The sequence below is a fragment of the Jaculus jaculus genome, chromosome 6 (assembly GCF_020740685.1).
Source record: "Jaculus jaculus isolate mJacJac1 chromosome 6, mJacJac1.mat.Y.cur, whole genome shotgun sequence".
NCBI classification, from domain to species: Eukaryota; Metazoa; Chordata; class Mammalia; order Rodentia; family Dipodidae; genus Jaculus; species Jaculus jaculus.
Genome location: NC_059107.1, coordinates 156,001,698 through 156,143,287, shown reverse-complemented (window position 1 = coordinate 156,143,287; position 141,590 = coordinate 156,001,698). Strand labels below are relative to the sequence as shown.

The 141,590-nt window shown below is 47.0% G+C and overlaps 4 protein-coding genes and 1 long non-coding RNA gene across 7 annotated transcripts in view; 3 read left to right on the top strand and 2 right to left on the bottom strand.

The window, feature by feature from the left end:
- Dmc1 (DNA meiotic recombinase 1) overlaps positions 1–40,216 on the top strand; it is a 49,621-nt gene extending 9,405 nt beyond the window's left edge. The window contains exons 5-14 of the mRNA XM_045153377.1: positions 3,162–3,244; positions 7,884–7,936; positions 9,783–9,824; positions 11,036–11,108; positions 16,516–16,607; positions 17,072–17,145; positions 17,270–17,384; positions 18,036–18,096; positions 38,273–38,389; positions 40,147–40,216. Of these exons, the coding sequence (XP_045009312.1) occupies positions 3,162–3,244; positions 7,884–7,936; positions 9,783–9,824; positions 11,036–11,108; positions 16,516–16,607; positions 17,072–17,145; positions 17,270–17,384; positions 18,036–18,096; positions 38,273–38,389; positions 40,147–40,216 (780 nt within the window). The remainder of the gene's footprint in view (positions 1–3,161; positions 3,245–7,883; positions 7,937–9,782; positions 9,825–11,035; positions 11,109–16,515; positions 16,608–17,071; positions 17,146–17,269; positions 17,385–18,035; positions 18,097–38,272; positions 38,390–40,146) is intronic.
- Positions 40,217–63,053: 22,837 nt separating this feature from the next.
- Ddx17 (DEAD-box helicase 17) lies at positions 63,054–86,313 on the top strand. 2 transcript variants are annotated; one of them, XM_004650312.2, is made up of 13 exons: positions 63,054–63,360; positions 68,529–68,679; positions 70,234–70,333; positions 71,145–71,278; positions 71,502–71,567; positions 74,517–74,658; positions 74,941–75,101; positions 75,192–75,364; positions 76,796–76,906; positions 76,985–77,046; positions 77,797–77,856; positions 81,822–82,058; positions 83,456–86,313. In XM_004650312.2, exons 1-13 carry the CDS (start codon positions 63,311–63,313, stop codon positions 83,959–83,961), a joined length of 1,953 nt encoding a protein of 650 aa, XP_004650369.1. In that variant the 5' UTR covers positions 63,054–63,310; the 3' UTR covers positions 83,962–86,313. The 2 variants fall into 2 exon arrangements, with proteins under 2 accessions (XP_004650369.1, XP_004650368.1); XM_004650311.2 differs by having other exon boundaries at positions 81,822–82,064.
- Positions 86,307–99,150, bottom strand: Kdelr3 (KDEL endoplasmic reticulum protein retention receptor 3). The gene is made up of 5 exons (XM_045152519.1): positions 98,999–99,150; positions 93,529–93,629; positions 88,725–88,883; positions 87,855–88,107; positions 86,307–86,964 (listed from the first exon to the last, which is right to left on the bottom strand). The coding sequence occupies exons 1-5, from the start codon at positions 99,087–99,089 to the stop codon at positions 86,924–86,926; spliced, it is 645 nt and encodes a 214-aa protein (XP_045008454.1). The 5' UTR covers positions 99,090–99,150; the 3' UTR covers positions 86,307–86,923.
- A 7,287-nt stretch (positions 99,151–106,437) lies between these two features.
- Kcnj4 (potassium inwardly rectifying channel subfamily J member 4) lies at positions 106,438–135,808 on the top strand. 2 transcript variants are annotated; one of them, XM_045152862.1, is made up of 2 exons: positions 106,438–106,970; positions 134,129–135,808. In XM_045152862.1, the coding sequence occupies exon 2, from the start codon at positions 134,169–134,171 to the stop codon at positions 135,501–135,503; it is 1,335 nt and encodes a 444-aa protein (XP_045008797.1). In that variant the 5' UTR covers positions 106,438–106,970; positions 134,129–134,168; the 3' UTR covers positions 135,504–135,808. The 2 variants fall into 2 exon arrangements, with proteins under 2 accessions (XP_045008797.1, XP_004650367.1); XM_004650310.3 differs by lacking the exon at positions 106,438–106,970 and adding an exon at positions 113,088–113,215.
- On the bottom strand, positions 129,546–139,851 carry LOC123461607. Its single transcript, XR_006637740.1, has 3 exons — positions 139,731–139,851; positions 138,700–138,886; positions 129,546–130,338 (listed from the first exon to the last, which is right to left on the bottom strand). It is a non-coding gene; the product is annotated as an uncharacterized LOC123461607 (long non-coding RNA).
- Between the last annotated feature and the right edge of the window lie 1,739 nt (positions 139,852–141,590).

Genomic DNA, 141,590 nt, shown 5'->3' with positions numbered 1-141,590 from the left:
ATGTTCTGTACATATCTGTACATTAGGTCCATTTGTTCTATGACCTCATTTAATCCAGATGTTCTCTGTTTATTTTTTGTTGGGATGACCTGTCAAATGATGAGAGTGGGCTGTTGAAGTCACTCACTACAACTGTATTTGGTGTTACCTGTGACCTTATTTCTAATAGCGTTTGATGAAATTAGGAGCCCCCATGTTAGGTGCATATATGTTTAGGATTGTAATGTCCTCCGGTTGGAGTGTTTCTTTAATCAATATAAAGTGACCTTCTTTATCTTTCCTAAAGTTGGTTTGAAGTCTACCCTGTCAGATACTAGGATAGTGACACCTGCTTGTTTTCTAGGTCCACTCTCTTGAAACACTATTTTCTAGCCTTTCACCCTAAGGAGTGTCCATCTTTTAAGGAAAGGTGGGTTCCTTGGAGGCAACAAAGAGAAGGATCTTGCTTTTTAACCCAGTCAACAAACCTGTGTCTTTTGGTTGGGGCTTTGAGGCCATTGATATTAAGAGTTATTATTGAATGGTGTGTATTTATTCTTGACATTCTTCTTGTTTTATAGTTCTTCTGTTTTTTTTCTTTACTCTCTTGTATTAACTATTATTTCAGTATGGTTTATTTTTTCCTGTTCCTTATGTGTATGCTTTTCTTTCTCTTTCACAGGGAGGATCTTTTGAAGTATTTTCTGTAGAGGTGGTTTAGAGTTCATATATTTCTTTAGCATGTTTTTGTTATGGAATGTCTTTATTTCTCTGTCTATTTGAATGGATAGCTGTGCAGGATAATCTTGGTTGACAGTTGTTATCTTTCAGAACTTGGAATTCATCATTCCAAGCACTTCTGGACTTTTTTTTTTTTTTTTTTTTTTTTTTTTGAGGTAGGGTGTCACTTTAGCTTTGGCTGACCTGGAATTCACTATGTAGTTTCAGGGTGGCCTTGAATTCACGGTGATCCTCCAAAGTGCTGGGATTAAAGGCATGCACGACCATGCTCAGCCACTTCTGGCTTTTAAAGTTTGTGTTGAGTAATCCGCTGTCATCCTGATGGGCTTGCCTTTGTACATGATTTGATTTTTCTGTCTAACTGCTTTCAATATATTTTCTTTGGTTTATATATTTTGTAGTTTAATTGTAATATGATGATGAGAGGTTCTTTCCTGATTTTGTCTGTTTGGTGTTCTAAAGGCTTCCTGTATCTACATTGGCATCTCTTTCCCTATTTGGAGGAAGTTTTCTTCTATGATTTTGTTGAAAATACTTGCTGTGACTTTAGAATGAAATTCTTCTCCTTCTATTATGCCCTGAATTCTTATGTTTAATCTCTTCAGAGTGTCCTCAATGTCTTGAAATTCCCATTCATTCCTTGTTATTAGTTTGTCTTTTTATTTGTTGGACTGTGTTAGATCTGCCACCTGGTCTTCTAGTTTAGATATTCTGCCCTCTCCTTCATCCATTCTACTGGTGAGACTTTCTACAGAGTTTTCCATTTGACTTACTCTGTTTTTCATTTCTTATATTACTAACTGGTATTTTTTCAGTATTTCTATTTCCTTATTTCATTGTTTGTTTCCTATGTTCTCTTTCAGGAGTTTGTTTTCTTCTTTGATTCCTTTGATTTCTTTGAGTATAGATATAATCATTTTTTTTAAATCATTATTAGGCATTTCATCTAAAACATTCTCACTGAGGGTCATTTCTGATGGGTTTATAGTTTTTGGTGGGATTGTATTGGCTTAATTTTTATTTTTCTTGTATTATAATGTAGAGATATTTTGCATCTTGAGTTAATTTGATGCTTGTCTTCTCTGATTATCTGTGTTCTTAGCCATGTGAATCCACCTTTATATACCTTCATGGTAGGAGTTTAAGGTACCAAGTATAGCTCTTATACTCCAAGAAGACAGCAGAAATGGCCCTACATGTTGAGTCTGCCTGCTATTCGAGTATTCTAGTAAACCTGATGAAGCAATTTACTGGAAAATTCTAAAATTCAACTGAGCATTCAATCCAAACCAGAACAAAGTATTTATATAGGGTATTAAAACAAACAGATAATCTAATAAAGCCAAAGTCCCTAAGCATGTGTGTTGCCCCACATCTTTAATCTTGTCAACTGGGAGATTGAGATTTCTGGTCTGAAATGGGTTTCAGGTCAGTCTGGGGCCAAGTCAGACTCTGCCCCCAATAATGACAGAAGAAAAAGACAAAGGCCCTATGAATCAGGGAGCAACAAAGGTAATAATAGTCAACACTAAAATACAGCATATTTGAGAATGGTAAAGCCAACTAAGAATATGTAACACATAACCTGCCCTGATGTGGAAAGAGAGATTAGCACTTACAGGGAAGGTCTATGTACCTGTCTTTGTGTAAGTAGGCCCTGTTACCTTTTGGGATGGCTTCCAATCTCGCCAATGCTGAGTACCCACCTCGATCCCTCTCTGTTGTGCTGTGGATCTAGGGTTCTGATTGGCTGTGCTGGATGCTGTGGGTCTGGGGGTGAGTGAGCACTGATTGTTGGAAGATGGGAGGCTGTGCATGATGCCTGGAGTTGTACCAGAGCAGCTCAGGTGGACCCATTTGTATTATTTTTCAGCAGCTGCTCAGCTGGCCCCTGCTGTCTTCTCCTTCAGGTTTCTTGACTTCATGAGGAAGCTGATATGAATGGAAAATCCCTCCACCTGGTTTCTGCTTCTGCAGCTCTCCACTGGCCGGGCAGTCAGGTGTGGACCATGGCCACTGGTGCCTTGGCAGGATTCTGGCCATTTTCCTCCTTTCTGGAAGATCTTGTCTCTCCTGCTTCTCTGCTGTGGTTAATAATAACTTACACACCTTCACTTTTCAGTAAAAAAGTATATTTTGCTGTTTTTCTCCTTATTTCCCTTGCTTTTTTTAAAATCAAGATCTCTAGTGTAGGCAGATCTGGAACTCACTCTGTATCCCTGGCTTGAACTCATGGTGATCTTTCTACTTCAACTTCCTAAGTGCTGAAATGGAAGGTGTGAGGCACCACACCTGGTTTGAAACCTACATTTTTATCCTGACCTTCAAAGACAAAACATGTGCAAATGATGACCTTGATCACTTAGCCCAGTGTTTGGCAGCATTTTAATTTCTAATCATCATCTTATACCATGTTGAACCTGTCCTTTCTCTTTCTATAGGAACCAGGATTCCTGACTGCATTTGAATATAGTGAAAAGAGGAAGATGGTTTTCCATATTACCACTGGGAGCCAAGAATTTGAGTGTGTATCTCACATTATTTTATAACCATTAAGCACACTCTTTGGAATACTGTTTCTTTTCCTCTGTCTCATTGTTATTTCTACTACAATTGATAGAAATAGCTTCTTCTTTTGAAGTGGCTTATTCAGTGTTTTCCCAAAGTGCAAACAGAAGCAGATTCCAGACTGCTTAAATGAACATGACTTCTTTTCTTCCAAGAAGTGCAGACTCATGAGTAGTTTCTGAATCAGCCCATAGTAATCTACAACCACAAAACAATTATTTTACTTTTCATTCCTTTCTTTCTCCATTTTTTTTTTTTTTTGTTTTGTTTTTTCGAGATAAGGTCTCACTCTAGCTCAGGCTGACCTGGAATTCACTGTGTAGTCTCAAGGTGGCCTTGAACTCTTGGCGATCCTCCTACCTCTGTCTCCCAAGTGTTGGGGTTAAAGGTGTGTTCCACCACATCCATTTCTTTTTTTTCTTTTTTTCTTTTTTTTTTTTTTGCCTTTTTCTTTTTTCCAAGGCAGGGTCTCACTCTAGCTCAGGATGACCTGGAATTCACTATGTAGTCTCAGGGTGGCCTTGAACTCATGGTGATCCTCCTACCTCACCCTCCCAAGTGCTGGGATTAAATGCATGCACCAGCACACCTGGCTCCATTTTACCTTTTATGTTTTCTTAAAAATCAGTTGTTAGGGGGCTGGAGATATGGCTTAGTGATTAAGCACTTGCCTGTGAAGCCTAAGGACCCTGGTTCCAGGCTTGATTCCCCAGGACCCATGTAAGACAGATGCACAAGGTAGTGCATGCATCTAGAGTTCATTTGCAGTGGCTGGAGGCCTTGGTGTGCTCATTCTTTTCCTCCCTCCCTCCCTCTCTCTCCCTCAAATAAATAAATAAAATAAAAATATCTGTAAGAATTAAAAAGAATAGGGCTGGAGGGATGGCTTAGCCTTTGAGACGCTTGCCTGCAAAGCCAAAGGACCCAGGTTTGATTCTCCAGGACCCACATTAGCCAGATGCACAAGGGGGCACATGTGTCTGGTGTTTGTTTGCAGTGGCTGGAGGCCCTGGTGCACCTATTCTCTCTCTCTCTGTCTTGATCTCCCTCTTTGTCAAATAAATAAAAATTAAAATTAAAAAGAATAAAAATTGCAGATCTATGCTGGGCCTAGTGGTGCATACCTTTAATCCCAGCACTCGGGAGGCAGAGGTAGGAGGATTTCTGTGAGTTCGAAGCCAGCCTAAAACTACATAGTGAATTCCAGGTCATCTTGGGCTGGTATGAGACCCTACCTCAAAAAATTTAAAAAAAAAAAAAAAAAAAAAAGGGCTGTAGAGATGGCTTAATAGTTAAGGCACTTGCCTGCAAAGCCTAAGGACCCATGTTTGATTTCTCTCCAGATCTCACACAAGCCACATGTATAAAGGTCACGCAAGCACAAGGGTGCACACGCATACTAGATGGCACAAGTGACTGGAGTTCGATTGCAATGGCTGAGGCACTGGTGTACCAATTCTCTCTCTCTCTCTTGCTCTCACTATCTCTAAAAAAATCAAACAAAAAAAGAAAGAAAGAGAGAGAGAACAATTACAGATCTAGGGCTAGAGAAATGGTGCAGTGGTTAAGTGCACTTCTTGTGCAAGCACTCCGAACTGTGGAGGCCTGAGATCCCACATAATCAGGTGGGCATAGCCGTGTGTGCTGTAACCTCATCTCAGAGGAGTAGAGACCTGAGAATCATTAGAGTCCCATAAGCTCCAGAATCAGTAAAGAGATTCCAGTTCAAAACAAGACCTGGCAGAAGAGCAACGGAGCAGTACTCAACTCACTTATGAGCATATGGGGCTCCACACTATGTACACACACACACAACTTACCAATATCTTTCATTTAATCATCCAGAAACTGTTGTTTTTAAGTAAACACTAAATTCTCTTACACTTTGAAAGCTCTCAAATACCACATATGCACTGAATACTGCCAAATTTACTATGAAAATAGTAATCAGAGCCAACCATGGTGGCTCATGTCTGTAATCCAGGCACTCAGGAGGCTGAGGTAGGAGGCTAGCCATGAATTCAAGCTAGTCTGGGCTACATAGTAAGTTCTAGGATAGCCTGAGCTGTAGTGAGACTCTACCTCAAAAAAAGAAAGGAAGGAAGGAAAAAAGAAAGAGAAAATAGCAAACCATGGTTTTGACTTATATTTTTTGTTGTTGTTGTTTGTTTGCTTTTGGTTTTTCAAGGTAGGGTCTCACTCTGGCTCAGGCTAACCTGGAATTCACTATGTAGTCTCAGGTGGCCTTGAACTCACAGCAATCCTCCTACCTCTGCCTCCTGAGTGCTGGGATTAAAGGCGTGCGCCACCACACCCAGCTTGTTTGTTTTTTTGAGGTAGGGTCTCACTGTTGTCCAGGCTGACCTGGAATTCACCATGTAGTCTCAGGGTGGCCTCAAACTCACAGAAATCCTCCTGCCTCTGCCTCTTGAGTGCTGGGATTAAAGGCATATGACACCATGCCTGGCTTGATTTCTATTTCTATTTAATTTCCCCATATCTTGTTATAGTTTTTTTTGTTTTTGTTTTTGTTTTTGTTGTTTTTTTTTTTTTTTTTTTTTCGAGGTAGTGTCTCACTCTAGCTCAGGCTGACCTGGAATTCACTATGGAGTCTCAGGGTGGCCTCGAACTCATGGTGATCCTCCTACCTCTGCCCTCCGAGTGCGGGATGGATTAAAGGCGTGCGCCACCACGCCCGGCTTGTTTTTTATACCTAATTAAAAATGTCCCTGAGTTTTATAAAGGAAATGTTTATATAATTTCCCAAAATTTGGCTATCTGCATAGTTAGTTTTTTTTCAGGGTAGGATCTTGCTTTAGCTCCGGCTGACATGGAATTCACTACATAGTCTCAGGCTAGCCTCAAACTCACAGTGATCCTCCTACCTCCACCTCCCAGTTGAGATTAGAAACCACGAAGTTGGACATGGTGACACATGCCTTTAATCCCAGCACTCAGGAGGCAGAGGTAGGATAATCACTGTGAGTTTGAGGCCACCCTGAGACTACATAGTGAATTTCAGGTCAGCCTGGGCTAGAGCAAGAACCTACCTTGAAAAATCAAGACAAAAAAAAAAAAGCAAAACACCCCCCCCAAAGAAAAAAAAAAAAACATGCTGGAGAGATGGCTTAGCAGTTAAGGCGCTTGCCTGAAAAGCCAAAAGATCTCGGTTTGATTCCCCAGGACCCATGTAAGCCAGATGCACAAGATGGCACATGCATCTGGAGTTGGTTTGCAGTGGTTTGCAGTGGTTAAAAGCCCCGACACACCCTTTCTCTCTCTCTGTGTCTCTCACTCTTGCTTTGCCTCTTTCCCTCTCTCAAATAGATAATTTTTTGTTTTGTTTTGTTTTCTGTGGTAGGGTCTCACACTAGCTCAGGCTGACCTGGAATTCACTATGTAGTGTCAGGGTGGCCTCGAACTCTTGGCAATTCTACTACCTCTGTCTCCTAAGTGCTGGGATTAAAGGCATGTGCAGCCGGGCCTCAAAAAAACAAAAAATAAAATAAAATAAAATAAATAAAGGCATGCGCTACCACACCCTTTGAAAATTAAATACTAAAAAAAAACACACCTGGGCTGGAGAGATGGCTTAGCGGTTAAGTGCTTGCCTGTGAAGCCTAAGGATCCTGGTTCAAGGCTCGATTCCCCAGGACCCACTTAGCCAGATGCACAAAGGGGCGCACGCATATGGAGTTTGTTTGCAGTGGCTGGAAGCCCTGGTGCGCCCATTCATTCTCTCTCTCTATCTGCCTCTTTCTCTATGTCGCTCTCAAATAAATAAAAAAAAATAAACAAAAAATTAAAAAAAAAAAATTTAAAAATTAAAAAAAAAAAAAACCAAAGCCACTGGGCAAAGGATGTTGTTCAGTGATCCTGGCTTCTTAGCATGTACAAGCCCTGATTCAATCCCCAGTACCACAAAATAAAACAATCTAAACCCACATATTCTAATTCCAATTTAATTAAAAATAATAGTGAGGAGCTGGAGAGATGGCTTAGTGGTTAAGCACCTACCTGTGAAGCCTAAGGACCCCTGTTTGAGGCTCAGTTCCCCAGGACCCACGTTAGCCAGATGCACAAGGGGGCCCATGTGTCTGGAGTTCATTTGCAGTGGCTGGTGGTTCTCTATCTGCTTCTTTCTCTCTCTGTCTGCCACTTTCAAACAAATAAATAAAAATTAAAAAAAAAAAATAACAGTGAGCCAGGCGTGGTGGCACATGCCTTTAATCCCATAGCACTTGGGAGGCAGAGGTAGTAAGATCGCCATGAGTTTAAGGCCACTCTGAGACTATATAGTTAATTCCAGGTCAGTCTGAGCCAGAGTGAGACCCTACCCTGAAAAACAAAAAAATTTTAATGTATTTGAGAGAGAAAGTGAACAGATGCACCAGGGCCTCTTGGCACTGTAAATAAGCTCCAGGTACATGTACCACTTTGTGTGTCTGGCTTTCTGTGGGTACTTGGGAATTGAACCCCGGTCAGCAGGCTTTGCAAACAAGCACCTTTAACCACTGAGCAATCTCCCAAGCCCCCTGTCTCCTGTCTTGATATCTCTATTTCTCTCTGTTATTAATACTCATGTCTATTTCCAGCAAGTTGCTAGGAGGTGGCATTGAAAGCATGGCAATCACAGAAGCTTTTGGAGGTGGGTAGATCCTTAATAGTTTTATATTAAATTTTATATATCTGTACATCTATATGCATAAAGCATATAATTAAATAACAACTGATATACAAATTCCTATTCTGGAACTTATGATGAACTCGAAATTATAACAAAGGATCATTTTGAACTGCAATTAAAATATATACTAACGTGGGCTGGAGAGATGGCTTAGCGGTTAAGCGCTTGCCTGTGAAGCCTAAGGACCCCGGTTCAAGGCTCGGTTCCCCAGGTCCCACGTTAGCCAGATGCACAAGGGGGCGCACGCATCTGGAGTTCATTTGCAGAGGCTGGAAGCCCTGGCGCGCCCATTCTCTCTCTCTCCCTCTATCTGTCTTTCTGTGTCTGTCGCTCTCAAATAAATAAATAAATAAATAATTTAAAAAAACATATATATATATACTAACGTTAACATATTTCTTATTGATATTTTTCTTCCCCTTACCTCTGATTACTATAGCAGGAAATTGAAATTTTTCTCTTATTCCTTCAAAAGTTAATTTAGTAATGAGGTTGGTCTTTTGTTTTGGCAATGTACAGTCCATGAACATAGGATTAGAGTCCTTCTTTCCCAATTATATCCACTATATTTTTAAAAACATGGCCTGGGAAGATTGCTCAGTGGTTAAAGGTGCTTGTGTGGAAAGCCTCCTAGCCCAGGTTCAATCCCCCAGCACCCACGTACAGCCAGATGCAAAAAAAAAAAAAAAGGCCAAGCATCTGGCGTTCATTTGCAGCAGCAAAAGACCTTGGCACATCCATGCATCACCACACCCAGCTCAAGGAAAGCTTTTAGTTTTGATAAATTAGGATATGTTACCAATTTGAAGTTCTTCCTGTGATCATTTCAGCTGAGTGGGGAGCCTCCGGATGTGCTACTTCTGGTCAAGATCCTAAACTTTCATTTATGTGAATATACTTGCAGAAAATGTGCTTTATCAAAACAATAGTTTTGTGAAAATGAAATCCTGGCATTTTTTCACTATTGGTGTTCATACATGAAGAATCCATTTATGATGAGGTTCCTTAAGAGTGAGACTTGGGCTGGAGAGATGGCTTAGTAGTTAAGCGCTTGCCTGTGAAGCCTAAGGACCACAGTTCGAGGCTTGACTCCCCAGGACCCATGTTAGCCAAATGCACAAGGGATCGCACACATCTGGAGTTCACAGTTTTTTTTGGGGGGTCGTTGGGGGGGTCAACTATATAGTCTCAGAGTGGCCTTAAACTCATGGCGATCTTACTACCTCTGCCTCCCAAGTGCTATGGGATTAAAGGCATGTGCCACCATGCCTGGCTCACTGTTATTTTTTTTTTAATTTTTATTTATTTGTTTGAAAGTGGCCCTGGCATGCCCATTCTCTTCTCTGCCTCTTTCCCTCTCTGTCTGCCACTCTCAAATAACTAAATAAATAAAAATTTTTTTTAAAAAAAGAATGAGACTTGAAGCCGGGCACGGTGGCACATGCCTTTAATCCCAGTACTCAGGAGGTAGAGGTAGGAGGATCCCATGAGTTCAAGGCCACTCTGAGAGTACGTAGTGAAGTCCAGGTCAGCCTGGGCTAGAGTGAGACCCTACCTCAAAAAAACAAAACAAACAAACAAACAAAAGAAACAAACAAATCAGAGTGAGACTTGACAAATGCAGAAGATAATATAGTAAAGATTTTAGGGGGAGAGGTGGTACTGAGGATTGAACTCAGGGCCTTGTGCATGTTAGGCAGGTAACATCCCAACCCTATGTGATATTTTTATTTGCTTGTTTTTTTTTAAATGAAAATATCAAAATGCTAACGGTAGGTTTGTTTTTTTTTTCCCCTAAATTTGACAGAATTTCGTACTGGAAAAACTCAGCTCTCTCATACCCTGTGTGGTAAGGACACATGTATTACAGCAGCAACATAACAGTAATAATCATAGCTTTCACTTACATCAACTGTGTGTCTGGTACTTCACATAATATTATGTAATCTGAATAAACTGTCAAGGAAAATATTGCTTAGAGAGGTTAAGTAAACTGCCCATGGCTGCTGGTTTTTGAATATGTGATGTATGTACACTGTTCTGTATATGAATAACTGTAAACACCTCTGAATAGAAGAAGTACAAAAGGTAAGTTGGTTGTTTGTGAGAGAGGCATCTAATATCTCAGATTTTCCCAATCTATACTTTTATAATTTTTTCAAGAATGCCATAAAGTCTGTTGAGACCTAGACTCCTTTAGTTTCTGTGGAATAAGGTTGACCCCCAAAAAACTTAAAAATAAATTTGACTATGGGCTGGAGAAATGTCTCAGCAGTTAATACGGTTTGCCTTCAAAGCTGAATTACCATGGTTCTATTACCCAGGACCCATGTAAAGCCAGATGCACAGGGTGGTGCATGCTTCTGGAGTTTATTTTCAGTGGCTGGAGGCCCTTACATGCCCACTCTTTTTGTCTCTATCTTTCAGCTTCCAAATAAGTAAAAATATTTTAAAAAATAAAATTGTCTAATAGCTGGGGAAATGGCTCAATGGATAATGTAAAAGCTGAATGCTGGGCAGGACTCAGGTTTGATTCCCCAGGACCCATGTAAGCCAGATGTACAAGGTGTCACATGTGTCTGGACTTCATTTGTACTGGTTGGAGGTCCTAGCATGCCCATTTTCTTTCTCTCTTTGTTTCTGTCTCTCTCTCTCTCTTTCTGCCTCTTTCTCTCTCAAATAAATAAATATTATATTTTTTTAAAAAGTAACACTTCATGTTAAGTACTATAAGGAAAAAGTAAGTGCATTTTAAAAACTGACCTCATGTTGTGATTGCTATGAAAATAAAAGTAGTAATAATTAAATTCTAATCAACTTATTTGAGAAAACTTTGATATATATCTTTAATTATGAGAGATATTAAAATCCTTTGTTGAATTACTATGGTCCTTGAAGAACATTTATATTTTACTCTTGACTAATGAGATGAAAGTATAGCAATACTGTTTTGAAACAAGTATCATTGTTCTTAAATGTAACCAGCATATTTAATGTTTATGTACATATTAATACAAAGTTTATTCATTCCTTTAATATTGTTTTTCAATTGTTCCCTAGTGACAGCTCAACTTCCAGGAGCAGGTGGCTACTCAGGAGGAAAGATTATCTTCATTGACACAGAAAATACCTTGTAACCTTTTTATTTAAAATAATTTCTAACCCAGTGTGGTATAATACTACTACAAAAGAGTGCATATCATTCCAAAGAATGAGAGAAACCAAAGGAATACAATACTGGTCAATATCTCATATTACTTTTTAAGTTTTAATTGGGTTTGATATAAAAATGACCCCCGAAGGGCTGGAGAGATGGCTTAGCGATTAAATGCTTGCCTGTGAAGCCTAAGGACCCCGATTCAAGGCTCGGTTCCTCAGATCCCACGTTAGCCAGATGCACAAGGGGGCACACACGTCTGGAGTTCGTTTGCAGTGGCTGGAAGTCCTAGCACACCCATTCTCTCTCTCTCCCTCTATCTGTCTTTCTCTCTGTGTCTGTCACTCTCAAATAAATAATGAACAAAAAAAAATTTTTTAATGACCCCCCAAAAAAACATGAGAAAGAGTTGCATCTTTTTTTTTTTTAAATCACTACTTCTTCAAAGATTTTGCCTATATAACTTGAGAGTTACTAACTTACTCAAACTCATGTCCTCAAATAATGGGGAAGACATGAAAAACACAGATGTGCAGAGGTAAAGGCACCACTATTTGGGTCACCGAGAGAATTGCAGTTTAATGGAACTGAAAGGGTTCCGGAATGCAGAGCTAGAAAGGTGATTTGGGTATGGAACATGAAGGGCTTTGAAACCAAATAGTGAATGTCAATTAGATGCTTTTACAAAAATCCAGGCAAGTAATTAGAACTTGAACTGGGTTTGAAGCAGTGGACATAAAAAGGAAAGAAAATATCAGGGAGGAAAGCTGCCAAGACTTAATTATTATTTGTAGACAAAGGGAAGAGGTGTTTGTGAAAGCACTCTTAGGGATTTTGTCTAGTCGCTGGGAGCTTGATGGTGCTAAGGATGGAAATGAGAAGATCATGTTTCATTTCAGTGTGTGGAATGTGAGGTACAGGAGGATGTGCAGGTGACAGCTGCAAGTATTGGAGTAGAGACAAAGACATGGATGAATTAACCAAAGGGAAAAAAAACTTACAAGAGGATAGAGAGGAAAACTGACAACCTACCTGTGTGTAGGTTCTATATTTGGGAAAAGGACCAAAATGAGGAACCTACAGAAACAGAGAACATGGAAGTCTGGTTGTGGGAGAAGAAAAACATTGTCAGGAATGGTTTACAGAGAGAACCTTTGAAGGTGGAGAACAAGTAAGATCACTGAGATTGGAAGTTAAGAATTCCAGGGAACATTTGAAGTAGAGTCTGAAGTGAGGATGTTTTGTTTAAGTAACCAGTAAAGGAGTGAGGTGATTGTCCAGAAGTACTGTCATTCAAGCCAGTTTCAAAGTCAAGGGACATTCTTTTTAGTAATAGGGAAGACCTGCACACATGTAACAGCCCAGCCTGCTTCCCAGGCTCATTTCTCTCTTGTCAGCACTAGAAGTAGAGATGATTATGTCCTAGTCTGGTCCAATTGCCTCTAAACCTGCTCTATTAAAAATTTGATGCCGGTAGTGGTTGTGGCGGCGGGATTCAGGAGTCCCCCATAAACACAGGTGTTCTGAATGCTAGGTTCCCAGCTGATGGAGATTTGGGAATTAATGTCTCTTGGAGGGAGTGTATTGTTGTGGGTGGGCTTATGGGTGTTAAAGCCAGTGTCCCCTTGCCAGTGTTTGGCACACTCTCCTGTTGCTATGGTCCACCTTGTGTTGGCTAGGGGCTGATGTCCACCCTCTGCTCATGCCATTGTTTTCCCCTGCCATCATGGAGCTTCCCCTCCAGCCTGTAAGCCCAAATAAACCTCTTTTTCCCAGGGGGAAAAAAAAATTATGCTGGACGTGGTGGCACACGCCTTTAATCCCAGCACTCAGGAGGCAGAGGTAGGAGGATTGCTATGATTTCATGGCAACCCTGAGACTCCATAGTGAATTCCAGGTCAGCCTGTACTGGAGGGAGACCCTACCTCAAAAAAAAAAAAGAAAAAAGAAAGCAAAGTAATCAAGACAGTAAACACACTGAGAACTGGTATGTCTGAAGATGCCTTTATTTTGTCCTTGCTTTTGATTGTCAGTTTGACTGATTAAAGAGAAATATGCAGGCTCTTTCTATCCTATGGGGTATTTGCTCTCTCTATCCTCATATTATGGTCTTCCTAACTCATATAAATCATTTAGTCTCTCATACCAAGACCTACTTTAAATTTTGTTTGTTTGTTTGGTTTTTTGTTTTTTCGAGGTAGGGTCTCACTCTGGCTCAGGCTGACCTGGAATTCACTATGTAGTCTCAGGGTGGTCTCGAACTCTCGGAGATCCTCCTACCTCTGCCTCCCGAGTGCTGGGATTTAAAAAATATTTTATTCATCTATTTTAGAGAGAGAAAGAGACAAATAGAATGTACACACAAGGGTCTCTGGCCACTGCAAACAAATTCCAGACACTTATGCCACCTTGTACATCTGGCTTACATGGGTACTGGGGAATTGAACATGGGTTCTTAGGATTCACAGGCAAACACTTTTACTGCTAAGCCATCTCTCCAGCCCAAGCCCTACTTTTTAAAATTTTCTGAAATTACTCAATTTAGAAAACCTACTCCTTCTTGACCTACTATAAAATTTATTTTCTAAAATGCTCATGTAGGGCTGGAGAGATGGCTTGATGGTTAAGGTGCTTGCCCGAAAAGCCTAAGGACCCAGGTTCCATTCCCCAGAACCCACATAAGCCAGATGCACAAAGTGACGCATGTGTGTGGAGCTCATTTACAGTGGCTAGAGGCCCTGTTGCACCCATTCTCTTTCTATATTATATCTGCCTATTTCTCCCTCTCTCTCTCAAATAAATAAAATATTAAATAAAATAAAATGCTCATGTAGAAAAATAACCAAGGTACTGTTTGAAGAACACTAGGAAATACTGGGCATGAGTAGATTATGAAGAAGTCTTCCAGCTTGGGGAAGGAGGGTAAAATGTTGTTTAGAGGCATAGCAAGAATGGGTCACAAATTCAGTTGGTTTCAGAAATAGTTCATTAAGGATGATCCAGAGAAAGAAATCTTCTGGCAGACAAGTAGTCACTGACTGGGCAGTTCAGCTTTTATCAAGTCAGAAATTGAGGAGTGGTTAGCAGCTAACTCATAGACAGGAGGGGTTGGGGAGAAGGATCCTATAGATCTTTAAGAGTTTCTCACACAATGCTGGGCATGGTGGCACACACCTTTAATCCCAGCACTCGGGAGGCAGAGGTAGGAGGATCGCCATGAGTTCGAGGCCACCCTGAGAATACAGAGTGAATTCCAGGTCGGCCTGAGCTAGAGTGAAACCCTACTTCGAAAAACCAACCAACCAAACAAACAAACAAAAAAAAAGAGTTTCTCACACATATACTGCTGTCTTTTGGTATCTTTCTTCTTATATGTATTTTTTCTTTTTTTTTCTAGGTAGGGTCTTACTTTTGCCCAGGCTGACCTGGCACTCATGCTATAGTCCCAGGTTGGCCTTGAACTCACAGCAGTCCTCCTACCTCTGCCTCTTGCGTGCAGGAATTAAAAGCATGTACCACTGTGCCCAGCTATATGTTTACATTTTGCCTTCTCATTTGCATTTTAAATTTTCCTAGAGCCTATAGTCTTACAACTCCCTATATTCTCCACAGTATTTTGCATTGATACTTTATTAAGCTGGGAATCAGCTCCATATGGTAATCAGTTAGTAAATATATACAGATTGTTTTGAATTTCCCTTCAGTATAAGCCTAACTTTTGCACCCCTGTTTACATGGTATTATAAAAACTGACATGAAAGGCACTTTCATTGCCTCTTGCTTGGGGACATTAACCCAACAGTGGGGTGGGTGGGGTGCTATAAATTAGCCCTTGCTTTACTGTAACTTATACTTAATGTTCTATTAAACAGTGCTAACAAAAGTGAAGTGAGACCACAGACACACATTTTTAGTTTGTCTCATTTTACTTCAGACATATTGTTAGGATATCAAAGACCTAAGAATAACATGTTTATTACTCCTCTGTAGTTGGCAGATCTTGGTGATTGTTAGCATCTTCCAGAGCAGGTACTGATTGGCCACCCTGTGAACACTTAACTTCAGAAAGCTACAATTTTAGCCAGGCATGGTGGCACACACCTTTAATCCTAGCACTCAGGAGGCTGAGATAGGAGAATCCCTGTGAGTTCAAGGCCACTCTGAGACTACATAGTGAATTCCAGGACAGCATGGGCTAGAGTGAAACCCTACCTTGAAAGACCAAAAGAAAAAGCTACAACTTTAGAACTTTTACAAGGTGGATTTTAAATATAAAAGCCCGCCCCCCCCCCCCCCGCAAATCCTGGTTTGATCATTCCCTTACAAACCCTTGGGTTTTTTTTAAAATTTTTTGTTCATTTTTCATTTATTTATTTGAGTGACAGAGAGAGAAAGAAAGAGACAGAGAGAGAGGGAGATTGAGAATGGACACGCCAGGGCTTTCCAGCCACTGCAAAAAAACTCCAGATGAGTGCGCTCCCTTGTGCATCTGGCTAACGTGGGTCCTGGGGAATCAGTCTCAAACCGGGGTCCTTAGGCTTCACAGGCAAGCGCTTAACCACTAAGCCATCTCTCCAGACCCCTTGGGACTTTTTGACCCTTCATGTAGTCAAATGTATCCTTGGTTTGCTACATGTGACTAGTGGTGTTTTCTTGTTTGTTTGTTTAAACTTTTATTGACAACTTCCATAATTATAGACAATAAACCATGATAATTCCCTCCCCTTGGTTCTGTTTTTCATGGTAGAGTCTGACTTAGAATTCACTATGTAGTTTCAGACTGGCCTTGAACTCACAGCCATTCTCCTACCTTGGCCTCCATAGTGCTGGGACTAAAACTTGTGCCACCACACTCAGCAAAACCTGTCATTTTGAACAGATGAAGAATATGAAGAGTCACTTCATTTTGAAGTGACTGGAATTATCACTCAGTGAGTGATATTACTGTTCTATTTTTATAGATGTGAGAACAAAGGAGACTCATAAGCCTTAGTTTCTAGTTTTTCTATTTTAATCATTTTGCTGCATATTCCCAACTCATTTGCCTGAGTTCTTTGTCAGTGTCCTCACTTGTAAAATAAGGCTGTCACAACTAGCTTGCAAGCTCATTTTAGAGGTTTGATGACCTAATATTTCAATTAATTTCAGTTTCACCATTTCTATAACCATTACCATTACCATCTTCTGAGGCGATTTGAAGCACTTGTGGAAAATACAGTCTGGTAGTCTTTTAGGTGATGACTAGCATCTTCCCAGCTACCTTCCCAGACACACTGCTCTGCCTCTTAGCTACTTTACTTGCTTAAAGTCTTATATTTTGTAGTTTTTATCTAAACTTCTTCTGGAATTGAATTATTGGATCCTTAATCTTGGCCCACTGCAGCCGTCCAGACCGCCTTCGGGACATTGCTGACCGCTTCAATGTTGACCATGATGCAGTACTGGACAATGTACTTTATGCACGTGCATATACTAGTAAGAGCCCGTGCAGTGGGGTGTCTGGGTGATTGTAAGGTGGGCAGCACTGGTTTACCACTTAGGTGATAGAACATTTTAAACCTTTGCCCTTGTTCTATTTAATTTTTCTGCAAATAAGTCTACAAATTGTAGCCTCTATTAAGTCCTTAGGTATTTAAAAGTCCTATAAATATGTTTTTGTTGCCTTTGAAATGCAGAATGACATTTTTATTTTACCCTGTGGTGTTGGGGATTAAACACAGGGCTTCACACAGTCCAGACATATGGCATGCCACTGAATTTATTCCTCCAGCCCCTAGAAAAGCATTGTTTTGGAATAGGTACCATATGCCACATACACTGAGGCAGAATAACAATCCCACCTAGTAAGGTCATAAATAATCAAGAGAAACCAAAGACATAGGTGTTCTTAGCCTCTGCTTCCAGCTGGAATAGCATTTTCTCCCTGCATTTCCCACCAGGCGAACATCAGATGGAGCTACTTGATTATGTAGCAGCAAAGTTCCATGAAGAAGCTGGCATTTTCAAGCTACTGGTACAGCTCTTAAACAGTGCTATTTACAGAGCTACTTAGCATTTTTGTCCTGTTGATTCTATTTAAATAGATATCTTCCTTCTATGTTCAAGAGCATTTTTGGTTTTACATTATTCCCGTGCAGATCATTGATTCAATTATGGCACTTTTTCGAGTGGATTTCAGTGGTCGTGGGGAATTGGCAGAACGGCAGCAAAAATTGGCCCAGATGTTGTCACGTCTCCAAAAAATCTCTGAAGGTAGATCTCTAAAACAGATGACATTATCAGGATCAGCATCTGTGATAATCATTTGCTAATCATATTAATCATTTGTGTTTTGCAGAGAAGCTCAAAATAGTGTCAGTATTTTAGAAAAACAAAGTTACTTTTATAGGAATACAACTTTTAGAAATATTTTATTACCTATTAGGGTGAGAGGCAGAGAGAATGGGTTCCCAGGCCCTCTAGCCACTGCCAATGAATTCCAGATACATATGCCACTTGTACATCTGGCTTTATGTGGGTACTGGGGAATTAAACCAGCATCCTTAAGCTTTGCAGGCAAGTGCCTTAACTACCAACCCACAATATTGATTCTGGCTGGGCATGGTGGCACACACTTTTAATCCCAGCACTCAGGAAGCAGAGGTAGGAGGATCATTGTGAGTTCACTACCTTGAGACTACATAGTGAATCCCAGGTCAGTCTAGGCTACAGCAAGACCTTACCTCAAAAAACCAAAATTTATATTTATTGATTCTGATGTAAATTATAAAGAATTTTTAATCTTTAATTTCTGTTATCAATGGAAAATAAGATTACTTATAAATAACTCATAGTATTCCTAAATCTAAATAATGGACTTTTATTGCCCTTCTCTTAGTTTCTTAATTTTATTTCTTGATATAGAATACAATGTTGCTGTTTTTGTGACCAATCAAATGACTGCTGATCCAGGAGCAACTATGACGTAAGTCCCAGGATTCTGTTACTATCAAAAGGGTTGGAATAGCTGGGCATGGTGGCACAACACCTTTAATCCTAGCACTCAGGAGGCAGAGGTTGGAGGGTTGCCATGAGTTTGAGGCCACCCTGAGACTACGGAGTGAATTCCAAGTCAGCCTGGGCTGGAGTGAGACCCTACATCCAAAAAACAAAACAGAAAAAGAAAATGGGCTGGAGAGATGTCTCAGTGGTTAAGGCACTTTCCTGCAAAGTCCTGGAGTTCATTTGCAGAAGCTGGATACCCTGGCATGCCCATTCTCTCTGTCTCTTCTCTCTCTCTCTCTCTCTCTCTGCTTGAAAGTAAATAAAATATTTAAATTCTTTTAAATTAATTTATTTGCAAGCAGAGAGAGACAAAAGACAGAGTGAGAGAAAGAATAAATATAAATAGGCATACCAGGGCCTCTACCCACTGTAAATGAACTCCAGATGCATGTTCCATTTTGTGCATCTGGCTATACATGGGTACTGGAGAATCAAGCCCGGGTCATTAGGCTTTGCAGGCAAGTGCCTAAACCACTGTGCCATCTCTCCATCCCCTAAATAAAAATATTAAACAAAGCAAAAACAAAGAAAACTGCAATGACTGTCTTAGAAAGATGGCAAGGAAGCCAGGCATGGTGGCGCATGCCTTTAATCCCAGCATTTGGAAGGCAGAGGTAGGAGGATCACCATGAGTGAGTTCGAGGCCACCCTGAGATTACATAGTGAATTTCAGGTCAGCCTGGAGTAGAGTGAGACCCTACCTTGAAACCCCCCCACAAAAAAAAAAAAGAAAAAAAGGGAAAGAAAGAAAGAAAGGAAAAGATAGATAGCAAGGAACGGAAAGGCAAAGAAAACTGAACTAGGATGGTAAAGGCAGAAAATTCAAATGAAGATGTTACCATCATCCAAAAGATTTGACTGAATAACATTCAAAATAGCTCTGAGTTCATGATAATAATTTTCAAGGGCTGGAGGGATGGCTCAACAGTTAAGGTGTTTGCCTGCAAAGCCAAAGTACCCAGGTTCCCCAGGACCCACATTAGCCAGATGCACAAGGGGGCACACACGTCTGGAGTTTGTTTGCAGTGTCTGGAGGCCCTGATGCACCCATTCTCTTTCTCTTCCTCTTTCTCTGTCAAATAAATAAATAAATAAAAATAGAATATTAAAAAATAATTTTCAGGGCTGGAGAGATGGCTTGGCGGTTAAGCGCTTGCCTATGAAGCCTAAGGACCCCGGTTCGAGGCTTGGTTGCCCAGGTCCCACGTTAGCCAGATGCACAAGGGGGCGCACATGTCTGGAGTTCGTTTGCAGAGGCTGGAAGCCCTGGTGCACCCATTCTCTCTCTCTCCCTCTATCTGTCTTTCTCTCTGTGTCTGTCGCTCTCAAATAAATAAATAATTAAATAATAATAATAATTTTCAAAAGCTTTTAATGCTTTGAGTGTATGATATGAGTGTGCCTGCCACAGAGTGTTTGTCCTCTCCTTCGACTTTGCTTGAGACAGGGTCTCCCTTGTTTTTTGTTTGTTTTTTTTGCTGCTTCATGTGTGCCAGTCTAGCTGGCCTATGAGCTTCTAGATTCTCCTGGCTCTGTCTCCTATTGCTAAAGGCATGTTGGGATCAAAGATCCAAGCACCACTTTGTGTTCAGCTTTACATGGGTGCTGGGTAATTGAGCTTGGGCCAACAGGCTTACAAGCAAGTGTCTTTAACCACTGAGCCACCTCTTGAGCCCCAACACTAACTTAAAAATATTATTTATTTATTTTTAGAGAGAGGAGGGAGAGAGACAGAATGGACATGCTGAAGCCTCCTGCTGCTGCAAACAAATGAACTCCAGACTCATGCACCACTTTGGCTTTACATGGTAGTGGAGAATTGAAGCCAGCCTGTTAGGCTTTGGAAGCAAATGCCTTTAGTCATTGAGCCATTTATTTCTCCAGCCCTAAACTTTTTACTTGGAACATTTTTAAATATTTTATTTATTTATTTGAGAGGCAGATAAAGAAAGAGAGAGAATGGGCTCACCAGGGCCTCTAGCCTCTGCAAACAAACTCCAGACACATGCATCACCTTGTGCAACTGGATTACATGGGTACTGGGGAATTGAACATGGGTCCTTGGGCTTTTTTGGCAAGCACATTAACTGCTAACCCATCTCTCTAGTCCTTTCTGAAAAATTTTTTAACCATAGGAAAGTTGCAAGATTAGCACAATGAATGCACATGATGTCATTTCCTAGAGCGTTTTTTTTTCTCTCATATGTGTACATGTAGGTTGGTGTGCATATCTATAAAATCTCTTTCATTTCAACCATTCACATGCTCATATATTTAACTATAATGCATGCATATATAATATAATATATAATATAATGCACATGCATATGTTATTGGTTTGTGTGAACCATTTGAGATGTGTGTTTTTGTTTTGTTTTGTTTTTCTGAGGTAGTGTCTCACCCTAGTCCAGGTTAGCACAGAACAGTACTGCCACATCTTTTGCAGTTCCATACAGCTATCATTTGAATACCTTTTATGAGTATTTTCAACTTTACTATAAGAGATTTCAACATGAAAACTATTAACAACACAAATGGTTATAAGCAAGTTAAAAAGATTTGAGGGGAGCTGGAGAGACGGCTTAGTGGTTAAGGCATTTGCCTGCATAGCCAAAAGACTCAGGTTTGATTCCCCAGGACACACATAAGCCAGATGCACAAGGTGGTGCATGCATCTGGAGTTCATTTGCAGTGGCTGGAGGCCCTGGTGCACCCATTCTCTCTCTGTCTCCCTCTTTCACCCTCTCTTTGTCTCTCTCTTTCTCAAATAAATAAATAAAAATAAAAAGACTTAAGGGGAGGCTGGAGGGATGGCTTAGCAGTTAAGCGCTTGCCTGTGAGGCCTAAGGACCCCGGTTCGAGGCTCGATTCCCCAGTACACACGTTAGCCAGGTGCACAAGGGGGCGCACACATCTGGAGTTTGTTTGCAGTGGCTGGAAGCTCTGGAGTGCCAATTCTCTCTCTGTCTGCCACTTTCTCTCTCTGTCTGTCTGTTGCTCTCAAATAAATAAATAAAAATAAAAATAAATTTTTAAGAAAGGCTTAGGGGAATGAAGTATAGTTTAGTGGTAGAGTGTATGCTTAGCTGGTGGAAGGTCCTAGGCTCATTCAATCCCTGGCACACAAAAAAAAGGTTAAGAGGAAAAAAAATTAGCCATCCATAATTTCAAATATTTATTGAAAATCTAATAGCTAAGATTCTGAGAATTGACTAGAAAATAAAAGAGAGATAAACACCCTGTTTCCGTTAAAAAGAACAACAAATGATATCCATTTAACCGTTTAACTTAACATTTTTAAGTGTTAGTATGTCACACATCATTTGAAGTTCTTGAGTGCTTAGAGCAATCTTTTCTCTATGGTTCTCTGTGAAGTGTCTTCATATACAGGACATGAAGTACTTCACAAAGAGAATAATTTTAAACCGAAGAGAGATGGAAGATTTTTAAGGCTTGCTTTAAAAAGGGAAAATGACTCATTGGCTCAGAGGGAGGAAGTGGGTTGCATTCAATAAAACAGTACAAGTTTAAAGAGCAATGTTCTTTCTTCAGGTGTGGGGAGGGAACATTGAAGAGGCCAGAACTGTCACTCTAGAGTTACAAGGCCAAAAAAAAAAAAAAAAAAACAAAGAAAGAAAAATCAGTGGAAATAAGTCAAATAGGGATTCTTTTTCTTGTATTTGTAAAAAGTTTTGAGAAGAGTAAAACCATTTTGAACTTACTCCTACAATACAACGAAAGGAGGATTCGAACAGTGACAGAAAGGAAATAATTGAAGAGGGAGTGAGAATGGGAGGAGACTGGTGATGAGTACAGCTAAGGGAGAGCCAGCCAAGGTAACAAAAGCTGGTATTTTTGCTGGCAAAGTCTGCTGCGAAACATCTCCTCCACCTAGCCAAGCTGCAAGGAAACAAGACTCACTATAATTAGTATGTTCTCAAGTATATTAAATTATAACAGTACAGATTAAATATATGTCTTCATGTAAAGCACAAAAATTACCACATCTAAATGAAAAAAAAGGACAGTTTTAAAAAGGATTTTAAATGCTATAAGAAACCCTCCCATAAAGAAAATATCTTTGTTTCTTAGTGTTGAGAAACTCCAAGCTGCAGCTTGCCTGGGGCCTGTCAGAGAAATATCACTATAATTGGTATGAGTCCCCAAGTACACTGACAATAATTGAGGCTTATATCCCATGCATTATACTTGATGGCACATTGTATTAAAAAGGAACAAAATTACAGAGGCAAGGAACTGCCGTATGATACAGCAGAGCAGCGGCTCCCAGATGAGCCTGCAGACTCAGATCTTTCACTGGAACAATCCAGTTCGTGGGTCCTAGAGATAACAAAGCAAAGGATGGCCCTGGGAAGCGCCCCACCAGGGCAAGTAGTGCCATGAGCACAGAGTAAGACCACGTGTGGTACTGCCACCTACTTCCATTGTATGCTTTTAAAAAATATTTTACTATTTATTTATTTGAGAGAGGGAGGGATGGATGGATGGATGGATGGATGGTGTGCCAGGACCTCTAGCCACTGTAAACTAACTCTTGATGCATGTGCCACCTTGTGCATATGGCTTATGTGGGTACTGGGGAATTGAACCTGGGTCCTTTGGCTTTATAGGCATCTTAACTGCTAAGCCATCTCTCTAGCTCCATTGTATACTTTTCCCTAAAACAAAGTCATCTCAGAATTTGTAGTCTTAGAAATGTACAATTTATTTTCTATGGGTGTCACCTGCTGATTTAATATCTTTAGCACAAATGAGGAGGTTACATGTTTAGAGAAAATACAGGGTCACTAGCATTTAGACTATTTGAGCCTCACTCCCAGCCCCAGAAAATTAATAGAACTCATATTTACTGGTCATTTACCACATACCAGGTACTTTCATGTATCATCTTATATAATTCTCATGTGACCCTGATGAAACTCAGCCTATTCTGCTTTCTATGAAGCCAATCTCAATTATGTGGTTGCGTCTCTTCCCACCCCACAAAACAAGAATTCTAACTTCAAAACATTGAAAAAATGTAGACTTTTGTGCATATTTTGGGAGCAGACAGAAGGGAAGTGTTATTTAACAAAACTTCTGAAACATACTCTTTTTAAAAACCATCTCTTCCCTTGCCCAAAATTTCTTCTATTTTGACAGCACTCTTCTCCCCACATTCTCTCAGTCTCAAGCCTCCTCCTCATTCTACTTCATTCAGTCTTTTTTTCCTTATTGGACCCCTTCTTAAAAATCCGATCTGTAAGCTTGCCCCTTATAAGTTAAAAGCACTAGGAGGAGGCTGGAGGGATGGCTTAGCAGTTAAGGCATTCACCTGCAAAGCCAAAGGACCCAGGTTCAATTCCCCAGGACTCACATTAGCCAGATGCACAAGGGATCGCAAGCATCTGGAGTTCATTTGCAGTGGCTGGAGGCCCTGGCATGCCCATTCTCTCTCTCTCTCCTTCTTTCTCTGTCAAGTAAATAAATAAAAATAAAATATTTTTTTTAAAGCACCAGGAGCCGGGTGTGGTGGCACACAACTTCAATCCCAGTACTCAGGAGGCTGAGGTAGGAAGATTGCTGTGAGTTTGAGGCCAGCCTGGGCTAATGTGAGTCCCTGTTTCAAAGAAATAAAAATAAAAACAGCAAACAGTACTAGGAGTGCTCATTGCCACTCAAGCTTGCTTGTGTCCCTCAGTCCACACTCTGACAAGAACCTGAGGTAGTATTATAAGTATTCCCAATGTATAAAAGTGGAATGGAGGCTCAGAGTATTAGCTTGTACAATCACACAACTAAAAAATAGGGAAGCCATGGTTTGAATTGATAGATCTTTGTCTTCAAAACTGATGCTCCAGGCTGGGGAGATGACTTAGCTGTTAAAGGTGCTTGATTGTAAAGCCTGCAGCCTGGGTTTGAATCCCCAATACCCACATAAAGCCAGATTCACAAAGTAGCACATTTAAAAAAATATTTTTATTTATTTATTTGACAGCAGAGAGAGAATAAGATAGAGATAAATGGGCATGCTAGGGCCTTTGGCCACTGCAAATGAATTTTAGACACTTGTGCTACACCTGGGTAATGGGGAATCAAAACTAGGTTGGCAGACTTTGCAAGCAAGAGCCTTTAACTGCTGAGCCATCTCTCTAGCCCCTAAATATTTTTTTTTAAGTTGATGCTTCTTGAGTGGTAGAGGGCTTGCCTAGCATACATAAGGCCCTGGGTTCAACCCACAGCACCGCCCACTCACTGTGCTATCCTCCTAGCTCATTCCATTCTGTGTCATAACTATTCTTCATTTTAAAAATAAAATATTTATTTGAGAGAGAGAGAATGGGCACGCCAGGGCCTTCAGCCACTGTAAACGAACTCCAAACACATGCACCACCTTGTGTAACTGGCTTATATGGATCCTGGGAAATCAAACCTGGCTTCACAGGCAAGCACCTTAACTTCTAAGCCATCTCTCCAGCTTTACATGGATTCTGGGGAATCAAATCCAGGCTAACAGGTGCCTGTAACCAGTGAGCAACCTCCCCAGCCCTCATAAATATTCTTCATGACCTCAGCATCCTAATTTGAAGTCAAAAGGCCAGACTGTTCTGGGCTATACCTTCAGTGATAAGCTGTATCCTTTCAATCAGAGTGGGAGAAATTAATAATCTCTCTTAGTCCCTCCTTATTCCTAAAATCCACCCCCAGTACGCCCCAGTCTCCCAAGAAAAGAAGGAAAGGAGAGAAGGAAATGTAAAAGAAGAGAAAATAAGAGAATAGGCTATAGGAGGGATGTGGGTGGCTTTCTAATGCTGTGTTAAATTGGTCAGAAATAGAAGTAAATTAAGGGCCTCTAGAAGAATGTGTAGTGCGATTACACCTTCTTGTACATCACCTCGACTTCAAGTGCTAGGATAGTCAAGAAGCTCAACAACACTGGAAGAAAAAGTTCTTGGTCAACATTTCATTGAAAGATGACTGTTTAAGCTGGGCTTGGTGGTACATGACTTTAATACCAGCACTGTCACAACTACCCAACATAATCAACCTAGAAAAGGTATATTTTGATGCAGCTTTAAAAATAGTTTTATTTATTTGCAAGAGAGAGACAAAGAAAGCAGGGGCAAGTCAGGGCCTCCTGCCACTGCAAACAAACTCCAGACATATGTACCACTTTGTGCATCTGGCTTTACGTGGGTACTGGGAAATTGAGCCCGGGACATCAAGCTTTATATACAAACACCTTTAACCACTCAGCCATCTCTCCAGCCCTGATGCACAGTTTCAGAGATTCTAGTTTATGATCAGAGAGATGCATTGCTTTTAGGCCTCTAGTGGGGATGACAATTAGCAATGTTAGAGAATGTGTGGCAGAACAAATGAAAGCTGTCCTCGGGCCTGGGAGACGAGTAAAAAGGGGCCAGAGTCCCACAATCCCTTTCAAGAGCATACCTATAATTTCCTAGAATCCTACCAATCAAATTAGGTGTGTCTAATCTGCAACCCACAGGCTACCTGCATCCCAAATGGCTACAAATGCGCCCAACACATTTGGTTGGTGACATGAGGTTTCAATGTCAAAAGATTAGACACTCCTGTCTTACAGGTTTCACAGTCTCACCACACTGGGGACCAAGCATTTAACATATGATTCCTAGGGGATATTTAAGATCCATACTATAGCAGTAGGGAATAGAAAAAAGGAAGTTGGTTTGAGAGTTTGGGCTAGTGGTTTGAGCATCTGCCTAACAGTCATGGTGGCTACTGGTTGGATCTCCTCAAAATAAAAAGAGGAAGTAGTTAGCCAGACATGGTGGGGAGCAGGAGGAGACTTGAGGAGAAATGTTAGAACATTAAAAAGTGCACTAGAGGGGCTTTACCCCTTCTTCCCTTCTCATGGACAGGAGCTCTCATAATCTTTCCTTGTCTTCAGCCAATAAACTCTCTCTCAAAAAAAAAAAAAAAAAGTGTATTAGAGAAGCATAAACCACTGTTGCTGGTTCACATTTCATGGCCAGTTGAGAATATCATCAGGACCTCAAGAAGCCCTTCTGAACCCTCTAAAGAACACAGAATTCCTGTAAGAATTTGAAGAACTGATCACAGGTAGAGTGACCTGGAGAGTTCAGTCACTCCATTACAGAGTGCCATAGAGCCAGGCATGGTTGTGCACACCTTTAAGCTGGAGAAATGGCTTAGCGGTTAAGCGCTTGCTTGTGGAGCCTAAGGACCCCAGTTTGAGGCTCAATTTCCCAGGACCCACGTTAGCCAGATGCACAAGGGGGCGCATGTGTCTGGAGTTTGTTTGCAGTGGCTGGAGGCCCTGGTGTGCCCATTCTCTATCTCTCTATATCTGCCTCTTTCTCTCTCTGTCAGCTGCTCTCAAATAAATAAAAATAAACTTTTTTTTTTTTAAATCCTGACAACCCAGGTTCAATTCCCCAGTAACCACATAGAGCCACATGCACAAAGTGGTGCATTCATCTGGAGTTTGTTCGCAGTGGTTGGAGGCCTTTGAGTGCCTATTCTCTCTCTCCCTCTCTCTCTCTCAATCTGCTTGAAAATAAATGTTTTTTGTTTGTTTTGTTTTTTTTTTTTTTGAGATAGGGTTTCATTCTAACCCAGAATGATCTGGAATTCACTCTGTAGTCTCAAGGTAGCCTTGAACTCACAGCGATCCTCCTACCTCTGTCTCCCAAGTGCTAGGATTAAAGACGTGCACCACTGCACCTGGCAAATAGAATATTTTGTAAAAAGAATGTCGGCCAGAGAGATGGCTTGGTGGTTAAGGTGCTTGCCTGCAAAGCCTAAGGACCCATGTTTGACTCTCCAGATCCCACATAATTCAGCTGCACAAAGGTGAGACAAAGGGGCTAGAGAGATGGCTTAGCAGTTAAGGTGTTTGCCTGCAAAGCCAAAGGACCTTGGTTTGATTCCCCCAGACCCATGTAAGCCAGATGCACAAGGGGGTGCATGTGTCTGGAGTTCGTTTGCAGTGGCTGGAGGCCCTGCTGCACCCATTCTCTCTGTCCCTCTCTCTGCCTTTTCTCTCTCTCTCTCTCTCTCTCTCTCTCTCAAATAAATAAAAATAAAGTATTTTTTTTAAAAAAGGTGAGGCAAGCACAAGGTTGCACATGTCCACTAGGTAGTACAAGCATCTGGAGTTTGATTGCAGTGGCTTAGGCCCTGACACACCAATTCGCTCTCTCTCTCTCTCTTGCTCTCTCTAAAATAAAAATAACTAAAAATGGTGTCATAGAGCTGGAAAGATGGCTTAACATGTAAGGCAGTAAGGTGTTTGCCTGCAAAGCCTAAGGACCCAGGTTGGATTCCCCATTAGCAAAGTAAGCTAGATGCACGTGGTGGCTCATGCATTTGGAGTTCATTTGCAGGGATTAAAGGCCCTGATTCACCCATTCTCTCTCTCTCCCCACTCTCTCTTACGCTGTTCATCTCTCTCTGCCTCTTTCCCTCTTTCTTTCTCTCTCTCAAATAAATAAAAATAAAAACTAAAAAAAATTAAGAAAAAAAGAGTGTCATATTGACAACTCACCACTTTCACCGGCTTCTCCAGCTGAGATCGCTTCTTTGCCTGCCTTCGTCCTGACACAGCAGTCAGCCCCTGGCTTCTCGTAGTCATCCTCAGCTGCCGGGCTGCTGCCGGCTTTCTTCAGCATTTGACTTAAAACCTTCCTTGTTCCTGTGTTTGATCTGCTGAATGTCAACCAGTCACATACAATTTCTAACAGGCATTTTCTGATTCTAACCTCTGAACCATTTAACCAAGCAGCAGTTTTATCAGTAGACCTCTGTGCCAGAGCTTCTTACCCACCAACCTATGATCTACATTAAATCTTATGCCAGTGGTTATCCTCACTGTGCCAAGCTTCAAGTTTAGAGTAACTGGAATCCTGGAAATGTTCATGGAGCAAGCACAGTTGGAATTGTGTGCCCCAGAGCTAGAGCCATTGTGCTAGGTCATGTTTTCTAGATCGCTATATCCTGTCAAACAGTACTCTTCACTGGTGATTTCTAAACCTGTGTTCCACTGTACCAACTGAGATTACCATGTTAAGTTTAGTCTGTGTTCTATTAATGTGGTATGTTATTAGTTAAGTCCGGCCTCCCTTGCATTCTAGGATAAGTCCTTCAAAGTCACAGCACATACCCATTCTCCTTTCACTATGCTGCTGCATTCAATTTGCTAATATTTTGTTGAGGACATTTGTGATTAGGCCTTTTGTTGTTGTTTTTAAGGATTTGCCTTAGATTTATTAGACTTATTTTTACTTTTACTTCTTGTTATGTGAGTGGAAGTCCTTTCATGACTCTGTCTCTCAAGGTGAGTGTATAAAGTATTTGTAGGGACTGGAGAGATGGCTTAGCAGTTAAGTGCTTGCCTGAGAAGCCTAAGAACCCTGGTTTGAGGCTCGATTCCCCAGGACCCACGTTAGCCAGATGCACAAGGGGGCGCACGCATCTGGAGTTCGTTTGCCGTGGCTGGAGGCTCTGGCGTGCCCATTCTCTGTCTCTATCTGCTTCTTTTTCTCTGTGTCTGTTGCTGTCAAATAAATAAAAATAAACCAAAAAAAAAAAAGTATTTGTAGGACTAGAGAGATAGCTTAGTGGTTAAGACACTTGCCTGGGGCTGGAGAGATGGCTTAGCGGTTAAGCGCTTGCCTATGAAGCCTAAGGACCCCGGTTCGAGGCTCAGTTCCCCAGGTCCCACGTTAGCCAGATGCACAAGGGGTCGCACGCGTCTGGAGTTCGTTTGCAGAGGCTGGAAGCCCTGGCGCGCCCATTCTCTCTCTCCCTCTGTCTTTCTCTCTGTGTCTGTCGCTCTCAAATAAATAAATTTTAATAAATAAATAAATAAATAAAAAGACACTTGCCTGCAAAGCATAAGGACCCAGGTTCAATTCCCTAATACCCACATGAACCAGATGCAGTAGTGAATGACTCTGGAGTTTGTTTTCAGTGGCTGGAGGCCCTGGCATGCCCATTCTCTCTCTCTCTCTCATAGAAAAATACTTTTATTTATTTGCAAGCAGAGAGAGATAGAGAAAAGAGAGAAAGAGAGAGAGGGAGGGAGAGAGAGAGAATGGGCCTGCCAGGGCCTTAGCCACTGCAAAAGAACTCTACACAAACGCACCACTTTATGTGCATGTGTCACCTTTTGCATCTGGCTTACATGGGTTCTGGGGAGTCAAACCTGGGTCCTTAGACTTCACAGGCAAGCACTTTAACTGCTAAGCCATCTCTCCAGCCCAAAAGTGTTTTTTTTGTTGTTGTTTTGTTTGTTTTTTCCCCAAAGTAGGGTCTCACTCTAGCCCAGGCTGACCTGGAATTCACTATGTAGTCTTAGGGTGGCCTCGAACTCATGGTGCTTCTCCTACCTTTGCCTCCCCAAAAGTATTTTTTCAAGTATTTGTAACTTCTCAGTTATCATGATACCATTTTTGAATCCTCATGACCAGATATTGTAAGAGCTTTTCCTTGAAATACCCATTTTTTAGAGGATTAACCTTGGACAGCAGAAATGAGTATATTTCCAAGACGGTTCTCATTGCAGATTCCTAACTAGTACAGCAGTGGAAGGTTCCGTCATACAGTTAGTGAACAAGACACACGTTCTCTGAGCTAGAGGTGTAGCTTGCCAGTAAAGCATTTACCTTGCATGTGAGGCCCTTCATTCTATCCCTAACACCAGAGAGGAGAGGTTTTTAATCTGCTTTTAATTTCAAGCCATGAAAGAGAAAAGTTGGGCCATTTATTTTGAGGTAGGGTTTTCCTATGTAGGCTAGGCTGGCCTTGAACTTGTATCATCCTATCTCAGTCTCTTACCTGCTAAGATTATAGGCATGTGTGCCACAACGTCCAGCTTGGATAATTCTTTTTTTTTTCTTTTTTCGAAGTAGAGTTTCCCTCTAGCTCAGGCTGACCTGGGATTCACTATGTAGTCTCAGGGTGGCCTTCAAACTCATGGCAATCCTCCTACCTTTGCCTTCTGAGTGCTAGGATTAAAGGCATGCACCACCACGCCCGGCTTGCATAATGTTTTTTTTTTTTTTTTTTTTTTTTTTTTTTTTTTTTATGAGAGAGGGACAATTGGCATGCTAGGGTCTCTAGCCACTGCAGCCAGACTCCAGACTCATGTGCCACCTTGTGTGCATATGTGACCATGTGCACATGCATCACCTTGTGCGTCTGGCTTATATGAGTTCTACAAAGTCGAACTTGGGTCCTTAAGCTTCACAGGCAAGTGCCTTAACCTTTTAGCCATCTCTTCAGCCCCTGGATGATCTTATTCATTAAAACAGAACAGTACCTGGCACATAATAGGCCATTAACCATTATTTCTCTTTTTCTAAAACTATTTATTTAAGACAAGAAGGGGGGCAGAGAAAGAGAGAGAAATTGGGCATGCCAGGGCTGCCTAGCCACTGCAAACGAACTCCAGATGCATGTGCCACCTTGTGCATCTGGCTTTATGTGGGTACTAGGAAATTGAACCTGGGTCCTTTGTCTTTTCTGGCAAGTTCTGTAACCACTAAGACATCTCTTCAGCCCTAACCATTATTTGTGATAAAGGAATCAACAAATAAGTGAATGAGTGAATCCAGTATTTGTATTTTGTAAAAAGGTTTTTTTGGCCGGGCGTGGTGGCGCACGCCTTTAATCCCAGCACTGGGGAGGCAGAGGTAGGAGGATTGCCATGAGTTCAAGGCCACCCTGAGATGACAGAGTTAATTCCAGGTCAGCCTGGACCAGAGTGAGACCCTACCTCAAAAAACTAAAAAAAAAAAAAAAAAAAAAAAAGGTTTTTTTTTTTTCTTTTTTCGGTTATTCGAGGTAGGGTCTCACTGTAGCCCAGGCTGACCTGGAATTCACTATGTAGTATCAGGGTGGCCTTGAACTCACAGCCATCCTCCTACCTCTGCCTCCTGAGTACGGGGATTAAAGGCATACGTCACCACGCCCGGCTTGTAAAAAGTATTTTTAAACATGTTATTGATAACTTTCATGTATACAGACAATGTACCATGATCATAATCCCCTGCCACTACCTCCCTTTTTCCCTCCCAAATCCCCCCTCCACTGAGTTCCTTCTTTCCAACTAGTCTCATTTCCATTTTGATGTCATCATTTTTTTCCCGCCTATTACACAGTCTTGTGTTTTGCAGTCAGGTTCACATTGCTGGTAGAAATTACTGAACCAACAGCAGCTTGTGCGAAAAAGAGGTTTATTTTGGCTTATAGGCTCGAGGGGGAAGGTCCACAATGGCAGGGGAAAACGATGGCATGAGCAGAGGGTGGACATCACCCCCTGGCCCACATAAAGTGGACAATAGGAACAGGAGAATGTGCCAAACACTGGCAAGGGGAAACTGGCTATAACACCAATAAGCCTGCTCCCAACAATATACTCCCTCCTGGAGGTGTTAATTCCCAAATCTTCATCAGCTGGGAACCTAGCATTCAGAACACCTAAGTTTATGGGGGACACCTGAGTCAAACCACCACATGTAGGTAGTATCAGCCACTGTGAGGTTATGAATATCTGGGCCACTTTGTGTCTGGAAGACAGCATTGTAAGCACCCTCCCCTTCTTTTCGTTCTCACATTCTCTTCTGCAATGGTCCCTGAGCCTTGAAGGGTGTGAAAGAAATGTTTCATTTAGTGCTAAACACCACTGTCACTTCTCAGCAACTGTGGTGAGTTTTTACTCACCCATGATAGTGATTACTGCCATTTGAAAAGAGGAGCTAACCAAAAGTGAAAATAGCATTATTATATGGACATAAATGTAAGTATTTAGAATATTTAGAGGGTAGTTTGGTAGTTTGGTGGACATAATGTATCCATCTAACCAAACAACAATAGCAGTCCCATCCGCCTCAGGGCTTAAGACCTCTCCAGCCATAGGCTTTGGATTAGATTTAAAAATAATTTCTTGAGGCTAGAGAGATAGCTTAGCAGTTAAGGTGTTTGCTTACAAAACCAAAGAATCCTGGTTCGATTCTCCTGGACTCATGTAAGCCAGATGCATGGGGGGGGGGGCATGTGCCTGGAGTTTGTTTGCAGTGGTTAGAGGCCCTGGTGTGCCCATTCTCTCTCTCTTTCTCTCTCTCTCTCTCTCTCTCTCTACCTATCCCTCTATCTCTCTGCCTCTGTCTCTTCTCAAATAAATTAATTAAATAAAAAATAAAAATAATTTCTTGGAGCTGGGTGTGGTGGTGCACACCTTTAATCCTAGCACTCAGGAGGAAGAAGTAGGAGGATCACCTTGAGTTCAAGGCTACCCTGAGACTACCTAGTAATTCCAGGTCAGCCTGAGCTAGAGTGAAGCTCTACCTCAAAAAAAAACCAATAAGGCCGGGTGTGCTATGCACGCCTTTAATCCCAGCACTGGGGAGGCAGAGGTAAGAGGATTGCCCTGAGTTCAAGGCCACCATAAGAGTACAGAGTGAATTCCAGGTCAGCCTGGGCTAGACTGAGACCTTGCCTCAAAAAACAAAACAAAACAAAATAAAATAATAATAATAATAATCATTTCTTGGGCTTGAGAGATGGCTCAGCAGTTAAGGTGCTTTTGCTTGCAATGCCTGACAGCCTGGGTTTAATTCCTCAATACCCACGTAAAATCAAATGCACAAAGTGGCACATGCAACTGGAGTTTGCGGTGGCTGGAGGTGTACCCATTCCCTCTTTCTGTCTCTCTTCCTCTCTCTCTGTCTTTCTCTGTGTGTTTGCAAATAAATAAATATTTTTAAAAATAATAATTTGTTAAGACAGGGCATGGTGGCACATGCCCTTAATCCCAGCACTTGGGAGGCAGAGATAGGAGGATTGCTGTGAGTTCAAGGCCACCCTGAGACTACTACATAGTGAACTCCAGGTTAGCCTGGGGTAGAGTGAGACCCTACCTAGAAAAACAAATAACAAAAAAAGACAGGTATTAATGGTACATGCCTTTAATCCCAGCACTCAGGAGGCAGAGGTAGAAGGATCATCATGAGTTCCAGACCAGACTGGGACTACAGACTGAGTTCCAAATCAGCATAGGCTAATTTCAAGACTACTTCAAAAAAATCAAAAATGAAAATAATAGTAATGGGCTGGGATGGCTTAGTGGTTAAGGCGCTTGCCTGCAAAGCCAAAGGACCCAGGTTGGATTCCTCAGGACCCCCATTAGCCATATGCACAAGGTGGTGCACGCATCTGGAGTTTGTTTGCAGTGGCTGGAGACCCTGGTGCACCCATTCTCTCTCTCCCCCCACTGAGAAGGCTAGTCTGACTGGCCACTGAGCTCCAGGGATCCACCTGCCTCTGCCTTTCCAGCATTGGGATTATGAAGGCATACCACTGTGTCCCACATTTAAATGGGCACTAGGGAATCAATCTCTGGTCCTTATGCTTACATGGCAAGCACTTTATCACTGAGCTATCTCCCCAGGTCCTAATAAATGTTTTATGTCTTATTTGTGCTTTTTTAACTTGTTTTTTTTCTTCTTTCTTCCTTCCTTTTTACAAATTAATTTTTTTTTTTTTTTGGTTTTTCGAGGTAGGGTCTCACTCTGGTCCAGGCTGACCTGGAATTAACTCTGTCATCTCAGGGTGGCCTTAAACTCATGGCAATCCTCCTACCTCTGCCTCCCGAGTGCTGGGATTAAAGGCGTGCGCCACCATGCCCGGCATAAATTAATTTTTAATGTTAGAAATTAAGCCCAGAGCCACATGCATTCTAGGCAAGAGCTCTAACACTGAACTATATCTTCAGACCTCAATAATAATTTCTTTTTATTTTAAGGGTACATTTTATTTATTTATTTATTTTTCTTTTCACAATTTTTATTAACATTTTCCATGATTATAAAAAATATCCCATGGTAATATAATAATTTCTTGAAAAAAATAAAAGGTCAGGGCTAGGGAGATGGCCCAGTGGTTAAAGACACTTAGCACTTGCTTGCAAAACTTGCCAGCCCAAGTTTGATTCTACAGTACCCACATAAAGCCAGATGCACAAAGTAGTACATGCATCTGGAATTCATTTGCAATGGCAGGATGCCCTATCACATCTATTCATTCTCTCTGTTTCTCTCCCCATTGTCTCTCATTGCAAATAAATTATGTAAAAAAGGGTTTTGTTTGTTTTTTTGAGAGGCAGGGTCTTGCTGTAGCCCAGGCTGACCTGGAATTTACTATGGCAATCCTCCTACCCCTGCCACCCGAATGCTGGGATTAAAGGTGTGTTCCACCACACCCAGCTAATAAATAATTTTTCAAATTTTTATTTATTCATTCACTTATTAGGGAGAGAGAGAGAATGGACATGCCAGGGACACTAGTCATTGCAAATGAACTCCAGATGCATTTGCCACCATGTGCATCTGGCTTACATGGGTACTGGAGAACTGCCGAGTCCTTAGGCTTCACTGGCAAGTGCCTTAATCTCTAAACCATCTCTCTATCCGTAAATAATTTTTTTTTCTTTTGGTTTTTCAAGGTAGGGTTTTACTCTAGCCCAAACTGACCTGGAATTCACTATGTAGTCTCAGGGTGGCCTTGAACTCGTGGTGATTCTTCTACCTCTGTCTCCCAAGTGCTGGGATTAAAGGTGTGTGCCACCATGCCCGGTCTAAATTAAATTTTTTTTAAAGTCAGACAATGCACAGAGCTGTGCATGTCTGTGGAGTTTGTTTGCAGTGGCAAGAAGCCCTGGCACGCCTATCTTCTCGCTGTCTTTTAAACACAAATAAATAAAAATGAATTTTAACAGTTTTTTAAGGGCTGGAGAGATGGTTTAGCATTTAAGGTGCTTGCCTCTGAAGCCTAAAGATGCAGATGCTTGCGCCACCTAGTGGGAATGTGAGACCTTGCACTTGACTCACTTTTGTGTGTCTGGTTTACATGGGATCTGGAGAATCAAAAAACATGGGTCCTTAGGCTTCATAGTCAAGTGCCCTACCCACTAAATCATCTCTCCAGAGCTGTTTGTCTGTTGTTTTGTTTGTTTGTTTTGAGGTGGGGTCTAATTCTAGCTCAGGCTGACCTGGAGTTCATTATGTAGTCTCAAGATAGCCTCAAACTCACAGTGATCTTCCTAACTCTTCCTCCTGTGTGCAGGGATTAAAGGCATATGCCACCATACCCGGCCACTCCTCAGTTTCTGAACAAGCTTCTGCTTGTTTTAGAATACCCACTCCTCCATCCCTTGCCATCCACACAAAAAAGTTGCCTTTTTAAATTTTAATTTATTTTTTAAAATTTACTTATTTGAGAGTGACAGAGAGAGAAAGAGGCAGATAGAGAGAGAGAGAGAGAAAGGGCATGCCAGAGCCTCCAGCCACTGCACACAAACTCCAGACATGTGCTTCCCTTGTGCATCTGGCTAATGTGGGTCCTGGGGAATCGAGCCTTGAACTGGGTTCCTTAGGCTTCACAGGCAAGCACTTAACTGCTAAGCCATCTCTCTAGCCGCAATTTATTATTTTTGTATTTCCATAATTGTAGACAATATCCCATGGTAATTCCCTCCCCCCACTTTCCCCTTTGAAACTCCACTCTCCCTCATATTCCCTCCCCCTCAATCAGTTTCTCTTTTATTTTGATGTCATGATCTTTTTCTCCTATTATGATGGTCCTGTGTAGGTAGTGTCAGGCATTGTGAGGTCATGGATATCCAGGCCATTTTGTGTCTGGAGGAGCACTTTGTAAGGAGTCCTACCCTTCCTTTGGATCTTACATGCTTTCCACCACCTCTTCCGCAGTGGACCCTGAGTCTTGGAAAATGTTATAGAGATATTTCAGTGCTGAGTACTCCTCTATCACTTCTTAGCACCATGGTGCCTTCTGAGTCATCCCAACGTCACTACCATCAGAAAAGAGAAGCTTCTTTATAGAGTTTTTTATTTGACTGACTCTGTTTTTCATTGCTGGTAATTCTGACTGGTTTTTCTTTATTATTTCTATTTCCTTATTCATGTCTTATATTGACTTCCTTATTTCATTAAATTGGTTTCCTGTGTCTTCGTTGATTCCTTTGATTTCCTCTTTGATTTCTTTGAACATATTTATGGTCATTCTTGTGAAATCATTCTCAGGCATTTCCTCTAAATCAGTCTCACTGGAGGTCATTTCTGATGAATTAATACTTTTTGGTGGATATATATGGTCTTGATTTTTTGTGTTTCTTGTATTATAATGTAGAGATTTTTGCATCTTGGATTAATTTAATTCTTTAATTTAATTAATTTAATTTCTAATTATCTGCAGTATTATTAGATGTATTAATCAATCTGATGTTATATATCTTCAGGGTAGGAGCTTAAGGTGCTAGGTGTGGCTCTTAAGACTCTCAGAGTAACCATAAAAGTGACCCTAGGGGCTGGAGAGATGACTTAGTGGTTAAGGCACTTGCCTGTGAAGCCTAAGGACTCAGGTTTGATTCCCCAGGACACAAGTTGGCACATGCGTCTGGAGTTTGTGTGCCGTGGCTAGAGGCCCTGATGTTCCCATTCTCTCTCTCTCTCTCTCTCTCTCTCTCTCTCTCTCTCTCTCTTTCTCTCTCTCTCTTTCTATCTCACTCTCCCTCGAATAAAAACAGTGATCCTAGGTGTTGGGTTTGCTTGCTATGAGAGTATTCAAGTAGGCTGGATGGAATAAAATATAGGAAAATTCTAAAATTTAACTAAACAATATACACATTCAATGAAAAACAGCACAAAGTATTTATGTAAGAGTAGGTATTATGACAAACAGATCCTCTAACAAAGTTACAGTCCCTAAGGATGTATGTTGCCCCATACCCTTAACCCTGTCAACTGGGAGGCTGGGAGTTCTGGTCTGTAAAGGGTTCCAAGGTCAGCTTGTGACCGAGTGAGACCCTTCTCCAATGAATGACAGAAGAGGAGACAAAGGCACTATAGATCAGGAAGCAACAAATGACAAGTTAAAAATAGCTTAGTGAAGAATGGCAAATCTGACCATCCATCAGATTTAACATATAATTTACCCTGACCTAGAAGGTGCAATTAGCACTTCAGATACACACCTATATATCAGGCTTATTTGGTGGGTAATGACTTGGTGTAATCCCAGTTACCTTTTGGGATGGCTTTAGTCTCAATCATGCTGTGCATCCACAGCACTCGGGAGGCAGAGGTAGGAGGATCACCATGAGTTCAAGGCCACCCTGAAACTCCATAGTGAATTCCAGCCTGGACTAGAGTGAAACCCTACCTCAAAAAACCAAACAAAAAAAGAACATATTTTGCCGTTTTTGTTTGGGCTTTTTCTCCCCTAGTCTGCTTTGGCATTGTTCCTACACTGTCCCTCTATGCTGCACTGTGGGCTCAGGTAGGCTCTCTGGGTGGGTAGGCTGGTCTGCTTGCCTGTGTTGGGTGCTATGTCAGTTTGTTCCCTTCCCCAGGTCTGTGGTGCTTGCTGGCTTGAACTGGTGGGTGGGGGGAGCTGTCAATGGTGGGTGAAGTTCTCCTACTGGTCCTCGCAATCCTCTTCCTCACAAACTGCTCCGCTGGTCCCTGCTGTGCTCCCTTCACATTTCTTGAGTTTGTGAGCCGGCCAGTGCGAGTGGAGAATCCCCTCACCTGGCTTTTCCTGTGGCTCAGGCTGTGGCCACATGGGCCTGGTGCCACCACTGCTGGAGCTGCTTCTCCCTGCTCCTGTGTCTCTAGATGCTCTGGATCTCTCCTACTTCTCTGCTGTAGTTGATAATTTCTTACACACCTTCACTTTTTACTAGAAGAGTATATTTTTCCAGGTGTGGTGGCGCACACCTTTAATCGCAGCACTCGGGAGGCAGAGGTCGGAGTATCACCATGAGTTCGAGGCCACCCTGAGACTCCATAGTGAATTCCAGCCTGGACTAGAGTGAAACCCTACCTCAAAAAACCAAACAAAAAAACATATTTTGCCATTTTTGTTTTGGGCTTTTTCTCCCCTAGTCTGCTTTGGCATTGTTCCTACACTGTCATTTTGACCGGAAGTCAAAAGTTGCTTTTTTAATTGCAAATATTGGTATATACATACCATCCACATCATGAAACCTCAAAAATATTTTATTGGTTCAGTTTCCAGGCAGACCCCAAAAAACCCATTGGAGGACACATCCTGGCTCATGCTTCCACAACAAGAATAAGCTTGCGGAAAGGGAGAGGAGAACTGAGAATTGCCAAGATTTATGACAGGTAAATATTTTTTTATTCTCCATTAGATTCTTGTGCACATGGTTTGAAATAGAAATGTTGCTGCTGGGATGCTGTAATTATTCCACTGGCAGATACTCCATGTTTGAATTTCCTTCTCAAAAATCCCATAACTGGTTAGGAAGTCTCCACTATGTGCTAGGATTCTTTTGCCACATTTACTGGTACCTGACCTCTCAAAGCATATCCTGAAGTCAGATAATGAACTCATACTAATTTGAATTAAAAGGTGTTAGGTGCTGGGGTAGTACAGAGTAAGAGAATATGTTATTTTTTTGCCAGATTAACACCATTTGCTATTTAGGTGGCAGTTTAGAAATCACTTTCTCAAGCCAAGTGTGGTGGTTCAGACCTGAAAATCATAGCACTTGAAGGCTGAGGTAAGAGGATTGCCATGAGTTTGAGTCCAGCATGGGCTACATAGTAAATACTAGGCCAGCTGAGGGTGAGGCTCTTTTTTAAAACAAAACTGACCTTTTTTTTGTGAGGGAGGGGCTTGGGGGGAAGAACAAATCAGTAATAGAGTGTTTGCCTAGCTTGTGCAAGACCCTAGATTCTATCCTCAGCACTGCAAAAAGTAGTTAAGTTTCATTCTGTCAGGGACCTCTGCCTAACCCTTTTAGTCCTTATTTAGTTGAGAGAGAAGAGGTAGACAGAGAGAGAGAGTATGGGTGTGCCAGGGCCTCTTGCCACTGCAAACAAACTCCAGATGCATGCGCCACTTTGTGCATCTGGCTTTCCATGGGTACTGGGGAATTGAATGCAGGCCCTCAGGCTTTATAAGCAAGCACCTTTGACCACTGAGCCATCTCCCCAGGTCCCTATATTCCTTTTTTTTAAAAAAATTTTTTTTATTTATTTTATTTGAGAGCAAGAGACACAGAGAGAAAGACAGATAGAGGGAGAGAGAGAGAATGGGCGCACCAGGGCCTCCAGCCTCTGCAAACGAACTCCAGACGCATGCGCCCCCTTGTGCATCTGGCTAACGTGGGACCTGGGGAACCGAACCTTGAACCAGGGTTCTTAGGCTTCACAGGCAAGCGCTTAACCGCTAAGCCATCTCTCCAGCCCCCTATATTCCTTTTTTTTTTAATTTTTATTAACATTTTCCATGATTATAAAATATATCCCATGGTAATTCCCTCCCTCCCCACCCCCATATATTCCTTTTTATATAAATGATTTTATTTACTTGTAAGGAGAGAGTGAGTATGGGCACACTATGTCTTCTTGCCACTGCAAAAGAACTCCAGATGCATGTGCATCTGGCTTTATGTGGCTATTGGAGAATTGAACCCAAATCATCAGGCTTTGCAAGCAAATACCTTTAACTGCTGAGCCATCTCTCCAGCCGTCATTTCGAAGTCTTGTATAGCTTTCCAGTATGTTAGTCTAGCCTGTAGGAAGTTTTACACCTCTAAGGAATTGAGTAAGCCACATAGGGTCTGATACACAGGCCTAAAACTATTCTGAAAGAACTCCCAGTTTTCCTTTTGTCTATTTTCAAGTTTGGGGGTAATTTTTCTTGACATTCAAAACCTTATATATAGAAGTTGCTAAACAAATGTTTGCGAGGGCTGAGAATACTGGTAGGTAAATTCTGTAGTCCGTATTTAGCTGTACCAATGCGGGGATGTCTCTGGAGACTCAGACTGATGGAGCATGATGCCTGTGACATGCGCGTAGTATTTATAGAAACAGAGCTTTTTATAAACTTCTGTTCCCTTGTATTCTGCTAGCCCAGAGATGCCTGAAAATGAAGCCACCTTCGCAATAACTGCTGGAGGAATTGGGGATGCCAAGGAGTAGGTGGGATTGATGCAGATTGCTTCTCGGTGCTTATTAGGAGCTGAAGAAATGGAAACACAGTCTTGAATTTCACATCTTGAAATAAGAGGACTTTTTTCACATGTTATTAAAATAAAGCCAGCAAAAGATATTTAAATCTTATATTTATCTTAAAGTCCGTGATATATATACATTGAATGTTGAATCAGAAACATACCATACCTATTCCTGAATTATCTCATATATAAATATACCTGTCAGGTATTTAGGGAAGGGGTGCCTGATTTCTTCACTTCTGCTTTTCAAAAGTGAGTCACTAGGCACAGGTGCCCAGAAATGCCCTGATCTCCTACACACTTCTCTAGCACTTTTCTGGGGCACAATGCCACTGACCTACAGCAGGATGCTGTTGTCCAAGAGAGGAATGCTTGAAAGACAAATATTCATAGGACTCCAGAGAGCTTTTTTTTTAATTCACACTGGCAAATTGCATATTATGTACCTTTATAGCAATAGAGAAGAAACATTAAGTCAATTTTTGAATTATTTAAGACTTTGTGACAAGTTGAAATTAGTTTTTGTCTTTTTAAATATTTTGTTTAGTTATTTACTTACTTACTTATTTGGAAGAGAGAGGGAAAGAGGCAAATAGAGAATGGGCATGCTAGGGTCTCTAGCCACTGCAAAGGAACTCCAGATGCATGCACTGCCTTGTGCATCTGGCTCACATGGGTACTGGGGAATCAAACCTTGATCCTTAGGCTTCGCAGGCAAGCACCGTCTTTTCAGCCCAAAATTATGTTTTAAAAAATGTATTCTGGGGCTGGAGAAATGACTTAGCAGTTAAGTGCTTGCCTGTGAAGCCTAAGGACCCAGGTTTGAGGCTCAATTCCCCAGGACCCACATTAGCCATATGCACAAGGGGGTGCACATGTCTGGAATTCATTTGCAGTGGCTGGAGGCCCTGGCGTGCCCATTCTCTCTCTCTCTCTGCTTTTCTCTCTGTGTCTTTCGCTCTCAAATAAATGAACAAAAAAAAATTTTTTTAATGTATTCTGAAGCCAGGTGTGGTAGCACATGCCTTTATCCCAGCACTTGAGAGGCAGAGGTAGGAGGATCGCCATGAGTTCAAGGCCACTCTGAGACTACATAGTGAATTCCAAGTCAACCTGGGCTAGACTGAGAACCTACCTCAAAAACCCAAAAACTGTTCATGTGTGCGTGTGTGTGTGTGTATTCTGGGCTGGAGAGGTGGCTTAGTGGTTAAGGTGCTTGCCTGCAAAGCCAAAGGACCTAGGTTTGATTCCCCAAGACTCATATAAGGCAAATGCACAAGGTGGCGCATGCATCTGGAGTTCCTGTGTAGCAGTTGAAGGCCCTGTCATGCCCTTTCTCTCTCAAAAAAGTAAAAATAAAAAAATTTTTTTTTAAATTTTCATTTATTTATTTGAGAGCGACAGACACAGAGAGAAAGACAGATAGAGGGAGAGAGAGAGAATGGGCGCGCCAGGGCTTCCAGCCTCTGCAAACGAACTCCAGACACGTGCGCCCCCTTGTGCATCTGGCTAACGTGGGACCTGGGGAACCGAGCCTCGAACCGGGGTCCTTAGGCTTCACAGGCAAGCGCTTAACCGCTAAGCCATCTCTCCAGCCCAAAATAAAATATTTTTTAAAATGTATTCTGGCACTTGGACATGGTGATGTGTGCACATTTATAATCTCATCATTGGGAAGCTAAGGCCGGAGGATGAGTTCAAATCCAGCTTTGGCTATATAATGAGTTTTAGGCTACATGAGACTGTCTCAAAAGAAGTAAGGAAGAGAGGGAGAGAGGGGAAAGAAGAAAATATTTTATGTTTTGAGTAGAAAATACCAAAGTTTTAAGATATTAAAGTTAATTTAAATGTAAAATCTCTGAATGGAGCCTTCATAGAATTTGTTTTTTTTTGTTTGTTTGTTTTTTGTTTTTCGAGGTAGGGTCTCACTCTGGCTCAGGCTGACCTGGAATTCACTATGTAGTCTCAGGGTGGCCTTGAACTCATGGCGATCCTCCTACCTCTGCCTCCCTAGTGCTGGGATTAAAGGCGTGCGCCACCACGCCCGGCTTCCTCATAGAATTTGTAAAAGGATCTTGGTTTTTTGTGTGTGTATTTGTTAAAAATCAAATCTAGGCTGGGGAAATGGTTTAGCGATTAAATCATTTGCCTGTGAAGCCTAAGGACACCGGTTCGATACCCCAAGACCCACGGAAGCCAGATGCACAAGGAGGCACGTGTCTGGAGTTCGTTTACAGTGGCTGGAGGCCCTGGCATGCCCATTCCCTCCCTCTGTCTCTCTCTCTCTCTCTCTCTCTCTTCCTCTGTCTCTCTCTCTCTTTCAAATAAATCAATCAAATCTAATCTAATCTTACACTGGTTTGACAGTGGTCAGTTACCCATGCCCACAGTTCCAGTGTGTCTGTTCACTCACCTTCCTTTCCTTATCCCTACCCATCCCTACTTGGCTACTGTTTTAAAAAGTTTGCCCTTCCCCAAATTTGGATTTTTATTATGAATCTAAAGTTCTTTCATTTTTTTTCTTTTTGGTTTTTTGAGATATGGTCTTGCTCTAGCCCAGGCTGACCTAGAATTCACTGTGTAGTCTCAGGGTGGCCTTGAACTCACAGTGATCCTCCTACCTCAGCCTCCTAAGTGCTGGGATTAAAGACATGCCCAGCCTAGCTCTTTCCATTTTATACTGATTAAATCAGTCCTGTAGTATCTGATTAACCAAAATAAATAAATCTAGTTTTCAAAACATATTGCAGTATTTAAAAATTAAAATACAATGACAATTGTTAGAGATGTTTTATGTTGCACTAATTAATATGCAAATTCAAGGATTAAAGCATCGCTTTCTATAAGAGCTATCTGATTACCCAGTAAGTAATTTGTTCACTATCAAATGCTACATGCTAAAGAATAAACAAAGAAGGAAGGTAAAAAAAGAAAGAAGGCAAGTCTGAAATCAGAAAGCAGGGCTGGGGCAATGGCTCAAGGGTTAAAGGCACTTGTTTACAAAGCCTGCTGCTAGTCAATCACATAAAGCCGGACAAGCATTCAACTGCTTTGGCAAAAAGACCCTGGAGCACCCATACACATACACACATACACACACACACACGTGCAAGTTACTTAATTTTAAAACTTTCTGTAGGACTGGCGGGATGGCCTAATGGTTAAGGTGCTTGCCTACAAAGCCAAAGGACCCATGTTTGATTCCTCAGGACCCCACATAAGCCAGATGCACAAGGTGGTGCATACTCCTGGAGTTTGTTTGCAATGGCTGAAGGCCCTGGCATGCCTATTCTCTCTCTACATGTCTCTCTCTCTCTCTCTCAAATAACCAAAATAAATAAAATAAGGCGGGCTTGGTGGCACATGCCTTTCATCCCAGCACTTGGGAGGCAGAGGTAGGAGGAGCACTATGAGTTCGAGGCCTCCCTGAGAATACAGAGTGAATCCTGTGCTAGAGTGAGACCCTACCTCGAAAACCAAATAAATAAATAAAAATTAATTTAAAAAAAGAAAAAACTTTATACACATTATGATAATTTGACATGTTTAAAAATTGAGGCTAGCCAAATCTTAGCTATAGTAAAGAGCCCTGCTGCGCATGCCTTTGATGTGCAAACTAACCATTGTACAAACACCCCACTACCCTTCCCTCCATCTCCGAAGACTGCTCTGCTCCTCTGCTTTCAGCATTCCAGGGCCTGGTGCCAGGCAACGAAGCCCAACCCTCTAATGTAGAGTCTAGAAGTTTTCTAGCTGCCCAGTCCTACACTGGTTACATTGTCCAGCCCTGCCTGTCTTTTCCTCAGAAACCCCGATAAAGGCCATAGCCCACACTCTCCCCTCATTCTAGTCTTCTGCCTCCTCACCACCCTGGTGTCCCCTGTGACCTGCCTGGTGATAGATTAAAAGGGAGGAGAGTAGGCTGGTGTGAAGAGAGGCTCAAAGTGTCTTTTTTAGAAGTAAAGCTTTATTAGGAGAGTTGTGGCACCGTACCATAGGCAGCATGGTGGAGTCCAAAGACAGAGCAGGGCAGGTTCTGGAAATCTGCAGGACACAGGGATCTTCTTGCTTTTATTTCTGAGGGGTGGGGCAAAGTTTCAAGTCATGTGACTCAGCCTAAGTGCTAGGAGCCACAGAGGCACGAGAGAGTGGGAGATGAAAAAGAAGGCTCTGGTCCCTCGGGTCTCTGAGGAGGAGAGGATGTCTTGTTCCTACTCAGGGCAGGAGTGGAGGTTGGGAGAGAGGCAAGAGGCACATAGATAAGAGTGAAGTTATGGGCTGGAGAGATGGCTTAGCAGTTAAGCGCTTGCCTGTGAAGCCTAAGGACCCTGGTTCGAGGCTCGGTTCCCCAGGTCCCACGTTAGCCAGATGCACAAGGGGGCGCACGCGTCTGGAGTTCGTTTGCAGTGGCTGGAAGCCCTGGCGCGCCCATTCTCTCTCTCCCCCTCTATCTGTCTTTCTCTCTTGTCTGTCGCTCTCAAATAAATAAATAAAATAAAATAAACAAAAAAAAAAGAGTGAAGTTATAATTCAAGGTTGCCTCAGCTTGGGCAGCAGGACTTCTTAAAGTGTCCACATCTGTGTTCTTTATTTTTATTTTTATTTTTATTTATTTTTTTCTCAATTTTTATTAACATTTTCCATGACTATAAAAAATATCCCATGGTAATACCCTCCCCCCCCCACTTTCCCCTTTGAAATTCCATTCTCCATCATATCCCCTCCCCATCTCAATCAGTCTCTTTTTTATTTTGATGTCATGATCTTTTCCTTCTCTTATGATGGTCTTGTGTAGGTAGTGTCAGGCACTATGAAGTCATGGATATCCAGGCCATTTTATGTCTGGAGGGAGCACGTTGTAAGGAGTCCTACCCTTCCTTTGGCTCTTACATTCTTTCTGGCACCTCTTCCACAACAAACCCTGAGCCTTGGAAGGTGTGATTGAGATGCTACTCAGTACTCCAGTCACTTCTTTCCAGCACTATGATACCTTCTGAGTCATCCCAAGGTCACTGCCATCTGAAAAAAGAAGATTCTCTACCCAAATTGAGAGTAGCATTAATATAAGGGTATGAATATTAAGAGAAGTGTTTACTGGGTAGTTTGATAAGCATAGTATATACATTTTTCCAGACATCAGCAGATGTTACACCCCTAGGGCTCATGACTACCCCTGTTTTAAGTTTTCAGTATGAGGGATGTGTTCCCCCCCACATCTGTGTTCTAACACGTGGCATAGGGTGACATCCTGCCCAGGATGTGTAAGTACAATGAACTCTCTTCCACAGCCTTTGTTGTTTTGTCCTGTGATCACTCCTTCCTGGCCACCCTGTATGTGCAGTCTGAATAGTCTTAACCACTCCTGATAAGCACTGAGTACCTAGCTGGACATGGCAGCTTTCGCCTTTAATCCCAGCACTTGGTGGGGGGGGGGGAGGTAGGAGGATCTCTGTGTTTGTGTTTGTGTTTGAAGCCAGCCTGGAATTGAGTTTCAGGTTAGCCAGGGTTATAGTGAGATCCTGCCTCGGAAAAAAAAAAAAAGTGCCAGGGAGATTTCTCAGTGGTTAAAGGTGATTGCTTACAAAACCTGTTGGGACAGGTTTGATTTCCCAGTACCCACATAAAGCTGAATGCACAAAGTGGTACATGTGTCTGAAGTTTGCAGCAGCAGAGGCCCTGGAATGCCCGTATTCTGGTCTCCCTCTCTTTCTCACATGCATGTGCGCTCTCACTCTGTTGCTCTCTCTCAAATAAATAAAATTAAAAATACAACTGTGGGGGCTGGGGGGATGGCTTAGCAGTTAAGGGATTTGCCTGCAAAACCAAAGGACCTGGGTTCAATTTCCCAGGACCCATGTTAGCCAGATGCACAAGGGGGCACACATGTCTGGAGTTCATTTGCAGTGGCTGGAGGCCCTGATGTGCCGATTCTCTCTTTCTCTCTCTTTCTATCTCTCTCTCTTTCCCCCTCCCTCTTTCTCTGTCAAAGAAATAAATAAATAAAAAGAATCCATAAAAATACAACCGAGGAGCTGGGGAGATGGCTTAGTGGTTAAGATGGTTGCCTACCGAGCCAAATGACCCAGGTTTGATTCCCCAGGATCCACATAAGCCAGATGCATAAGGTGGTGCGTGCATCTGGGGTTTGTTTGCAGTGGCTGAAGACCCTGGTACACCCATACTCTCTTTATATATCTGCCTTTCTCTCTCTCTCTCAAATAAGTGCATAAAATAAAGTAAAAAGGATTTTAAAAAAAATACAACTGAGGTCAGATGTGGTGGCACATGCCTTTAGTCCCAGCACTCTGGGGGCAGGGGGAGGGTGACAGAGGTAGGAGTTCAAGGCCACCCTGACCCTACAGAGTGAAATCCAGTGAATTGGCTACTATATGGGGACAGTGTGTCTGAGAACAGGGTGGCCTGGAAAGAGCAGAGCAGACGAGGCAGAACAAGAAGATCTGGGCTCCACGGGCAGCTGAAGTCAGCTTTTCCTTTGGTTCTTCGGTGTCTTGAGCCAATGGCTTCCTTGTGAATATGTTAGTCTGTGTTTTGGGTGCTTGCAGTTGGGAGCACAGATAAGTTCCCCCATACCCTTTAGACTAGAGGCAAGCCCTCTTCCTCCACTCAAAAGACGGAATACTGGAAAGTCCAGATGTGTTGGCCACAGGTGACAAGTGAACCCTAGCCTAGAAAATCGGAGTGCACCTGTTGCTAGGCCAGACACCCACAGTATGTAGTATTCTCCCAATGTTGGCCCTGAACTTCAGCTTTTGTTTACATTCACCCAAGCGGGACACATGACAGACAAGTCACATACTGAAGCCAGCCCTTCACCTAGAAGTACAGACCTTCATGTTGAGACCTGGTTTCCACTGCTGCTGCTTACCCCTAATAAATTCACTTACTTAGAGACTCAGTGTAAACTAAAATTGCTTTCTGATTTTCAAACTTAGTGGTTTATTTCTTCCCCAAATAAGGGCTCCAGAATCTTAAGCCCTTGTCCAGTCCAGTACTTTCCTAGGGCACCTTGTACCAGGCATTCTAGATGCTAAGTTGTATTTTTAACTTTTTTATATTTATTCACGACAGGGAGAAACAGACGGAGACAAAGAATGGGCACACCAGGGCCTTCAGCCATTACAAACGAACTCCGTATGTATGCACCATCTTGTGCATCTGCCTTTACGTGAGGAAATTGAACCTGCTCCTTTGGCTTTGCAGACAAGTGCCTTAACCACTAAGCCATCTCTCTGGGACCCCGTCCTGCTTTTCTTTTGGTTTTTTGAGGTAGAGTCTCCCTCTAGGCTTCTCTCCCACCAAGTAAAATACCTACTAAAAGGGCAGGAAGATGGCTCAGGGGTTAAAGGCTCTTGATTGCATAGTCTGCCAGCCTGGGTTTAATTTCCTAGCACCCTCATAAAGCCAGATGCAGAAAGTGGCACATATGTCTGGCATTTGGCACATGTTTGTAGCAGCAAGAGACCTTGGAATGACCACATACACACAGAGGCACACACATATACAATTAAATAAATAATAAAAAATTAAAAGAATACCTGGCAAAGAAAGTATGCCTTTTCCTCCCAGATTTGTTCTGCAGAAATAAATGAAGATCCCTATGTGAGAACAGACAGAAGCTACCATCGACTCAGAGCTCACCCATGACCACCACTTGCTTTTAGTAGACTTGAAGGCAGGAAGAGGAGTGTGAACCCTGTAGTGTAAAAAGGAATGGCTTCAGGCATGCTGTGATTGGAGGGTGAGCAGCACAAAGCAGCTGGAGACAGGGCACTAGGTAGAGTAACACTGACGTGAGGGTTAGTTGCCGTGATTCAGTTGAGATGACAATGGGTCAAGCTGGAGGTATAGTTTACTGAAGCACCTGCCTAGCATGATCAGGACCCTTTATAGGCACCCCAGCACTGAAAAATAGAAAAAAAGCAGGGTGTTCCCATGAAATAGACACTTGAAGACAATACTTTAGAATTGGTGTGAGAGCCAGGCAAGGTTGTGCATGCCTTCAATCCCAGCACTCAGAAGCTAAGGTAGAAGGACCACTGTGATGTCAAAGCCAGCCTCGGACTACAAAGTGAGTTTCAGGTCAGCGTGGGCTACAGTGAGACCCTACCTTGAAAAATAAAAAGCAAAAAAGAAAAAAGAGAATTAGTGTGAGAAGAGGAGGTGTGGAGAGTATTATGATAATAGGAATGGGGGGAACGTGTGTGAGTTTGCTTAGGCTGCCCTGACACAGTACTGCAAGTGGGCTGGGGCGTAGCTCAGTTGAAGAGTACCTGCCTAGCACATGTAAGACCCCAGGCTTCATCCCCAACACTGCAAAAGAGAAAAATAAGACAAAACAGAAACTGAAGTGCCATATATTGGGGAGAGGATTGTCAAGCAATAAAACTTATTATCTCACAGCTATGGAAGCTGAAAGTCCAAGATCATGGTTGACTCCTTCTGAAGGCTGTGAGAAGAAATGGGCTCTGTAGTAGTTTGATTCAGGTGTCCCCCATAAACTTAGGTGTTCTGAATGCTAGGTTCCCAGCTGATGGAAATTTGGGAATTAATGCCTCCTGGAGGGAGTGTATTGTTGGGAGCCGGCTTATGGGTATTAAAGCCAGTTTCCCCTTGCCAATGTTTGGCATACCCTCCTGTTGCTGTGTTCCACCTTACATTGGCCAGGGGGTGATGTCCACCCTCTGCTCATGCCATTGTTTTCCCCTGCCATTGTGGAGCCTCCCCTAGAGCCTATAAGCCAAATAAACCTCTTTTTCCCAGAAGCTGCTCTTGGTTGGGTGATTTCTACCAGCAATGTGAACTTGACTGCAACAGGCTCCATGCCTTTCCTGTAGCTTCTAGTGGTTACCTTGTGTGGTGGTTTGATTCGGGTGTGCCCCATAAACTTAGGTGTTCTGGATGCCAGGTTCCCCAGCTGATGGTAATTGGAAATTAAAGCCTCCTTGAGGCAGTGTATTGTTGGGGGTGGGCTTATGGGTGTTATAGCCAGTTTCCCCATGTCAGTGTTTGGCACACTCTCCTGTTGCTATGATCCACCTTATGTTGGCCAGAGGGTGATGTCTACCCTCTGCTCGTGCCATCATTTTCTCTACCATCGTGGAGCTTTCCCCTCAAGCCTGTAAGCCAAAAATAAATGTCTTTTTCCCACAAGCTGCTCTTGGTTGGGTGATTTCTACCTGACTGCAACAGTAAAGTGGTACCAGCAGTGGGGTTGCTGCTAGACACCTGACTGTGTGGCTTTGGCCTTTTGGAGCTGATTTTCTTTTTTCTTTTTCTTTCTTTTTTTTTTTTTGTGGTTTTTCGAGGTAGGGTCTCACTCTGGTCCAGGCTGACCTGGAATTAACTCTGTCATCTCAGGGTGGCCTTGAACTCATGGCAATCCTCCTACCTCTGCCTTCCAAGTGCTGGGATTAAAGGCATGCGCCACCACGCCCGGCTGGAGCTGATTTTCAAGAAGAATGTGGAAGGATTTGAAGCCTTGGCCTAAGAGATGCCTTGCAGTGCTGTAAGTACAGCTTGATGGACTATTCTTGTCAGAGTTGAAAGACCTGGAAACAGTAAGAACTATGGACTGTGAGGTTTGGCTTATAAGAGTGAGAAAGTGCTTTGCTTGGACTGGGCTGGAAGCAGTTTGTGTATAAGAAGCTTGCTGTTATGCCCATGTCCTGAGAAGTTGTGCAAGGTTGCATTGTGTAGAAATGGAATGGTGTGAGCAGAGGGATATGTCACAGAAAAAAATGAAATCTTTGGGCCTAAACTGCTGCCCATTCACCTGCAAATTGTTTGACTATATTACCACCTTTGAGACTGGGCTAGCTGATCTGCACTGGGACAACAGGAAGAATGTTGACTCCTTTGAAGGGGCCTGCGAGTTCAAGGAATGTCCTGTTCTTCAAAGTCTGCTTTATTACCCCCCTCCAGATTAACAAATTGGCACCCTACCTGGTATTATCAAGTATAAGAAATGCAGGAAAGATCTGGGCATTGTGGCGCACATCTTTAATCCCAGCACTCGGGAGGCAGGGGTAGGAGGATCACTGTGAGTTTGAGGCCACCCTGAGACTACATAGTAAATTCCAGGTCGGCCTGGACTAGAGTAAAATGCTACCTCAAAATTAAAAAGAAAAAAAAGAAAAAAATAAAGCAAAAAGAAAGAAATGCAGGAAAGAGAGGGTCATTGAGTTTGCAATGCAGTTCTGTGTTTTGGAAATGGCCATGGGCAGTGTGAAGCAGGTTTGCTGGATGCCTGCAAGGAGACCCCATGGGGTCATGAGGATGAACCATGGGTTGCAGTGGAGACCCAGTGGAGATGCTGGGACCACAAGATGGCTGACAAGAAGAGCTGCCAGCCCCAGATGAAGTTTTCCAGGATTGTGAGTAGCCTAGCTGGAGGGGCAGAATTGGAATTCCAGAGATTTGTCATTGGCTAGAATTGTTGGACTTGGAGCTACAGAGTTTGGTGTTTGCCCTGTTTTAATCATATATTGCTTGAGTATTTCTTTGCTATGCTCAGTATCATCTTTTGCAGTGTGAATGTTTATTCTGTGCCTGTGATGGTTTGATTCAGGTGTCCCCCATAAACTTAGGTGTTCTGGATGCTAGGTTCCCCAGCTGATTGGCAATTAGAAATTAAAGCCTCCTGGAGGCAGTGTATTGTTAGGGGTGGGCTTATGAGTGTTATAGCCAGTTTCCCCTTGCCAGTGTTTGGCACACTCTCCTGTTCCTATTGTCCACCTTATGCTGGCCAGGGTGTGATGTCCACCCTCTGCTCATGCCATCATTTTCCCTGCCCTCATGGAGCTTCCCTGTCAAGCCTGTAAGCCAAAATAAGCCTCTTCCCCCCGCCCCCAAACTGCTCTTGGTTGGGTGACTTCTGCTAGCAACGTGAACCTGACTGCAGCACTTTGTGACCGGTGTGTTCCTTGGTGTACAGAGGTCACCTTCACCTCTGCCTTCGTTTGCACACACTGCTTTCCCTGTGTGTATGTCCTTGTGTCCAAATCTTCCATCTGTTCTATTTGGGGCCCACTCTTTCCCAATATAATCTCATCTTAACAAATTACATCTGAGGTGATCTTATTTTCAAATGACATGAATTTTGCTAAAAAATAAAATTAACCCAACACAGTAAGAATCAGGGTCAAACACAGGGTTACACAAGACACTCTGAACTCCACACTGGCAGAAAACAGGTATGGTGATGCATGCCTTAGCCTGTGTATGCCAGAGAGTGAGGCAGGAGGATGGGGAACACAAGGCTAGCCTGGGTTGAACCATAGCAAGATTGTCAGAAAAAAAAAATGGAAATGAAGATCTGGAAGAAATACGGTTTCCTTATTCAGAAAATAAAGAGGTCAAAATAGGTTCTGTCAGCCACACTTTTCTGATATACATGACTTTTTTTTCTTTTATTGAAGTGCTTGTCTCTTTCTGCCCACTGAAATTGTTTTAATTTTTTGTTTGTTTGTTTGTTGGTTTTGTGAGGTAGGGTCTCACCCTAGCCCAGGCTGACCTGAAATTCATTATGTAGTCTCAGGCTGGCCTCAAACTCACAGTGATCTTCCTACCTCAGCCTCCTGAGTGCAGGGATTAAAGGCATGTACCACCACACCCTGCTTGAGTTTGTTTTAATCGTTATTTATTTATTTGAGAAACAGTGAGAATGGGCACAGCAGGGCTTTTAGCCACTGCAAATGAACTCCAAATGCATGTACCACCGTGTACATCTGGCTTACATAGGTACGGGGGAATTGAACCTGGGTCCTTAGGCTTTGCAGACAGGTGCCTTAACAGCTAAGCCATCTCTCCATTTTTTCACACATGCTAGACAAGTGCTCTATTACTAAGGTATACCCAGCATTCAATAATTTCTTGAAGAGCAAAGAAAAGACTTCGGAATATAGCTCAAGGGTCAGATGCTTGCTTAGCATGTGTGAGACCCCATATTCAATCCCCAATACTGCAAAACACACACACACACACACACACACACACACACACACGCATGTACACACGTGCAAGAGAGAGAAAATAAAAATATATGAGGGCTGGGGAGATGTTTCTACAGTTAACAGCACTTGCTTGAAAACCTTGCTAGCCCAGTTCAAGTGCCCAGCACCAATATAAAGCCTAACACAATGTGCAATATGCATCTGTGATCCCAGTGACGAGAGGTGGAGCCAAGAGAACCCAAGCTGGTGGGCCAGCTAGGCTGGTGATTCTTTGCATCAGCCCATCCGTTCATTTGAAGCAGGAAGAGACCCTGCCTGGAAGAAGGTGGAGCGCAGACAGCCCGAAGTTGTCTTCTGATCTTCACACATGCACCATGCATGTGCACGTGTGCGCACACACAATTTAAAATTACAAAATAAAGCTGGGTGTAATGGTGCATACACCTTCAATACCAGCACTTGGGAGGCTGAGAGGTAGGAGCATCACTGTGAATTTGAGGCCAGCCTGAAACTAATTCCAGGTCAGCCTAGGATAGAGCAAGACCCTATCTCAAAAAAAAAAAAAAAAAAGTTACAAAGTAAGAAAATATAAAAGATATAGAAGAGAACTTGGACCAAGCACCCCAATGCTGTCTCTCAAACAAATAAATAAAATGTTTTTTTGTTTGTTTTTTTTTAAGCCGGGCATGGTAATCCCAGTACTCAGGAGGCAGAGGTAGGAAGATCGCTATGAGTTCGAGGCCACCCTGAGACTATATAGTGAGTTCCTGGTCAGCCTGGGCTAGAGTGAGACCCTACCTCGATAAACAAACAAACAAACAAAAAACTGTAACCCCAGTGCTATGTGGGGCTAAGCCAGGAACAGGAAGATCACTGGGGCTCCCTGGTCAGCCAGTCTAACAACAAAGGCAACAAACCAGTGAGCTTCAGGTTCAGTGAGGGAAATAAATAAGGCAGAAGAGAAAGGACAGCCAGCATATTCCTCGGCCTCCACAAGTGTGGTTATGGGGCATGCACATTTGCACATGTGTGCATACAACGCACACACATACACAAAATGAGGAAGTATGCCATTGTGTAAGAAATCCTAAGTTGACCAGTTTCCAAGGGCCCATGTCCTTCTACTTCCTCCTGCTCACTCTGTGGCTTTCAATTTCCACAATCTCCGCTCATGGTCACAAGAAACAACAGCATAAGGAGAAAGACGAGGGAGGTAGAATGAAAGAAGCTGCCTAGACAGCTGCGTGAGCCACTGAGTGGGCTGGGGGTCGGCGTTGTCTCCCATTTGTCTGAGGTCTTGTCAGGCGTGGTTGAAAGGGTGGGACCTCTCTCCACATTGAACCCCATGCAGTCTAGTCCAGGCCAAGCACCCTTACTTGTCTCCCATTGGTTCAAGAGATGATGTGGGTGAGACTGCACAAGGGCAACAGTTTATAATAGGGTCAGAGGCATGAAACTCAAATTAAAAGTTAAATATATAGCCAGGCGTGGTGGCGCACACCTTTAATCCCAGCACTGGGGAGGCAGAGGTAGGAGAATTGCTGTGAGTTCGAGGCCAGCCTGAAACTACATGGTGAATTCCAGGTCAGCCTGGACCAGAGTATATATAAATAGCAATATCAGACTTAATGAGCCAAATAATTTTTTTTGTTTGTTTGTTTTGTTTTTTCAAGGTAGGGTCTCACTGTAGGCCAGGCAGAACTGGAATTCACTATTCAGTCTAGGGTGGCCTTGAACTAAAGGACGATCCTCCTACCTCTGCCTCCTAAGAGCTGGGATTAAAGGCCACACCTGGCTCAAATAACATTTTTGAGACAATGCAATTCTGAAGGCAGGCATAGGGAGAGGCGGTCAACCTGGACAGGTTATGTGGATTCTCACCAACAGGCTTCAGATTATGGTGAGTATCTCATGCCTCAGGAAGTCAAGTGCTTCAGTACTAATCAATTTGTAGGTATGCCTCAGCTCAGACAAGCTGGATACCAGAGCACTAGGGAGATATAGCTCAGATGATAAAGTGCTTGCCTTGCAGGCATGGAGACCTGAGTTCAATCACCAGAAGCCACATAAAATTATGCTGAGCATGGGCTGGAGAGATGGCTTAGTGGTTAAGGTGCTTGCCTGCAAAGCCAAAGGACCCAGGTTCAATTCCTTAGGTCCAATGGGAAAGTGTGGGGGTGGGGAGGGAGGGAATTACCATGGGATATATTTTATAATCATGGAAAATGTTAATAAAAATTTAAAAAAAAACAAAAAAACAAAACAACAACAACAACAACAAAAAATTCCTCAGGTCCCACGTAAGCCAGATGCATGATGGCATATCCATCTGGAGTTCATCTGCAGTGGCTAGAGGCCCTGGCATGCCCATTCTCTCTCTCTCTCTCTCTCTCTCTCTCTCTCATTTTCTAATAAATAAATAAATAAATAAATCAGAAAAAATTCAAATGACCCCAACCACCCCGTAAGCACCCCCTAGCCTGTAAGGGAAGTTGCTTCTGACCTGCCTCATCAGAGCTCTTCTCAGGCTTTCCGAAACAAAGCCTGTCTCAGCTGTTGAGCCCCCTTGACAGCCTTCTCTCTCCTTTCATTTCTTGCTTTTTCTAACAGAGGAGTCTTCGTATACTAGGATCCCTGTGACTTAGAAGTCTGCTAGCCTATTATAACAATTGTTTCCTGTCACCAAGAGTTTATTTATTTATTTATTTTTGTCTCATTCTAATTAAAAAGGTCCATTTGTTGAGGCAAAGGTCAGGGCGGATGGATCATTCTGCGCACTTCAAAGAGCAAATGCCAAGTACCCATGAGGGTGAGGTTTGTCCCACCTTGTTAATTGCAGTCTCCTTCTGCTTTAAACTGTAGTAACACTTTCTGTCTCTAGGTGTGAGTCATGCTGTTCTTTTAATTCGCCCCAGGAGCTGACTGAACTGTGTAGTTAGAGCCTCTTCCTCCTCAGCATGGTTACATGGTGTGCGTTGAGGGGAGGACCTTCACTGCTGCTGGCTTATCTAGAATGAGAACAGAAAAAATAGTTTCCAGGGGGAAGTAAGTGATTAAGACCTCTCAATGGAAAAGCACAGAAGATCTGGAGGAAAGAAGTGAGGCTCCAGTCAATCTTTCATTCCTATTTTTATTTTATTTTTTCTTTTTCATTTTGGTTTTTTGAGGTAGGGTCTCCCTGTAGCCCAGGATGACCTGGAATTCACTATGTAGCCTCAGACTGGCCTTGAACTCACAGCAATCCTCCTACCTCTGACTCCCAAGTGCTGGAATTAAAGGCATGCACCACCATACCCAGCTAATATTGACATTTTTATTTTAGTATTTTATTTATTTGAGAGAGAGAGAAAAGAAAAAAAACAGGCAGAGAGAGAGAACGGGTGCTCCAGGGCCTCTAGCCACTGCAAAAGAACTCCAGACGCATGTGCTACCTGTGCATCTGGCTTATGTGGGCCCTAGGGAATTGAACCTGGTTCCTTTAGCTTTGCAGGCAAATGCCTTAATGCTAAGCCATCTCTCCAGCCTGACATTTTTATTTATTTATTTATTTGAGAGACAGAAAGAGAGGCAGAGAAGGAATGGGCACACCAGGGCCTTCAACCATTGCAAATGAACTTCAGATGCATGCACCACCTTGTGCATCTGGCTTACATGGGTACTGGGGAATTGAACCTGAGTCCTTAGGTTTCACAATCAAGTGCCTTAACCACGAAGCCATCTCTCCAGCCCCCTACATTTTTATTTATTTATTTGAGGGAGAAAAAGAAACAAAGAGAGAGAGAGAGAGAGAGGGAGGCAGATAAAGAATGGGTCCACCAGGACCTCCAGCCACTGCAAATGAAGTCCAAACACATGTGGCACCTTGTGCATCTGTCTTATATGGGCCCTGGGGAATCAAACCAGGGTCCTTTGGCTTTGTGGCAAGTGCTTTAACTGCTAGGCCATTTCTTCAGCCCAATGTTGAAATTTTTAAAGGATACAGTTATGCAACTGAGGAGCTGGGTTAGCAGTTAAAGATGCTTAATCTGTGCTGTACGGCAAAATTTCTCCACATTGAAAGCAGTAAACTATTGCCAGCTTTTATCCAAAAAAAAAAAAAAAAAAAAGCATCTGGGGACTGAAGAGTTGGGTCATTGGTTAAGGAGCTTGCCTGTGAAGCCTAAGGGCCCAGGTTCAGTTCACCAGTACTCAGGTAAAGCCAGATACACAAAGTGGCACATAAATCTGGAGTTTGTTTGTAGCAGCTAGAAGGCCTGATGTGCTCTCTTTTCCTCCCTCACTCCTTGGAAATAAATAAACATTAAAAACAAAATATAGCCAGGCGTGGTGGCGTACACCTTTAATCCCAGCACTTGGGAAGCAGAGGTAGGAGGATCGCCATGAGTTTGAGGCCATCCTGAGACTACAGAGTGATTTCCAGGCCAGCCTGAGCTAGAGTGAGACCCAACCTCAAAAAAGAAAAAAAAAAAATCACAAGAGGTGTGAGGACTGTCATCAGACCCCCCAACCTGAAATTTCGGGGACCCCCTGTGCCAGCTGTATGCAATGATGCATGCATGAGGTCTCGTGGCCTCAGAGAGATCTAGAGTATACACAGGGTAAAACATTGAGGGATAATGAGCTCCACTGAAGCAGCTGCTTTTGGGGCCCCCAAGCTCTGTAAGTAAGCCATCACCCTGTGGCTCAGGGAGGGAGGAGCACCTGAGGATTAATCTTGACACAGGGAGCCCCACCAAAGTGGCTGCTTTGGGGGCTCCATGTTCTTGTAAATAACTCCTCTCTATGCTCTGTAGGGAATCCCAATAAATGCTTTGGTTTACCAAACCAGTACTGTAATTGTACTTTGGTCTTCCATCTGAGCCCTATCTGAGATGAAGGTGTGTGTTTTTTGTGACACGCTGCAAGCCTGCTGACCCAAGTTGAACTCTCCAGTATCCACATAAAGACAGATACAAAAGTGATGCATACATCTGCAATCCCAATATAACTATGACATGAGAGGTGGAGCCAGGCGAGTCCAGAAGCTGGTGGGCCAGCTAGACTGAACTGTCTAATGGCAAAACAAGGGAGATCTTGCGTCTCAAAAGGAAGCTGGGCATGGTGGCACATGCCTTTAATCCCAGCACTCAGGAGGCTGAAGTAGGAGAATTGCTGAGTTCCAGGCCGACAAGGGCTACAGAGTGAGTTCCAGGTCTAGAGTGAGCCCCTTCTTGACAATACAAAACAAAACCAACCAACCAACCAAGAGTGGAGAGAACTGACGTAGTGAGGTTGTCTCTAACCTTCCTGTACACCTGGACACCTCTAACACCTGGACCACAGCATGACACACAAAAGACAGTCATATCATCCTTTTAATTACAGCTCAGTCAATGAATTCACAGCAGCCTGGTATGTTCCATCATCCTTCAAAAATACATGAATAAGGGCTGGAGAGATGGCTTAGCGATTAAGGTGTTTGCTGTAGAGCCAAAGGATCCTGGTTCAACTCTCCAGGTCCCACATAAGCCAGATGCACAAGGGGGCGCATGCATCTGGAGTTCATTTGCAGTGACTAGAGGCCCTGGCACGCCCATTCTCTTCCTCTCCCTCTCTCTCTCTCTCAAATAAATAAATAATAAACTATAAAAATACATGAATAAACTCTTCCTTAAGAGCTGAAAATTTGGGGTTGGGAAGATGGCTCAGCAGTTAAAGGCCCTTGCGTGCAAACCTGCCAGTCTGGGTTAGTTCCCAAACCACCCAAATAAGCTGGATGTAAAAAAGTGGAGCAAACATCTGGTGTTCATCTGCAGCAGCAAGAGACCCTATCTAATTCATACCACCACCACCCCCCCCACACATGCATGTAAATAAGTAAATAAATAAATAAGAGTTGGATATTTGGGCTGAAGAGATGACTCAATAGTTAAGTGTGTTTCCTGCCCAACGATAAAGGTCTGAGGAGTCCTGAGACTGCTTGAGTTCAAATCCCCAAATCCACTAAAGAGCTGAGTATTGAATTACATTTTTTTTTTTTTTTTTGGTTTTGTTTTTTGAGGTAGGGTCTCACTCTAGTCCAGGCTGACCTGGAATTCACTATGTAGTCTCAGGGTGGCCTCGAACTCATGGTGATCCTCCTTCCTCTGCCCCCCAAGTGCTAGGATTAAAGGCATGTGCCACCATACCCAGCAAGTTACTATTATAATTATTATTAGAGAGCAGTTAAACAGTTAAAGGCACTTGCTTGTAAAGCCTGCAGGCCCAGGTTTGATTTCCCAGTACCCATATAAAGCCAAATGCACAAAGTAGCCCATGCATCTGGAGTTTGTTTGCAGCAGCTGGAGACTCCAGTGCTTTCTCTCTCTTGCTCTCTCTGCTTGCAAATAAATAAATATATTAAATAGGGCTGGAGAGATGGCTTAGTAGTTAAGGCACTTGCTTGCAAAGCCAAAGGACTCAGGTTCAATTCCCCAGGTCTCACATAAGCCAGATGCACAAGGTGGCACATGTGTCTGGAGTTTGTTTGCAGTGACTGCAGGCCCTGGAGTGCCCATTCTCTCTCTCTCTCAAATAAATATATAAAATAAAACAGTAAGGCCGGGCGTGGTGGCACACACATTTAATCCCAGCACTTGGGAGGCAGAGGTAGGAGGATTGCCATGAGTTTGTGGCCACCGTGAGATTGCATAGTGAATTCCAGGTCAGCCTGGGCTAGAGTGAGACCCTACCTCAAAAAACCAATAAATAAATAAATAAAATAAAATAAAGTAAAACAGTAAAGCAACAACAACAACAAAAACATCTAATTATGAGAACACAGTTGTATTTCTGTTGAAATTATGCTAATAACAGGAGACTAAGAAACACTAGATCCCAAGTCCATAGAAGATTACCTTTGGTAGCCAGGAGTGGTGGCTCATGTTTATAATTCCAGCATTTGGGAGGTAGAGGCAGAAAGATCAGAAGTTCAAGTCTATCCTAAGATAAGATACACACTGAATTCAAGCCTCATCTGGACTACAAAAGAATGTCTCAAAAAAAAAAAAAAAGAACAAGAAAACTAAAGAATATTATCATTGAGCTATTTTTTCCTCCCATTTTTATAGCTGTAAGTGCTGAAGAATGTTGATGAAATAATTTAGTAGGTGGAAATTAGGATATAGTTCAGTGGTACGACAATAAGCCGAGTATGGTGGCGCACGCCTTTAATCCCAGCACTGGGGAGGCAGAGGTAGGAGGATCGCTATGAGTTCAAGGCCACCCTGAGACTACATAGAGAATTCCAGGTAAGCCTGGGTCAGAATGAGACCCTACCTCAAAAAAGAAAAAAACAAAAAATAAAATAATGACAATAATTTAGTAGATGGTATTACAGTTTTGTTATAGCAATGGCCTTCAATTCTCTATCTTCTAAGTTATGTGTCCAAAATCTAGGAATCTACTTTTTGCTGCATTTATCTACTGAAACTACACATGGATTTCCTTCTGTTGAGAACAGGTAACTGGATTTTGGGAGTGTGTGCTGTTCTGGGATTGAAACCTAGGGCCTGTGCATGCTTGGCAAGTGCTCTACTACCAAGCTAATTTTTTAAATATATTTTTTATTGACAACTTCCATAATTGTAAACAATATCCCATGACAAGTCTCTCCCTCCTTCCACTTTCCCCTTTGCAACTCCACTCTCCATCATATTCTCTCCCCCTCTCAATCAGTCTCTCTTTTATTTTGATATCATGATCTTTTCTTCCTATTATGATGGTATTGTGTAGGTAGCGTCAGGCACCGTGAGGTCATGGATATCAAGGCCATTTTGTGTCTGGAGGAGCACGTTGTAAGGAGTCCTGCCCTTCCTTTGGCTCCTACATTCTTTCTGCCACCTCTTCTGCAATGGACCCTGAGCCATGGAAGATGTGATAGAGATATTGCAGTGCTGAGTATTCCTCTATCACTTCTTAGCACCATGGTGCCTTCTGAGTCATCCCAAGGTCACTGCCATCTGAAAAGAGAAGCTTTCTAACCAAAAGTGAGAGTAGCATTAATGTATGGGTATGAACATTAAGAGAAGTGCTTATTGGGCAGTTTGATGAGCATAGTATATACTTTTAGCCAGACAGCAGCAGATGTTATACTCCTAGGGCTCATTTCTACCCCTGTTGTAAGTTTTCAGTATCAGGGATATATTCTAATCAAATTAGAGGGCAGTTGGTTTTCCCCATAACTGACGTGCCACTATTGCATCCGTTGGCTCACTTGGCCTGGTTGGCCAAATATAAGGCTTGCAGCGTCCACTGTTGGATATCTTCACTGGTGATTTCTCTCTTTCTTCCATTGAACTTCATGCAGCATGGCTTTTTCCAGCTTTCTGTCAGCTGGTCTACATGGAGGTTTTCAATACTGAACTAATTTTTATTTTCACTTGTGTGTGTGTATGTATGTGTGAGTGTGCAGGACCTCTTGCCAGTACAAATGAACACCAGATGCTTGCACTTTCTGCATCGGGCTTATGTAGGTGGCTTGGTAACTGAACCTCAGGCTGGTGGCTTTGCAGGTAAGTGCCTTTAACTGTTGAACCATCTTTCCAGCCTCTAAACATAAATTTTTAAGCATAGAGGCTAAGGGAAAGAAAACTGCTTAGAAAGAAATGCACACTCTAGAGTATGGACTTGGGTTTCTCTGAGAGTCGTAGTTGTCTTAGCAGTAGCCACATATACCATGTTGGTGGCTCTCAAGTTATATCTCAAAGGGTTACTAAGAAACCTTTTCTCTCTCTCAATCTTTTTTTTTTTTTTTTGGAGGTATAGTTTTGCTCTAGCCCAGGCTGACCAGGAATTTACTATATAGTCTCAGAGTGGTCTCCAACTCATGGTGATCAACCTACCTCTGCCTTTTGAGTGCTGGAATTAACGGTGTATGCCACCACGCCCGACTTTTATATCTCTCTCTCTCTCTCTTTTTGATTTTTTTTAAGGTAGGGACTCACTCGGGCCCAGGCTGACCTGGAATTCACTATGTAGTCTTAGGATGGCCTCGAACTCACAGCAATCCTCCTACTTTTTTCTCTTTTTAACGTGAGATTATAGAGTAATTCCACAGGTGCATTGAGATGGAATTATCATCTGATAACGTTTCAAAGGAAGGATGAACTTCAGCAGTCAAAGGTGCTTGCTTGCAAAGTATCTTGATCCCCAGCATCCAAAACAAGTCAGATGCACAAAGTGCATGTGGAGTTCATTTACAGTGGTAGGAGGACCTGGTGTTCCCATTCTTGTTCTCTTTCTCTCATTCAAAAAAAAAAAAAAATTTTTTTTTTCCTCACAGGAGTCACGAGTTTTAGAAGGGGTTTAGAACATGTCCTTTACCATAAAGGGTGCTTCTAACGAGATTCTTAGAAATTATAGTTTTACAGGTGGGAAAAGAGAAGGACCTTAAACAATGTTAACTGTGCTTTTAAAAAAAATTATCTGGGGTTGGAGAAATGGCTTAGCGGTTAAAGTGCTTGCCTGCAAAGCCAAAGGACCTCGATTTGATTCCCCAGGACCCACGTAAGCCAGATGCACAAGGTGGCGCACACATCGGAGCGGACACTGCATTCCAGGGGACAGCAGGGCTGTGGGACCTAAGCACCCGCTTGTGTTCCGGGCGGCACACAGAAATCAATTTAAGATTCTCTCATTATCCTTTTTCTAACTGGCTGCCTGATTATCTAACAGGTCCCCTCTCGTGCCTATGGCCCAAGGGACAGGGAACTCCTTTCCTTGCGTCATGTCTCCGGTACGCGAGGAAAGAGGCCCAGGCGCGGTGTAGAGGGCCTCGCCCACCAAGTCTTGGTAACGCACAGACGAGCGGGGTGATTGGAGGGGCAAAGAGGAGCTGGCAGAGCTGGAAGTCAGCGCAGCCTCGCCTGGGTTCGACTTCACCCCGGCTGTGCGTGCAGATCTGGGTGTGCATGCAGATCGGGGCTGTGCGTGCAGATCGAGGCTGTACGTGCAGATCGGGGCTGTGCTTGCTACCGGGTGAGCACGGAGCTCAGAACGTGCACCTCGGGGTGGGCCGAGGACAAGCGGACGGGGCTGGTGAGCCCAGCCGGGGCGTCGTGGCCTGGGCAGCTCCCTAAAGAAAGGCGCCCGGCACAGCCACCATCATGGCGGCCGCGGGGCGCGAAGGCACACACAGGAAATGGCGCCGGGGCGTGTGGCCAGGCTGGGTGTCCGCGGGGCGGCGGCGAGGCTTACAAAAGGCTGTGAAGGCCATCCGGGCTTCTGGCCCTCGTAGACCCCGAGACGTGACGACGGCCAACATGGAGGACGGTTATTGTCTGGCCAAAGCAACTCGCTGAAACTAGCCCCAAAGTTCCGTCTCGCGGCTGGAATCCCGCAAACAAGCCCTCTATTCTCTAAACAGAATGCGCTACGTACGCCGCGCACCCTCGTCCACCGCGCGCCCGGCTGCCGACGCTAAGAACGTTACGTCGCCGCCGAGGCGCGTCCCTCGCCCCACCCCCACCCCACGTTCCAGTCGAGGTGGCGCGAGAACGCTACGCCCGCTCCGTACTTTGTTGTTTTGTTGTTTTTTTTCCTCCTGCCGACCTCAAAAGGAACCCATCTCCGTAGTCGACGTAAAACGCTTCCCAGAATGGCCCCAGCGCCCCCCCGTCCCCATCCCCGCGCGTGCGCGCGCGGAGCCCTCGGGCTATTCCCAGACGCTGTTCACGTAGCGTCTCCGTCGTACGTAGCGTTAAGTTTGGAGCAGGCTCGGCGGCGGCCGCCATTTTGTGCAGTCGCTGGCAAGGCGAGGAGGACGCCTGAGCCGCGGCGCTGCGGGCTTTGAGCGCGCTCGAACCTAGCCCTCCCCCGCGGTGCTTAGATTATACATATATTTTTTTATCCCCCCGATTCTCTGTGTTTTGCTCCCGTCTCCGACGAGAGAGGCGGCGACGGTGGCGTCTGCGACGGGAGACAGCGCGTCGGAGCGAGAAAGCGCCGCGCCTGCCGCCGCCCCAACAGCGGAGGCGCCGCCGCCATCGGTCATCAGCAGACCGGAGCCGCAGGCCCTCCCGAGTCCGGCCATCCGTGCGCCGCTCCCAGATCTTTATCCGTTTGGGACCATGCGCGGAGGCGGCTTTGGGGACCGGGACCGGGACCGGGACCGTGGAGGGTAAGGGGGAGGGGAAGGTGCGGAGCGGCGGGGGGCTGGGCGACGCCGGGCGGGGCGCGGGAGTTAATCTCGCCGACCGCCGTCGTGGCGCCGCGGGCCTCGCCCGGAACCCGCAGGCCTGCTCTGTGAGGCCCAGTGATCCGATCCCTGCGGGCCGCCGGTGGGCCGTGGACACACCGACCTCTTGCCTCTTGTCCGCTTTAAGAAAGGCCTCGCGCTGCTTTTCCTTGACGCCGCGTTCGAGCCATCACAGATAAGGTCTAAAGACCACTGCTGATTTTTTTTTAAAGCAGTTTTTAATCCTCCGTCACCCTAGGGGTGTGACGCTTTCTAAACGATCGAGGTTAGGAAAAGGGTAGGGAGGTGGAAGTTGTAATTTTATTTTTCCTACTCCAGTTGTGCTGCAGCGTTCAGTAACGGGCCCAGGCTAGGAAGTTTCGGATGTGGTCAGGCTGACATCACTGTTGAAAGTTAGTGGAGGACTAGGCCTGAAGGCGTCCCTCCCCCCCCATAGTGAGTTTCTAATCTTTTGAAGTAGGCTAAGCCGCTGTTGCTTATGAGATACATTTCACTTGGGCGTGGTAGAACATGCCTTTAATCTCAGCACTTGGGAGGCGGAGGGTAGTGGCAACGCTGAGTTCGAGGCCAGCCTTTGACTACATAGTGAATTCCAGGTCAGCCTGGGCTAGAGCAAGACCCTACCTCAAAAAATCATTAAAAAAAAGAGTAAGGCTGGTCGTGGTGGCGCACGCCTTTAATCCCAGCACTCGGGGGGCAGAGGTAAGACAATCGTCATGAGTTCGAGGCCACCCTGAGACTACATAATGAATTCTAGGTCAGCCTGGACTAGAGTACTCTACCTTGAAAATTAAAAAAAAAAAAAAAACTAATAAAAAGAGATTCATTTTGTTTGTGTTACTACTTTTAGTAATGAAAGGGTTATTTCTAGGTAAAGAGCAGCAGTGATGCCACTTGTGACCTTGGGAAGGAGTCCTTTGGCTTTACTTATTTTATTTATTTTTATTTTTCGAGATAGGGTCTTGTTGTAGCCCAGACTGACTTGGAATTCACTATGTAGTCTCAAGGTGGCCTCAAACTCATGGCGATCCTCCTACCTCTGCCTCTCGAGTGCTGGGATTAAAGGTGTGCGCCACTAAGCCCAGGGTATCCTTTGACTTTTGAAGCCTATTTCTTTATCGGGAGAAGAGTAAAGCCATTACTCTGCTGTGTTCTCGGGGATTAAGACATACTGTTGTAGACTGAGCATGGTTGTGCATTTCTGTAATCCCGTAATTGATAAGGTAGAGGCGGGAGGAGGAAGGCTAGTCTTGGGGACACCCGAAATAAGTGTGTGTGTGTCCCAGTGTTCTTAATGATATGCTGTCCAAACTAAAATACACATGTCATAAGCGCTTCAGTTATCACTTAAAACTTACAAAACAAGAATTCATAAAATTTTATTTGCACGTGTCACGAGTATGTGGATGGGTGTGCACCAGGGCTTCCTGCTGATGTGAACGAACACCAGATACTTGAGCTACTTTGAGGCCAAGAGAAATCCTTGAGCATGTGTCCCAGAATCAATATACCAAAAGTGTTTCTGCCAAAATTTTTACTGGATAACAAGTGATAAGCAATTTAGATGTCTGGAAGAAAGCAGCCAGCAAAACAAAAACTCAAATCTTGTATGGCTGGCAAACATGTGAGTGTGTTAGTTTTTAAGTCAAAGCCAGCTATGCTGTACACTTGGAAGTCCAGACTAAGTGATCCTCCTGCCTCAACCTCCTAATTGTGGGATTATAGGTGTTTGTTACCCACCTCTCACACCCGGGGAAAAGGTTTTTAAGGAAAATGTCTTTTTAAAAACGTTTTTAATTTTTATTTTATTATTCATTTGCGAGCATAGAGACAACAGAGTGGGTGTGCCAAGGCTTCTAGCCACTGCAAATGAACTCCAGATGCATGTGCCCCCTTGTGCATTTGGTTATGTGGGTACTGGGAATTGAGCCTGGGTCCTTTGGCTTTGCAGGCAGGTGCTTTAACACTAGACAGTCTCTCCAGTATCTAAAATTTAAAAAAATATTTATGTGAGAGTGAGAGAGAAAGAGGATGGGCATGTCAGGGTCTCCAGCCACCGCAAACGAACTCTAGATACATGTGCCCTTTGTGCATCTGGCTTACATATGTCCTGGGGAATCGAACTGTGGTCCTTTAGTTTTGCAGGCAAATGCCTTAACCGTTAAGCCATCTCTCCAGCCCTTTCAAAAAAATTATTTGAAAGTGACAGAGAAAGAGGCAATAGAATGGTCACATCAGGGTCTCCAGCCACTGCAAATGAACTCCAGGTGCATGCGCCACCTTGTGCATCTGGCTCATGTGGGTCCTTGGGAATTGAGCCTTGAATGTTTTTAGGCTTCACAGGCAAGCTAAGTCATCTTTTCAGCCCCCCTTTCTTTTCTTTTTTTGAGGTACACACTAGCCCAGGCTGACCTAGAATTCACTATGTAGTCTCACTCAGTGTGGCCGTGAACTCATGGCAATCCACCTATCTCTGCCTCCCAAATGCTGGGATTAAAGGCTTGCGCTACCATGTACAACTCCGCTTTTTTGGAGGTATGGTCTCTGTAGTCTCAGGCCGGCCTTGAACTCAACAGCAACCATCCTAACTCCGCCTCCCAAGTGCTGGGATTATAGGCATGTGCCACCACACCAGGCTCCCTCTTATTTTTAGTTACTGTTTTAACTGTATTTAACAGCACAGTTGAATTACTTTTAAAAGGGAATGAGTGAGGACTAGCAGGAAGTAGGCTATGTCTGTAGTGGTTGTCATGGACATGCTGACAAACCGCTAGCATGGGAAGAGGCTGGGGCAGGAAGGCACCATGAATTGGAGGCTATGCTGCTGAAGATAGTGAGATCCTATCTGATGAAAACAAGCTCTATAATTGTTTTCACTTATTTGCAAGCTGAGAGAGAGGAGACAGACAGAGAATGGGCACGCCAGGGCCTGTAGTCACTGCAAATGAGCTCCAGATGCATGTCCCCCCTTGTGCATCTGGCTTATGTGGGTCCTGGGGAGTCGAACCAGGGCCCTTTGTCTTCTCAGGGAAATGTCTTAATCGTTAAATCATCTCTCCAGCCCACGGTCTATAATTTTAAAAGGCTGTCTTGAATTTTGAAATGAGCATTAATTGCACCAGGCCCCAGTGCACACCCACACACATACTCACCACTCCGTGTGCAAATAGAATTTTCAACCCTTCCTCGAAACTCAGCATTGTAAATAGGGAATGTAACATTTTAAGAATGCTGTATTTCAGATATCTCTAGAATAATTTGTCTTGAATAAATAGCCAGGGCAGTAGGGAAAAAGGAAAAAATGATCAATTTAGAATGAGCCTCAGAAGAAATCTTAGTTTTAGAATCTTCTATTTTTTCCTAAGTCATTGCTTTAAAGTTCAGGCAGCATTGGACTACAGCAAAAGCAGTGGAAGTAATGCATAGATACTAAGTTGCTTATATTTGAATTAAGATAATCTCTAAAAATTAGGGTTTAGTCATTTTTATTTCCATGTTTGCAAGACAGATAAGACCCACTTTATGTTTCTTGAAGACTAGCTTATGTATAATTAATTGTGTTAATTGCTATGTTCATAATGGACAAGAGTGACCAACCCAAATAGCTTTTGATGGTGTGTTACTGAGCTGGACGCCTGATGGCATGATATTGGTGCTACATTCTATTCCTGGTTTCTTCATTTCTTTTAGTGGTGGAAGGTTGATCTGGGTTTTTTAACTTTAAACCAAAAGATTCTAACTGTTGGAGGTTAAGAAGTTGAAATGTTTCAAAGTAGCTACTCTGAAATTTATACAGGATGATGATGTGAGGGTGGGAAAAGCAAATCAGATTCGGTGCAGTTTCACAAGTCAGAAGGTATAGGATGAAGAAAACCCTAACTTACCAGAGCTAGGCCATATTTGTTATCAAAGACGTTTACAAACAAGAATGTGAAGCTGTTCGTGGTAGCACATCCCATTAGCCCAGCACTTAGGGGGCACATGTAGATGGAGCTCATTAGTTCAAGGGCAGCCTGGGCTGGAGCAAGGCTATTAAAACAAAAAAATGATTTTAAATTTGTTGAATTTGAGGTGTTTTTTTTTTTTTTTTTTTTTTTTTTGAGAGAGAGAGAGAGAGAGACTGAGACATAGTGATACAGAGGGAGACAGAATTGGTGTACCAGGGCCTTCATCATTGCAGTCGGGCTACACAGGCAAGCACCTGAGCTGCTAAGACATCTCTCTGGCCCCATCTTTATTTATTTTTTGTAAGAGAGAAGAGTGTTATGGGTGCCTCAGGGCCTTGTGCCACTGTTGGAAATGAACTCTAGACACATGCACCACTTCATGCGCGTGGCTTGCAGGCACTGGGGTATTGAACCTGGGCTGACAGAATTTGCAAGCAAGAGCCTTTAACCACAGGCTATCTTCCCAGACTTTGTTTTTGTTTTGAGACTGGGATTTCGTGTAGCCTAGGCTAGCCTCACACTCACTATGTAGCTGAGGTGTCCTTGAGCTCATGATTGTGTTGCCTCTATCTCAAGTTAGTACTGTTTGCCTGGGAAAGAAGTGGAGATTAAAGTTCTTTCATTAGTATAAACTAAAAGTGGTTACTAACTTAGCAGCCTCTTTTAAAATAATATTTTAATTGACTTATTTGTAAGAGTGAGAGACAGAGAGAATGGGCATGCCAGGTCCTTTAGCCACTGCAAACAAACTCCAGACACAGTCTGTGTATCTGGCTTTATGTGGGTGCAAGGGAATTGAACCTGGGTTCTTAGGCTTTGCAGGCAAGTGCCTTAACCGTTAAGCCATCTCCCCAGGCCCCACTCCCCACCCCAGCAGCCTCTTAATACATCCCAGTAGTTTGCCTTTGCATATTAACAGATGTGCTTAGCTGCGTACGTAGGGAAGGGATCTAAGAAGCTGTTCCAAGTTTGGGGAGTTGCATGAAATGTAATATTTTTTTTGAACACAATCTTGCCATTAAAGTTGAAACTAGTACAAAATGGTCTTCTCAGAGTATCCCAAGAATGCCGTCATTTGACATGCTTTGATAATACAAAGTGTATTGTCATAAAAATACTAATTAGAATCTTTGGTATTTGTAGGTTTGGAGCAAGAGGCAGTGGTGGCCTTCCTCCAAAGAAGTTTGGTAATCCTGGGGAGCGCTTACGTAAGAAGAAGTGGGATTTGAGTGAGCTCCCCAAGTTTGAGAAGAATTTTTATGTGGAACATCCAGAAGTGGCAAGGCTGACTCCTGTAAGTTTGTGTGATTGACTTTTTTTTTTAATACACATAAGTGAAGCAAGAGTTTGCTTTTGTTTTGTGTTTGGCTTTCACCTGTTTGTCCTACATGATTGTAACTATATGAAGTCAGTTCTTCCCATCTGTCAGCTGGGGGGGTGTGCATATGCACATATGCAGGTGCATGCCCTGGGGAGTCCAGAGGAAAACGTCAGGGGCCCCTTCTCTAGTGCTGATCATCTCAGCACATCCTTGAGATGATGGGGTCTCCCAACCAGGAACTCTTGTCTTCAGTCTGCAAGATGCAACAATTCTTAGGTTACTGTCTCTTTTACCCCACTGGGGTCACATGCCCAACTTTCTTATTTTAATGTGGGTTCTGGGGAGTTGAATTCAGGGATCTTAGGTCTTCCCAGGCCCTCAATGCTTAAGTTGTAAGTGATCTTAACCACTGAATCATTGCCCCAACCCCAGACTAGCTTATTGAAGTTTTTTTAGCTTTATTAAGTAAGACTTTTAATTTTAAGAAAATAATTTATTTATTTGAGAGAGAAGAAAGAAGGAAGCAAGCAGAGAGAGCGAGAGAGAATGGGTGCACCAGGGCCTCTAGCCCTGCAAACAAACTCCACATACTTGCCCCACCTAGTGCATCTGTTTTACATGGGTCCTGGGAAATAGAACCTGGATCCTTTGGCTTTGCAGGCAAGTGCCTTAACTGCTAAACCATTTCTCTAGCCTTTAATTTAATTTAATTATTTGGAGGAAAGGGAGAGAGAGTGTGTGAATGGGCATTCCAGAACCTTTAGTCACTGCAAATGAACTCCAGACATACACACCAGAGTGTACATCTGGCTTACGTGGGTACTGGGTAATCAAACCTGGGTCCATTTATTTATTTATTTATTTATTTTAGAAAGAGGATTGGCAAGCCAGAGCCTCAGCCACTGCAGTCGAACTCCATATGCTTGCGCCATCTATTGGACATTTGTGACCTTCTGCTTGCCTCACCTTTGTGCATATATGGCTTACTGAGATCTGGAGAGTCAAACATGGTTCCTTAGGCTTTGCATGCAAGCATCTTTAACTGCTTAGCCATCTCTCCAGCCCCAAGTAAAATGTTTTGGTTTTTCGAGGTAGTAGCTTAGGTTGACTACATAGTCTCAGGGTGGCCTTGAACTTACAGCAGTCCTCCTACCTCTGCCTCCCAGGGTGCTTGGGATTAAAGGCATGCATCACCATGCCCAGCTGAAGCATGAAGTCTTGAATATTTATAGCTTTGGAGCCGTGCAGAGGTAGGAGTATCGCTATGAATTCCAGGTCAGCCTGAGCTAGAATGAGACCCTACCTCAAAAAACAACAACAAAAATAGCTTGGGGCTGGAAGGATGGATTAGCAGTTAAGGTGCTTTCCAGCAGAACCAAAGGAGCCAGATGTACAAGGTAGTGCATGCATCTGGTGTTCATTTATAATGGCTAGAGGCCCTGTTGCACCCATTCTCTCCACCCCCCATAAAATAAAAAGAAAAACTTTGAACATGTCTTTATCCTCCCCCCCCCCCCCCCCCGGTAGTATGAGGTGGATGAGCTGCGTCGAAAGAAAGAGATTACCGTGAGAGGGGGAGATGTTTGTCCCAAACCTGTCTTCGCTTTCCACCATGCTAACTTCCCACGTAAGTGTTCTTTAATACATAATTGATAGGCTCAAGATTTTCTGGGTGGGGGGACATTTCATAAAGATAGTAACTGCTGCTCAGGGCTACTGGTCCATAGTGTGTTGCATAAATTTTTGCTTTGTTTTTTAGTGTTGAAACTCTTCATTTTAAACTGACGTATTTTTTTTTTCCAGGCTTGGTGATACATGCCTTTTGTTATTATTATTTTATATATTTGTTAGAAGGATAGAGAGAGAATGGGTTCACCAGGACCTCTAGCCCCTGCAAAAGAACTCCAGATCCATGTGCCACTGTGTGCATTTGGCTTACGTGGGACCTGGAGAATTTAACCTGAGTCCTCAGGGTTCACAGTCAAGCACTAAGCCATTTCTCCAGCCCAAAACTGAAGTATTTTTTTTTTTTTTTCGTCATCTTCACCAGGGTGTTACCTTGGTCTTAAGAAATAACATCAAATTGCTTTCTAGCATGGATTTGGGAGCAGTATCATATGCTTGTGTTGTTAGATACCTTACAATAGTGATTTTCAAAGGTACTAATGAGGTAGCCAGAGATTTAAAAATACCTTCTTTTAAGTTGGTCATGGCGGTGCATTCCTTTAATCCCAGCACTTGGGAAGCAGAGGTAGATGAATTGCAATGAGTTTGAGGCCAGCCTGAGACTACACAGGTCAGGTGGACTAATGCGAGACCCTACCTCAAAAAACAACAAAAAACCTTCTTTTCATTAGGCTAGTGGTTTTAAAGACCTTCCATTTGTGTCCTTAGTTTTATTTAAAAGCAATATTTTTCTTTTGTTTGTTCTCGTCCAGAATATGTAATGGATGTATTGATGGATCAACACTTCACAGAACCAACTCCAATTCAGTGCCAGGGATTTCCGTTGGCTCTTAGTGGTCGGGATATGGTGGGCATTGCTCAGACTGGCTCTGGGAAGACATTGGCGGTAGGTACCAGATCATGATAACTGGCTTTGCTAGTTGTCATGTTCAGTTCTTAAACACAAAATGCAAATTATGTGTGATATTTTAGCTATCAACACATTGCATGAGTGTAGAAGTGTTATTTTTTCCTTTCTTATTAAGACACTAATTAGTGATTTAGCTTTGAACTGTTTGAGACAGTAACTTGATTTTGGTATAATGCTGTTCATTCTTACTGTCTTCTAGTATCTGCTGCCTGCCATTGTTCATATTAACCACCAGCCATACTTGGAAAGGGGAGATGGCCCAATTGTAAGTGTTTCAGTTTGCAAAATGTAAAAACAATTAGTTGCGGGGGTGGGAAAATGGCTCAGTGGGAAAAGTGTCCTTGCTTGCAGACATTAAGTATAATTAAATGATTATTGAGTTTTAAGCATTGAGCTTTATTCACTTTACCTGGTTTCTTTCCTTCCTTCCTTTCTTTTTGAGGTAGGGTCTTGCTCAACCCAGGCTGGCCTTGAGTGCCTGTGATCCTCCTGCATCTGCCTCCCGAGTGCTGGAATTAAGGTGTGCACCACCATGCTAGCCCCTGATTTACTTTTTATCCCACTTTCCATATCTGGAAGTGTTACTATCTTCAATTTAGGATTAAATGACTTGCCCAAGATCACGCAACAACAAAATAGCTGAATGTGAATTTAAGCCATTTTTTTCCTCTTTGTTTTGTGTTGCTGGGAATTCAACCCAGGCCCTTGCACATGGTAGACAAGCATTCTACCACTGAGCTATCTTCCCTACCTACTTTCTTAATCCCTTTGCTGTAAATTCAAGTGCATAGCGCAGTTAGTGTGAAGTGAGATCCTGTGGTCCTTAAAATTAGGTTGGTGATAAGTATTCTTGGTGGTTATTTTGTTTATAGAGAAGCAAAACTGACCAGATCATTTCTATTTAGTTAATGCTGCTTCCTATAGAATTGAAGTACTTTTAGTCTTTTAAAAAATGTTTGTGGGCTGGAGAGATGGCTTAGCGCTTAAGCGCTTGCCTGTGAAGCCTAAGGACCCTGGTTCAAGGCTTGGTTCCCCAGGTCCCACGTTAGCCAGATGCACAAGGGGGCGAACGTGTCTGGAGTTCATTTGCAGAGGCTGGAAGCCCTGGCGCGCCCATTCTCTCTCCCTCTGTCTTTCTCTCTGTGTCTATTGCTCTCAAAAAAAAAAATTAAAAAAATGTTTTTGTTTATTTTTATTTATTTGACAGCAATAGAGAGAAAGAGACAGATAGAGAATGGGTGCATCAGGGCCTCCAGCCACTGCACACAAACTCCAGGTGCTCCCCCTTGTGCATCTGGCTAACGTGGGTCCTGGGGAATTGAGCCTGCAACCAGGGTCCTTAGACTTCACAGGCAAGCGCTTAACTGCTAAGCCATCTCTCCGGCCCACGTTTAGTCTTTTAAAACACTTCTTGGGAGTAGTGCTGAAGTTTGAACCCAGGGTCCCATGCATTGTAGGCAAGTTTTCTGCCTTTGAGCCATATCCCAAGCCTCTTTGTAGTTCTGGGCTGTCCCTGAATTTGTGATCCTTCTGCATCTGCCTCCTGAAGAGCTGGGAGTAGGGGCTTGTGCTACCAGGTCTAGTGTATCATGTGTAGCTTATGCTTCAAAATAAAAAAGATAATGTTTTCTTTTGATTTGTGTGATAGACAATGTCTTCTTTATGGGCAGCAGAGTTAATTAACCATTATTGGTTATTGGCTGATATGTAATGAATTAGTACATAGCAAGGATCTATTTATAACAATGTGTATAACATCTGTTTCAGAGGGCTGATAGAGCCCGTTGTAGTGGTGCATGCTTTTAATGCCAGCATGAGTTTTCAATTCTACCATTTGTTTATTTTTGTGTTTATATTTGGTTAGTTGGCGTTCAGATTTTTAATAATATTTTACTTTTATTTATTTGAGAGAGAGGGAGAAAGATACAGAAATAGGCAAGTAGAGAGAGAATGGGCACACCAGGCCACTGCAAACGAACTGCATATGTGTGTGCCCCCTTGTACATCTGGCTTATGTGGATCCTGGGGAATTGAACCTGGGTCCTTTGGCTTTGCAGGCAAATGCCTTAAACCTCTATTTCTTTCTTTCTTTTTCTTTTTTTTTGGTGTGTGGGGGTTCCAGGTAGGTCCTCACTCTAGCTCAGGTTGACCTGGAATGCACTATGTAGTCTCAGGATGGCCTTGAACTCATGATGATCCTCCTACCTCTGCCTCCCGAGTGCTGGGATTAAAGGCGTGTGTGCGCCACCACGCTTCTGTTTTTCAGTTTTGTTTGAGGTAGGGTCTTATGTATCCAAGGTTGGCCTAGGCTATCCAGGCTGGCTTTGAACCTCCTGTTCGCCCTGCCTCAGTCTCCTAAGTGCTGGGGTTACAAGCATGTCCCATCACACCTAAACTCATCTGAATTTCTTGGTAATATTTAATAGTTTTGTTGTAGAAATATTTTAAAGCCACTTGTTCATTTTGTGAGTTGTGTAATTGAAAGTAGGCATTGCAGGGGGTTAGAGAGATGGCCTAGCACTTAAGATGCTTGCCTAAGGATTCAGGTTCTATTCCCCAGAACTCATGTAAGCCAGATGCACTTGGTGGCGCATGCATCTGGAGTTCATTTGCAGTGGCTAGAGGCCTTGGTGTGCCCTTTCTCTCTCTCTCTCAATCAATTATTCAATAAATGAATAAAGTAGGCAGTTGGGTGTGGTGGCACACATCTTTAGTTGCAGCACTGGGGAAGGAGAGGGAGGAGAAGGATTGCTGTGAGCTCAGGGCCAGTCTGGGACTACAGAGTGAGTGCCAGGTCAGCCTAGGCTAGAGTGAGATCTTACCTGGGACAGAGTGGAGGGAAGTAAGCAATACAATTTGCAACTTATCCTAAGTGGTTAGATTATGCTGCAAGAAAGCCGGGCGTGGTGGCACACACCTTTAATCCCAGTACTTGGGAGGCAGAGGTAGGAGGATCACTGTGAGTTTGAGACCACCCTGAGACTACATCATGAATTCCAGGTCAGCCCAAGCTGCAATGAAACCCTTCCTTGAAAAACCATAAAACAAAACTATCTGCAAGAAATCACAGTGCATCAAATAAATCAGTTGCCCTTCCTTTAAAGTATTACATTGGACAATAATGAAAGAATTAAACTGCCTTGTTCTTAGTAGAGTTCTTTTTGTTTGTTTGAACTTAGGGTCTGTTTCTCAGGTGGTTGTTTTCATGTTTCAGTGTCTGGTGCTGGCTCCCACCCGAGAGCTTGCTCAGCAGGTTCAGCAGGTAGCTGATGACTATGGCAAATGTTCTAGATTGAAGAGTACATGCATCTATGGAGGTGCTCCTAAAGGCCCTCAGATTCGAGACTTGGAAAGAGGTAAGAATAATTAGCTTAGCTTTACCTATTTCTATGAATAAAATTGAACAAAATAGTTGGTTTTTATGAGAAATTCTTGAACATAGTTCATGGCTAGGTATGTCAGGAATTTGATGTCAGTATGTCCAGCTCTCCTTTCAGTGCGTTTTTGAAGCGCCCGCGGCGCAGCACACAAAGCAGCCACAGAGCGCAGCGCCAGAGCCAACATTTGTAGCATGCGGGGTTCAGATAGTGCCTAAGAAATGATTCTCTGTGAGCTGCAGCTTCCTTTTTGCCTTGCAGGTGTTGAGATTTGCATAGCTACTCCTGGGCGCCTGATAGATTTCCTGGAGTCGGGAAAGACAAACCTTCGCCGATGTACTTACCTTGTACTGGATGAGGCTGACAGGATGCTTGATATGGGCTTTGAGCCCCAGATTCGTAAAATTGTTGACCAGATCAGGGTGTGTAAAACTGATGTTTCATAGTCTTTATACAACCCTTGGTGCCATGTAGTTCCTTAGTCAAAAGCCAAATCTTCCCTTTTTTGCTAGCCTGATCGTCAGACGCTGATGTGGAGTGCAACCTGGCCAAAGGAAGTAAGACAGCTTGCGGAGGATTTCCTTCGGGACTACACCCAGATCAATGTGGGCAACCTGGAGCTGAGTGCCAACCACAACATCCTTCAGATTGTGGACGTCTGCATGGAAAGTGAAAAAGATCACAAGTATGAAGGCGGTTCATACCATTTTGATTTATTGGGGGGGAACAGATAGAGAATGGGTATACATGTGCCCCTATGTGCATCTGGCTTACATGGGTGCTGGGAAATTAAACCTGGATCCTTAGAGTTCTCAGACAAGCACCTTAACTGCTAAATCATCTCTCCAGCTCCATTTTGTGTTATTAAAAATAATTTGTTTGCAAGCAGAGAATGGGCACACTAGGGCCTCTAGTCACTGCAAATGAACTCCAGACAAATGCACTTCTTGGTGCATCTGGCTTATGTGTGGTCAGTACTGGGGAATTGAACCTGGATCTTTTAGGCTTTGCAGGTAAGTGCCTTTATTACCTAGCCATCTAGTCCCCCCCCCCAATATTTGTGTGTCTGGCTAATGCTGATAAGTATGTTTTGTTTTACTCTCTTTGGAGACATGGTCTCACTAGATACTCCACAACTTTATGTATCATTTACAGGAGCATTATAGTTCGAACAAGTCATACTGGGACTGGGGAGATAGCGTAAAGGTGTTTATGTGGAAAGCCTGTAGTGGCCCAGGTTTGATTCCTCTGTACCCATGTAGAACCAGATGCAGAAAGTGGTGCCTGTGTCTGGAGTTGATTTGCGATGGCGGGAGGCCCTGGCATGTCCAATTTCTCTTTGTCTCTTTCTGCTTTAAAAAATAAAACAGTGATACTGATTTCTAGAATTCAAGTCCTGGGTATTTGTTACCAATTATATTAGTTTTAGTCAGATTTAGGATTTACTAACTTCCTCCATTATGTCATATGGGAAATGGAGAGAATACCATTTATAAATTTGTTATGAGGATAGTGTGAATTGGTGTTCTTATTTTTATTTATTTATTCTTTTGGCTTTTCAAGGTAGGGTCTAGCTTAGGCTGTCCTGGAATTCACTATGTAGTCTTAGGGTGGCCTCAAGCTCTGTTCAGTATTCCTACCTGTGCCTCCTGAGTGCTGAGATTAAAAGGGGTACACCACCACACCCATCTGGTTTTCTTATTTTCAAAGCAGAGTCTCACTCAACCCCAGGCTGACCTTGAATTCACATTGATCCTCCTACCTTTGCCTCTTGAGTGCTGGGATTAAAGTCGTGCACCACTAAACCTGGTGACTGTTCCTTACAAACAGAGCAGTACCTGACTTGATGCTCTGTTTCTGCTTATTAGCTTTTTTTTTTTGTTTTCGAGGTAGGGTCTCAACGTTTATTAACTTTTTTAAGGTAATGTAAAAAGAAAGTACTATGGATTGGGCATGCTGGGTGGGATAGGGTCACGCTCTAGTCTAGGCTCACAGAAGTCCTTCTGCCTCTTCTCCCAAGTACTGGGTTACTGGGTTTACAGGTCTGTACCATTGCAACAGTTGTCTATATGAGACCTTTTCTGTGTGGTGACTACATTGTTGGTCTTGTTTTCAGGTTGATCCAACTGATGGAGGAAATCATGGCTGAAAAGGAAAATAAGACAATAATATTTGTAGAGACAAAGAGACGCTGTGATGACCTTACTCGAAGGATGCGCAGAGATGGGTAAGTACAGCACCTAGATAGTTACGTTGTTATACTTGTGGTAATTTTGTAAAGATTTCTAATTCAGTTTTCTTATAGTTGGCCAGCTATGTGTATTCATGGAGACAAGAGTCAGCCAGAAAGAGATTGGGTACTTAATGGTAAGTATAAAATGAAGCTTGTTTTTCTGTTTGTATGTTTTTAGTGTTTCAAGGTAGGGTCTTGCTCTGTCTAGCCCAGGGTGGCCTCAGTTTATCTCAAGTTGACCTCAAACTCACGGTGATCCTCCTACGTCAGTCTCTTCCCCCATGCTGGGATTGAAGCTATGTGCCACCATGTCCAGCCTGTTTTGTGTGTTTAATGCACAGGATCTTACTAGCCCAGGCTGTACTAGAACTCAGCCTCCCAAGTGTTGAGATTAAAGGTATGAACCACCATGCCTTTCTAAAAGTATTTTCAGTGTGTCCCCCTGCTCCACATAATCTATATTGAATCCGATAGTAAGTCTTTTCAGCTTTGTAGACTTAAGTAGTAAATGGGTAGTCTGTACAGGAGTGGCTGGCTGAGTTAAGTTCTTTTGACTTTTTTTCTTCCAGTTTTAAACTTATCCCTTGGGAAAAGTTACTAAAATGTTAAAATCATAGTTGAATCATTCTAGTGTATTTCCTTTCTGTTTTCTCTTTCATAACTGCTAATCAGTGAAATCAAACAAGCTATATTTAGGAAAAGAGGCATATTTCTTGAGGTGGAGGTTAGTGATTTGTCTCTGATCATAGCATGTCATTGAAGTGTTACTTATCTGGGCTAGAGCAAGACCCTACCTGAAAAATCAATAAAGAAAGAAAATGTTGCTTGTCCTCGGTGTGTAACTTGGTTTTTATGATACTCCTCTTTTTTTTTTTTCCCTTTAGAGTTCCGATCTGGAAAGGCTCCAATCCTCATTGCCACAGATGTAGCCTCCCGTGGGCTAGGTTTGTATAGATAGGTATCTCTGTCAGTGGTTTGTGTGTCTTTCGGTTTAAAACAATTTTTTTTTTCTTTTGCCATTTCAAATCTAGAGTTGTATGTATATGAGTTTAGTAGAAAGTGTAAGTGTGACCCTCCCCACAGTTTGTTTTTAATCTTGATAATTTTTGTAAGCTTATTATTATTATTTTACTTTTGGCTTTTGGTTTTTCCCTTTTATTTTCAACGTCTCTTCCTGCTCCTGACAAACAGGCTTTGGTCTGCAGCAAGGCCTAGGCATGACTATTCAGTTAGAGGGAGAGGAGACATTCAGTTGAACAACTTCTTCCTGGTTTTGCTATTTTCTGGCAAATAGAGGGAGCCTGGTTGAATCTGGCTGTCAAAAGCTAGTTTTTTCAGTTAGTCTTTTTCCTATAGCAGTTTTATCATAGATAATACATGGAGTACATGAGACCCAATTCCATGAACATGTGTCTAAGTCTATAAAAGTCCTTTAACTTTACAAAGAAAATGGAAGGGCAGTTATCCCTCCTCACCCACACATCCTACCATACATGTCTGTTACCAGTTTGAGAGCTTAATCTGAAGGTGTTTTTCTGGAGTTCTCAACCTATTATAATTTAAGATATAGATAGATAGACATGCACACTATGGTATGTTGGATCATCTTGCTGAACTAAACAGATCTGTGTTAAAACTCATATTTAAAAAGATTATTTCAGCTGGGCATGGTGGCACATGTGTATAATCCCAGCACTTGTGAGGCTAAGCCAGAAGGGTTATGTGTTTGAGGCCAGCCTGGGTTATATATAGCAAGTTGTCTCCAGTTTGTGACAGGTGTTTGATTTCTTGCCCAATTAAGATGAGAAGTACCATAATTCCCCTATATAATCTTTAACATGAAGACACAAGTATCCAAACTGGATTACAACAGAGTTGGAGCCTTTTTATCCATTGGACTTAACTCCTTTAGAGGTGGTGACCTGCAGCCATGACGGAAAGCTCTCTCTTCCCTCTGAAGTCATGTCTTGGTCTGTGCCGTTAGAACTTGGGCCTGTTGGGAGAGGAGGTGGAGGCCTGAAAGCAGTTTACATAAAAGCTTTCAGTGATGGTGGTTTTTAAACAGGCTTGCTATGTGCTGGTAGCTTCTTTGTGCATCTTGCCTAGACAATTAAAAATATTTGCTCCATGTCCCCCTGTATTTTAAACCAAATCAATTGGCTACCATTAGAATAACTTAGACTCTTCATCCCACCCCCTCTCATCCAAGTGAGGGGAGAGGGAAGGTACCTGAGTCTGTTTCTTGTTACTTAACATCAGTGCTTGTTTTGGGCCCCTTTGTTTGCTGCCTTGTAAAAATCAAAAGGAGGGAGAAAACCCACCAAAATGGCAGAATTCTGACCAAGGTCCTACAAGATCCTGGAAAGTGAAGGCTTCTACCTCATAGACAGGGGTGCAATTTACAGCTGAGTCACCAGGCTTTTTTTCCTTCCTGTCGAGTGATGGTCTCTTAAATGTTCCCTTCAGGTAAGTTCTTTGAATCCCCATAGTTTTTATAAGTCATCTTCAGGAAACCACTATTATTCCCTTTCCACTGAGATAATTTTTTTTTATTTTGCCTTTTTTTTTTGTTCTGTTTAAACTACACAGTGTTGATCTAAAAATAATTGAATTGATTTTGTTTTGTTTTTTAACAGAAGCTTTGGTATCAGCTGCAGATCACTCAGTACATGGCTGAGGCACATCTACATTGGCCCGAAGCCGCTCTAGATGAGCCTGTTGGCTAATCTTAAAACCTCCCATTAGTGTTATAGGGCTTTCCAGAATCTCATCCAGGCAGCTGGCCAAAATATTAACTATTCAGTTTCTTACCCTGCTACAGCATCTTCTATAAAGACAGCAAGATAATATTGTGGCAGTGCACAAATTCCTTCAGGGCAGACTTGACTGGAGAAAACCAAGTTCTGCACTTGCTGTCAGTGCCCTCGCCAGCTGTGTGCACGTACAGGACCTTTGTAGTGTGAAGAACTTGCACCTTATCCGCTCCCTATTGCACCCCTTCAAAAATACTCCCCAAGTATTAGCGTCTGAACTGTTGGCTGCTAGGACACACATTGTGTGCGCCTAGTACCGTATTTCAGTACTACTGTGCCCAGTACAGTATTCATTATTACTGTCTTCCATGGTCACCCTCAGTGGGAGTGACCAAGGAGCATTATCCAAGCTCTGAAGATGTGGTCATGGAGTATAGCCCCTTCCCCACCAATCTTCCATCTCTCCTTACCCTGTAATGTTTTTTCTATGTGGCATCAACATCCTGTGCCGGAGACTCACGCTGCCCCCTGTGCTAAGTGCCTTCTCGTCTTTCTGGTGTGATTCAGGACTTTAGGGTCAGTAAAGACCGAGGAGCCTTTATTGTAATAAGAAACAGACAGTGCCCCTTCTTCACAAGCCCTTTAACAGCTGAATTTTTTTTTTTTTTAAATCATCTTCCCTTTTCCCCCTGAAATTCAGTCTGGGCAATAGATGCAGTATGACCCTTTGGATGTAACTTACATTTTTTTATTAATTATTTTTTTCTACAATCACCCCAATTATCCTTGGGGGAGGCGTTGGAGGACCTGAAATTTTTACCCGAACCCAGGTTCTCCGGCGCTTGGCAACCAAATGGGGCTACAGAGAAGCATCTAAGCCAGTTCACAGAGCGAGCGTGTGTGGGGACTTCTCACTGCCACGGACCCTTGATGCATGCTCCCCGCGCTCCAGTGGTCCCGTGTCAGAAGGCGGAGTTTTCGAAAGGAGGCCGCCAAAAATAAAAGGCAAAGAGACGGGATCGGCTGCAGCGGTTTCCCAAAGGAGGAGGGAGTGTGCATCGGTCTGGTAACAAACAGAGAATGTTTTTTAACTATTTATATCACAAAAATCTGTGTTTTATCTAGGATATTTTCTGAATATTCTTTGTAAAATGCAGATTTTTTTCCACAAAAATTAGGAATCTGTTATTAAATTTGTTTGTTTAAGTAGGTTAAAAAAAAAAAACTACATTTAGCTGAAAGCATTACACTAACATTTACATACTTTAAGAATTAGGAGGTTACCCAGCCCAATTCCCAACAGTAGGCAGAATATCAAATGTATCTCAAGGTTTCATGGTTTTTCCCATGTTCTTTGGCTACTTAATTTCCCAGGTCATGTAGACAATCTGATCATTGAAGCAAGTACTAAGCTTTGGAATAACCTTGAGTTGAGAAAAAATAGTAACTTCATTTGAGAGAAGCTGGGCTTGGTAGTATAGTGAAATTTTAGTGTAATGTGTTCTTGTGGTAATTGAGAGGGGAAGGATAATCTGGGTGTTCAAAGAAAAATAGGTTTGTTCTTCGGTTTTGCTCAGGTTTTTGTTTTTGATTTGTTTTTAATATAACAAAAAAAGAATTAACCTAATATTTGAAGTTTTCATGAAAATGTAGCAGTAAAGTAGATGAAGCTCCTTTTTTCATTTTGCTCTGTGACTGGTGTAAAGGTAAGTTTGTTGTGCTGTTGGTAGATTTTGCCAGGCTTCTCCCAACAGAGTAGAAGTGATTCGGCCCTGCAGTCTAATGGTCATTACTGCTTGCTTCTGCATTCCTTCCTTGAAAGGGATGGTACTGAAGTCTGGAGACCAATCTTGGTACAGCTCCTGTCAGTCTATTGTCACAGAAGAGGCAGGAGTCAGGATGTTTGGATGGGATTTCTGTAGGATTTGATAGTAAATAAAGATACAGGGTCCCATGCATGTCCTGAGAATCACTAATCCTCTTTTACTCTGTTGGGATGAGTCTTGTTTTGTTCCTGCTCAGTGTGGTTACTAACTTCATCTTCTTTCCTCTTGCTGTCATCTGCACTCGTGCTTCCCACCTGTTGTTGGCATGTCCTTTACCTTCTCTTTCTCTGCCACATCAACCTACACGTTGAATCATCGTTGACTTTGAAGATGTGGAAGACGTCAAGTTTGTGATCAACTATGACTATCCAAACAGCTCAGAGGATTATGTGCACCGTATTGGTCGAACAGCCCGGAGCACCAACAAGGGCACTGCGTATACCTTCTTCACTCCTGGGAACCTAAAACAGGCCAGAGAGCTGATCAAAGTGCTAGAAGAGGCAAACCAGGCCATCAATCCAAAGTTGATGCAGCTGGTGGACCACAGGGGCGGCGGCGGCGGCGGGGGTAAGGGTAAGTCCTGGAATTTCCAGGTACTACCAAGGTGTCTTCTTGTGCTCCTTGTGCCTTATTTCTGGTGAAGGCTCTAAACATGTTGCTTAGTGACAGGAAAACGGGTTTTCATAACCTTTTAAAAATTATATTTTTATTTATTTATTTTTTCTCAAATGGGCTTCCACTTCAAGCCAACTCTAGACACATGTACCACTTGTGCATCTGACTTAATGGGTTCTGGGGAGGTAACCCCACTCTGGCAGGCTTTGCAGACAAGCACCTTTAACTGTGCCTCCTCCCCAGCCCTGTAACCTGTAAGTCAGGAAGCTGGTTTTGTTATTATGTTACTGTTGTGGCCCAGAATTTCTGTGAATTGTGAGGTATGTGCTACATATTTGAAATTAAATTAGCTGAGTCTGGTAGCACTCACTTGTAATCCTAGTACCTAGAACTTCCTCCTGGACTACATAGCCAGGTCTGGCCTTGGAGTTTTGTTTGTTTGCTTGTTTTTATTTATTTTTTATTTTCACGATTTTTATTAACATTTTCCATAATTATACAAAATATCCCATAGTAATACCTGCCCCCCCCTGCACTTTCCCCTTTGAAATTCCATTCTTCATCATATTACCTCCCCATCTCAATCATTGTGCTTAAATATATACAATACCAACCTATTAAGTACCCTCCTCCCTTCCTTTCTCTTCTCTTACTTACTTACTGGCCTCTGCTACGGAGTATTTTCCTTCTCACGCAGAATTGTTTTTATTTTTGAAGTAAGAAAGGTCTCATTCCTGCAGGTTGGCCAGTGCTAGGACTAAAGGTCTGCATCACCATGCCCTGCTTTTCAGATCTTTTAAAAACTTTTATAATTTTTGTTTGTTTCTTACTTGAGAGAGAGAATGAGTGCAGCAGTCTCCAGCCACTGCAAATGAACGACAGGTGCATGCGCCCCCTTGTGCATCTGGCTTAATTTGGGTCCTGGGGAATCGAGCCTCGAACCAGGGTCCTTAGGCTTCACAGGCAAGAGCTTAACTACTAAGCCATCTCTCCAGCCCAACAGGACATTTTATGCCCAGTCCAAAAAAATTTTGTTTTTTCATGGTGGGGTTTTACTCTAGCTTAGGCTGACCTGGAATTCACTATATAATCTCATGGTTGATTTGAATTCATAGTGATCCTCTGCCTCCTGGGTGCTTGGTATTAAAGGCGTGACTTCAATTTTTTTAAACGTATTTGAGACAAGAGGGTGAGTATGGGAGTGCCAGGGCCTCCTGTCATTACAAACTAACTCCAGTGCCTTTTAACAGCTGAACCATCTCTCCAGCCCCTCATTCAATTTTTCTTACCTTGAGTTGTGTTTAGATCATATAGTTAGTATTAATAGATATTTTGTATCCTCCCACCAGGAGGTCGTTCTCGATACCGGACTACTTCTTCAGCCAACAATCCCAATCTGATGTATCAGGATGAGTGTGATCGGAGGCTTCGAGGTGTCAAGGATGGTGGCCGGAGAGACTCCGCAAGCTATCGGGATCGTACTGAAACCGATAGAGCCAGTTATGCTAATGGCAGTGGCTATGGAAGTCCAAATTCTGCCTTCGGAGCACAAGCGGGCCAATATACCTATGGTCAAGGCACCTATGGGGCAGCTGCTTATGGCACTAGTGGCTACACAGCCCAGGAGTATGCTGCTGGCACCTACGGAGCTAGTAGCACCGCCTCCACCGGGAGGAGCTCACAGAGCTCCAGCCAGCAGTTTAGTGGTATAGGCAGGTCTGCGCAGCAGCCACAGCCACTGATGTCACAGCAGTTTGCGCAGCCTCCAGGAGCTACCAATATGATAGGTTACATGGGGCAAACTGCCTACCAATACCCTCCTCCTCCCCCTCCCCCTCCCCCTTCACGTAAATGAAACCACTTGGTGGATGTGACTTTTGCACAGACTAATTACATCTAAAGAAGCACTGTCTGTCCTTTTTTCTTCTTCCCCTTTTCCTTTTTTTTTTCTCCCAACCATTGTGATTTGTCTTTTCATACAGATTAGTTAGAATTCACTGCCAGGTTTCTTTTGCCCACCATAATGATCCAGTCTGTAATAACAGATGTTGTAAGAATATATATGACTGGAGGAGATTAGTTTGTTCCCCCAACTTCTTGCATGTTGAGGATATTTGAGCTATTTTTCATCTTAAAAAGGTATTAGGTCCTTTTGTGGGAACCCGTTTCTTTTGTTGTCATAGGTTGATAGAGGGAGGGAGGGTGAGGAGAGCAGCCTTGTTCTGCACATGATGGTGTCTGCTTAAGTGGCTTTCGCATTACTGGTTCAGAACACCAAAAGGGATTTCCCTGCGTATTTTCAGAAGGGTTTTAACATTATTAGATCAGGGTTCCTCAGGCCTGGTAAGTTTTAAGACAGTGCTTCATCATTACCATTTTGGCTGATGGCTTAAGTGCATTTTGACAGTTAAAAATTCCTAGTTGATTTTTGTCCCCTTTACACTCTACCTTCCCCTTTTTCCCTTCCCAGTTACTAAAAAAAAGAAGAAAAAAAAAAACACAAAACCAGTTAAGTGTTGTTAGAAATGGAATTTCTGAGTTCAGACGTATCTTTTAAGTTGAAGAGTATAAGCATATATCTTAATGTTTAGACTAGCATATGGGAGGAAGCTGCCTGTTTTTTCTTCCCCATGTCACCAAGGGTCATATGAAATTCATTTTCTAGCCAAATAGCCATTATGAGCAATGAACATCAGTGCTCGCTGGAAACTTAAAAGCAGTATGAACAGCACCTTTTAATTATAAATGTTGTACTCAAAACAGGCAGAGTTTTCTTTTTCTTTTAAACTTTGTATTTTTAGAGCAAGAGCAGCTCTGTCAGCCATGGTGCCCTTTTGGCCAGGCTGTCTTGAGCAAGACTCCGCGCACTCAGCCTGCACACAGCCTTCCCTGCAGTGCTTTGTAACAGCTGCTGCACTCTGCCCTCAGCACCCCTTTGCACTCAGCTTTTCACAGGTAGGTGTAGTGCTGAGGAAAGGACATGGCCAACGCCCAAGGCCTCCTTTTCTCCATGTGAAGGAAGGTGAGTGTGTTCCATCCCTTTCAGTAGCAATGCTGTCCTGCTGGGATTTAGAACAGCAGCAGATGCTCCTGCGTTCAGCCTAACGGGATAGGGCAATTACGGCCCCAGAAACCTCTCTGCATCCACTGTGGTGGGACTTCCTTTATTCTGTTGCCTGTACTATTGGTTCACAGCACAGTTAAGGGGGAATGGTTCCACTGCATTTGTTGGCTCTGGCCTCGAGTACCCGAGGTTAAAATCCTTCAGGGAGAGAAGGATGGCTTCTGGAGGGGGAGGGTCACTCTGAAAGTATTGGTTAGCGTGCAGCATACCAGGTAGGTTGTCAGTATACTCTGAATTTACATGTGTAAAAACTGACCCCTCCACACCCCCATTTTTCCCATCTTGAAGATGAGGCCAAGAGAGAGTGGTAGGCACAGAAGAAATGTGGGAAAACTGCTCTGTGCTCTCAAACCAAAGTTGTGTCCTGTCAGTGCATCCCAGCTCTCCCCAAAAGAAAAGGTGTCTAAGCACTGACCAGTCTGTTACAGACATTGATTTTTACAACCAAACTTTTTTTTCCTTTAAACATAGGTTCCACCACAGGGGGTGTCCTGTGTACTGCAGCTCTTAAAATGCATCCACTTCTGGGAAAGATCTCTGGGGATTCAGCAGTCAGTGGATTGCTGCTCTTGTCCACCAGTGGCATTATAAATATTAAAATAACAGCACACCAAATTTCAAGAGCTCTTAGTGGCCTGGGTACAACAGAAATTGAGTGGGTTTTTGTTGTTACTGTTAGTTGTTTGTTTCCTATTTTACTGTAGAGTGATGTTCACCTCCTTGTCTGTTATTTGGGTTCTGCTCTTGCTTCAGAGCAGGAGCAGGCAGCTCTGATGCAGTTTAATGCATTCATGGTTCAACTCATGGAAGGGCTTCAGTGTTATGCAGTGGGCTACTTCTCCCCATCCTTTCTGACAGTTTATTGTGCAGACCTCTCATCTAAAAGGTTGGTGGCTTTTGCTTGGGATCAGTGCCCTTGCTGGTCTCTCAACACATTCCTGTCATGTGAAGACTTGAAAGATTATAGGTGTGTGATGTTAAGGCACAGGATGCTAAGAGCTATGTTATTCTTGGTTTGTAAATTGTCCTTTTGATACCATCTTGTTTTCTTTTGTAGGTATAAATAAAAAACATTGTTGACAATAAGGTGTGAACTTTTTATTGCTAAAAATTCTGAATAGTTCAGTATAATCCTCTTACCAACACTTTTTCCTTCGGGACAAAAGTTAGGAAAGTTGGATTAATAAATCTAGTTAGCACCTAAAACTGGAAGGAAGAAGCAATTGTGGTTTTTTTTTTGTTTTTTGTTTTTTTTTTTTTTTGAGCAAGGCAGCATATGGTGACATGATGGATCTAAGTTAAACTGGACTGCTTGGGCCTGGGATGGCTTGTGTGGGCTGCCCCTGGAAAATGGGAACTGCTGCCGAATGTATTCCTGCAGCTCCAGTTGGGGTATCCTGACCCAGACAGAGGGGTCTTTCCAGATTGGTGTGGCCATTACTGGCCTGAACCTTGAACTACATCCTCAGGAACAGCAGTTTCCATTGCCAAATGTGAAGAACCATACTTAAGCACTTGACTCTATATCTCATTACGTCCAATGATGGGTGTTATAAGGCCTCAATAGAGTGTACTTTCAGTGCCTTAACTGGAGTTCATACCAAGCATTTTTCTGGCTTTTAACATTTGATTCCAAGTTCTGGGTAGGTCACCAAGGATGAACGATGACTGATTTGCTCCATCACCAGGGTTGTCAAATTGGCATTGGTAGGCTTAACTTTTTTCCTTTAAGAACTAGAAGAAAAGGGAGCTAGAATTAGGAAAGGCCAACACTGATCAAAAGACTGCTGTATTCTAACTGATCTTACTGTCTCCATACCCAGTTTCCAGGCGCTAGGGAGTGGTGAGTTAAATAAGTTAAGATCATAGGAAATTTTAATGGTCATTGACGACTCACATGGCTGTAAACTGACTTCAGTGTTTTGGGGGTGGGGGTGGTTAAGGCAAGGTCTCACCAGCTTGGGTTGGTCTCAGTGGCAATCCTACTCATCTGTCCCAAGTGCTGTGAGTATAGCCGCCATGCCCAACCTGTCTTCTATTTTTCTGCCCTACCTTTCTGTATAATGACATCACACCAAGCTGTTGTGTGTGTGGTTTTTTGCAGTAGGGTGTGTAGCCCAGGATAACCTAGAATTCACTGTATAGTCTCAGGCTGGCCTCGAACTCATGGTGATCCTTCCATCCTCCCAAGTGCTGGGATTAAAGGTGGACACCACCACACCCAGCTCTGGTTTAAAACTAAGTTTAAAACTTAAGTTTTTCCAAGTTTGTCAGGTGTATTGTCTGTACACATGCATATGTAATGTACATTTAACATCCTGCTTGATTCTGTTAGAAAAAAGCAACAGAGGGCTGAAGAGGTGGTGTAGTGGTTAAGGCGCTTGCCTGCAAAGCCTAAGGATCCAGGTTCAATTCCCAGTGCCCATGTAAGCCAGCTGAACATGGTGTCACATGGATCTGGAGTTTGTTTGCAGTGGCTGGAGGCCCCTAGTGTGCCCATTCTCTCCTTCCCCCTCAAATGAAAAGAAATAAGCACCAGAAAGGAAGGCTCCTGGCCCTGTCTTGTCAGGCTCCCTTGAGTGTCATTGCGGGGAGGGTAACTTGGGCAGCAGCATGTCACCTACCTTTGGTCACATACAAGTAGAAGAAGTCACAGTAGAAGATGGTCTGCACTACTCCAGACACCACTGCGATCTGGTCATAGAAATTCTCAGTCTGGTACCGCCTGATCCAGTTGGCGAGGTAGAGGGCCCGGTAGAGACCCAGGAAGAACAGGTAGTGAGTGGTAATGGTCTCTGCCTCTCCAGTCTTGCTGATCATAAAGAGCTGGGGCAGGATGGCCACCGACTCCAGGTAGATGGAGAAGGTCCAAAGGATCTGTCACAGAAGCACCAGAGGTCAATGACTGCAAGTTACATGACTCCCTTAATCTCCCTAAGGAGCCCAAGTTGGCTTTGGTACAGTTCTCCCTGTTTTGGCTGTAACTAGGCTAAGAATTACAGTCTGGTTTTTAGTGTTGGGGATGGTGTATCACTGAGCATCCCATCACTATCCCTGAGCTTAAAACAGTGCACCTTTTGATTAAGGACGGACAAATTGGATTTTTAAAGATTTAATTATGTACTGCATACTGTTTTTTTTATAGTGGCAGTTTATGGTACATAATCTTTAAGGGCTGTGATCTCATTGAATAAACAACATAACTGATAGTGCAGTTTCTCTACCTACAGCTTATAGATACCAGCATCATGATACTTGTTGCCCTCTGACAAGGCGGCCCAGGCCTGCTGAGGTGCTCTTGAGTCTGCTAATTGTGTATCTAAGGTCCTTAAGTCAAAAGCAGGGTGAGCATCCTCTCAGTAATAAGCCTCGTGACTTCAGAGATGTTATGATGGAAGGACTGTCTGAGCAAAGGGCTTGTAGGCCCAGGTGATCCCCACAGGCTGAAGGACTTGGGGAAGTGCTCTCTTAGGGTTTAATACCCCCTTACTTACCTCCAGGGGTGTGAAGCTGTAATTCTCTAGAAAGGAAAGGCCGATGACTGGGACCAGAAGAAACTCGAGGCGAAATGTGTCATTTTCAATGTCAAATGTTTTCCGAAACTTCCCATAGATCATGTACACTGTGGTATAGGCACATAGGAGAAAAACCACCTGAAAGAGAGACAAGCATCTGCAATTTCCCTTCCTGTTTATAAGATGTGAACCTCCTAAATTCCAAGTGTGTATGCAATGCTGCTTTGGCCCATGGACCTAAAGTCCAGTTCAACCCCCCACACACCTTTTGTTGTGGGGCATGTGTGTATGGGTACACTCATACACGTCTGCATGTGGGGACCAGAGGGTGACATCAAACACTGGAGAGATGGCTCAGTGGCTACAAGCGCTTACTTGCAGAGCCACATGTCCTGGGTTTGAGCCAGATGTACCAAGGACTACATGTGTCTAGAGTTTGTTTACAGTGTCAGGAGGTCTCAGCTGGCTTGCACTCAGTATTAAAAATTAAATTAATATTAAAATTATTAAATTAATATTAAAAATTAAATTGATTATTAAAGCAGGTGGGCTGGAGAGATGGCTTAGCAGTTAAGTGCTCACCTGTGAAGCCTAAGGACCCTGGTTCAAGGCTCAATTCCCCAGGACACACGTTAGCCATAGGCACGAGGGGCCGCACACATCTTGTGTTCATTTATAGTGGCTGGAGGCCCTGGCTGCCCATTCTCTCTCCCTCCCTCCCTCTCTCTCTCTCTCTGCCTTTTTATCTGTCACTCTCAAATAAATAAATAATATATATAATAAGCAGGTGGCACGCACCTTTAATCCCAGCACATGGGAGGCAGAGGTAGGAGGATTGCCATGAGTTCGAGGCCACCCTGAGACTACAGAGTGAATTCCAGGTCAGCCTGGGCTAGAGAAAGACCCTACCTCGTAAAAAAATAAATAAAAATAAAAAAAATAACAAAACCCCACCAGGTGTGGTGGTGCATGTCTTTAATCCCAGCACTCAGGAAGTAGAGGTGGGAGGATCACTAAATTTGAGGCCATCCCGAGACTACATTGTGAATTCTGGATCCACTTGAGCTAGAGTGGGACCCTACCTTAACAACCAAAAGTAATAATAAATATAAACCTGGGCTGGAGAGATGGCTTAGCAGTTAAGACACTTGCCTGCAAAGCCCAGGGGCCCAGGTTTGATTACCCAGGATCTCCATAAACCAGATGCACAGGGTGGCATTTGCATCTAGAGTTTGCAGCAGCTGGCAGCCCTAGTACCCCCATTCTCTGTCTCTCTCTCTCCCTCCCCCTCAAATATATATATATTTTTGAGGTAGGGTCTCACTCTGGTCCAGGCTGACCTGGAATTAACTCTGTAGTCTCAGGGTGGCCTTGAACTCATGGCGATCCTCCTACCTCTGCCTCCCAAGTGCTGGGATTAAAGGCATGCGCCACCATGCCCAGCCCCCTCAAATATTTTTTAAAAGATCATTAAAGAAATAAAAACTCAAGAACTGGGGATATAGTTTAGCCAGTAGAGTGGCTGCAGAGCATGCACAAAACCCCGGGTTTGCCCCTCAGTATGGTGGCACACTCCCAGAAAAAGGTAAGATAATCAATTCTAGGTTATCCTCAGCTACATGGCAAGTTTGAGGCTAGCCTAGACTACATGAGACTCAAAATTAAAAAAAAAAAAAAAAAGGGTGGAGAGAGGGTCCTGGCTGTCCCTCTGTGGAGCACTTGGACAAATATCAGGATTTTTTTTTTTTTTCAGGAGCTGTAGAAGCTTCCCACAAATGGATACCTTCTAGAACACAAATCTGGCTGCTGAGTGCTCTTCTGCTGGGACTGATGCCCTGCTCCTTCAGGACAGCTCAGGTTACAGCAGCCATGTCCATGTGCCAGCTGTGCCGAGAGGGCCCCTGGGCCACCTCACCCTGCCAGGCTAAGGCCGGCTCTGTATAGACGGGAACTAGCCAGGAGGTGCCCCATCTGCTGAGGCTGTGCAGAAAGCGATTTCGAGGCCCCCAAACTCAGCTTCTCACTGAATGAGGCCAGCACCTCATAAACAGCAGTCTGCTCCCTTCTGCCACTCCTAGGGACAAGATGCCTGGAGTCCCAAGCTTGTCTCTGGGACAGAGGACTCCCAAAGCTAAATATCTCGGAGACTTCACAAGAACCATGAGAAACACGTAGGACACCCCCACTACTCCTGACCCCTTCTTTTGTTTTATTATTTGTTTATATGAGAGAGAGAACTGGCACACCAGGGCCTCCAGCCACTGACATCAAACTCCAGAAGCATGTGGGACTGCGCCAACCTCACCCTGGACTGCTCACCTCCAGCTTTGATGTCACAACAATGCTAAACTCAACTTGTTAAATAAAGGTACCCAATCTCTTAGCAGCACCCTAGCAGTACACACCTGACTTGCAACCTGTATTCCTCCCAGTGCCCTACACCGTCTTAAATGCCCTGAGGGTTGGTAAGAAGCCAGAGAGACCTAACCCCAGCGGCATCTAACATGCAGGGACAGGGCAGGACAAATGCTCAGATCCTCTGGAGAACAGGGCCACACTGCCCATCATGATCTGCGGTCCCTGCCACTTACCTGCACCACTTGTTCCCCTTCCTCAGGCCAAGCTGTCCTCTCCACCCGCAGCGGCTCTGTTCCTGCCCCACCCTTCCAGCTTCCTGTCTGTTCTCTGAAGACATCTATTGGTCCCTGTCTTGGGGACCTCTGCCCTGGCTGTGCACTCTGCATGGAATCAATTCCTCTGATCTTCACAAGGCTGGTTCCTTGTCATTTCAGCCTTACACGTCACCTCCTGATCACCCTGAGGTAGCTCCTTAATGATCAGGTAATTCTGTCTGCAAAACATTTTTAAAAATGTTTTTGTTTGTTTGTTTTGTTTCTCAAGGTACGGTCTCATTCTAGCTCAGGCTGATCTGGAATTCACTATGTAGTCTCAGGCTGATCTTGAACTCACTGTGATCCTCTTACCTTTGCCTCCCGAGTGCTGGGATTAAAGACGGGTGCCACCAGGCCCGGCTTAAAATATTTTTTTATACTTTTATATTTATTGGAGAGAGAGAACGGGTGCACCAGGACATTCAGCCACGGCTAATTAACTCCAGATCCATGTGCCACCTTGTGCATCTGGCTCACGTAGGTACTGGGGAAGTGAACCTGAGTCCTTTGGCTTTGTAGGCAAGCACCTTAACTGCTAAGCCATCTATCCAGCCCCCTGCAAAACTTCTTTTTCCTTCAAGGTAGGGTCTCACTGTAGCCCGGGCTGACCTGGAATTCACTATGGAGTCTCAAGGGGACCTCAAACTCTCAGCCATTCTCCTATCTCTGCCTTCCAAGTGCTGGGATTAAAGGTGTGTGCTACCCCAACATTTTATTGAAGGAAATGTCAATTAAATAGGATTAGTATGGCCCTATCCTTGACCATTTCTGTTCATTTATGGTATTTCCTTGTTAGAATGTAGGTTCCATGTGTCCCACTCATGCTCAAGTGCCTGGCACAGCAGAAGTGGGAACATACTTATTGCATGAATGACCAAATCAGCTTTCTGAATGCTTAGCGCACCACGTGTCTTTATTTTTGATTTTAAAATACTTAAGAGAAACAAACTTCAAATAAATTTAGCACCACTTTTGTGCATCTGGCTGGGGAACTGAACCTGGAATGCTAGGCTTTGCTTATGAATACCAAGCCATCTCCCTAGCCCATCTATTTACATTTTTTTAAATTATTTTAGAGAGAGAGAATTGGCATGCTAGGGCCTCAGCCATTGCAATCAAATGCCAGATGCTTACACCGCCTAGTGGGCATGTGCAGCCTTGCACTGGCCTCACCTTTGTGCCTCTGTCTAACATGGAATCTGGAGAGTAGAAAATGGGTCCTTAGGCTTCGCAGGCAAGCACCTTAACCGCTAAGCCATCTCTCCAGCCCTCTTTCTTCCTTCCTTCCTTTCTTTCTTTCTCCCGTCCTTCCTTCCTCTCTCTCTCTTTGTTTTGTTTTGTTTTTTTGTTTTTTTGAGGTAGGGTCTCACTCTAGCTCAGGCTGACCTGGATTTCACTCTGTAGTCTCAGGGTGGCCTTGAACTCATGCAATCCTCCTACCTCTACCTCCCGAGTGCTGGGATTAAAGGCGTGCGCCACCACGCCCAGCTTATTTCTATTTAATATTTAATTAATTAATTAATTTGAGAGAGAGAGAGGCAGGGAGAGAGAGAGAATGGGTATGACAAAGCCTCTAGCCACTGCAAATGAACTCCACACACATGTGCCACCTTGTGCATCTGGCCTACATGGGTACTGGTGAATTGGATCTGGGTCCTTAGACTCCATAGGCAAGTGCCTTAACCACTTAACCACTAAGCCATCACTCCAGCCCCTGTCTATTTATTTCTGAACCATTGTATGTGACGGCTAATCCTTAGGGAATGTATATTCCCTGGCAGGGTGCTTGCATTTACTTTTATTCATGGGACGGAGAGTGTCTTTTGAGACAAGTGTCTCGCTGTGTAGACAAGGCTTGAACTTGCATTGAACTTGTGGGGATCCTCATGCCTCTGCCTCCGAGTGCTGGGTTTACCCTCGTGTGTCACTATGCCTGCCTTGCATTTAAGTGTATGAATGACCTCGGTTCACTTCACAGTCATCCCACTGAGCTACGTACAAGTCCCCCCTTCACTCACACCCACTTGGAGAGGCAGAGCAGAGGCCACACCCAGAGAGCCAGCTCTACCCTGGCCGGACCTCCCAGCGCCCAGCTAGCCGCTCGCCCTCACCTTCATCACTGTGTTGTAGATGGAGATGAAGTTAGTGAGGAGATCCAGGTACCTGGTGGTGAAGACAAGAGCAAAGAGGATCTGGCTCTTCCCAGAGATGCCTGTGCGGAGGGGACAGAGGCAGTGAGGACGGGGCCACGAGCCGTACGCGGCCTGAGCACATCCCTACACACAGGAGTCCCCCAGCATCTCAGAGATCTGTCTCTGTCTCCAAATAAAGACTCGAACACTGAGTTCCCAGTCACCCTGCGTGCGCCACCTCAGTGCTGCTCTGCCGAGGACGTGGGGGTTGTGTGAGTCGCCTGGGTGGGGGTGTCGAGGATGCTCTGTCCTGGGGGAACAAGGCACTGACTATGAGAGCTGATTCACCAGGGAGACAGCAGGCGGAGGAAGGCGCAGGCCAGCAGCACTCTTCCAAAATGCACAAATTAAAAAAGCCCTTTTCCTAGTTATAAAGGTTGCACCTATTTTTACTCTCTATAAAGCAAAATAAATCAGGGGTGGGGGTGTAGCTCAGTGATAGAGCACTAGCTAAATGTGAGGTTTGGGGTTCCATTCCCAACATTGCAAAAAATAAATAAACATCAGATGGTGGATAAAAACACAAAGAAGGGCTAAAGAGATTGCTCAGCAGTTAAGGCGCTTGCCTGCAAAGCCTAAGGACCAAGGTTTGAGTTGCCAGTACCCATGTAAAGCCAGGTGCACAAGGTGGCACATGTGTCTGGAGTTCGTTTGCAGCGGCTAGAGGCTCTGCCATGCCCATTCTCTTTCTATTTGTCTCTTTCTCTGTTTCTTGCTCTCTCAAATAAATAAATAAATTTTAAAAAACAGAAATTAAAAAAAAAAAAGCACAAAGGGGGCGTTGGAGAGATGGTTTAGCTGTTAAGCACTTGCCTGTGAAGCCTAAGGACCCTGGGTTCCGGGCTCGATTCCCCAGTACCCATGTAAGCCGGATGTACAAGGTGGCACATGTGTCTGGAGTTCATTTGCAATGGCTAGAGACCCTCGCACACCCGTTCTCTTTCTTTTTCCCTTTCTCTCTGCCTCAAATAAAAATAAATAAATAGGGCTGGAGAGATGGCTTAGTGGTTAAGCGCTTGCCTGTGAAGCCTAAGGACCCCAGTTCGAGGCTCGGTTCCCCAGGTCCCACGTTAGCCAGATGCACAAGGGGGCACATGCATCTGGAGTTCGTCTGCAGAGGCTGGAAGCCCTGGTGCGCCCATTCTCTCTCTCTCCCTCTATCTGTCTTTCTCTCTGTGTCTGTCGCTCTCAAATAAATAAATAAATAAAATTTATAAATAAATAAATTTAGCTGGGTATGGTGGCGCATGCCTTTAATCCCAGCACAAGAGGCAGAGGTAGGAGGATCACTGTGAGTTCAAGGCCACCCTGAGACTCCATAGTGAATTCCAGGTCAGCCTGGGCTAGAGTGAGACCCTACCTCAAAAAACATATATATATATATATCCTCACATACATATATATAATATTTTTAAATGGTATCTTAGTATTCTAGTAATAAATTGTAAAGCTAAATGATATTCTCCATAGGGTTTCTTTTTGTTCTTTCTCCTTTTTAAAAAAAAAAATATTTTTAATTATTTATTTGGGAGTGACAGACAGAGAGACAAAGAGGCGGAGAGAGAGAATGGGTGCACCAGGGCCTCCAGCCAATGCAAATGAATTCCAGATGTGTGCAGCACCTTGTGCATCTGGCTTATGTGGGTCCTGGGGAATCGAGCCTCAAACCGGGATCCTTAGGCTTCACAGGCAAGCGCTTAACCGCTATAGCCATGGCTGGCCTAGAATTCATTATGTAGACCAGGCTGGCCTAGGACTCACATAACTCCTCCTGCCTCTACCCCCCAAATATTGAGATTGTAGGTGTGCATCACCACACTCAACTCCAAAGTGTCTCTTGAACTTCTTGGTCCATTCATTCAAGAGAAACAGTCTTGCTGTGTAGTCCAGACTGGCTTTGAACTTCCAATTCTGCCAGGCGTGGAGGCACATGCCTTTAATCCCAGCACTTGGGAGGCAGAGGTAGGAGGATCGCCATAAGTTCGAGGCCACCCTGACACTACATAGTGAATTCCAGGTCAGCCTGGGCTAGAAATGAGACGCAGCCTCGAAAAACAAACAAATGACAAGAGCCTGGCATGGTGGTGCACACCTTTATTCCCAGCAGAGGTAGGTAGGATCTCTGTGATTTGAAGACCAGCCTGGAGCTATAGAATGAGTTTCAGGTCAGATTGGGCTAAAGTGAGACCCTACCTCAAAAAAGACTGGGTGTAGTGGTGCACACCTTTAATCCCAGCACTTGGGAGGCACATGTAGAAGGATTGCTGTGAGTTCAAGGCCAGCCTGAGATTTCATAGTGAATTTCAGGCCAGTCTGGGCTAGAGTGAGATCCTACCTTGAAAAAGAAAATTAACAATGTTACAGAGGTGACAAGAGGGGCTAGAGGGATGACTCCGTGGTTGAAGGCACTTGCTTGCAAAGAAGCCTAACAGGAAGCAGAGGCAGGAGACCTGACAATTCAAGGCCAGCCTGGACCACATAGGGAGAGCCTGTCTCAAAATCCCAAGGACTGAAGGTGTGGCACAGTGGCAGAGCAAGACCCTGGGTTCCAGTCCCAGTATTTGGGGGGGGGGGTGGACAACATAGACCAGCCCTATTGGCTCTCTTTCCAATCCCACTCCTATCTGATCAGTGGACTCCTCTGGCCACTCCTGGTGGTCATGGAGGCAGTTGCAAGGACTAGGAACCTCACTGTTTTCCTTCCCCACACCAGCCTCTTATCACTTCATCCAACTGCTTCCCGTCCAGGGACCCATGTCTCTGCAACCAAAGGCCAACAGCCCTTACTCCTCAAGCCTCCAGTGCAGCTACCGTCCCGACCATCCTTCCCCTCTTCCACGTGGCTGGGACCTCCCCTTCTCTGGCTCTACCACTGTGCCACAGAATCTTCCAGATGCCTGCTGTCCTGTCTCTCTGCCATTCCCGAGGCCCCATATGCCAGGATCCTCCGGTTCTGAGCCCTCCTCCAAGTCTTGAGCTATATATTGATTTGTCAGCAGGGCAGTTGTCAAGCCCTCCAGACTTGGCCCAGTCCAAACCCATCTCCCTTTAACATTCTCCTCTGCTCCATAAATAGCCCTCCATCCCCCCACCCCCGACACACACTCACACACACACACACACACACACACACACACACACGCCCCATGTGCAAGCTTACAAACCTGGAACTACCTTTGAGCTTCCCTCCCTCCCTCATATCTCACCAGCCACCAGGCCACAGATCTCCAAATGTTCTTAGCCCCACTTCATTGCCCTGCCCCAAATCCTTAACTGCTGCCCACTGTTCCCAATTCTGGTCTCCACTCAACAACCAAGGGTTATTTATTTATTTATTTTGAGGTAGGGTCTCACTCTAGCTCAAGCGGACCTGGAATTCACTATGTAGTCTCAGGGTAGCCTCAAACTCACAGTGATCCTCTTACCTCTGCCTCCTGAGTGCTGGCGTTGAAGGCATGCACCACCACGCCAGGCACCGAGGGTTACTTTTTAAATAAAATTCTTAAATGCTTAAAGCTCTTCAGTGGGTTCCAGATGCAGGCTTTCATTAAGCCCAGGACGGATTATCCTAAACTCACTCTGTAGCCCAGGTTGGTCTTGAACGAACAGCAATCCTCCTACCTCAGAACCCGTTCCTGGCAAGGCTGGCTATGTGGCTCCCTCACAACCCTCATGGAGGCCCAGACAGCCCAAGAGGCAGCTCTCTAGAGATGCCTGACCACTCCCTCTCTTGTCCCCTTCACTGGCTGGGCCCTGGACTCTACTCACATTTTCCCCATACTCTGGAAGCACAGTGGTTTCATTCACACTTCGATTGACAGTGATTTCCACCAAAACCAATCATATATGGGGACCAGGACAAAGTAGAGACCATGACCAGAACCTGGACAAGTTCCCAAAGGTATATAAGCCATGGACAGCCTCCCTTCCATCTGACAGATGGGGAAATGGAGGCCCAGAGCCACACAGTAGGGCCGTCCCTGGGTCTCTAGGATCCCGACTGGCTCAGTACTGGCATACTAGACCCTGCTGCTAGATGACGGAGGGTCCACAAGACCTTTGTGCATATGCACAGGCCCATCCTGGCACTACCTGTCCTTTTATCCCTGCTAGGATGGTCTCTCCTGTCCAGGCCCCAGGATGGCAGCCTCCCTCCTGCTCTCTCTCTCAACCTTCCTCTCTATTTTTAAAATTTTTTTTATTTTAGAGAGAGTGATCCGAGTGAGAAAGAGAGGGGGAGGGAAGGAGGGAGAATTGGCGCACCAGGGCCTCAGCCACTGTAATTGAACTCCAGGCGATTGCGCCACCTAGTGGGCATGTGTGTCCTTGCACTTGCCTCACCTTTGTGTGTCTGGCTAATGTGGGATCTGAGAGAACATGGGACCTTAGGCTTCGCAGGCAAGCGCCTTAATGGCTGGACCATCACTCCAGCCCTCAACCTTCCTGCTTCAGATCCCTTCCAGAACCTCCTCCACACCTTTCATGGTTCACCAGTCCCAGCTCCCTAGCCGGAAAGACTGTCAGTATCTGATCACCCTCCCTCTTGGATCCACCTCCTTCCTGTGCCCTACCCAGGGTGTGCCCTGTGCCTGTGGCCTCTGAGCATTGGCTGCCCCGGTGCCTTCGACACTGTACCTCATCCCTTTCCTTGCAGGGGCCCGTCTCATCCTCCTGGACTGGCAGAGCTGCTCCGCTATGCAGCCTTCGGGGCCTCCCTCTGCCTCCACAGCTGCTGCGGAGCCTGCACTCGCTCTGCATCCTATCTAGATGCCTAGCACAGGCCCAACCTTAGAGAGAAAGATGGCTGCAGGAAGTTTGGGTAGATTCTCACCGTGCTGGATCTGCCAGGCAACCCACGAATGCAGCCTGGAAACTTCTCTCAACCCTCAACAGAGGCAGCCAAACTTGCTAGGTAAAACAGGGGACCCCCCCCCAACCTCCTGTGTCCGCCCCTCAACCTCCTTCACACTGGGTCAGCTCCATACCACCTGACCAGGATGGTGCCCCTCCTGCCACATCATAGGCACCTTGGCCAGGAGGAAGCAGGCCCCTTTGGGGGGAGGGGTCGAGATGGCAGGAGAAAACGGATAGAAAGACCTTGAGATTGGAGCGGCCTCCCGAGAGCACACCCTCCCTCTCTCATCTCCTCCAAGTAAAAGGGGACATTGTCCCTCCCCTCAAACTGGGCATAGAGGTGTCCCGTAGGAAGAAGCTAAGCTACCCTTCGAGCAATCTTCCCGCCCTACTTTGGCTCTGAAGTTTTTGAGTTTTTGGAAGCGCAGTTGCTTCTGCGTCTTTTTTTTTTTTTTAAGGACCGCCCGGACCAAAGTCCCCACCAGAGCCATCGTGGACGGCGAGGGTCCCCCTTTCCCGCCCGGCTGCCTCTCACCCGCGCAGCTCTTGGACCTCCAGATCTTCCCCAGGAGCAAGATCATGGCCAGGAGGTGGCTCAGGTCGCCGAGGATCCGGAACACGTTCATGGTCCCGCCCGCCGCCGCCGCCGCCGCCGAGTCCAGCGAGACTTGCAGGGGAGTTGATGGCGCGCGGGGCGCTGCCACGTCCGCGGCCCCGGCTCGCGGCGCCCCAGGCCCGGGCCGCGCCTCCCCGCCGCGCCCCGCCCCGGCCCGGCCGGCCCGCCCCGCCCGCACCCGCCGCCCCGCCGCGGTGACGTGGCCAGCCGGCCGGCCAGGCGCGGGTGAGCAGCCAGGAAGCGGCGCCGCCGGAGAGCCCGCCTCCCGCCCGACGCAGGACGGCCCGGCCAGCCTGCGCCCCCGCCGCCCGCAAGAGGGGTCCTTCCTCTGCCAGGAACGGCAGCCATCCACCGGGGACAGAGCCCACCGGGCCTCAGCTCCCCGTCTCTGCCTCTCCGCTCGTGGCCTGGTGGCACCTGGGTCCCGACTGCCAGGGCTCTGCGTCCTGGAAGTGGTAACCCCACGGCCTTTGTCATCCTCCTGGGCTGCAGACATCTCCGTCCTTGGCTTTCCAACCCCCTCCCGCCACCCCACCGCCCCGAGGTAGGGTTTCATTCTAGCTCAGGCTGACCTGGAATTCACTCTAGTCTCAGGGTGGCCTCGAACTCACGGCGATTCTCCTACCTCTGCCTCCCGAATGCTGGGATTAAAGGCATGAGCCACCATGCCCGGCCTTTTTTTTTTTTTTACTACATATCTATCTATCTATCTATCTATCTATCTATCTATCTATCTATCTATCTATATATATATAGACAGACAGAGAGAGAGAGTTTATTTATTTGAGAGAGAAAGAGCACATGGGTGCGCCAGGGTCTCTAGCCACTGCAAATGAATTTCAGTTGCGCGTGCCTCCTTGTGCATCTGGTTTATATGGGCCCTGGGGAATCGAACTGGGGTCCTTTGGCTTTGCAGGCAAACGCCTTAACCGCTAAGCCATCTTCTGCAGCCCCCAGTCCTTGGGTTTTGTGGGAAAGCTCAACGGGGCTCCACTTTCCTGCCTGTTAATTTGGATAGCCACACTGGGGTGACCTGATCTTGTTCATGGGGCAGTGGACAACCCTCCGGCATGGAGTCAGGCTGATCTCTGTCCCCCCTCTAGGGTCTCAGTGTTGACCTCTGTACAGTAAGGTTGTGGGGAGTGTGAAAGGAGACCAAGTGAGTCCAGAGGACCCAGGACCCTCATGCCTGCCCCACCTTCTTGGTGCGCTAAGATGTTAGACAGAGACTCATAGGCCAGAAGAGAGAAAAGGGTGAGAGGCAGGGTGGAAGTGAAGAACCTTGGAGGGGAGGGAGTCCTCAGAGTATGGTGGGCCCTTGAACAGGTCAGCCACCCTCTCTGAGCTTGGGCCTTTGATTCTGTGAAAAGTGAAGTGGATGAGGGGCTGGAGAGATGGAGGGCTCAGCACTTAGGAACTTGCCCGCAAAGCCTAACAACTGGGGTTTGATTTCTCAGTACTCATGTAAAGCCAGATGCGCCAAGTGGTGCATGCATCTGGAGTTCATTTACAGCATCCAGAAGTCCCGGTGCACCCATATTTTCTCCCTCTCTCTTTCTCTTTCTCTCTCTCTCTCTCTCTTCTCTTGCAAATAAATAAAAATATTCTTAGCCAGTTGTGGTGGTGCATGCCTTTAATCCCATCACTTGGGAAGTAGAGGTAGGAGGACCACCATGAGTGAGTTTGAGGCCACCCTAAGACTACATAGTGAATTCCAGGTCAGCCTGGACTAGAGTGAAATCCTACCTCAAAAAACATTATATTGTTATATAAACCAAAATAATGTTATTAAATATTTATTATTTATATATGGGGTTTCTTAGTATTTTTTATTTATTTTTATGTTTTTTGTCTTTTCGAGATAGGGTCTCACTCTAGCTCAGGCTGACCTGGAATTCACTATGTAGTCTCAGGGTGGCCTCGAACTCACAGCAATCCTCCTACCTCTGCTTCCAGAGTGCTGGGATTAAAGGCGTGCATCACCACGCCTGGCTCTCTTCACTTATTTGAGAGAGAAAGAGAGAGGGAGAGAGAGAGAGAGAAATAGGCAGGGAGAGAGGGAGAGAGAGAATGGGGGCACCAGGGCCCCCAGCAGCTGCAAATGAATTCCACATGCATGTGCCCCCTTGTGCATCTGGCTTACGAGGGTCCTGGGGAATCAAACTGCCTTAACCATTAAGCCATTTCTCCAGACACACACATGTACATACATACATACATACATATATGCAGTGAAGCAAGTGAGCCAAGGGCCTTACTGGCTTCTTTTTGACCCCGTCATCCCTTCCCCTACTTGGGACCCTGATCTCTCCCTAAACAACTGATTTCTCACTGCTGTGCTGCCACAGATGGCCAAAAGAGGCTTTTCTGGGATGAGAGCCCGTCCCTTCCATGTTCTAGAGCTCTTCCTGGCCCCTCAGTACAAGTAGCCCTGGGTTTCCCCCCTGGGTCAAGCTGAAGGCCTGGCAGGATGGTTGTGGGAATCTGAGGCTAAGAAGACTCCAGGTGGTCGGGGGATGCAACCAAAGTTCCTGAGGTGACTCACGGAGGGAGGCGTGGCCAGGCTCAGGCTGCAGGTGGAGAAGCTGAGGCTCAAAGAGGTGACATCAGCCAGGCGTGGTGACGCACAGCACAGGGGAGGCAGAGGTAGGAGGATCGCTGTGAGTTCAAGGCCACCCTGAGCCTACATAGTGAATTCCAGATCAACCTGGACTACAGGGAGACCCTACCTTGAAAAACAAACAAACAAAACAAAACAAACAAACAAACAAAAAAGGAGGTGAGATCCTTTGCTGAAGGACACACAGATGACACGTCCCTCAGTAGCCTGGTGTCTAGGCAACCTACAGTTACTTCATTGCTCTGCCCTGCTGGAGCAACCAGCCGGGAGAGGAGAGTGAGCCGGAGTAGGAGCCACGTGAGAGTGAGGACTTCTGTGCTGGCTGGGAACTTCCAGTAACGAAAACCGGGCTGGAGAGAAGACTCATCCATCAAAGGTGCTCACTTGCCAAAGCCGGACGGCCTGGGTTCAATTCTCCAGCCCACACATAAAGCCAGATGCACAAAGTAGTGCATGCATCTGGAGTTTGTTTGCAGAGGCAGGAGGCTCACTTGTTCTCTGTCTGTTTATTTCTCTCTTGCAAAATAAATAAATAAGTAATATTTTTTTACAAACAGCAATGAGGTCTGGAGAGATGGCTCAGTGATTAAGGTGCTTGCCAGCAGAGCTCAAGGACCTGGGTTTGATTTCCCAGTACCCACGTAAAGCCAGATGCACAAGGTGGCACATGCATCTGGAATTCATTTGCAGTGGCTAGAGGCTCTGGTACACCCATTCACATTCTCTTTCTCTCAAATAAATAAAATAAAATAAAAATAATAAGAAGAATCATTGAAGCCAGGCACCATGGGACATGCTAGCCAGGCCCTCCCATTCAGCAGGTCTTCCAGCCCAGTACCGATGGAGCTTGACGCTCCAGGAAGAGGCAGCCCTCAGACTCTCCGTTCCCTTCTTCCCTCAACCCTGCCCAGATGCCTCCCCATTCTCTGCTAGTGCCCAGAGAAGGTGGTAGCTATTTAAATCCCTCAGGTGAGGCTGCCCAAGCAGCTGGCATCTCCTTCTCAGCACCCACCTCCTCCTCAAGCCAGGGGGAAGCACATGCCTCTGCCATTTGGTGACACATCTGTCCTCCTGGGAAGGAGCCCAGCTGTCAAAGAGGGGCTGGGACACAACTGAGCCCTCCCCTTCCCTTCATTTCTTCCAGGTAAACACTGAGGGGGACTGGCCAAGTGCAGGAGGTCCAAGGAGTGCCATAGAACCCAGGCGGGGTGACCCCACAGCCCAGACCTTATCCTGGGCCTGCCATTGTGGCCTTGACTATAGCATGTTCCTTCTCTAGGCCTCACCGCTTCCATCTTTTTTGTTTAATATTTTACTTATTTAAGAGAGACAGAGAAAGAAGCAGAGAGAGAGAGAGAGAATGGGCATGCCAGGGCCTCTAACCCTGCAAACAAACTCCAGATGCATGTGCCACCCTGTACATCTGGCTTATGTGGGTCCTGGGGAATCAAAACTGGGTCCTTTGGATTTGCAGGCAAGTACCTTAGCCATCTTTCTAGCCCTCTTCCATCTTTCAAATGGGAATAAATGAAGATAAGCTTCTGATTGCTTATTTCATGGTTCTAGCATCCATTCTTCCCAAGGCTCCTGTGAAATGGCCTCTGTGTCCTCATTCTACAGGTGGGGAAGCACAGGCGTGAAGGTGTTTCTTGCTACTGCAAGCCACATCGGCCTCCTTCCCCCAAAGTTCTAGCACTCTGTGCTTAGTAGTCAGCACCACCTCTTCTCCTCCATCTCATCTCTAAGGGGTAGCAACCTTCAAAGCACCCACAAAAGCAGGTGTGGTGGTGCACACTTGCAATCCCCAGCACTCAGGATGCTGAGGCAGGAGGATTGACTCAAATTGGAGGCCGGTGTAAGCTACATAAGGAGTTTCTGCCTCAAAAAATAAATAAACAAACAAACAAACAAAAAACCCAAGAGTAAATGCTTTACACATCTAAAACACTTCACTCTAACCCATCCTCCAGCCACCATTATCGCTTCACTCTCGCCCAAACCAGAAACCAGCTGTCGTTATTACTGACCGTCTGTTCCTCATGCTAGATGGGTTAGAGCAAGTCCCTTACTCTTTTTTTATTTTTGAGGTAGGGTCTCACCCTAGCCCAGGCTGACCTGGCACTCACTCTGTAGTGCCAGGCTGGCCTCAAGCTCACAGCGATCCTTGTGCCTCTGTCTCCCAGAGTGCTGGGATTAAAGGGGTGTGCCATCACAGCTCCTCACTCCTTGTAAGCCTCAAATTCCTGACACCTAGAATATGCCTGGTGTGGGAATGCAGCTGAGGAGAAGCCAAGAGAGAAATTTTCCTTCCGCTCAAAGGGCAAGGAGTGTCTTCCTTTCACTAAGCAGTTTGTGTGTCTGAGGTCGAAGTTATGGGAAAGAGAATGGCCGAGTCGCTCAATTACAGAATAGATGTCTGCCTACATAACCACTTGTACCTTACTGGTCTTAGCCCTTTGCTGTATTTCCCCATTGTGTTGAATATCCTGCAAACTGCTTCCAATTCTGTATGGAAGGAAATAGGGTGTAAAGTGAAAAATCACATCCTCAGGACACCCTACCACCAATCTGCTGTTTCTCCAGCTGGGTCCCTGAGGGAAAGGAGACTATAACGCGGAATCCCTAGACTTTCCAAACCTCCCCAGAGGCCCCTGAGGTGGCCTGGCCTCAGCAATAGTCACTCCTCTAGATTTGAGGTCCCAGCCTGGGTGTTCAGACAATCCAGCAGGGCTGGGCTCGGCTCCCAGCTGCCTTTCTTTCCCCGCAGCTCCACCCCACGTGTTCCAGAAGTTCTTTCCATGCTCAATATCTCCAGTGATGCCAGGCAGGTGCAGGGCTGGTGGCATTTTACAGTTCCCAAAGCCGAGGATGTAAACCCTCCCTTCCACTTTTAGATCCGGGAAAACATGTGTTGAAGACCAGCTGTGTGCCAAGCACCCTGAGAGCGGGAAATTGATGCAGGCTCCAGGGTTCTTCCCAGACCCTTGGGGTGAGAGTTGGGGGGCTGTGCAGACACTGGACAAGACACAGTGGACAGAGTTAATAACCCTGGCTTGGGGAAATTGTAAACAGGATCATAGTTCAGAACAGTGTGAGGGGAAGTGACTCTCCAGGTGGATTTTTTTTTTTGAGATAGGGTCTCACTCTAGCCCAGGCTGACCTGGAATTCACTCTGTATTCTCAGGATCTAGGTGAATTTAGAGGCTGAGTGGAAGCTGGCCTCAAGGACAAAATCTGGAGAGAGTGATTCCCAAGTAGATGTAACAAAATGCATAAAGACATGGGACAGGAAATGGCCCAATTCTATCTGTATTTCTCTTGAAAGGAGCCCAAGAGAGGGAAAGAGATGAACATCAAGTCTATAGCAACTGCCCAAATTTACACTACTGAATATCTCAAGTCACAGTTTTTGCACTAGTAACCTGGGTATAAACCATGTACTCACCTCATCGGGTAGATATGGGGGTTAGAGTTAGCAAAGTTCTCTCTCTCTCTCTCTAGTTCAGGCTGACTTGGAATTCTAGTCTCAGGGTGGGATTAGAATTCATCGCAATCCTCCTGTCTCTGCCTCCCAAATGCTGGGATTGAAGGCATGCACCATCACGCCAGACCAGACTAGTTTTTACATTTGTTTCTTTGCAGGTAGGGTCCCCTGACCTGCATCTTACACTGTAGTCCCAGGCTGATCTCGAACTCAGCAATCCTACCTCTGCCTCCCGAGGGCTGGGATTAAAAGAGTATGCCACACCACTCTTGAAAATATATTTTATTTAATTTGCAAACTGAGAGTGAGAGAGAAAGGGAAAGAGAGAGAGAGAGAGAGAGAGAGAGACTCTTGCCACTGCAAATGAATTCCATATGCATGTGCCACTCTCTGCATCTGACTCCATGTTGGCACAGGGGAACTGAACCCTGGGCCTATAGGCTTTGCAAGCAGGTGCCTTTAACCGCCGGTCCATCTTCCCAGCCCTACAGTTAGCAAAGTTTTTTTTTTTTTTTTTTTTTTTTAGCCGCCTTGTGGGGGAACAGATGTAAATCACACATGGATTCCCCTAGAGGCCCAAAGAGGGCCTGAAAAGTGGACCATAGAGAAAATAATAATAATAGTAAGGAATCCTTGCGTCCGCAGTGACCTGGATTCCACCAGGAGGTGGAAGACCCCTAGGACACTGTGTCTTGACCAACTGCTGGTGACACGGGCTGTGTGCATATACAAAATTGCCACCCGCAGCGCTTACAGCTTAGTTAAAAGAAGAAAGGCAAGCCGGGCGCACGCCTTTAATCCCAGCACTCGGGAGGCAGAGGTAGGAGGATCGCCGTGAGTTCAAGGCCACCCTGAGACTACAGAGTTAATTCCAGGTCAGCCTGGACCAGAATGAGACCCTACCTCGAAAAACCAAAAAAAAAAAAAAAGAAGAAGAAGAAGAAAGGCATCAAGGGGTCGCGACGCCTCTGCCCTCGCAGCTGGCGACAGGTGTCTTTTTGTCGCTGCGGCTGTGGCGGGGCAGCCTGGGCCCTGCGCCGGGCGCCGGGAGTCGTGCGCCACGCGCGCGCCCAGCCCTGGCGAGGTTCCCACGGCAACCGCAAGCCGCTCTCCGCGTCTCCAGAGTGACGAGGCGCCCGCCAAGACCCGGAGCCCGGATTTCTGAACCGGAGCCACGGAGCGAGGCTGGAGAGAGATCGCGGCTGGACCATTGAGGAAGGGGAGGCGGCTGGACCCCCTTCGTCCTTGCGCTAGCGTTCCGAGGGCATCCGGCAGGCACCACACCCCCATCCCTAGTGTAGCCACAAGCTGCAGCTTGATTCAACCCTGGGGATTCCTTCTCGGCTTTCCAGGTGGGGAGACGGAGGGCTTGGCTGAGTACCCAGCATCACTGGGTCAAGAGGGCAAAGCCAGGCCCGAAACTCAGTGGCCTGCATCCCGACGGAGCTGTCCAGACACGTGGAAGGCACGCAGCGCTGGGCGCTGGCAGCTCCTGGGGTTCTGGGTCCAGCTCTGCTAGTAACTTGCTGTCTAGAGGTCTTGAAGTCCCTTCTCCTCTCTGGGTCGCAGAGATGGGACCGTCAAAGTGGCTGTCACCAAGTATGTAAAAGCAGCGTGTGAACTGTAAAGTGCCTTGCACATGCCAAGGGCTATCACCGGTGACTCTCCAGGTCCATCTTGTCCTCTTCATTCATTATCCCAGCCCCAAGGGCAGCCTGCGAGTCAACCAGCTGCACGGCGAAGCTGGGTGTCAGAGCCCTCCATGCCCAGAGGGTTCAAGTCCTCAGGTGAGTCCACCCCACATTCCTTTCTCCGTGGAATGAGCCCAGGGCAACTCTTCTGGGACTTTCGATGCTCTCTGGTCCTCAGACTCTACCAGGCACGACCTTCCATCCACCCACCTGTCCCCCTCCTCTTGTGACTTAGACAGTTCCCCCACTAAGTGAGGGTATTTGGAGACCCAGGACCTACGTGCGCCCTGGACAGAGTCCACTGGGTAACCGAATGTCCTTCGAATGCCACGTGCTGGGAATGTACTTGGGCAGTTGTATCTGTGAGCGTGTGTGACCATGTGCTGGAAGGGTTACCTCTACGTGTGTGTGTGTGTGCCTGGTATGCATGCTCTGGTGTGTGTGTGCACATGGGATGTGTGTTTGAGTCTGTGTATGTGAACGTGTGTATTTATGGCTGCACGCCATGTCATGTGGTGTGTGGTGTGTATTCGCGGCATCTGTGTTTACCGGGCATCTACGTGGTGTCTTTCGGGTTCACATACATATCAAGGTGGGCGTGGGCGAGGAGCACTTGGGGTGTGCAGGCGTGCATGTGTGTGTAGCTGTTGGGATCTAAGGTCGTGCGGGCGCAGCAGTAGCGGGGGGGGGGGTGGTCTTGGGAGCAGGGGTTCCTTGCTTCCCGTTTCACTTCACCTGTCATCTTCTTCCTCTTCCTCCGGCTGAGAGCTGGGGTGAGGCACAGGCCAACACCTGCCCCCCTCCGCAGACCTGGGGCTGCCCACGTCTGTGGCCGCAGTGGCTCTCAGGGGCTAGGGTAGTGTGGGCGAGCTTGGGGCCAGGGCTCACATGACACCCCTCACTGCCTGGCCTCCGCCCCTCCCCACGGCAGGAGCAGCAGCAGGAAAGGTTGGCGGAGGGGGGCTATTTTGGGAGTATCTCCTTAGCAACAGCTGCCACGGCCGTCTGTGGCGGTTTTTCTATAGGTGCTAAAATATTCCACCCTGGTGACTACTGAGTGCTGGGCGGTGGGTGAGGATGGGGACCAAGGGTGGGAGAGACCCCTGCAGCCCTCCACCTCAAGGCACAGCCTGCGGGGATGGGAACTGGACTTCTGGACCACCTATATCCCTTTCTCCACTCTGCACGCCCCTCCCCCTCAGAGCAGCCAAGACTGTAGAGCTCTGAGGCAGCCCAGCTGTTCCCTGATCTGATGCCTCATCTAAGCAGCTGGGTGGCCTTAGTTTGCCTCATCTGTGCAATGGACGGCTAGACTTTCAATAACTTTCTACCCCCAAAACCTCTGGACTCTGGGATGTTGCCATTTCCAGGTTCTCCTCCCTCCAACCATCTCACCTCTATGGCCCAAGACCCCCTGCCCCACATCTCCCCTCCCGTGCTGACCCAGGAGGCTTGATTAGGCTCCTGGAGCATGTGGTCTAGCAAGCATTCTGCTGGCCTGGGATGACCCTTCTCCAGAACCTAAGAGTTCAAATCCAGACTCATACATAGTTTCTTATTCTAACTGAACCTGGCAAGCCACCGTAGGGGTTAGTCGGTCTGTGTACCTGCCTCATAGAGCTGTGAGGGTCAAATTCCTGACGGGACTGGGCAGGTGGCTGCTGTACTGTGGACACACAGAAAAGGACCATCATCCCTCATCTCACTTTAACACAACGCTCACTCTTCCAGAAAGTTGTTTCCACCCCCTGTGGCTGCGTGCTTACCATCCTCGTGCCTCAATCTCCCTTCCTACAGAGCCTGCATCATAGAGTTCTTGTAGGGACAGAGATTATGCTTACAGGGGTCCAGAGCAGTGACAAGCTCATTTTGTTCTCCTCACCCTATGCAAGCTTGCTTCTGTATTAGATAACGGCAAGGCCTGCTGTCCTTTGGAGACCAAGGATAGACTGTTGCAGTACAGATAAGGCCTCTGAGGTCCACAGATGTCAAAAAGCCTGTCCCACGGGGAGGGGGCTGAAGAGATTGCTCAGTGGTTAAGATGCTTGCCTGCCAAGCCTAATGACCCTGGTTTGATTCCTCGGTACCCATGTAAAGCCAGATGCACAAGGTGGCAGGTGCATCTAGAGCTCCTTTACAACAGTTGGGGCCCTGGTGCACCATTTATCTCTGTCTGTCTGTCTGTCTTCTCTCTCTCTCTCTCTCTCTCTCTCTCTCTCTCTCTCTCTCTCTCTGTAAATAAATAAGGGGTCCCTGAGACCCCTTACACACACACACACACACACACACACACAGGCAGACTGGTTTCATATCATCCCTCCCACTTCCAGCAGGGGCAGAAGCTACTGGAATATGGCATGATCCGTGGCCAGGCCTTCCCTATATTCTTTCTTTCTTTCTTTCTTTCTTTCTTTCTTTCTTTCTTTATTTATTTATTTATTTATTTGAGAGCGACAGACACAGAGAGAAAGACAGATAGAGGGAGAGAGAGAGAATGTGCGCGCCAGGTCTTCCAGCCACTGCAAACAAACTCCAGACGCGTGCGCCCCCTTGTGCATCTGGCTAACGTGGGACCTGGGGAACCGAGCCTCGAACTGGGGTCCTTAGGCTTCACAGGCAAGCACTTAACCGCTAAGCCATCTCTCCAGCCCCCTTCCCTATATTCTTTACTCCTCCTCAAAGTAGCTGCTCAAAAGGGGTCTTATCCTTCCTGCACTGCAGGTGGAAAAATCAAGGCCCAGCCTGGTGAGGTTAGCTTTAAGATCATTCTGGGTTTGATGGGGCAGGAAGGACTCTCTTTCCTGGCATCCCTGAACCTCTTCTGGCCTAGAGCTGCCCTTCCTGACTCTCCTCGCCTCCTCCTTCCATCCCACCCACCTTGTCTCATGGACTCAACAGCCGCTCCCCAGGCCCAGTGAGGTGAGCCCATGCCTCCCAAGGGTCTGGCGCAGGGCACTCAGTCTGTGAGTTAATGTACTGATCTAGCTGTTCCTGACACTGTGCCCGCCCCCTTTCTCCTTCCCTGCATCTCACACTCCCAGGAGAGCTACCCAGGGAAGACACTGCAGGTCACATTCAACGCGTTCAAAGCCGAAGTAGGTATCAAGCATCCATCAGTTGCTAAGTGAATACTCAGAGTGCTGGAGGCCCTGGACCCATCCATGCACTGAGGATTCATGCCAGGGAGCACCAGTCTTGGCAGTCTGCCCAAGGGCACAGCAAGGCCAGGACAGGGAGTCAGGTGGGGAACAGAGGTCCAAAGTACTGAACGTGGTCTAATAGGATCTGCCATGTTTCTGGAGGCCTGATGTGAGCAGCAAACTGCCTTAATCAACCCGTGTGCAGGGGGCTGTTAGCTGAAAGTCTCACTTAAGCTCTGAAGTGCTTTTGAGGCCAAGTTGACCTGATTCCCAAACTTACTAAGCAAGAGCCATACTTGTGCCTAGCCCAGGGGCTGCTTGTGTCCAGGGCTAGCTGAGTGAAGGAATAGGTAAGCGAATGGCTTTTGTTTCAGGAAGTGGTCCTGAGACTGGGCTTGGAGAATAGCAAGTAGGCTCTGGACAGACAAGACCAAGGGCATTTAAGGCAGAGGGAATAGAATGAGCAGGCAGAGGTATAAAAGCATCCGCTGTGTTCTGGAACTCGTGGGAGTCAGGGGACATGTGTAGGTATACGGTGTGCCGGATAAAGGGGGACCGAATTATGCACCATGCTGAGGACCTGAGACTGGGTCCTTTAGGGTAGAGAGAGAGCCCACAAGAAGGGGGACAACTGTGGTGCCTTGTGTATCGTTGGTCTTTCTTTTTCTTTTTTTGGTTTTCCGAGGTAGGGTCTCACTCTAGCCCAGGCTGACCTGGAATTCACTCTGTAGTCTCATGGTGGCCTTGAACTCACGGCTATCCTTCTACCTCTGCCTCCTGAGTGCTGAGATTAAAGGCGTGCACCACCATGCCCAGATTAAAAATTTTATTTTATTTTTTTAAATTATTTATTTATTTATTTGAGAGCGACAGACACAGAGAGAAAGACAGATAGAGGGAGAGAGAGAATGGGCGCGCCAGGGCTTCCAGCCTCTGCAAACGAACTCCAGACGCGTGCGCCCCCTTGTGCATCTGGCTAACGTGGGACCTGGGGAACCGAGCCTCGAACCCGGGTCCTTAGGCTTCACAGGCAAGCACTTAACCGCTAAGCCATCTCTCCAGCCCAAAAATTTAATTTGTATTTATTCATTTATTAGAGACAGAGAAAAAGAAAGGGCATGAGAATGGGCATGCCAGGGCCTCTAGCCACTGCAAACAAACTCCAGATGCATGTGCATCTGGCTTATGTGGGACCTAGAGAATCGAACCTGAGTCCTTAGGCTTCACAGGCATGTGCCTGAACCGCCAAGCCATCTCTCCAGTCTTGTGCTGGGAGAGCTACATGGCGTGGGAGCCGGGAATTGAGACTCTGTGGGTTCTCTGCCTGTTCCTACTGCTGACCAGACCCAGCTCAGCCCCTCTCCCTTTCTGACCTGGGCCCAGTTTTCCCCAGCCAGGCACCAGCAAGTGCAGCTGGCCCACTATTTGCTGGTGTTCAGATGTCCAATGTCTGCAGAGTGGAGTGCTTTCCCTCCCGTCACCTTCGAGGGCCAGAGTGAGGCCAGAGTTCGGTGACCGAACGGCCACAGACATAGCTGGCTCCCCGGAGTCTGTGAAGTGCCCCCATGGTGTGGGACCCAAACCTGGGCACCTTGGCAGCAAAGTGAGGGAAAGGGTCCCGTATTTCCTTATCAAGACAGCTTAATAAGGATGATAGGGGACATCAGAGAACAAGGACTGGAGTTTGGTCAGACTCTGCCACCGCTGGGTGACCTTGGGCAAGCTTTAGCGCTTGTCTGACTCTCAGATCTCTGGGTCTGTGAACTGGAGTCATGGCGATGGTCAGGATCCCTCCAACTCAAGATACTGTGGTCTCGTGGAGTGGGATGCTTAGGGCCCTCAGCTGCTGCCACTGGGGCGGAGGGGGGGGGCAGAGAAAACCGACCGCCAAAGAGAAGCCCCCAATGCCCCAGGACCCCAGGCGGACTCGCTCCCACCCACCCGTCTTCAGGGCTCGGAGGAACCCTGCCCACCTGCCCCCCTGGGGTTTCGCAAAGCCGGGAGCGGATTCTCCGAACGGGCTCGGGGAGGAGCGCGACGAAGAGAGAAGGAAAACCCTGGCAGGATTCTGGCAGGAGCCGGAGCGGTGCAGCCGCCCCCCCTCCCCCGTCCCCCGCCCAAGCCCCGGCCCCGCGCCGCCGGCCCTGCGGGATCGGGTCAGATGCGGCGGGAAGCCGAGCGCACCGGGCACGGCGAGCCTCCCGGGATCCCGCTCTGGGGTGCGGGGAGCGGGGGGCGCGGCCTCCGCAGCGGGGCGCGGGTCACGTGCGAGGAGGGGCGAAAGTCTCGCAAAGCGGGGCGGCGGGCGAGTTGGGAGTTCTCGGCGCGCCGCGGGCGGGCGGCGGGAGCTCGGGCTCCCGGGCGAGCCGAGGACGCAGCCGGGGCGGGGTGGTGGGGGGAGCCTGGGTCCCAGACAAGAGCAGTGGGAGGGGGGCGCGCAGCACCAGGGTTGGGAGGGACAGCGACAGGGAAGGAGCTAGCCCTCGGGGAAGGCAAACCGAGGCCGGGGCTGGGGCTGGGGCGGGGGACGCGGCGCGGCGGCGACGGCGGCGAGGTTGTCAGAGGCGCGCGGGGAGCGAGCGGCGGAGAGCGCGCGGGGCGGCGGCGGCGGAGGAGGAGGAGGAGAAGAACCGAGAGGGACTGGGGCGCGGGGAGCGCGGCCAGGGACGGGAGGTGACCGCACAGCCCGGCCGGTGGGAGCGCAGAGGCGACCCCGGATCCCCGAGGTCAAAAGGGTCCCCGACGCCTCCAGGACACCCGCGCAGCTGGAGGAGGGGAGGGCCCGGAGCGCAGCGCAGCGCAGAGCGCGGGGCAGCGCGCGAACGCCCCGAGTGACAGCCAGGGGACCGCGCGGGGGCGGCGGCGGGGCGGGAGCGCCTCGAGACCGGTGGCGGGGCGCCCTGGTCCCCGGGACCTCGCGTTCCGAGCCGGCTCCCCACCGCTTCCCGAGGATGCTGACTCTCAGGCGGCGCCCAGCGCGCGGCGCGGGGCAGTACTGAAAGTTGTCCGGCCCGGCGCGGGACGGTCCGGAGTCGCCAGGACCTCGACACCCTCGCCGGACGCACTCGCCCAGGGCGACACCGCAGGGAGGTGACGCCGGGACTCCTCTCGGCGCCCGGGACGCCGCCCGCCCCGACTGCACCGGGCGATGTAGCGCCCGCTTGCCACCGCCCAGACATTCCTCGGACCCTGAGCCCCGCGGTAAGCCCGGCGCTCGCCCACTGTGGAGCGCTGTCCGTGCGTCCGTCCGTCTGTGTGTCTGGCCGCGTTGAGTGTCTGTGAGTCCCCGAGGTCCACTTCTCTGACCCCGCCTGCTCCGCACAAAACCTCGACCAAGGTCCTGACCGCTCCGCGCGCGCTCTCGGCGCGATCCCGTGACTCCCCAGGGCTGGCACGCTCGGTCCGTTTGGCTGTCCGAGCTTCTTTGTCTGGGCGGTCAGCAAGAGAGATGGATGGAAATGATCTTGACCTCCTGTCCCGGCCATGACCCTTGTAAGCCCCCCAGCCACCCCAGTTGTCATGTCAAGGAACTTCAAGGCAAGTGACTTGTGGCAAGGTTCAAGGAAGGGGTGCCTCTTTCCCACCCCCTACCTGCAGCCTCTTTGCAAATGGTTCTGGTTTTGAAGACCTGTTTTGCGCACCTGCTCTGTGCCAGATGACCCCAGTGTGGATGGGGAGAGGTCTAGCGAAAGAGGCATTTCAGGGTTTATGGTGATGGAAACTAAGGAGGAAAGTAATTACAGGGACCCCCAAGCAGGGCTAACGTCCCCTGCCACCTGCAGAAAGTGCCTCTCTCTCTCTCTCTCTCTCTCTCTCTCTCTCACACACACACACCAGGAGCAGCCTACTTGCCCCCAGCTAAACTCTGCTCAGTTCCTGGGCTGCAGGGCAGAGAGCCGTCTTAGACAGGGTCAGGCTGGAGCGGTCCAACTGTGTCTTGAGCAAGAGCCAGAAAATGTCTCCTGAGCAGGCTGAAGGAGCAGGTCGGGGGAGGCAGACTTGGGGGAGAGGGGCTTGAGTCCTCCCCCACATCCAGTCCTCAGCCCTCCAGGGCTGCTAGTGACCCAAGAGCCACACGTGGCCTTGCCTTGGCCTCTGATGAGGGGAGCAAATGTAAAAACAAGGCATTCAGGTAAGGGATCTGGTGCAGTATGGAAGGAGTGAGGGATGCTGGCCACTGGGCTGACTTAATGGAGGGCTGAGCCTAGAACTCTATCCTCTGTTGGAAGGAGGGACGCTTTCTGGGGTTCTCCACACTAGCTGTCAAGCCTCATGTCATCTCTGTCCAGCTTCTTAGAAATGAACCCACCTAGCTCAGAAACTAGGAGCCTGGGCAAGTCATGCTCTTCCCTCAGCCTCATCTAACATATCTGTGGAATGGGGTCACCAGTCCTGCCCCACTGACCTCCAATGGAGAGCCCTGAGCTCTGTGAGCAGAAGGCTGCTGGCGGGCTGAGGAAAGGCTGGGTAGCTGGTATAAGGACTCACTTTACCTTTTAGGGCGATGAGCAGTTATTGTGAGGTGTCAGGAATACAGCTGGAAACAGAGTATAAGAGTGTCCAGGAATTAGACGGGGGTACCTGGGGCTTGGAGCTGTTCCTCATGACCCCTTGTGTTACTCTTGAATAAAAATCTCCCCCAGGGAAGTGGGGGTGGGACCTTTGAGGTGACTGGTCAGACCGAACTGGCTGTGGGTTTCTGCTGGTATGACCTTGGGCAGCTGGCTTGACTTCTCTGAGCCTTCGTTTCTTCACCGGGAGAATGGGAGTGATGGCATTACTTCATCAAGGTGTCAAATGGCTCAAAGAAGGTGTCAACCCCCAAAGCAGCTTGCAGGAGCCAAAAGCACGCAGGTTCTTAAGAGACATATATGGATCTGAGGAGCAAGTACCTCTAGGGTGCTGTGGGAAGATTTGGGCTTAGGATGAGAGGGAAGGGGAGGAGGAACAGTGTGGGCTCCCAGGGCAGGCTGGTTCTTAATGTGGATCTGGGGGAGGCGGGGGCGAGTGCTAAGGGGGGTGTGAGGAGGAGGGGCCCCCTCTGCAGGGACCATTGAGTCACGAGGACATGTAAGCGACATGACAACCAACATGGTAACCAGGAAACTAGCGGGTGGGAATGGAGCTGGAGCGGTGTGTGTTGCGGTGGGGGGGGGGGGCAAGACCGGCAGCAGGAGGCAGGAGGGTCAGCTGGCCTGGGAGGGTCTGTAGGCCAGACAGGCTGAGGAGAAATGAGGGGGCTCAAGTAGAGGGAGAGGAGGCATCCTGGCGTTCACTGGGCAGGGGGCTTCTCTGGTACCTCCCTAGGCTCCTCTCTTCTCCTCCACATCTCCACTTTTCATGCCTCTCCCCCTAGGATGCCAAATTTGGCTCACGCAATCTGTCGTCTCTCTTCTGAGATTGGCACGGGAACGAAAGCCGAGTGCATTACATCAGTGCAGATCCCCCTGCGCTGGGGGCAGGGAGGGGAAGGACCAAGATCAGGCTGGGGGCAAGTGGTCAGCTTTCAACTTTCTTGCTCATCTTCTATTCACTCCTTCCACCTCAGTCGTAGGTGTTGGGGCTTGTGGGGGGAGGGGTGATCAGTTAGGGCTCAGAGGCCAAGACAAGGGCCCCAATTTGGGACAGTACGTAGGATCAGGCAAGAAGTCAGGCCCTGTTGCTGTCTCTCTGGCTAGTTGAGGCTGGCCAGAGAGGCTCAAGACCCTGAAATATCATTTGCCTTGCTGTTTGACCTTGGGCAGGCCCTCTCGTGCAGACTCCACATCTGTGCAGAGAATGTGGGCCACTCACAGTCTTGGTGACTCTCCTAGGAGGAGACGCCTTCGCTCACTTTGGCTTATCCTCGGCGCTGTTGAGGAATCCTGTGACCTTGAGCCACTGACTGGCTGTGTTGGACCTTGGTCTGCATACCTGTGAAATGGAGGTGATAGAGTCCTGGACGTGACAGCTTGGGCCCTGGGCATGAACTGGGGTGCAATAGAGGAGACAGGACCTGGCCCCATAACTGCAGACATGCAGGGACCCTATAGTCACCCACATGCTCACCAAAGGTAGGGGTGGCCCTCCCAACAACTATGGGGAGTAGGAGCTTAGAGCTGCCTTTCTATAGCAGTGAGACCGAGGTCAGAGGTCAGACGGTAGAAGCAGCAGGGCTCCTGGCTCCCGGGTCTCCTCTTGGAAGCACATAGACAGGAGCATCTCCTACCCCCACCTCTATATCCCACCTCCCTCCCTGCCCCCCAGTCCCCTCCCCCAACATCCAGGGCTTCCATCCACTTTTGGGCTACCTCAGGAATTCCTTTAGAGCTCATTTCAAAGTCAATTAAAAAAAAAAATCTCTGGCAGGCACAAGGGTGGATTTGGGGTTAAACTGCAAGGTTATGGTCCATTCTAGAACATCCCCAGAGCTAGAGACAGGGAAAGATGGGGAGCAGCTGGGTATTTCAATGAGAGAGGGCTTTTCATTCCTAGGGTTAATCAAGCAGAGCCAGACCTAATGACCTGGTGTCTTTTGCCCCATGGGTAAGGGTGAATGATAGCCCGTCTCAGGAATCCTTGAGTCTGATATTTTCCAAGCAGGCACTGAGAGGCAGCATGTACCATTCCCCTGAAGTTCAGCTAGGAGACATGCTGCCTTGCCAGTCACTGGGCTGGGCGCTAATTTAGCACATTCTCATTTAAGCCCCTCAACAACCCCACACTGTTGATTTACTATCTCCTCAGTGCAGATGGAAAAGCCACGACTCAGAGGATCCGTGTGACCTGCCCCAGGTTCACAGAGCAAGAAAGTGTGCTGGGGTCTGGGTTTGAGTTTAGACTGATCCTTTTCCCCGGGGGCCCATCTCTGGGGCTTCCCCAGGAAAATAATGGGAAATATTCCTCCCCTTGGCTGGGGCTTGGCAGGAGATGGACTAGTCGCCCCCATAGCATAACACCCCCTCAGGGATCCTCTGGGGGCTCCATCCTGGGAGACAGACACAGTCATGAATGGTTGGGGGGAACTTATTGTAGAGATGGGAAGACTGAGGTTTAGTGACAAGGACTGAGCTGCCCACAGCTGTAAAATAAATAAATAAAATAAATAAATAAATAAAGTCAGAATTTGGCCAGGTGACCTGTGTCTAGCCTGGGCCTTAGGCTGATGGTGGCATAGGGTGTGGGGTGGGTATGGAAGACTAAAGACATTGGACTGCTCCAGGCTGGGACTTCCTGCAGGGCAGCCAGGTTCCATCCTGCCAGAGGGACAGGAAGAGAACCAGTAGAGTCAGTGGCTTCCACCTCTGCCGGTCTTTGCCCTGCCCCTGAGACCACCTACAGACAGCTGTACCACGTGGTCCAGTGAAACAGTGTGGGGTCCTGCCAGGCAAGAGAAGGTTCTGGAAGCTGTGGCCTTGACTGTGGCTCCCTGTATGACTTTAGGGCAGTCAGTTATTCTCTCCTGAGTTTGGTCTGCCCATTCTTGTCACTAAGACTCTGGACAGAACAATCGATTTCCACCAAGTAGCCAGCCACTGTGGGGCTGTCTTCTCAATACACTCCTCCCTCCTCACAGGAACCCTGGGGGGGGGGGGTTGCACTGGCAAGGGGCATTCAGGACCCCAAGGGGCTGAGGTAACCTCTAAGAGTCCTCAGGCAAACTGGGCTCTCCTTGGGGGCGAGGCATCTCCGGTCTCAACCCTTCTTCTCCTTCTCATCTTTATTTTTCTACTGCTCCCTCTTCCCTGGCTACGTGGGCTGATCGCTGCTCAAACTTTTAATTCAGATGGTAATTGAAATAATAATATGGGCTGAGGCCCCTCTGCCTGCGACACTGCAGCTGGCAGAGCTCAGCTATGAATAGAGCTTGAGTCACACACGCGCGCTCCTGCAAGCTCGTACTCAGCTCAGGGGTGGTGGGTGGGGTGCGGCGTGGGGGCACGGGGCTCACGCTCTGGGGTGGGGGGGGCTGCAGGTCTTGGCCCTCTACTCACAGAGGCCTAGACCAGTACCGTCTCCTCAGTCTGCCCTCTCGTTCTTGGGTAAACCTGGGAGATTTGAGGTGGCTCTTCTCATTTGTAGCAGGGGAAACTGAGGCTCTGAGAGGGAGTGATCGCTGGAAGCTGGCAGGAGAATCTGGGACTAGATTTGAATATGTGGGTTTTGCCTGAGACCATCGTTCTGTTTCAGGTCACACAAGCCAGGGAAATGGAGGTGCTGGGGTTGGGACCCCACCTTCCTTCTTCTCACAGCGTCCTCTGTGGCATGCTTTTGCCACACACGCACACAAGAGGGCTGTCAGGTTGAAAGTGCTATTGCCTGGTGACCAGGGGAACATGAAGGTTTTCTTAAGGGAGTGTGCAGAGGGTATGGGCTCTGAACAGGAATATTAGTCAGTACCTCCTACCCCCTGTGAGCATTACCACCCCACTTTCCAGATGAGAAAACTGAGGCATGGCGAGAAGAAGGGCTTGCCCCAGACTTCACAGGTAGACACAGCCATGTCTCTTGTACCTATCCATATGCCAGCCTTCAGCAGCCTGGGCCCCTCATTAGTGTTATGCCCCCAGCCTGGCACTGCCTTTTCTCGGTTACGCTTCACCTGCTCCTCCCTGTGCCTGCCTGGCCAGCCCTTGGACAGCATGTGGCCTCAGCAGGCAGAGAGGGTGGTGAGGTTCCCCTAGAAAGACACCTCCAGGTCAGGAAGACAGACTCTAGGCACCACCACGAAAGATGGTCCTGACTTCCCCGCCCCAGAAAGAGCCATGCAGAGAGAGGCAGTGTCGTCATGGTGACCTACCATTGGGAGTGTGGGTTGAGGATGCCCGGGGGGGGGGGGGGGGGGGAGGGGAGGGAGGCAGTGAGGCCTCCAGCCGGGCAGAGAGGAGCTGGGCATAGAGGCTCCTGGGACTGTGCTGGAGGGGAAATCTCTCTCCAGCCTTACCTGCAGCCCGTCTGCTCCTACGCCTGCCTTCCCTCCCAGCACCTCTCCCAGGAAGCAAGCCAACAGCACAGAGACTTCAGGGTGTCGCCAGGATCACACAGCAGAGATTAAGGCAGAGCCGGGGCTGGACCTGAGCCCAGGGCTGTTCCCGATGCCTTCCGTAGCTCCGGATCCCAACCTGTCTCTTTATGGTCTTGGGGAATCTGGGTGGGGAGCAGGGACTGGATCTGCTGAGCCCCTCTCCTGGACAAATCCCTGTCTTGGAGAGAGGAGAAGAGGTTGCCCCTGTCACAGGAGGAGGAAGATGTTCAGCCACTAGCAACCTTTGTGACTGTGGCCAAGTCTTTGTCCTTCTAGAAAGCTTTGTGAGAGCTGGAGGGATGGCTTAGCAGTTAAGGCATTTGCCTGCAAAGCCAAAGGACCCAGGTTCGATTCCCCAGGACCCATATTAGCCAGATGCACAAGAGGGCGCATGCGTCTGGAGTTTGTTTGCAGTGGCCATAGACACCCCCCATTTTCTCTTTCTGTCAAATAAGTAAACAAATAAAAATAAAATATATTCTAGAAAGCTCTGTGAAACAAGGACCACCCATGGGGGCATTGGAATGTGGGTGGCTTTCCAGTTGCTGCCTCTGTGTTGCGGGGCACCCCAAACTGCACAGGCCACAGGGGTGGGAAGGAACAGAGAGGAGGAAGGCCGCATGCCCTGTGGAGCTGGGAGATTCAGGCTCAGGTTAGGGACTGGCCAATCTCCAGGACAGGTAGATTTGGTACCTGGCTTTGTTTGGCCTCGGGGTACTCTTAGTGAAGTTCTCCCCAGGCCCACAAGGCAGCTTCTCTCTGCTCTGTCAGGGTTAATCTTGGGGGACACATGGGATGGCCAGTGATTAAGGGAGGTGGTGGGCATAGACAGGAGAGGTGGCCCAGTTCTCACCCCCAATAGCCATTACCTTTAAACACCTTGACTTGGGTCATCGGGTGTATGGCCCCCTTCCTGCCGGACCCCGCCCTGTACCACCAGTCCTCCTTTCCTGCCCCCAGAACTACTCTGGTAGGAGCAGGTCACCAAGTGGGTGGGAGGCCATACTTACTCAGGCCACCCAACACTGGAAGAGCCTTGGAATGCCAGGGCCACCCCCAGACCCCGGGCAGTGACAAGACCACAGAGGAGAGGAGGCAAGGCAGGGTGGAAAGGGCTGTGCTCACGCTCTGGAACTGTCAGGTCTCTGAGAGGACAGGACAGGACAGGACAGGACAGGACAGGACAGGGCAGAGAGAGAAGAATGGACAGCCAGCCTCGGGTGGGAGCCGTGACTAGCTGCATCCCTCCCCCAGCAGAGCCTTGCTTACTCCCCGCAGTCCCAGATGTGGAAGCAGCTGGCGAATGGTACGTGCGCAGGGCAAAGAGAAGGGACCCAGAGCCCAGGGAGAAGGCGCCTTGCTGGCGCTGAGGCATCGCCGGGACTGCAGTGTGGAGCTCTCGTGTGGCCAGGGGGTTGAGCAGCTGGTGTTCCGAGAATGGCTGTGGCCCCCCGCTTGACGTCCCCGGGCTTTTGCCTCTCCGAGCGTCATCTGCGGGCTTTCTGATTTGTTTGCCTTGGGCAGTACTAGGGATTGAAGCCAGAGCCTCGTGCTTGCTAGGCACGTACTCTGTCACTGAACCACGTCCCCAGTCCTTCCCTCAACACTCCCCCCCCCCCCCCAACCGCCGGCTAGGCCGTTTCTCTTTCAATTTTGAGACAGAATCTCCCTATGTTGCCCAGGCTCCTCTTGAACTCATTCTGTAGCCCAACAGGCCTTGGATTTTCAGTCCTCTGAGTAGCTGGGATGACCAGCCTGCACACAGGACCTAGCTATTATCTGCAATTGGAGACAATCCCTCATCCCCATCCTGCTGGCCCCTCCACATCCCTTAGGCCAAAGCATGATTGCTGTATTCATTTATTGGTCAGTCTGGCTGAGCCCCAGCCATCCCACACCTGGCTTTTTATGCGGTTTCTGGGATTTGAATTCAGGTTGTTACGTTTGTGCAGCAAGGGCTCTTACCCACCAAGCCACCCCCCAGACCAAGGCTTTTAAAGCGGCCCACAGAAGAGCTAAGCATGCTGATTCACATCTACAGCCCCGACATGTGAGAAGCTGGGGTAGAGGAGTATCATGAGTTTGAGGCCAGCATGCACTACATAGTTCCAGGCCAGCCTGGGCTACAGAGTAAGATACTGTCTCAAAAGAAAAAAAAAATGCAGATAATAGTTGGGTGTGGTGGCACATGCCTTTAATCCCAACACTTGGGAGGCAGAAGTAGGAGGATGGCCGTGAGTTTGAAGCCACCTTGAGACTACATAGTGAATTCCAGGTGAGCCTGGGCTAGAGTGAGACCCTGCCTCAACACCCTCACCTCCCCTGCAAAAAAAAAAAAAGCAAAAATTAATAATAGTATGTGCAGGGTCTGGCCTGTTTGTGGAATTGAGTGACACTACTTATTTTTTCAAAAGCAAGATAAAAGAAGGACACATGTATCAAAATCCCGTGCATGTAGTTGGGGTCTACTTTGAGGTGGTGTTCTTCCAGTGCCATCTATTGATCTATCTATCTATCTATCTATCTATCTATCTATCTATCTATCTATCTATCTATCTGATCAATGTCCTAATAAGTGGCAATAGCAAACAGCTTGCTTTCACCCTAGGTCTCTTGAAGCTGGGTACACATCCCGGAGGTAACTCTGGCAGAGGCTCACACACAGCTCCTTTTTCTCCTGGGCACTCAGTTCCTAACCATCAAAATGCCAAGAACTCCAGGACGCCGCCGCACTGTTTCAGAGCATGACACTCGGCCCTGGCCCCCAACCCCCTAAATCAGCCATCCAGTCCCCAGGCCCACATTCCCCACCCACCCTGCTCCAGATGTCCTCCTGGGTACCTTCCCTGACTGAGTACACCCTCGGGCTCTTGTCCTGGCTGAGGAGCCGAGCAAAGTCGACCGGGGTAGTCCTCCTCCCTTCCTTGAGCAGCACACAGTGAGTGCTTAAAGAACGTCTGTTCCCAGTGCACCCTCTGAGGCGCGGCTTTGCGTTGTGTCAGAAGGCACATGCTAGGTCAGTTCAGGATGCCTTCAGGGCAATGAATGATTGAATGAATGAGTGAATAGGCTGGCTGGAACTAGAGAGTCCCTGGCCTTAAGAGCCAGCAGGAGATGGTCAAAAATTATGAATAAGCATGCGGCACTTGGCCAGCGCCTAAGAGCTGTTCCCTTAGTGACAGTCCCTAGATTGTGGAGCGGGAGTGTTGGAGTGGAGCAAGTGCTGAGCGTGGTGGCCACTGCTTCTGCCTTCCCAAGGCCTCTGTCTGGGGCCCTGTCCCCATCCCTGAAGTTTCTGGTGTGTGTGTCGGGGTGGAGGAGACGGTCAGGATTCTGAGGCCAAGATGCCTGTCACCCGCTCCCCAGGACACCTAGTATAGTGCTCTGTGGAGGGGGGACAGAGGCCTCAGCAGTCCTGTCTCCTGCCTCCCCCACTCGTGGACCCTGTGCTGTGGCCATGGCGCAGGAGCTCCCCATCTGATCAAGGCCACCTCTGCTCCCTGATTACCGCATCAAAAATAGCTTGTCACATTCAGTGACATCGCCCTGCTCAGGCCCTGCCCAGGCACTCTTGACGGGCTGCATGGGTCTCGTGTCCTTGTCTGCTGTCAGATGTGTGTTAAGCATCCACTGTGTGCCAGCTCAGGGATTTGCGGGGAACAGTCAAGGGCCCTGCACCAGAGGACCTTGCCGGTGACATCATGCGGCTCCTTAAGGGCTGTGAGGTCGAGGACTCGGAAGGAGAATATGGGGCACTGAGAGGCCACAGTCTCTGAACTAAGACCCCCCCAGTGGGAGGAAGTGGGAGGCCACAAGAGCCTTGAAGGAGACTTTCAGCTGGAAGAGCAGGAAAAGCAGCACAAAGACCCAGGGGCAGGACAACTTGGTGCCTGCCAGGGGCAGGAAGAAAGGCCGTGGGGCCAGGGTGGAGGTGCGGGTTTGAGAAGGCAAAGTCAGTGTGTGGGCAGGACCTTACCTGGGCCCAGAGTCCACCCTGGGGGCTGTAGGAAGACAGAGGGCAGGAGCTGGGGGACGGGGGGGGGGTAGAGACTGATAAGACTCCTTGGCTGCGGAGGCCAGGAGGAGGCTATGAGCTTGGCCGGTCATGGGGTCAGCATCCAGGATCTAAGCGGCCCCTGGGCCGGCTCCGAGCCCCAATTCCCTTTTTAATTTTTAAAAATTTTTATTTATTTGTTTGCAAGCAGAGAGAAACAGAAGAGAGACAGACACACAGAGAATGGGTGCACCAGGGCCTGTAGCCACTGCAAACAAACTCCAGATGCATGTGCCCTTTGTGCATCTGGCTGACGTGGGCAATTGAACCTGGATCCTTTGGCTTCACAGGCAGACACCTTAACTGTGAAGCAATCTCTCCAGCTCCGAGCCCCTGTTCTCCACGAGGGAACAGCAGCAGCTCCCACAGCTACAGTGAGGATCAAGGGCATGGCAGGAACCTGGCCCACAGCTGTGTGTGTCTCATTAGCCCTTGTCTTTGCCCCTGGGCTTCGGCGCTTTGGCCTGGGCATTCCTGGGGGTCGGGGGGGTTATAGACTGAGCAGGGGAAGGCAGGGAGGTGGTGGTGGGGGCACCGCTCTGTCCTGGTCTAGATGGGGTGAGATGCTCTTAGCTGTCTAGCAGAGGCGCTTGGAGTGTCTGTTCATCCCTGCTTGGGCGGGAGATCCGGCCGTGGGTATTTTAAGCCTCGGGACTGGATGAGATCACAGGGCCCGCTGCAGAGCCGCGGAGATGGGATGCTGACGGCCAGTGACCGCTGATCCGTCACAGTAGCCAATCCTGTGTTCTGTGGGTCTGTGGCCTAGAGGTGTAGGAGGGCTCCCGGGCCTGGAGGACTGGGGAGCAAGATGGGGGCCAGTCACAAGCCGCGATCAGAGGAGCCCTGGGAAGAATGAGGGGAGAACGGAAAGTGAGGAAAAGCCTGAAGGGCTTCAGCGCCACATGGTTTGCGCCCCTGCCCACTGCTGCCCATCCTGGGTACTGAGTAGTATTCTTCCCCAGCTCACTGGAATGACTCAGAGAAAGAAGGGCATTTTCCCAGCGTAGCACGGACAAGTGTTCTTGGACTTTTCTGGAATCACACTACTTGTTGAGGACCTTACAAGTGCTATGACCCGTCTCTGGAGAAAAAAAAAATACTCATCCATCCAACACTAATTTTAAAGCTTCTCGAGGGTATATTTTTTTCCATAGGTAATACATTCATATGGTTCTAAAATTAAAAAGACACAAACGAAAAAGCAGTGAGAATTCTTCCTCCCACCCCATCCCCAGCCACCTGCTTCCCCTCCCTCGAGGCAGCCAGTGTCACCAGTTTCCTGGGTCTCCATCCAGAGACAAGCAGAGACAAGCAACTATGTGTAGCTATAAATTTCTTCTCTCTCCTTTTTCACACAAGTGGTAGCTACTCTACTCACCCATCATCACTGTTGCCTTTTTTTTTTTTTTCCACTTAAAATACATCATGAAGACTCATATGGTGCCCAAAAGAGCTGCCTCCTCAGCTCCCAGGGCTGCGTGGCGCCGATCGTGGACGGGCATCTGGGCTGCTTCCAAGCAGCACCGTGGCGAGCAAGGCTGCCTCGCGCCCCACGTGCGCCTGCGTGACGGTCCCCGGCTGGTGCGGGGGTGGTGGGGGCAGCATTGGTGGCAGTGCCCTCAGGGGCTTGGCCACAGTGACCCAGAGTGATGCTGGGGGCGAGACTGGGGGCCCAGCTTGGCTCTCAATCCCCTACCTCCCCTCCAGCGCCTCTTCTGTTCTTAGTTTTTGGTGGCTTTGTCTTATTTTGTCTTGAGATAGGAATTCATATAGCCTGGGCTGGCCTAGAGCTTGCAGTATAGCTGAGGATGACTTTGAACTCCTGACCCTCCCGTCGCTACTCCCAAGTGCTGGGTTCTCACCACTCTCACCTCCGCACCTGGCTCTGAACATCTTTTGGTTTTGTTTTGTTTTGTTTTTCTGAGTTAGGGTCTCACTCTAGCTCAAGCTGACCTGGAATTCACTATGTAGTCTCAGGGTGGCCTCAAACTCACTGCAATCCACCTACCTCTGCCTCCCGAGGGCTGGAATTAAAGGTGTGCACCACCATGCCCGGCTGAATAGATATCTCTTTTAGGTGGTGCATTAAGTTGGGGGGGGCAGTAGATCCCACTTCACAAGGTCCTGGGGAACCCCAATAGCAGCCACTGCTCTGGAGTCTTCCTTGCCAAGATCCAAGGTCAAGGTGGTGCTAATGGGGATTGATGATGGCAATCTTCTCCCCCCTTCCAATCCTAGGCGGGTTGAGGGGGCAGAACAGCCCCCCCCCCATAAGAGGTGTTTCTAACTTTTGTGGGAGTCCAGTGAGGGCTGAAGCTCAGGATATCTGCCTAAGTCAGGGGTCATCCTGCTGGAACTCCCGCAGCCTCCATCTCCTGTGCTGTTTTCCCCCCCTTTTCCTGCCTGTGGGTCAGAGACCCTCTCTGTCTGCTCAGTCACTCCCAAACGGGAGCTCTGCATGTAAGCACCCTGGGAACTGAGCTGTCGGCGGACGGTCAGCTCCCTCTGGAGTGTCCAAGGCCACGACCCTCAGCCACCTTCATCACTCGTGACACTTTTTCTCCCTAACCCTCCATCTCATCTGCCACCAAACCTTTTGGGGCTTTTGCTTCAGAATGTCCCTGAGTTCCTTCTTCTCTCCGCCTCCACTGTCACCGTCCTGGCGGCCCCAAGCCACGATCATTGCCTTCTCACCATCCTCCTGCCTCTGCCAGTTCCTGCAAAGCAGACGGAGACCAGTCTGAAACTGGCTGTCGCGGTGACGTAACTGTGGCCTGGACACCTACTGACCAGAGACCTATAGTGCAGGCTACGGACTGTGCTAGGGTTGCTTAATGCTTTCCTTTCCTCCCTCCCTCCTTCCCTTCCTTTCGTTCATTTTGTTTTTCTCACTCTGTAGCCCAGGCTGGCCTTGGACGCCTGCCTCAGCCTCTTGAGTGTTGGAATTGTAGGTGTGGGCTGCCATGCCCAGCGGGGAGGCTTGGTTTCTTAAGCCTGGCAGATGTACATGGGTTTAATGCAGTGCCCCTCATTTCTGTGTGTCTGAAAGATGTCATGTGAGGTGTTTTTTTTTTGTTGTTGTTTTTTTAAGACGTTTTTGTTTGAGAGAAAGTGTATGAGTGAGTGAGTACAGGTGTGCCAGAGCCTCTTGTCCTGAACTTGCACTCTTGCAAATGAACGCCAGACACTTGCAGCACTTTGTGCATCTGGCTTTGCATGGCGTTAGACAATGGCACGCTGGGTAGGCAGGCTTTGAAGCAAGTGCTTCTCGCCCCTGAGCTATCTTCCTAGCCCTCATGTGAGTTTTTAAATTTTATTTCTTTACTTATTAAAAGAGAGAGGGAGAGACAGAGAATGGGTGCGCCAGGGCCTCCAGCCGCTGCAAATGAACTCCAGATGCATGCCCCACCTTGTGCTTTCTGGCTTACGTGGGTCCTGGGGAATTGAACCTGGGTCCTTTGGCTTTACCAGAAAGCACCTTAACTGCTGAGCTATCTCCCCAACGGTATGTGAGGATTTTTGTTTGTTTGTTTTTGTCTTTTAAGTTTTATTTATTTGAAAGAGAGAGAGAAAGAGAATGGGCACGCCAGGACCTCCAGCCACTACAAATGAACTCCAGATGCATGTGCCACCTTGTGCTTCTGGCTTCTGTGGGTCCTGGGGAATCAAACCAGGGTCCTTTGGCTTTGCAGGCAAATGCCTTAACTGTTAAGCCATCCCTCCAGCCCATTAAACATATATATACATATATATTTTTTTAAGTTTTATTTTCATGTGAGACTTTAAAAGACCAGACAACCTGCCTGCCAGTTTCCCAAGGTCCCAGGGATGGGAACCAGCTTCCTTCTTGCTCATGACATGGCCACAACTTGGTCCTGAGTAGATTCTCCTCACACCAGACTTCTTCCAGAACATTCTATGCCCCATTTTCACAAATACACACTTCTCACTGATGCCCACTTATCACTTGGGTCTATTTGCCTCCGAGCTGGGACCCCCCCCCCCATCTACTGCCATTCCACACTGTTCCTCTCTTCAGATGTCCAGCTGCACTTGTGACTTTCAGCTGGTTCTAGCCCCCCACAAGCGTGTAAATAAGTGATGGGATGAAAGACCCTCGAAGCCACAGGGAGATCAGAGCCCCCCACCTCTGAGGGAGCTGGGCTTGCTGTAGAAAAGAGAAGTGCCTCTGGCCACAGATCCCTGCAGGGGAGAGGGACACAGGCATTCAGGCAGCCCCTCCATGAGGGCATTGAGCTCTGTCTGCATCAAGGAAAGGTGCCCACCAGGGGTGAACCTGTGGGTGGCAGCGGGAGGCTCTGGCCACCAGCACTTGCCATCTGGCCTTGTCTGAAGGCCTCACTGGACGTTCTAAAGAACTTGCCTTTCAGCCCATTTGCATACCCTAGTCTGTCTGGCTGAGTGGTTGGGGAGGAGATGGGGTGCAGAGTTGCTCAGAGTGAGCCCAGACTCCCCACTGTGGCTCTGGTACCAGTTTAGCCGGCAACCCACTTTCTCCTTTTTTCAGTAGGACTGACTTCCCAAGAGCCTGGCACATAGAAAGACTCAGTGATGCTCCTGCAGTGGAGGCAAACGTGTGGTGTGACCGTTGACAGGCCTCCCCTGTGTTCCGTGGTGCTGACCGCATGTGTTCACATCCCGGCTCTACCACCTGCAGGCTGTGTGACCTTGAGTGAGCTGCCAAGCTTCTCTGTGCCTTGTTCTTCTTATTTCTAAAATAGGAATGATAACAGGACCTTCTGAGGTCAGCGTGAGGATGGGAGGAATCGATCTGCGTGAAGCGCTCAGGACGACGCCGGCACGGGGAGGAGGCTTTCTAAACGCTCGGCCTGGGCTCTGCAGTGTGACAGTGCTGGCCAGTAAGGGGAGGGGCAGCTGCGTGGTGGGCTTCAGGGTCTGGAAGAAAGTGCCAGGGAGGCAGTGCGAGCATGATGTGTGCGGCACGCGCTTTGGTGACAGCATACACTCGGCCACAGGCTGCCAGGGCAGCACGAGATGACAGCCTGGTTGAGATGGTGTGGAGAGGGGCCACGTGTATCCTGGACCCTGTCTGAGATTCCTCCCTGGACTCCAGAGCAGGACTGTTTGGCCTCGGAGGGACCCACTCTCCTTTCGATCCGTGACCCTGCATAGGCACGTGGCATGTGGTCCCGTTTATGCTCCTTGCAACCAGGCAATGAGGTATACAGTCAGTTTTACATGCACATGAGGCGTGTAAGGCCCAGAGAGGTGAAGTGACTTTGCTAAGCTCGCCCAGGCAGAGGGTGAGTCAAGACTGCAGACTTGGGAAGGAAGATGGAGGGTCCCGTGATTCATGCACAGGAAGAAGTCAGCTCTCTCAGGGTCTGAGGAACAGGACCATGGCCAGGAAGGGACAGTGTCCCTGTGACTGTCTCCGTCCCCAGCTTCCTTTGACTCTTGGAGGAACACAATTCAGCCACCTGGGCCTTGAGTCCTCTCTCCCTGCCAAGGCTCATGTGTTAGACCAGTAAATAGCCCCTAGATAAGCTTAGTCTAGGGAGTCCAGGCCTCAGATGCCTCAGAGCTGGGGTAGGTGGCACTCCTGCCCCCTCAAAGGTTGGCAGAAGGCGTGATGGTGTGAATTCCCTCCTCTTCCCTTAGAGAAATCGGCCTACCCTCAGGAGCTTTGACCCCACCCCGCCCAGCCTGCCTGAGAGTCAGTCTCCCCCTCACTGAGTGGGACCCATCCCTCCCCTTGTTGCAGATACTACCTGTCCCTCTTGTCAGGGAGTACTGATGGCCCCCTACTTTAGAGAGAGTGAGAGAGAGAGAGAGAGAGCACCAAGCGGAGCTTTGTGGTGGACTCAGGACTGGAATGGCTTTCCCAGCTCCCCATCCAGTCAGCTGTCCCTGTCATGGTTGTCACCATCGTCAATGTCACTCTCAGAGTTTTACCTGCAACGCCGCTGCTGACCCCTCCCGCAGGGGTGGGGGGAGACTTCCACAGTGCAGTGGCTCCTGTGTGCACCCTGATGCTGGCCTGCTGAAGTCGGTAGTGTGATCATCATCTCCCTGCAGATGGGGAGACTGAGGCCCAGCAGGGATGTGCTATAGCTGAGACTAAGAGCCAGATCTGGACACCCAAAACACATGGATGTAGCCAATATGCCTCTTTTTTTTTTTTTTTTAAGGTAGGGTTTCATCATTCTAGCCCAGGCTGACCTGGAATTCACTCTGTAGTCTCAAGCTGGCCAAGAACTCACGACAATCCTCCTCCCTCTGCCTCCCAAGTGCTGGGTTTAACGGTGTGTGCCTGGCACTTTCTTTTTTGAAATATTTATTTATTGGGAGAGAGAATGGGAGTGCCAGGGCCTCTTGCTGCTGCCAATTCCAGATGCATGTACCACTTTGTGCATCTGGCTTTATATAGGAACTAAGGAATTAAGCCTGAGCCATCAGGCTTTGCAAGCAAGGACTTTTAACCCCTGACCCATTCCCCTAGCCCGCCATTTTCACAATGTTGATCCCAAGCCAGATAGGGGCAAGACAGCAAGGTTGAAGGGGCTCAGAGGAGATGGGGCTGTGCCCGCAGGGCCACCTGGGAAGGGTGGGAGAACCAAGGGCCTGACGAGGAGCGGGCTGAGCAGTGCGCCATGACAAGGAAAAGGGACCAGAGGCCGGGGACAAGGGTGAGCCACAGCCAGGCAGCCCCGACTGGATTCCCCACCTTGTCACTTCACAGGACAGCCCCCATTTCATCACCCCCAGTTCTGCAGCTCCTCCGACAGGGAAGAGCAGCTAGAACCCTGTGGTTTGGTAGATGCTTAATGTGAGTTAGATGAACAGAGGAGCAGCCATGTTTCACGCCTGGCATGGAGTCAGTACTTCCAGAATGTTCCGTTTCTGAGAAAAGATGGGATCAGCACCCCTAGACTGAGCTGTGTGATCTCCAATCAGTCACGTCAGCTCCCCTGTTGTCTCACCAGTAGGAGTGACCTAGAAGGCTTGAGGTGGGATGAAATGAGACCTGTGATGCCCCAGTCCCCAGCACAGTAGCATTCTCTGAGCCTGCCTTTCTCCACTCTCTCCCTATCTAAGGGAGCAGAGGCGGAGAGGCCAGGGCTGCTGTTGGGGCACGGCAGGGCTGGGGGAGGTAGAGATGCTGGGGAGCGCATCTGCCATGACTAGCCCGGGTGTGTGTGGGAAGGTCACCCTTGCGGCTGGAAGGGTGCTTGGACACAGCATGCTGCTGCTGGTTTTCTGGTGTTTCTTTTGCTCAGGGACCTGTGGACAAAGGAGGGCATTTAGTGTCATGAAGTCCTGGAAAAAAACCTAAGAGGTGACAGGAAGGAGCCAGGAGCCCTTCCAGCCTCTTCCCGGCTCTGTGGTAGGCAGGGTCTGCAGGTTCCCCAGAGGCAGGACAGCCAGAGGACCATCTGTGATAGCTGTGGGTCACTTTCACGCCTCTCCCAGGCCCAAGTTGCTTCTTTTTTTTATTTTTAAAGATTTATTTTTATTTATTTAAGACAGAGAAAGAGAGAATGAGAGAGGGAAAGAATGGCGCCAGGGCCTCCAGATGCTGCTGCAAACAAACTCCAGATGCATGCGCCACCTTGGGCATCTGGCTTATGTGGGCACTGGGGAATTGAACCTAGGTCCTCTGGCTTTGCAGGCAAGCGCTGTAACTGCTAAACCATTTCTCCAGTCCTGGTGCATGCTTTTAAGCCCAGCACTCGGGAGGCAGAGGTAGAATTGCTATGAATACAAGGCCAGCCTGGGACTACAGAGTGAGTTCCAGGTTAGCCTGAGCTAGAGTGAGACCCAACCTTGAAAAATAAATAAATAAATAAATAAATAAATAAATTCATAAATAAATAAAGGGCTGGAGAGATTGCTCAATGGTTAAATATGCTTGCTTGCAAAGGCTAAGGACCCAGGTTTGAATGCCTAGAACCTACATAAAGCCATATGCACAAAGTGGCACATGTGTCTGGATTTTGTTTACAGGGGCAAGAGTCCCTGGTACACCCATTCTCTCCCTGTTTCTCTCTCTCATAAATAAATAATTTAAAAAAAAATTAGTCCCACCAGGTGTGGTGGCACAAGCCTTTAATCCCAACACCCGGGAGGCAGAGGTAGGAGGATCGCTATGAGTTTGAGGCTACCCTGAGACTACATAGTTAATCCAGGCCACCCTGGACCAGAGTAAGACCCTACCTTGAAAAACCAAAAAATAAATAAATAAATTAGGACCAGAACTGGAGAGATGGCTCAGTGGTTACAGGTACTTGCATGTAAAGCCTGGTGGCCTGTGTTCAAGTCCCCAGTATCCATGTAAAGCCAGATGCATAAAATGGCACATGCATCTGGAGTTCGTTTGCAGTGGCAAGAGACCCATTTTCTTTCTTTTTAAAAATTGTTTAAAATTTTTATTTATTTATTGGAGAGAGAGAGAGAAGGGGAGAGAGAGAATGGGCGGGCCAGGGCATACAGCCACTGCAAACAAACTCCAAATGATTGTGCCGCCTTGTGCATCTGGCTTGCAAAAGGGTACTGGGGAATCGAACCTGGGTCCTTTGCCTTTGCAGGCAAATGCCTTTACTGCTAAGCCATCTCTCCAGCCCAAGAGACCCATTCTCTCTCTCTCTCAGTCCTTGCAAATAAATAAAATACAAAAATTAAACAAAATTGAACCGGGTGTGGTGGCACACGTCTTTAATCCCAGTACTCAGGAGGCAGAGGTAGGAGGATTGCCATGAGTTCGAGGCCACCCTGAGACTCCATAGTGAATTCCAGGTCAGCCTGGGCTAGAGTGAGACCCTACCTCGAAAAACCAAAAAAAAAAAAACAAAAAAAAAAAACAAAAAAAAAACCCCAAAACAAACAAACAAACAAACAAACAAAAAAAAAAAACTAGGACCTTTAAAAGGCCAGCATTTCACTAGGGTCCACATCTGCAAGGCCTGCTGGGTATTTACCTCCTAGGCTTGCTGGATTCCTGTTGCAAATGAGGAAACTCAAGCTCTGAGTGGTCAATGACTTGCCAAGTCACACAGCAGATCTGAGACTTTTACCCAAGACTAAAGCCCAAGGAGCCCCTTGCAGAGCAGGAAAGGGGGAAATAGGGTCGGGTGGGGTGGCCGTGGGGGAAGGGGAGGACTCACTCTCCCTGGACCAGGAGAGGAGACTCTCCAGGGAAGAGGCAGGCTCGAAGACTGTTGATCTCTAAATTATAGCATTGGGTGCACCGGTTGCTGCGGCAACCAAGTTGTCCTGAGCCAGATAAGTGTATAAACATTGCCACAGACGCACAATTAGATCAGGAAGAAGAATAGAACAGAAAATAGAAGCTTCCAGCCTTATATAATTCTGGGCCAAAATGTGATCGGGAACCCAGGTCGGGTCCTGGCCCTGCTGGCCCCTGGATCCATGACTGTACCAGCTCTGTACTAGACCCCAGTGGCAGGGAACGCTGCATTGGAGAGAGGGTTTGCCTTCCCTGGGTCCAGCTGGCCTGTCTGCCACGGGGTGAGGTGACATGCCTCTTCTGCTGACAAGGCTGGAAACGTTGACTGCCAGGCCTGCCTGTGTCTCACCAGCTCCCAGGAAGTGGGGGGTGGGGTAGGCTGGCTTCATCTCCAGAGGTCTTGTGAGGTGGGGAATGCTGGTCCCCATTTTGTAGATGAACAAACTGAGGCTCAGGAAAGGAACCTGGTTCAAAGCGACTTAGCGAAGCAAGTGGTGCCTCTGCTGCATCCACTCATGGTTGCCACACAGGAGTTCAAAGATGCTGATGTCCTGAGTTGATGCACTGACTTCCCTGCAGGCCACTTTCCCTGTCTGAGCCGCCTGTGAACAGCGATGCCCACATAGGCACCAGAGTCGAGTTTGCCCTTCCTCCATCCTGACCACTACACCAGAGTCTCAGTCACCACCGAGTTTGGGTACAGGACAGGAACTGGGGCCCAGCCGCTCACAGCAGCTCTTCTCCGAAACCAGAGAAGGTTTCAGGGGGAGGTGGGATCTAATACTGCCCAGGGGAACTTGCTGCAGGGACGGGAATAGGCTGCATCTTCCCACCCTCTCCGCACCCCACCTTACTCCATGGTAACCCCTAGTTGCATGGGGGCTCCTGAGCATCGCCAGGGCAAATGAGGGGCTGAGTTTTAAATGGAAAGAGTTACAAGTGGCTAGTGTTGGGGTTAAACCCAGGGAGGTAACTGGAGCTCAGGGTACCCAGGAGAGAGGGTGGAAGACAAGCATTGGGTTGGGGTGTAACCCAGGCGTAGAGCTCCAAGGACCTGGGTTCTATCTCTAGTGCTGCCAAAATAAAAATTGAGGATCTCAGGCATGGTAGTGCACGCCTTTAATCCCAGCACTAGGGAGGCAGAGGTAGGAGGATTGCCGTGAGTTCAAGGCCACCCTGAGACTGCATAGTGAATTCCAGGCCAGCCTGGACTAGAGTGGGACCCTACCTTGAAAAAAAAAATGGATCTGGTGAGATGGCTTAATAGATTAAAAATAAAATGCTTGCAGAGCAACCATGAAGGCCTGAAAGTGCCTGAGTTTGACCCCCAGCACCTATGTAAAAAAGCTAAGGGCTGGAGGGGTGGCTTAACAGTTAAGGCGCTTGCCTGCAAAGCCAAAGGACCCAGGGTCGATTCCCCAGGACCCACATAAGCCAGATGCACAAGGTGGTGCATGCATCTGGAGTTTGTTTGTGCATCCATTCTTTCTCTCTATCTGCCTCTTCCTCTCTCTCTCATAAATAAACAAAAATATTTTTTTTAAAAAAAAGAAGCAGGGACTAGCTGGGTCCTGGTGCCCTTAGCATCCTGGTTGGGCACAACTCAGTCCTAGGGGTTGGGCCAGCCTCAGGGACATGGGCTTAAGGCTGTTGTCAGACACAGGCCCTCTGTGGAGCAGAGTAAGTCCTGGACTCCTGCGCCCTCTTCTCTTCCTCGGTGTCTCTGGGGGATGGGGGAGGGGGACTCCCTGTCTCCCTGACCCTGGGAACCTTCTTCATAGCAGCCCCTCCCTCCCCAGCGCCTCACCTGTCCCTTCTGCTCCCCAGGCCCTGCATCTTCCCCGGGTGACCACGCCGGCCTCAGGTCATGCACGGACACAATCGCAACGGGCAGGCCCACGTGCCCCGGCGGAAACGCCGCAACCGCTTCGTCAAGAAGAACGGCCAATGTAACGTCTACTTCGCCAACCTGAGCAACAAGTCGCAGCGCTACATGGCGGACATCTTCACCACGTGTGTGGACACACGCTGGCGCTACATGCTCCTGATCTTCTCCGCGGCCTTCCTAGTCTCCTGGCTCTTTTTTGGCCTCCTCTTCTGGTGCATTGCCTTCTTCCACGGTGACCTGGAGGCCAGCCCCTCGGTGCCCGCAGCGGGAGGGCCCGGGGGCAATGGCGGGGCGGCCCCAGCAGCCCCTAAACCTTGCATCATGCATGTGAATGGCTTTCTGGGTGCCTTCCTGTTCTCCGTGGAGACTCAGACGACCATCGGCTACGGCTTCCGATGCGTGACCGAGGAGTGTCCACTGGCAGTCATTGCCGTGGTGGTCCAGTCCATCGTGGGCTGTGTCATCGACTCCTTCATGATAGGTACCATCATGGCCAAGATGGCACGGCCCAAGAAGCGAGCGCAAACGCTGCTGTTCAGCCACCACGCGGTCATCTCCGTGCGTGATGGCAAGCTCTGCCTGATGTGGCGCGTGGGCAACCTGCGCAAAAGCCACATCGTCGAGGCGCATGTGCGGGCTCAGCTCATCAAGCCCTACATGACCCAGGAGGGTGAGTATCTGCCCCTGGACCAGAGGGACCTCAATGTGGGTTATGACATCGGCCTGGACCGCATCTTCCTGGTGTCACCCATCATCATCGTTCACGAGATCGACGAGGACAGTCCTCTCTATGGCATGGGCAAGGAGGAACTGGAGTCCGAGGACTTCGAGATCGTGGTCATCCTCGAGGGCATGGTGGAGGCCACGGCCATGACCACGCAGGCTCGCAGCTCCTACCTGGCCAGCGAGATCCTGTGGGGCCACCGCTTCGAGCCTGTGGTCTTCGAGGAGAAGAGCCACTATAAGGTGGACTATTCACGCTTCCACAAGACCTACGAGGTGGCCGGCACGCCCTGCTGCTCTGCCCGGGAGCTACAGGAAAGCAAGATCACCGTGCTGCCTGCCCCGCCACCCCCACCCAGTGCCTTCTGCTACGAAAACGAGCTGGCTCTCATGAGCCAGGAGGAAGAGGAGATGGAGGAGGAGGCGGCCGCTGCGGCGGCCGTGGCTGCGGGCCTGGGCCTGGAGGCGGGTTCCAAGGAGGAGGCGGGCATCATTCGGATGCTTGAGTTTGGCAGCCACCTGGATCTGGAACGCATGCAAGCTACCCTTCCGCTGGACAACATCTCCTACCGCAGGGAGTCGGCCATCTGACCTCCAGGCCCCGCCCCTCGTGTCCCCTCCCGCAAGAACCTGTGCTGGGGGTGGGGAGCCAGGACGCACCTCCCACTTTCAGGACAGAGCTGAACCTGGGGGCTTGCGGGGGGGGCCAAAGACCCAAGGGGGACCCCTTCCTGTGGACTACAGAGCCCAGAACTGGGAAGGACCCAGGTATTAGGGCCTGTTGGCCTGTGCTCCCCAGCATCTCCCCACGGTGACTTTGGGTCCCTAGACCTCCCACCCTTTCCCCACTGACCCTTCAAGGATGTTGCCCCCTTTACTCTCAGGACCTTGGGGAAGGCGGCTGGACTGCTGGGGGTGGGGTGGGCAGGGGTGGGCCCGGGGGGAGGGGGAGGGGTGCGTTTCTTTTGCATGACTGTGGCCTGTGTTCATGACTTTTTTCTTTTGTAAATATCTATAAATGGAGGAGACGGAGACACAAATCCACTTCTGCGGTTTCTACCTGCGGGACACAGAGATGTCATCCCTCTCGGTGCCCTCCTTTCCCCATCCAGCCCAGCCCAGTCCTGCCCAGCTGGGTGGGTGTGGGGGGAGGGGAGCTTGAGAACCATGAAGGCATCTGTCTTGGTCCCTGGGTGGTGCTGGGTTTGGTTGCAGAGAAGGATCCCAGAGGCATGGTGAGGACCCTGCTTCTCCTTCCTCCTCCCCTCCTTCCCGGCAGCCCCTCCAGTCCTCAGCTTGACAATGGAGTTTGTTACTATTTTTAATAAAGCATATGGTCCCCTAGGGGTAGGCTGGTGGAGATGGAAGGGAGGGAGGAAAGAAGGAAGGAGGGAGGGAGGGAGGGAGGGAATGAGAATGAGGGTCTAGAAAGATGGCTCAGCAAGTAAGAGCACTCGCTGTGCAAGCGTGCAAGCGTGAGAAGTTCAGTCCAAACCCTGGCAACCACGTAAAAGTCCCAGCGCCGAGGGAGACAGAGACAAGAGGATTTCTGGGACTCCCTCGTCAGCCAGTCTAACTGAAAAAAAAACAGAGCTCCAGATTCATTGAGAGAGTCTGTCTTAGGGAAATAGGTCAGAAGAGCAATGGAGGAAGACACCAGATGTCTCGTGGTCTCTGCAGTATGTGTGAGAGGCGTTTACATCTGTACACACACATGTGCATGCGTATACCACATACACACACCAAAACAGAGAGACAAGAATATGTGAGTGTCTGTGTGTGCCCCCTGCTGAGACACTGACCCTATTAGGGAACTCTTTTTTTCTTTTAAATATTTAATTTTTATTTATTTATTTGAGAGAGAAAGAGGCAGAGGGAGGGAGAGAATGGGCATGCCAGGGCATCCAGCCACTGCAAACAAATTCCAGATGCATGCACCACCTTATGCATCTGGCTTATGTGGGTCCTGGGGAATCAAACCAGGGTCCCTTGGCTTTGCATGCACACACCTTAACCACTAAGCCATTTCTCCTGCCCCTTGATGAGGGAACTCTTAAATGGAATTGAATAGAAGAATCCCCACATCCCCCCAAAAGAAAAGAAAATAGAAGAATCCAGTGGGCGTGGTGGCACATGCCCTTAATCCCAACACTTGGGAGGCAGCGGTAGAAGGATCACCGAGAGTTCAAGGCCACCCTGAGACTACAGAGTGAATTCCAGGTCAGCCTGGGCTAGAGTGAGACCCTAACTTGAAAAACCAAAAAAATAAAAATAAAATAAAACAGAGAGAAGGAAAGAAAGAAAAACAGGAGAATCCCAGGTAGGCATCATGGAATCTAAGTCTTAAAGCTTTGGCTGTAACTCAAGGAACGTGCGACAGACTCCCTGGGTTTGCACACACACGCATGCACACCTGCACACCTAGAAATGGAGGAGATGGAGACGCCAACCCACTTCTGCATTTTCTACCTGCCAGGATGGGGAGATGCCACCCTTCTCTGTGCACCCTCGCCCTGCACATCCAGCTGAGGTTGCCTGCAAGACACCGTGGTGGTGGGAAGGGCTCTAGGAAGTGGCTAGAAATCTGGTCAAGTCCAGACCTGGTGATCATAGCGCTGCCTCACTGTGGGACCTCCGGCAAGTTCATCCCTCCTCATGGTTTCTGCTAGCCTGTGCTGTGTCATGAGCCACCCCCACAAGTCAAACCACAGTGATTCATTTCTTTCTCAAGATCCTGTGGGTGGCCTGAGGGCCCCCAGTCTGGTTTCTCCTGGGCTCACCTGGGCAGCTGTGTTCAGCTAGAATAACCAGCTTCTGGCAAGAGCCACAGAGTGGCTGGTGGTCTGGAAGCTTTGGTTCTCTCCAGGGGCCTTTCCTCCTCCAAGGGGCTTCATCAGATTTCTTGGAGAAGGAACCAATTTGTCAAGGCAGAAACTGTAAGGTCTCTGGAGATGTGGAACATCACTCCCAGTGCATCCCATTGGCAACCCAGTCACCAGGAAAACCAACTTGATGCAAAGGTGGGAAATTAGACTCCACTGCATGGGAGGGTGGCAACGTTACCTACACAGGGCCTGTATAGTAGGAAGGTAGAGTGGGCATACTGGAGATCTATCCCAAGCCCTTTGAGAGGCTGTCTTTAGCTCTTTGATCTACATGCTGCCTGTATACGCAGCACTCAGGCTACAGGAGAGCAGAAAGCACCCTAAGTGGTACTAGGAATCTTTTTTGTTTGTTTGTTTGTTTTTCAAGGCAGGATCTCTAGCTCAGGTCGACTTGGAATTCACTCTGTAGTCTCTGGGTGGCCTTGAACTCTCAGTGATCCTCCTACCTCTGCCTCCTGGGGACTGGGATTAAAGGCGTGTGCCACCATGCCCTGGCACTACTAGGAATCTTATGTCAACGTGCCAGCTAAGTCAAGATGCACAGGGAACCAGCAGGTAAGCTACTGTGAAGTGAAGTGGGCTTCTCTGTAAATGACTGTATTTTCCCAATATCGCCCACAGGCTGCCATTTTTATTTGTTTGTTTATCTTGAGGTAGGGCCTCACTCTAGCTCAGGCTTATCTGAAACCCCCCTTGCAGTCCCAGGCTGGCCTTGAACTCACAGTGATCCTCCTACCTCTGCTGGGATTAAAGAAAGGTGTGTGCCACCACGCCCAGCAAGGCTGCCTTTCAAGCAAATGCTATGCATCCTGCACACTGTAACAGTTTACCCAGGGAACCCGAGGCCTCCTTCCTGGGAGAAAGGTTAGCCTGGGATTCAAGGCTGCCGACAAGTAACTCACCATAGCGTCTGTCCTTTGCGTGCGTAGGCAGGACGAGAACTGTAGTCCATTTGACGGATGAGGACCCTTAAGCCAGGGAAGGACTGTCAGAGGTAGAGGCCTGCTTCTCTCGTCCGTCCTCTCGGGGCAGTGAGGCGGAGGCCTTCCTGCTGCTGCAGCCTCTTACTCTTCAGCAGCCTCAAAGGGCCTAATGGATGAGGGGTCAGCCAGCAAGAAAACAAACCTCAGCTGCCCACACTCTCACACATGCCCAGGGTGGCGCTTCTGCCAATGGAGAGCACCCTGGACTCCCATCCCCAGTCTAGGTAGCCTATCAGAGATGTCCCCGTGTCCAGTCCTCCAGACCTTGCGAGGACACAGGTGAGGCCCTCTTCCCCAACGATGCTCTCATATTTCCCCCCTCCGCCTGGCAGAGGCTGATTCAGCTCAGGGGGGCATCTTTGAAGCTGTCTACCTCTCCATTCTGGTGAGAGGCCATGCCATGCCAAGGGGAAGGGCTGCATGAAGGGCCACCCTAGCAGGAAACACACAAGGCGTCCCAGGGATGACTCCAAACCTGTCACAGTTTGCCTCCTGCTCAGACTCCTGTGGCAATTGCTCCTTTCAAACATCTCCATTGCTCTGGAGAGATGGCTTAGCAGCTAGGGCATTTGCCTGCAAAGCCTAAGGACCCTGATTCGATTCCCCAGTGCCCATGTAAGCCAGATGCACAAGGGGCACATGCAACTGGAGTTCTTTGGCAGTGGCTGGAGGCCTGGGCATGCCCAGGCTCTCTCTCTCTCAAAAAAAAAAAGAAAAAAACCTCCAGCTATTTCTCAGGCCACATGCCAGGTGACTATAGACACAGGAGAGGTAAGTTTGACAAGAGCCCAAAGCCAGGACTTTGTAGAGTGCCACAGGGGAGCCGCGGTGTGGGCCTGGGGTGCAGAAGGGTGCAGACTGCTGGGCTGCAAGACGGGCCCGCGGGCGCCCGCAGGCTGCGCTGACTCACCTTCCCTCTCCCACCTGCTCCCCTTTCGCAGCCCTCCCACCTGCCTCCCAGATCCTCGTGCATCTCCTCTGATCTCTCCTTCCATGCCAGCTCCTGGTGGCTGCGTCTGGAGGCGGCAAAGCTCAGATTGCCTGGATCTCAGAATGGAGCGAACAGTCGGCGTGGCTGCAGGGTGCTTGGAGACGCTGCCGCGCCCTTCCTCGCCCAGCCTGGCCTCCCTACCAGGCAGTGGAGGGCGCTGGCCAGCCCTGCTCCCCCTCCTTTGATCACGGGGGGCGTGGGGAGCGGGGAGGGAGCGCAGGTGGGAGTGGAGGCTGAGATGAGACCGGGAGAGGGTGTGGTCTGACGCAGGCTCCGCCCCCACACCTGCCAGCTGCCTGAAATCCACGCCATTCAAACAAAACCCTCTCCCGGCCCACTCGCGGTGGCTTCCTTGTAGCTGGCTTCTAGAGTCGCATCTTTCTTGTGAACTTGAACAGCACCCAGAGAACTAGAGAAGAGCCCAGATGGCATGAGCCCAGTTATGTCACCTGGCCAAGCCTCCCTGTCTCTGTGCTCTCTTCCTGTGTGTGGCAATTTCTCACTGTCATCTCTTCTGGGTACTGGCCTTTCTCTCTCTCACTTTTTTTTTTTTTTTTTTTTTTGAGGTACTGTCTCACTCTAGGCCAGACAGACCTGGAATTCACTATGTAGTCTCAGGGTGGCCTTGAACTCATGATCCTCCTACCTCTGCCTCCCGAGTGCTGGGATTAAAGGCGTGAGCCACCATGCCTGGCTTCTGCGTATTTTCCTCTTCCATTCTTCTTTTGAGACAGGGTCCCATGTAGCCTAGGTGGCCTCAAGCTTACTATATAACCCAGGACGGACTGAGCTTCTGATCCTCTTCCCCTCTACCTCCTGAGTGCTGGCCACACTCAGTTCAACAGTGCTGGGGATCAAACCCAGGGCTTCCTGCATGCTGGGTGGACATTCCACCAATTGAACTATGGCTCCAGCCCTGTTCTCCATTTTATTTTATTTTTATTTTCTTAATTTATGAGAGAGAGAGAGAGAATGGACCCTCCAGGGCCTCTTGCCACTGCAAATGAACTCCTGACACATGTGCCACTTGGTGTATCTGGCTTTACATGAGTACAGGGAATCAAACATGGGTCAGCAAGCTTTGCAAGCAAGTGTGTTTAACCACTGAGCAATCTCCCCAGCCCCTACTTTCCATTAAAAAAAATTTTTTTTTGTTTACTTTTATTTATTTATTTGAGAGTGACAGACAGAGAAAGAGGCAGAGAGAGAGAATGGGCATGCCAGGACCTCCAGCCACTGCAAACGAACTCCAGATGCATGTGCCACCCTGTGCATCTGGCTTACATGGGTCCTGGGGAATCAAGCCTTGAACTGGGGTCCTTAGGTTTCACAGGCAAGCGCTTAACCGCTAAGCCATCTCTCCAGCTCCCTAATTTCCATTTTTAAAATATTTATTTATTTATTTATTTAAGGGTCACAGAGAGAAAGCCGGGCGTGGTGGCGTATGCCTTTAATCCCAGCACTTGGGAGGCAGAGGTAGGAGGATCGCCGTGAGTTCAAGGCCATCCTGAGACACCATGGTGAATTCCAGGTCAGCCTGGGCCAGAGTGAGACCCTACCTAGAAAAAAAAGAATCACAGAGAGAGAAACAGTGAGTATGGGCACATCAGGGCCTCCTGCCACTGCAAATGAATTCCAGGCACATGTGCCACATTGTGCATCTGGCTTTACATGGGTACTGGGGAATCAAACCCAGGATAGCAGGTTTTGCAAGCAAGCACCTTTAGCCACTGAGCTATTTCCTCAGCCCCTCATTATTTTTTTTTAATTTTATTTAAGAGAGACAGAGAGAGTATGTGTGAGTATGGGCCTCCTGCCA

Coding starts and splice junctions, on each gene's coding strand:
- Ddx17 (XM_004650311.2), top strand. CDS start 63,311: ATGCGCGGAGGCGGCTTTGGGGACCGGGACCGGGACCGGGACCGTGGA. Junction 77,047..77,796: donor AAGAGATTGGGTACTTAATG/GTAAGTATAAAA, acceptor TTTTCCCTTTAG/AGTTCCGATCTGGAAAGGCT. Junction 77,857..81,821: donor TGTAGCCTCCCGTGGGCTAG/GTTTGTATAGAT, acceptor TTGACTTTGAAG/ATGTGGAAGACGTCAAGTTT.
- Kdelr3 (XM_045152519.1), bottom strand. CDS start 99,089: ATGAACGTGTTCCGGATCCTCGGCGACCTGAGCCACCTCCTGGCCATG. Junction 88,108..88,724: donor ACAGCTTCACACCCCTGGAG/GTAAGTAAGGGG, acceptor CTTCTGTGACAG/ATCCTTTGGACCTTCTCCAT. Junction 86,965..87,854: donor CTACTTGTATGTGACCAAAG/GTAGGTGACATG, acceptor CTTTTCTTCTAG/TTCTTAAAGGAAAAAAGTTA.
- Kcnj4 (XM_045152862.1), top strand. CDS start 134,169: ATGCACGGACACAATCGCAACGGGCAGGCCCACGTGCCCCGGCGGAAA.